We start from the raw sequence: 123,827 nt of genomic DNA on the forward strand, positions 1-123,827 counted from the left end.
TACATACAGGCCCAAAACAGTATAAAATAAAAGATACGTCTTACGAATTCGATCCATGAGAGGTTCTGGCAGCGTAGAATGCCGCAGGAAATATGGACAGATCTGCAATATTCATTGTTTCTCCTGGGGTCTTACTCGGATATTTGGCAGATGAGATGATATAAAGGGTCTCACCAGACCCCTCACTCCTCCCTCAGGTAATTGGAGAACGGTTGATTAGATTCTATTCTAATCCAATTTTAGGCTATATCTCTGCTTTCTGCCATGTTTTCCCCAGGAACCTCCAAAAGAAACAATATGGCCGTCATCTTTCTGAGCATCCTTCAAGCATTCTATACAAACCACACATGAATATGATATAGCCATAACTCAGGGAGCTTGCATTGCTGTATGTTGCCAGCTACTAAAACTTTTGCAATTTTACCCACATAGGCGGATAAGCAAATAAGTTCCCTGATCATGGATATATCTATGGATTGTGTCAAACTTAAATCTGCTGGATGATGCTGTTTCTCTTTTCTTGGGAAATCTTCTTCATGGATGCTCCTCAATCTGAACCAGGATTGAACCAGTGACCTTTTCCTTGGGAATCAACCTAATAATACACTGAGCTATTAGGGAATGTGAGAACAGGTTGTTATTAGTAGTATAAAGGAAGAAAAAGATTTTTCCACCACCAGGAGCAAAACGGTAACAATGCAGTGACATGACAAAAATCTGCATAACTAATCATATGCTAAATAGTTTGGAGTCAAATTTATGTATGAAATAACCAAGATGATTGTCTATAAAATGATGGTAGTCTCACGTTCGAAGCAGTAGTGGATGGTGAGATATGAAGCTTGAAAGTCAAAAGTTCAAAACATTGTTACCTTTTGCTCATCAGTGTAACTCTATAACATTACCGGGTACCAAACTACTACAGCGCACGTCATAGCATCACCCAATGTAACTACATTACCAGGTTCACATGGTTGAAAAATCTGAGTAACCTCAGACCCTTGTACTGTTGTGGCAGGGGTAGCAGGAGGACCATCATTGGTAAGAGTAAAAATGTTGGTCTCTACAGTTCAGGTAATTGGTTTTGACCCAAGTGCATCTGATGCATCTAATGAAACCCTTGATTGTTGCATCAGATGTACTTGAGAAGACACGTAATTTGCCAATGATGATTATTATGAGGGATATTATTCAGTGGGTTGAATAATTCTGAGGCTGCAGTAGTCAGCATAACCACTTGCTATATTAGTTGTGGTGATGTATTCAAATTGTTGATGATTGATTGTTTGTGAATTTTGCTAAATAACCAAATTTGCAATGGAGGTTGAATAATTGTGATTACAACTGTATACACTTATGTGTATGGTGCAAATAAAGATATATTTTGCAATCTATGTATTACAACAAAGTATACATGAGCAGTACATATTTGCAAAAACAAATCAAGGTTTCATATTTCAAACTCTTTACATACTAAACTAAGGGGCAGGCTTGGACTGGCCCACAGAAGAACAGGAGAATCCTCCGGTGGGCCCCTGTGCAAGAGTTGGCCACCACTCTCTTATATGAGCAGTACTTGTCACAATATACTTGAATCACTATGTACAGACAAAGGCAACATCTTATTCATTTAACAATCTGCCCAGTTCATTGTTATATAAATCTGTGATTAAGGATAATGTCATATTTGCATGTAGCTGAAAAGTGGGACACTGGAGTTGGCTAATGGTGGGCCCTTAGCACCCCAGTCAGACACTGCTAAAAGGGTTCTCCGATAAGAAGAAGAAGTCATTCTTTATCCATAGAATAGATGATAACTGCTAGATTAGTGTGGATTCAACCACTGGGAACCCCATAATCGTCAGAATGGGACACTTCTATCCCCTACTCAGATGGAGGAGAGGTTGAGCACGCACAGTACCGCTGTATTCATTCTTCATGGGAGTGATGGAGATATCAGTGTACACATCCATCAGGATACTTCTTTCTGTTAGGGAGCGCTCACACTGGCATATAAATAGAAAACATCGCATTGCACTCTAACCAATGTTATACAATGATTCAGTGCTCATCTGCCAGTTTTTTCTCAGCTCAGATCGGACCGAGAAAAAAATCACAGCATGCTGCAATTGTCTGTGAGAATCGGATCTCACTCGCCAATGCAAGTCAATGGGTGCGAAAAATAATTAAGCAGCACACGGACCATGCGTTTTTAGGTCCATTGATCTTATCGCCATCGTTGGGCTCTAGACAATCATAGACACTTGTACAATGCAGGAGTTCACAGGTTTATGGCACACTTTTTCTGAACAATAAGAATTTAAAGATTAAGTTTGTCTTTGATTTTCACTTATGACGTACAGACTGGGTTCAGTGTTATCATGACAATAATTAACTAGACCAACATATAATTTCTCAACACCTCCTTTTATGACTTCTCTCTCATTAGAACTCTTGCTAAATACATATTGTAATGCAGCGGCTTGCTGCATTGCTAGAATGTCCAGGGGGTGTGCTCTAGCTGACCATTTACCTCCCCCTCAGGAGACTGATCACGTGACTGTGACATCATCACAGGTCCTGTGTGCACAAAAGGATATATAGACCCTGGTAGTTTTGAAACAGGTAGAGAAAGAGTGGCCTGGTGAGGCCTAGAGAGAGAGGCCTGGTGAAGCCTGGAAGGTTGAGCCTGGATCCCCGGTGTTGGAGATACCAGTAGCCTTTGAAGGTACGTGGGCCGGAGGCCCCATCTGGGAAGCCTTAAAGCCACAGCTGTGGCAGAACCGAGCTGACTGAAGCAGCTATGACCCGGCAAAGGTAAAAATGCTGCTTGATGTGGACATTGATATTGTTACCTTGCTGAAGGCTGTGTCTGGAGCCAAGTGGGCATATCTGTCACTGGAAAGGCTCTTGGATGTTATATGTGTAACATGTCGGCGAGCCACTGAGATGGACTATGTTATGTGCAGTTTATGAGGTGTAATAAACTGGTTGCTAGGGGCAGCGGCACAGGACGACGAGTGTGGATGCAAGCATCTTGCTGTGGCTCGGCGGGATCACGAAGATTAAAGCATCTGGCTGTAACTCGGCAGGGTTACGAAAATTGTTGTTGCACCCAAACCTGGTTTTACTGTGGCTCGGCGGGGTCACGAAGATTAAAGCATCTGGCTGTAACTCGGCGGGGTTACGAAAATTGTCGTCGCACTCAAACTTGGTTTGCTGTGGCTTGGTGGGGCCACGAAAATTTTCCGGGGAGAGCGGTGTGAAGTGTCTAGTGTGAACAGTGTACCGCGATGGCTATGAATGGAGCAGTATCCCCAGACGGAATGGAGAAGTGGTTAGATGACCGGCTGCAAACGCTCTTAAGCAAAATGGAGTTTTCTGAAGAAATACAGGAGCAGATAAAGATGGCTGTGAAGGGAGCAGCAGATGAGACTGAAGCTGCTGAGCGGTTAAGGTACCTGTTAAAATTACAGCAACAGGACATGGTGCAGGAACAGAAGGAGCTGTTGGCACCATATAGAATGGCGGCAGTGGACCATTCTGTGAGTTCTCCGGGGGCTCCAGTATTTTCCCAGAGCGCCCGGGGAGGTGATAAGAGATGTTGTGAGCTGGGTCCTAAGACTATCGCGTGTTTTTTTTTTAAAAACACCTCTACAGGTGTGGATGTCCAAATGGGGATGGAGTCTCAAAAGGGGGCGGATTTTCAAAAGAGCGTGGAGTATAGGAAACCAAAATTGGTTACTGGTTGTGAGTTGGTACCGCCTAAAAGTGACAATTTGACCGTTGATAACGGGATAGCTCCAGTAGAAGGGGTTGACTTCAAAGTGGGAGGTGACTTGTTGGTCCACAACACCATGGGGAGTGACACAGACCCCACAACTGACGGTGACACTACGAAAGTAGAAAGAGAGTTCAGTCAGGAGGAGCTAGACGAGGTGAGGAAGTCCCCCTCTCGTGGTTGACGGCGCAAGGGCCACAAAAAAGCTGCTCCTGTAGCCTTTGCTGAAAGGGCTAAAAAATAAAATGCAATGCTGTGTGCTTTTATTCCGAGTGTGGATCCTCCTTTAGAAGCAGAAGAGGAGGTGATGTTGCCAGTAGCAACCTCCGGTACAGTACTGAGACAGAAGGATCAGGATCCAACAGCCCTGAAAGAGGAGGCGGCCAGTCATGACCAAGAGCTGGAGCCTATCAGGCAGCAGTATAAGAGTGACGTGCAGCAACTAAGGAAAAACCTGGAGAACGTGTCCTCAAACCAGCTGAGCCTGGAGTCTGAACGGCAGAAAATAAACCAGGTTGTGAGGAACTTACAGCGAGAACTGGAGGAAAGCAGCAAGGAAGTCAACAATTGGAAGGAAAAGTTCCAGAAAAATAAAGAATAGGTTTTCAGTTGGAGATTGACAAAGCGGAGTTTGAAGATGAGCTGTGCGAGTTGAAAGATCGGTTCTCCCTGGTACACTCAGAGCTGATGCAGGTGAAGCAAAAGCTGGATGAGGGACTACACCAGAGGGATAGGGACCTGTCTGCCTTAAAAGAGGCGCTGCAGGATGAAGTTTCTGGACGTGACCAAAACCTAGAACGACTGCGCGAACAGTTCAACCGGGAGCTGTGTGACTCCAAGAAGGAGTATGGTGAACTCATGAGGTAGCTGCAGCAATTCCAGTACCAAGTAAAGTCTCTAATACAGGAGAAGGAGCGGCTGGTGGACTCTCTGTACCAGCGAGACCGGGAGCTATCCGCCCTGAAAGAGGCAATAAAAGATGAAGTGTCTTGTCACGACCGTGAGGCAGAAAAGAGGCATGAAAAGTTCAATAGGGAACTGCAACAAATCAAGAGAGACTATGAGGATCTCCTCAAGGTTAAGGAAAAACTAGAGGATGATAAAACTGATGCAGAGCACATGCGCCAAGTGATTGAGACTTCTCTACAGAACACCCGTGCTGAGAATGATGATCTCCGCAGAAAGATCCCAGGTCTGGAAGCACAGGTGAAGGAGCTGCAGAAGTTCTGTGGTGATCTCCAGAGGGCAGAGATGTGCCTTAAGGATAGAATCTGCAGGATGGAGGAGTCCATCGAAGAAGGGAGGTATGAAGCAAATGCCTCTTCGGATAATGCGAGCTTGGGTGATTCGGTGGATGTGAGAGCCGAGATCAAGGAACTCAAGGAGTCGCTACAAGCCCATTGGAAACAAGAGAAGCTTGAGAGACTGGCTGTCGAGGGACGAGTGGGCGCATTGGAGACAGAGAGCTCTGAGAAAATTCTGCTGATAAAGGAGCAGTTGAAGCCGGAAGAGCTTCAGAGATGGGCTGCTGAGAGGCGAGTAGCTGAGCTAGAGAAAGAAGTTGTCGAGCTCAAAGGTCGCCTGGCAAAGTAGCAATCAGTGAACGAGGCCTCCTTGGAGAAGGGCAAACAAGTTGCGCTCAGTCCTTTGGGCCATGAGAGGGTGGACCTGAGGAGAGCTGAGAGAGTGTTGAAAGAAAATAAGCATGAAATGAGAGTGGTCAAGACGGGAATTCTTGAGTTCATAGCTGTGAGTCAGCTCAGGGGAAGCATACAGGGTGAAGAAGCTGAAAGTCAGTTGTCCCTGAAACCTGAGCCAGATGATCATTTGGAGACCACTGGTGAGACAGAAACGTTGCGGTACAAGTGTCTCATAGATGTACCCGAAGATTTGAGAGAAGAATGCACTAGAGAGTCAGTGCATGAAGAGTTTAAGAAGGCCGTGGGAGCCAGTAAGATGTACTCGACCTCAGAAGCTAAACAGCTGGTGGTCCTGTCCACAACCGAAGTCACAGTGAAGAGGGTGGCTATCCTAAGTGACATGCATTGGCGATGTATTCGCACGAAGCGGTTTGTCCGGTTGAAGACGGAACAAGCCATTAGACAACTGGAGCTTAAGAGAAAAGCTCAAAGTCTGCGGGAAGAAGTCATCCGGGTGCCTCATGCTCTGGTAAGAAAGCTCATTGGGAGAAATGGCAAAGCCATGCAAAGGATGGTAAAGAAGTCTGGTGTGATGAAAGTAAGCAGTCCACGTGATCATCAGGACTGGATACCAGATGAAGACGGCATGGTGTCATTCTCCACAGTAGGAATGGAAGAAAATCTTGGATATATACGCATGCTGATTGAATACCGAGTGACCTACCTGGGAGAGGTAGAACACTTGAATATCGCCAGACTGCGAATGGAAAGACAGCATCGCCTGAGCAGCAGAAGGTGGCAGCCGTCTAGAAATTGTGAGACCAGACAGAGAAAGGGCCCTTCAAATAATAGAACGGCTACAGTAGAAGTTAGAGACCTTTCAAGATGTCCTGAGGATAGTGGACATGGGTTTAGAGGTAGTGAGACCTCCAGTAACTCAGGTCTGAGAGGCCCATACAAACGACCCAATCGAGTACGGGACAGCACAAAGTCAGACCTGACTGTAGATACAAGGGCAAGTAAGTCACACTGCTGTATTGACCGCTGGGAGCGGGGGAGGTCTGACAAGGTTACTACTCGGAAATGTGACTTGACGAAATTAGTGACAATGACAGATGGTAGGTCCCTAAGGAATGGGATAATGTCAATGACTAATGTTCCAGGGGCTGAGCAGCGCAATTGTCAAGTACATGGTCTCTGTGTGAACCGTGGGTTATAATGTGATTGTGTATGCTATGTGTTCAACCCCACAAGTTTGAACAGAGGGGGGATATGTAATGCAGCGGCTTGCTGCATTGCTAGAATGTCCAGGGGGTGTGCTCTAGCTGACCATTTACCGCCCCCTCAGGTGACTGATCACGTGACTGTGACATCATCACAGGTCCTGTGTGCACAAAAGGATATATAAACCCTGGTAGTTTTGAAACAGGTAGAGAAAGAGTGGCCTGGTGAGGCCTAGAGAGAGAGGCCTGGTGAAGCCTGGAAGGTAGAGGCTGGATCCCCGGTGTTGGAGATACCAGTAGCCTTGGAGGGCGAGAGGCCTGGTCCATGTGTGGGACTCCACTAGCCTGGAAGGCAGAGGCTGGATCCCCCTGTGTTTGAGATACCAGTAGCCTTTGAAGGTACGTGGGCCGGAGACCCCATCTGGGAAGCCTTAAAGCCACAGCTGTGGCAGAACTGAGCTGACTGAAGCAGCTACGACCTGGCAAAGGTAAAAACGCTGCTTGATGTGTATATTGATATTGTTACCTTGCTGAAGGCTGTGTCTGGAGCTAAGTGGGCATATCTGTCACTGGAAAGGCTCTTAGATGTTATATGTGTAACATGTCGGCGAGCCACTGAGATGGACTATGTTATGTGCAGTTCATGAGGTGTAATAAACTGCTGGATTACATATTACCGGAAAACATTGCATGTGTGCTTTAATTGACCCGGTGAAGCGAGTACCCCAGCGTGATGTATAGCGCTACCTTACATGTGGTGGAGAATGCAGGCAACTGCAGCCTGGTTGCTAGGGGTAGCGGCACAGGACGACGAGTGTGGATGCAAGCATCTTGCTGTGGCTCGGCGGGATCACGAAGATTAAAGCATCTGGCTGTAACTCGGCAGGGTTACGAAAATTGTTGTTGCACCCAAACCTGGTTTTACTGTGGCTCGGCGGGGTCACGAAGATTAAAGCATCTGGCTGTAACTCGGCGGGGTTACGAAAATTGTTGTCGCACTCAAACTTGGTTTGCTGTGGCTTGGTGGGGCCACGAAAATTTTCCGGGGAGAGCGGTGTGAAGTGTCTAGTGTGAACAGTGTACCGCGATGGCTATGAATGGATCAGTATCCCCAGACGGAATGGAGAAGTGGTTAGATGACCAGCTGCAAACGCTCTTAAGCAAAATGGAGTTTTCTGAAGAAATACAGGAGCAGATAAAGATGGCTGTGAAGGGAGCAGCAGATGAGACTGAAGCTGCTGAGCGGTTAAGGTACCTGTTAAAATTACAGCAACAGGATGCATCAGGATCTGACTTTCCCACACATAAGCAGACGGAGGTCTCTTAGAGAGGTATTCACATTGTTAGGTCCTGACATCGAGAAACGCCTTACCGCGGCTGTCAGGTACACATGAATTGGCCAATTTATGCGCTAAGATTTCTCATTTATTTATACAGCAGCAATGCTATTCATATTTCATACTTCATATTTACATGCGCCAAAACATTTTCAAAGAATTTTTCATTTATTTCTATTTTTTACAGCAGTTATGCTATTCATATTTCATATTTACATACTCAGTATTACAGTGTGCTACGTTATTTGTTCATTGTATATTGAGGTAGCTCCTCTTAGTAGGCACCTGTTCACACCTATTTCTTGAAGTGGAAGTGCTGTCATTTTCTTTGTTACATGCTCATTTGTGGCCTGCTGGAGGTCATTTTGCAGGGCTCTGGCAGGGCTCCTCCTGTTCCTCCTTGCACAAAGGCGGAGGTAGCGGTCCTGCTGCTGGGTTGTTGCCCTCCTACGGCCCCCTCCACGTCTCCTGGTGTACTGGCCTGTCTCCTGGTAGCGCTTCCAGCCTCTGGACACTACACTGACAGACACAGCAAACCTTCTTGCCACAGCTCGCATTGATGTGCCATCCTGGATGAGCTGCATTACCTGAGCAACTTCTGTGGGTTGTAGAGTCCGTCTCATGCTACCACGAGTGTAAAAGCACAACCAGCATTCAAAAGTGACCAAAACATCAGCCAGAAAGCATTGCTACTGAGATGTGGTCTGTCGTCCCCACCTACAGAACCACTCCTTTATTGAGGGTGTCTTGATAATTGCCAATAATTTCCATCTATTGTCTATTCAATTTGCACAACAGCATGTGAAATTGATTGTCAATCAGTGTTGCTTCCTAATTTGATTTTACAGAAGTTTGATTTACTTGGAGTTATATTCTGTTGTTTAAGTGTTCCCTTTATTTTATTGAGCAGTGTATGTATATATATATATATATATATATATATATATATATATATATATATATATATATATATTGTTGTAGATTGGCTTACTTGGCTGCACATAGAGGTAAACACAGGAACACTGTCTCTTTAAATCTTCTGTGGTTTATTAAGAGCACTGCATAAATCACGGTAATGTTAGCAAAACAAACTCGACCTTCCCGGCCTGACAGGAAAAACAAAACATAACGTATGGCACAATCCTTGTTGCTACGGATAACCGCCTGCTTCAGGAACAAACAATCCAAGGTTTAGCTTTCCTTCACAAGATAAAACAGCTCAGAGCTTCCACCTCCAGGCCCACCACACACACAAATGCTCTAAAATGTTGGGAATTTATCCTCTTGAGTTCCTCCCTTTCTACAGGTGTTTAATCACCCTAGCACTAAGATGGCTGATTAACCCCTTTCTATACTTCATGCGCAGGAACACTTTTTCTGTTTATATCACTGGAGCTAACAATCTTAGTCTCTTCTCCAGTACTTTGCCAGTGTCCTTGTAACAATATATATACAGTGGGTATGGAAAGTATTCAGACCCCTTTAAATTTTTCACTCTTTGTTACATTGCAGCCATTTGGTAAATTCCAAAAAGTACATTTTTTTTCTTGAAATGATAAAAAGAAAAGAGATGCACTGCAAACCACTCATAAAATACCAAAAGAGTGATTCCCATCTGTCTTAGAGAAAATGGTAGTCCAAATGAAGATATACGCTTGCAGCTTCCAGGGGTCCTTTGAAGAAGTCACAACTGCAACTAGAGGTGATGGACATGTGCCAGAGTCTGTAGAACAAGCCGTGAGTGTAGCAAAAAATGGGTTCAAACGGCATATTAACGCCGGAGATAGAGGGCTGCAGAGACTCTCAGAGACTCTGGCTTTCAGGTACATGCAGCCGTTGCACTAGGTGGATACAGGGATGAAGATCATGGGTGAGAAGAACTGCAGACAGCCTGATAGGTGTGTCGGCCGGTCACACCTGAAGGACAGCTGATAATCAAGCATGTGAGCGCTTAGTATTTGCACCAGGGCATACGGTGCTTTGAGATTGGATTGCGGCTCTTTGCCTATCTGATCTTACTATAGCAGCAGCGCTACTGTAGTTTTTTACATTTTACTTTAGGATTATTCATTTTTTTTCTCATTAAAGTATACTCTGCACCCCATCTTGACTGAAAAAAAAACAGAAATGTAGAAATTTTTGCGAATGTATTAAAAAAGAAAAACTGAAATATCACGTGGTCATAAGTATTCAGACCCTTTGCTCAGACACTCATATTTAAGTCACATGCTGTCCATTTCCTTGTGATCCTCCTTGAGATAGTTCTGCTCCTTCATTGGAGTCCAGCTGTGTTTAATTAAACTGATAGTACTTGATTTGGAAAGGCACACACCTGTCTATATAAGACCTCACAGCTTACAGTGCATGTCAGACCAAATGAGAATCATGAGCTCAAAGAAACTGCCCAAGGAGCTTAGAGACAGAATTGTGGCAAGGCACAGATCTGGCCAAGGTTACAAAAGAATTTCTGCATTACTCAAGGTTCCAAAGAGCACAGTGGCCTCCATAATCCTTAAATGGAAGAAGTTTGGGAGCTCCAGAAGTCTTCCTAGACCTGGCCGTCCAGCCAAACTGAGCAATCATGGGAGAAGAGCCTTGGTGAGAGAGGTAAAGAAGAACCCCAAGGTCATTGTGGTTGAGCGCCAGAGATGCAGTAGGATGATGGGAGAAAGTTCCACAAACTCAACTATAACTGCAGCCCTCCACCAGTCGGGCCTTTATGGTAGAGTGACCCAACGGAAGCCTCTCCTCGGTGCAAGACATATGAAAGCCCGCATAGAGTTTGCTCAAAAATACATGAAGGACTCTCAGTCTATGAGAAGTAAGATTCTCTGGTCTGATGAGACGAAGACAGAACTTTTTAGTGATAATTCTAAGTGGTATGTGTGGAGAAAATCAGGCACTGCTCATCACCTGCCCAATACAATCCTAAAAGTGAAACATGGTGGTGGCAGCATCATTCTATGGGGGGTGTTTTTCAGCTGCAGGGACAGGACGACTGGTTGCAATTGAAGGAAACATGAATGCGTCCAAGTACAGAGATATCCTGGATGAAAACCTCTTCCAAAGTGCTCTGGACCTCTGGACTTGGCCGAAGGTTCACCTTCCAACAAGACAATGACCCTAAGCACACGGCTAAAATAACAAAGGAGTGGCTTCAGAACAACTCTGTGACCATTCTTGACTGGCCCAGCCAGAGCCCTGACCTAAATCCAATTGAGCTTCTCTGGAGAAACCTGAAATTGGCTGTCCACCAACGTTCACCATCCAACCTGACGGAACTGACGCGCCCCCTGGGCCGTGGGGTACTCGGTGCCGGGCTGGTCGTTGCAATGGGAGATGTCACAGTGGCGGTGACCCGGTCCGTGACCCAGGGTGGTCAATCGAAAGGGGAATATTTACAGGGAATTTATAGTTTTTATGCACAAGGTTCGTGACGCCACCTGTGGCATGCGGCTAAAGGGAGACGCCGCTGCGGAGCAGGTCCTCTGGAGCTGATGTTAGTGCAGCAAAGCTGGTGTGGCTCTCCACAGGTAGAGCTTAGCTCCAGGGCAGGGTAGATGTTATAGGTTGTGCTGGGCGTTGTATTGCAGGGGTGATGGTGCAGATAATAATCACAGAGACAGTTGGGTGTAGTCTTCCGAGTTTACTCACAGTTGATAAGTTCCTCAGGTTCCAGGTTCCGGACTACAACCTTCCACGTCGTGCTGCGTTCACCAGGCAGGGATTCAGCAATCCCTCAGGTAATTCAAGAGTGCCTGACAGGACCCCTCTCTATGTGCCTTCCTCAGTCGTCTTCCTGCGCTGGCTCTCGCCCTCCTGCCCTGCGCCTCGCAATCAGTGTCCCAATCCGGTAGCCTCGGGTCTTGTCGGGCGACCTGCAGTCCCCTGGACCCTCTGTGGCCACCTTCTCAGCGATATAATTGCGGATGTGGCCACTGCACCTTACAAGTACAGCAGCCTCCGGTTCCTAGCTGAGCCTTGTAGTTCTCCACTAGTTTAGGGGCCGGTCCCCTCTGCGGCTCGATCCCTCCACCGCCTGGCAGATTCGGGCGTACGGGTGGCCTCCAGCACTTCCCGCACCCCTGGGATCCCTTCTGGTCCTGGAGCCTTTCTACTGCTCCCTCTCCTCTCTCAGTCCTGGGCCTCTCACTAGGCCCGCCTCCGGAGCAGAGCTCTTGCAGAGCCTCTGCTCCACACACTTTCCTCCTCTGACTGGCTTGTCTTTCTAAGATGGCTCCCCTTTTTATACAGCTTCCTCTCAAGTGCTCCCCTGAACTACGTCCTCCACCCACACCCACTACATGGTTCCCCCTCACTTGGTTCCCCTCCACTCCAGCAAGGGACCAGGGACTGTGCTCTCCCTTAGGAGCAATCTCGCCCTGCCCTACTGAAGTGGACGTGTTGGATGCAGGTGTTAGGGTCCCGGGCAGCACTCTATCCTTACCTGAGAGTGGCATACCACACCTCTGGGTGAGATGCAGTACCTCTGTGGCGACTGAACCCGCAGGGGCGCCACAGAACTGGAGAGGATCTGCAAGGAAGAATGGCAGAGGATCCCCATATCCAGGTGTGAAAAACTTGTTGCATCATTCCCAAGAAGACTTATGGCTGTACTAGCTCAAAAGGGTGCTTCTACTCAATACTGAGCAAAGGGTCTGAATACTTATGACCATGTGATATTTCAGTTTTTCTTTTTTAATAAATTTGAAAAAATGTCTACATTTCTGTTTTTTCTCAGTCAAGATGGGGTGCAGAGTGTACTTTAATGAGAAAAAAAATGAAATTTTTAGAATTTACCAAATGGCTGCAATGAAACAAAAAGTGAAAAATTTAAAGGGGTCTGAATACTTTCCGTACCCACTTTATATGTGTGTGTATATACATACAGTACAGACCAAAAGTTTGGACACACCTTCTCATTTAAAGATTTTTCTGTATTTTCTTGACTATGAAAATTGTACATTCACACTGAAGGCATCAAAACTATGAATTAACACATGTGGAATTATATACTTAGCAAAAAAGTGTGAAACTGACAATATGTCTTATATTCTAGGTTCTTCAAAGTAGCCACCTTTTGCTTTGATGACTGCTTTGCACCCTTTTGGCATTCTCTTGATGAGCTTCAAGAGGTAGTCACCGGAAATGGTCTTCCAACAATCTTGAAGGAGTTCCCAGAGATGCTTAGCACTTGTTGGCCCTTTTGCCTTCACTCTGCGGTCCAGCTCACCCCAAACCATCTCGATTGGGTTCAGGTCTGGTGACTGTGGAGGCCAGGTCATCTGGCGTAGCACCCCATCACTCTCCTTCTTGGTCAAATAGCCCTTACACAGCCTGGAGGTGTGTTTGGGGTCATTGTCCTGTTGAAAAATAAATGATGGTCCAACTAAACGCAAACCAGATGGAATAGCATGCCGCTGCAAGATACTGTGGTAGCCATGCTGGTTCAGTATGCCTTCAATTTTGAATAAATCCCCAACAGTGTCACCAGCAAAGCACCCCCACACCATCACACCTCCTCCTCCATGCTTCACGGTGGGAACCAGGCATGTAGAGTTCAACCGTTCACCTTTTCTGCGTCGCACAAAGACACGGTGGTTGGAACCAAAGATCTCAAATTTGGACTCATCAGACCAAAGCACAGATTTCCACTGGTCTAATGTCCATTCTTTGTGTTCTTTGGCCCAAACAAGTCTCTTCTGCTTGTTCCTGTCCTTAGCAGTGGTTTCCTAGCAGCTATTTTACCATGAAGGCCTGCTGCACAAAGTCTCCTCTTAACAGTTGTTGTAGAGATGTGTCTGCTGCTAGAACTCTGTGTGGCATTGACCTGGTCTCTAATCTGAGCTGCTGTTAACCTGCGATTTCTGAGGTTGGTGACTCAGATAAATTTATCCTCAGAAGCAGAGGTGACTCTTGGTCTTCCTTTCCTGGGGCGGTCCTCATGTGAGCCAGTTTCTTTGTAGCGCTTGATGGTTTTTGCAACTGCACTTGGGGACACTTTCAAAGTTTTCCCAATTTTTCGCACTGACTGACCTACATTCCTTAAAGTAATGATGGCCACTCGTTTTTCTTTACTTAGCTTCTTTTTTCTTGCCATAATACAAATTCTGACAGTCTATTCAGTAGGACTATCAGCTATTCTGAAATTTGTAAAAAAAAACCTTGTTTTCTTTTGTCAACATTCTCTGAGACTCGTAACTTTTATATTTTTCTGTCGATTGGAGCTGTTTGAGGGCTTGTTTTTTTGTGAGACAAATTGCAGTTTTCAGTTATACCAATTTGGGCTACATACAAAATATTGAGAACTTTTTATTGCATCTTTTGGGGGAACCGCAATGACTGAAAAAAACGCAAATCTGGCTTTTAATGTATATAAAAAAATAATTTTAGATTTTGATAGAATTTACTTTTATGAACATGACAATACGAAGTTTATTTATTATTACTTTTTTTAACCGTTATTTTAAAACTGGGAAAAGTGGGGCATAGTTTAAACTTTTATATATTTTTTTCTTTTTTTAATGCATTTTTTTTTATATTTTAGGGACTTCAACCAGCTTCCCGCAAAGTGATGTAACTGTACGTCCATTTTGAAGGTGATTTCCTGCAATCAGATATACTGTTATGTCTGATGAATGGCAACTGTTGTGCTCATGTCATATACAGCAGCAGCTGGCTGTTATACACACCCAAGCGCCTGCTGTGAGTGCTGAGAACGGACATAGAACCGATCCCAGCACTTCAACCCTTTAGATGCTGTCGTCAATTGTGACAGTAGCATGTAAGGAGTTTGAAAAAGGGAGTTTGCTCCCATTGTCCGCCTACAGGCTCCCTCACATTGAGATCGCTTTGTCTCTGTTTCTGCCATATCACTTCCCGCCGGGGCAGGGCCTGATGAGCTAACTATCAGTCCAACATTGACAGGTTAGGAAATTCATTGGATAACATAGGTTTTACAGTGTATTATCAAAGCGATAAAGGATTGCTTGTTCAAGTATCATTGAGAGACTAGTAAGTTATGTAAAAAGAAAAAAGTGATATAAAAAATATAGAACAAAATCACAGTTTTAATTGAAAAAATAAGGTATATTTGTTGGAAACGCTCCAAAAATGACACATATTTGGTATCACCACCTTCATAATGACCCATGCTATGAAACTATATCGTTTTTCTTTTTCTTTTCTCAGTCTGTTCCTCCATTACTGAGAAATCAGCGTTTGAATTGAAATGCAAACGAGGCTGAAGAACTATTGTAGATCTCAATCCTCTGTCACTCCAGCTCTATTCCCTGTCCAGCACCACCACCTTCTCCTTCTTAACTGATAGCCTCTATGTTGTCTGACTTCAAGCAAAGGAGGCGGTGGGAATAGAGCTGGAGTGACAGAGGCTTCAGATCTACCATAGCTCTTCAGCCTCATTTGTATATCAATTCAAAAGCTTATTTCACAGTGACTGAGGAACAGCCTGGCCAGGTAAAGATATTGCTGCATCTTACAGCTCCAGCAAAGTGGATGGGATTTATATGAATCTCATCCGACACTGCACTTTTTTTTTAATGTTTTTTTGAATACCATGGTACAAGTGTGAAAAGGGTTGAACAGCGAACAAATTACACGGTGACGGATTCTCCGAATTTGAAGCATTCTCTGTATAGGTTATACAATAAATCGCAGTTTTATGATATTTCTGAGCATTTATGGCTGTTTATCTGGGCAGCTTTTAGTGCCTGTGGACACCCCCGGCGTTAGGTTACCGTGATTCCTGAAATTGTTTGTTTGCAGTAACTTCGGGAAGTGACTTCACGTCAGCTATGTGTAATAGATTCTGGTTACCTGAGTGCAGACGGCAGGCACACCCTGCGAGGTGCAGCTATGGGAGACGACACTGAGCAGTACAGGAAACCACCCCGTCAGATCATCAGATCTTTTATACCTCCAGGGCATGTGATTTGTGTCATTAGGGTGGTGTCCTGTACGTCTTCTGAAATGTAACATTAACTGTTTCTTCCCACAAGTCCCGCTCCAACTCCTCCTCGTGAACGATGCCTTTATTTTTCAGTATTTTACTTATTTACAGCTATTAATATATTTTACAAGACTTTTGGCTAACTTCACTGTTTCCTTAGGAGGGAGGATGGGGTTTGGTCATCTATCTTGACTGTCAGATGTGAGAGCTTGTACAGACGACCAGAATAATCGCACTCGGAACAATGTTATTCTACGGGGCCGTGCACGTATCCGATTTTTTTTTTCACACAGCCGGTCCGGGGAAAAAAAATTGCTGCGTGCCTGAGTTTGATTCGGTTTTCACATTGCACATTGCCATACAAGTCAGTGAGTCTGTGTAAAATATCAGACTGCACTTGGATGACATCTGAATGCAGTCTGATTTCCGTGCACTGACACAATGGATACATCTTTTCTCTCGATCTTCTCCTCATCCAAGAGAATCGGATCACACTATGATCACGCTTTGAGGGAATACACAGTCATCTGCACATAGCCATAAGAGCCCGTTCACACAAGGGCAAATTGATGAAACCGCCTCAGCGTATGTGCACACGACGTCTTTTAGATGCCGACATAAGCGCTGAGTTTTTGAAGCAGAAGACGCTTGAGGAAAAGGCCTTACAGTATGTGTTTTTCCTGGAGCACTTTCTTTGGCTTTATATTGGTCAGTTTTACTGCAGCTTTGTCACCAGCGTCTTTTTGTTTTTAACTGTATATGTAAACTAATGAGCGGCTTCCATATATGAGCCGCCTGAACAATGCGTAGGTCACTTCTTTTCGCTACTTTACAACTTGCGAAGACTGAAGCACTTAAAAGAAGTTCAGCAAGAAGGAACATAAGTACAGCAAGTCGTTTTGACAATGCAGTGCATATGTTCATTCTTTTCTAGTATTTTTTAAGTGACTTTTAAGGCTGATTTCAGGTGGAATCCGCTGAAATAGAAGTCGTGAGTAGTGATGAGCGAGTATGATCTGTTAACCATTTCGGCGAACATGCTCGGGTGCTCGCTGAGACTTCATTTGAAAGCGGAGTATCAGATAAAGAGGACCTGTCATCAAGTCAATAGTGACCAGTTTTGTTCCTCCACTATTCTGCTTTTTATATCTTTTAAGTCCGCCATACGGTTCTAGAGATATGGGCGAGAATAAAGTAAAAGCAAAAACTGGTCACTTTTGACTTGATAACAAGTCTTGTATAAGGGTACGTGCCAACGATCAGTAGTGGCAGCGGTTTGGACGTAGCTCACCTGCGCTGCTTCCAAACTGCTGCGTTGTACAGTACAAGCACAGTGGATGGATTTATAGAAATCCTATGCCCACTGTGCTTCTATGTGATGCCGCGTGCCGCAGTATGTCAGTTTCTGTTGTGAAGAATGAATACATTCAATGAATACATGCGGATTTACCTGAGGGATCGGACACAGTTTTTTGGATGCATTGAAAATACGTTGTGTCCAAAGCGCTGCTATAGCCTAATCGTGGGCACATAGACTAACGGATTATTCCCCAGAAAACAAGTTGTTCCCTATCCATTGTATAAGGAATAACTTGCTGATCACTTGGGGTCCAAACACTTAGACTCCCAACGATCCTGAGACTGCTTAGGAACCCCAAGAACGCGACTCAGTCTGCATCCATTTTCCTATACATAGCAGAGGAGCTCGGCCTTCCCTCCATTCATTGTCTGTGGGACTGCTGAGTGCTATCAGTCCTATAGACACTGAATGGAGCAGAATGGAGCATGCACACACCTGCTCTGCTCCATTCAGGATGGGGCTGTAGAGCCTCGATCTTGGGGGGTGAAAGGGTGCCGATCTTGATTAACATGGAGAACGTTCTCAGTTCTTGGTTAACTTCATATAGTGGTTAACCGAACACTCGTTCAGCCAACAGCTACCACTCCTGACTTTCCCAGCTTAGCATGCACAATACTCCTCTTCCCCAACATCATCTGTCAGGGTAGAGTCAGGAGGCCTGCATGCGCTTTAGATGGTTGGCCAATATCAACAACATTTTTGAGTTTGACAAACTTTAATTGAATGTGTTTTTTTGACCACAGCTGGTCTTTTCATTCTGACCATTCAACCCTTATGCCAACATTGCCACTGCAGTTGAATGTATGATCACTATAGCAGACTTATATCTGTGTTGAGGTAATTTCTTAATATAGCTTAGTTTAATAAATGTTTTTTCGCCTCCTGGGTAACATGACCTGGATGTATTAACAAATCCTGGAAGACCAGATAAGCAGGTTACAAATCCTCATGTAAACTCTACCTGCCAGCCCAATCCTGCCCTGACATTACTTGGCACAGCATTGTTCTTCATATAAACAAGGTAAAGTGGCACATTAGATGTTTAAAGAGTTTCTCCGGTTTCCGAAGACCTTTGTCTCCAGCTACAGGTTTTTACACTCACCAGGTCCATTGCTGATTCTCCGCTGCCGCTTGTGGTGTCTGTTATTGTCTGCAGCGCTGCCATTATGTCTATAGCACTGCAGCCAATTAGCTCAGCGTCTCTCCCTGGTTTGATGGCACAAACTACTAAAATCCGATGAGCTCACTGATTGACTGCCGTGCTGTTGACATGATGTCATCACTGCAGACAATGACAAAAGTGTCGAAGGCTACGTATTGGACCAGAGGAGAGTGAGTAAAGTACTATTTCTTTTTTTTTTTTTAAATAACTGCAACCAGGAGACTTGGGTTTTGCCAAAACTGGAAAACCCCTTTTAATATTTTTTTTTAAATTATTATTATTATTATTATTATTATTACTACTACCATGCATTAGTCAAGATTACAGTGGTTTGTTGAGAAGGAATTTTTTTGTCAGATATATAGCCAATTCCTCATATTCAATTTGTGTGAGTTTTTTTTAACTTTATGTCTCATTCAGCACCCCACTCTGCACTCACCTTCTTCATATAAAAAGTGCCCGATTCGTTAAGGCTGGCGTTGCGCACAGGCTCCCTGGAGCATGATGCACCTAATTTCTTAGAGGCATACACCACTTAATGAATTAGGCTCATCTCTTAACTGGTGTGCGCCTCCAGCAGAATTGTACTCCAGTTGGGTAAAGTGGCATAACTTTCCATGAATTAGATGGGCAGGTGTAGCCATGCCCCATTCCACCCATGCTCCGACCATTTTAGCAAAACTGTGCGGGTCTAATGTGAAATTATGCAACTTATTAAGGCGTTTTACGCCAGAAAACTGTTAAAAACACCTCATTCAATCAAGGCCAAGTTATGTAGAAAGATTTTGCTCCAGCTGATTTTGGTGCCTACAAACAGTCTCAACAATGGAAAAACATTTTTATGTATGTTATAGGTCATTTTAGATTTTTTTTTTTTTTTAAGTCCATTTTTTTTCTATTGTTGACCACCAAATTCCAATAAGAATCCATACATAGTAATTAAAATCTTAGACATACTGATAGGGAATGTAAATTGTGAGCCCCAATGGGGACAGTGCCGATAATGTCTGTAAAGCGCTGCGGAGTATGATGGCGCTTAGTGTTGAGCGAGTATGTTCTATTAACCCTTTCGCCGAGTATGCTTCGGCCGAGCTCTGAGTATTTACAGCTGCTCGGTGACGAGGTTAAATCGCTCCCGTGTGCATGATTTGCAACTGTTTGACAGCTTTATTACATGTGAGGAATGTGTAAGAAATAGACATTCCTCACATGTAATAAAACTGTCAAACAGTTGCAAATCATGCACACGGGAGCGATTCAAACATATCACCGAGCAGCTGTAACTACTCGGAGCTCGGCCTGAGCATACTCGGACAGAAAATACTCGCTCAACCCTAATGGCGCTATATAAAAAATAAAGTAAAATATAAAATAAAAAATTAAAATACAATGGTCAACAAATGTGCAGAACTGCAACAGAATATTCTCTGTATTATGAAAAGACTAAACTATATTGCGTCTGTCCTAACAAATACGACGTAAAAAATGGAATGATTTTCAGGTTACTTCCACTGAAGACTTTTGTTTTCTTTCTTCACTTAGTGGACGGCTATAGTAAAGCTTTAGCCAGGGCGGAAACTTCACACCAACTGCCTATCTTAGCAGTCTTGTATCATTGGTACATGTTGGAGAACGTAGAGGACATTCCAGCTCTTCTCCTAAAAGAGAGTTAGCTCCTAAGTGCTATAGGCTGGTTCACACCTGGGGGCGAGTGATAGACCCATGATGAATAATTGTCACAGTGCCAGGAAGCCTTGCACACTACAGAGGTACAGTATTATATACAGTATCCTGTACAGCAGTGTACCTGGACTGCCTGGAATTGGAGCAGGCATGCCGTGTCTAGGATGTGGTATGTGATGAGTAACCGTGTTTGGGTGTGTGCGTCTGATGAGGATACTGACACACTCCCTTATCACATAGGCTGCGGACGCTTCTAGGTGAGCCCTGGTTTAAAAAGCCAGCTCAAGGAAGGAAACGTGCAGTTGGGATTTGGGGTGGAGAAAGAGACGAGCTCCCAGAAGAGGATATTACAGAAAAGTGAAAGTCCAGGTGAGTCTCACAATGCTGCAAGCTATGAATAATACCTGTGCTTCTTTCTACAAGGAACATTACGGGACGTCTGATCGACATTATAGGGAGTTACCTAGCCGACTCTTAAGACAAATCGATGGATATATACTATATTGCTCGTCTGTTAAGAGAGTTCCTAACACTACAGAGCTCTGTGCTTGTGGCATTGACATACAGAATACAAGATCACTGGCTCGTTTTAATAATCTCCAATCAACAAAATAGCCTTAAAGGATAAAACAAAAAAAATCCACTGGTTGAGTTACCACCATATTTAACAATGTCAGCCTTGTAAGTAGGGATATTGCCAATAGCACCAGGTATCTATCTCCGGGTCTTGTGTCCTTATAAGGTACGACTTTAGTGTGCATAACAAATAGAAAATTTTCCAACGATTCTTGATTAAAATATTTTAAAAAAAATGTATTCCTTATCGTAAAAATTGCCACCCACAATACATCCAAGCATGATGTAGTTTCCTAATCGTTTCAGACTAAAAAAAAGTCCTTAATCATGGATGATGTGTTCTTATAAGGTATGGCTTTAGTGCACCCAAAAAAAGTGTAGGTCCGGTGAATGATATGATAAGACACTCAAGATGGTCAACGACATTTGTTGGCAGGCCTAAAGAATTTTTTGGTGGGGTCTGATGACGATCTAATGTCTATGACAAGCTATTGATCTTAGATTCTAAGCAGAGAATGTATAAATTGATTGGACCTGCCAACAAATATCTAATGACCTTTAGGGCTTTTAGTAGACCATTTCATGATCAGTGGCAAATTATGACCTGACATGATAACCTTACCCCCCAAAACACACTGAAGGACACCAGAAAGATCCATAGAGTAATCTTGTCCTCTGGACAACTTGCCAATGCTAGATCTTTCTTCTAAATTACCAATTGTTAAGCTGTTGTATGAATTACCAGGTCAGGTTCTAGTATTTGCTATACGTCTGCCATGTTTGTCCTATTCATGATCATGTAAGCACCAGGAATATAATCTATTACATGTAGAATGATTACTTTGTATCAAAGCTCTTGACATAGCTGATCATGTTAGATAATTGCTAGAATTTACTTCTCCTGTCTCATTTAAAGGGGTTGTCCAACTCTCAGAACACTTTTTTTTTACTTAAATGCATGTATTTCAGGCAAAAAAAGTCATTTTTGCAATTGAGTTTCATTGGAAATTTTGCACCGTTTGAGTCTTAGAGGCTCTTTGTTTCCCTGCATATTTTACTGACTGATGGAATCTCAATTAACTCTGCAGCCAGTAGTAGACAGTGCAATACAGAGGCTTTAGAAGGAAAACAGTGCAAAATGTTTAAGGAAACTCAATTGGAAAAATATTTCTAAGCTCCAATTGCATGCATTTAAGTAGAAATAAAAAGTTCTCTCAACAGGTGGACAATCCCTTTAAATAAGAAGCAAATCTGGTAAGAACACCCGTGCATGCTGATATCTATCACTTATGTGTTATAGGTCTGACTCCTCTGTGAAGCCACACATGTTGCATGTGCTCCACAACTAGAGCCTTTCTAGACTAGCTATTCTATTAGGTTCTAATTACATAAGGCTTTTATAAAAATATATAATATATAAAGAGCAGAACAGAGAATCTTATGGCGTTATTCTGCATTTCATTCACAGGTGTTCAGAGCTCAGGAACAAAGGATGTGGGTATACATCATGCTGCTAGGTAAGGCTTTGTACTACGTCCCTTCAGGGCGGATTATTCACACTAATTATATGTATTGTGCTTTTTATGGAAAATATTTTGTGCATGCCTGGAATAGGAAATGTTTTAAGGATTCTTATGCATCTATTAAAGGGAACCTGTCAGCAGGTTTTTAGACCCCAAAGTAACATCATCACAGTAAAGTACCTGTAACGGTGATTACTGCCATAACTATATATTACAATCCATGTCTCTGTTGTCTTGTAATCCATTGGTGAATTCTTATGCAAATTTTCAGCAGAAAAAAAGTTGCAAAAATGCTAAAAGAGTTGAAAACACACTTTGTTGACTCAAATATGCAAGGAAAAGAATGGGATTTCATAAATTGTGTTCACTTTGTCCATACTGTAAAACGTTACATTTTTTCCCCTGAAAACAAGCGGCAAAAACGCAACGTTTGAACAAGCCCTCACTTAACTTTGATAAAACTTTATTGATAAAGCCATGTGCGGATTATCTGCCTTTTTAGTTTTTCGACTGTGAAAACACACTAAAAACGCATAGATGTTTTATACATACGGTCTTTCCTCATCTCATTGAAGTCTATAGAGATGTCAATACTTTTATGTCCAAAAATGATCTAGAGTAATTCATTTGTAAACCAGCCTGAAGAAGGAGCCTCTGTGCTTTGAAAGCTTGCAACCATAATTCTTCTGGTTAGCCAATAAAGGTATAATTCCTAGAATACATTTTGTCATTTTTGGGCATAAATGTATTTATATTGATTTTACCACAATATCATTTTTTATTTTACATCAAGTCTATGGAGAAAAATGTCCAAATTAAGCGCATATTTAACGCAATAAAAATTGACATGTTGTGAATGTCAAAAATGCACCGCAGGTCAGTTTATCCTGCGTAACATGACATGAGATTTCTATAAATCTTATCCACCTTCCTGTAACTGTAATACATTGCATTTTTTGCACAGCAAAAATATGTAGCGTCAAAAACGCACCAAATACTCATCAAGGGAACTTAGTCTAAAGGCTTTATTCCCAAGCATGTATAAAGTCATATAGGCGCTGTTCCCTGGAGTTCCTGGCTGGGAAGGTATGTAATCACAAGCCATGTCCAATGGCATCAGACGTATGCACAGTCTACAGATGTGGTCAAGTCCAGTACACCTCAGCTGCACTGTGCATGCAGCGACTTGTGATGATATACCCGGCCTGAGGAAAATCAATAAAACAAGAAGAATTGGCCAGTCTGACTTCTCCAATGGACAGCTCAGATCCCATAACCGTAATACAAGCTTGGGAATACAGTCTTCAGAGTTTTTTTTTCTGCAAATATCGCACCTGGCCGAAAGGAAACAAATATTAGGAAGCTGCTACTGTTTTGGATAACAGATTTAGGGCTCATACCCATCACCGTAAAAAAAACAATCCAATATCAGACCGAAAAGTCAGACAAGTGTCATGCGATTTTCATGCGAGTGCAATGCAATTTTTCTCACCTAGCATCCGAATGACGTCCAATTTACATGCGAATGCGATCCGATTGCAATGCGACTTTAACATGAGCGTTTACATAGAGGAATTCTCTATGTCATTTTCACATAGTTTTCCAAGGAAATATTCTTCATTACATGTGTACACACACACACACACACACACAATAGCCAGCAAAGGCTAGGCAGACAGCTGCAGGCTGATATTAATAGGCTAGGAAGGGACCATGGATATTGGCCCCCTCCAAGACTAAAAACATCAGCTCTCAGCCACCCCAGAAAAGGCGCATTCATAAGATGCAAAAATTCTGGTGCTTAGCCTCCGCTCTTCCTTTATGCCTTGGTGCGGTGGCAAGTGGTGTAATAGGGTTGAGGTTGATGCCAGCTTTGTATTGGCAGCTGACATCAAGACCAGGGGTTAGTAATGGAGAGGCATCTATAAGACGCCCCCATTACTAACCCCATAGTCAAATTGTTAAATAAAATACAAACACCCAGAATAAAGTACTTTATTTGAAATAATGACACAGACTCCTTTATTGAATCTACATTTACCAAAAAGCCTTATACTTACCATAACACCCAAATCAATTAAAGGCCATGTCAACTGTAAAAAAGTTAAAAAAAGTAAAGAACCATATTCTTCACCTGTCCGACGAGAAGATAATCCATTTGTGCATAGGCGCGTCATCAGGCTGAATTGTTGCATGATGCGATTATACAGCCTGCCATCCAGCAAGCTGCCAATTCAAAGCTGATATCAACCCCAACCCTATTATCCCACTTCAAACTGCACCAGGGCAAGTGGGAAGAGCAGTGGCTAAGCACCAGAATTGGGGCTTCTTATGGATGTGCCTTTTTAGGGGCGGCTGAGAGCTGATGGTTTTTAGCCTGGGAGGGAGCCAATATCCATGGCTCCTTCCTAGCCTATTAGCCTGCAGCTGTCTGCCTAGTCTTTGCTGGTTATTAATTATAGAGGGCCCAACGTAATTTTTTTTTCAGATCCTACCTTTTTAATAACCAGTAAAGGCTAGGTATACAGCTGTGAGCTGATATTAATAGCCTGGGAAGCTACAGGGGTATTACCCCCTTCCCAGGCTATAAACATCAGCCCCAGCTGTCCACTTTCTCTCTACTGGTTAATAAAATTTAGGGGGATCCCAAGCCATTTTTTTTTAGAAAATGTATTTATTTTGTACTAAAATACATGTACGGTAAGCAACACATGCAAAGCACTGATTATATATCTCAATCACATATTTATATCTATCTATCTACTCATGTTAAAATCTCATTGAAATCAGATGGCACTCTCATGGTCCGAATGCCATCTGATTTTTTTAATCGCACTCATTGACTTGCATTGGCGAGTGCCGTCCGATATACGTGGCAAATCGCAGGACGCTGCAATTTTTTTTCTCAGTCCAATCTGAGCTGAGAAAAAAATTGCAGATGAGCAGAGTCTCATAGATTAATATTGGTCAGAGTGCAATCCGATTTTTTATCGGAGTGCACTCTTCAGTTTTTCACGCAGATTGAGAACCTAAATCTATAAACCAGGTTCCCTTGAGGGATTATGCAGACGTCAAATCAAATTGGTCCGAGCACAGACCACTAATGTGCAGACTGTCCGTGACTCTCTGAGCTGAGCATGACAGCCTCATAGAAATGTAAGAAGCTGTCATGCTCGAGGAGAGCTGCGGCCAGTCGATGTATTGCAGTTTGAGATTGGATCTAGATCCATGGACGTCTGCATGAGCCTTTAAATCAAATTGGGTTTCCTTGAGATTAAAGACTTCACTGAATCTAGAATGTGAATAAACAAATTGTCAATGTAGTTTTATGTGTGACGTCTCACCTTTCCCAGGCACTTTTCAGTTGACATGTCTGCAATGCCAGGCGAGTGGTATGTCACTTGAGTGAGCCTGCCAGTCACAGTCCGTAGAGATGTCAACATGCATTCATTTTCTTTAATGAGTCCCACTGGCTTTGTATAGCGATAATGTTTGAATTCCAATTATAAATGACATATTATGTTGACAAATTGCTTAATTACTTGTAGTCAGAGAACACAAAGCAATCATTAATTAAAGATCGTTTTTTCTTTAGAAAATTTAGCAAAATTAATTTCTAAAACTTTTCATGGTGAATAGAAAATTCAAGGGACCATATTGCATTTATTATGATGATTTCTTAAGATATGTCTTTAATACATTTTTCATTAGATATACATTATATTTTGCAACTATTTTATTCATAATGTCGGTTTTACATTTTTTGTAGGTTTTGCATCACTTGTGAATACACAGCAAGACTGCTCTCGTGGAGGATGTTATCCTACAATAGGAGATCTTCTTATTGGAAGAACGGATTTCCTGAGGGCTTCTTCCACTTGTGGAATGGAAAGGCCAGAAACTTACTGCACTCCCTTTGGAGAGGTTGGTACACTCACTCTGCATATAAGCTTCCATTCTTTTCGACTCTTGACTGTTCAGAAGCGGGTGTATGTGTCTGTGGGTATAAGCTGGATCAATTCTTACAGTATAAAATCTTGTCAGTATCAGATCAGGGGAGGTCTCTCTCGTGGGGCCATTTTGATCAGGTGTTTGAAGGGACAGCTGCGCTTTTGTGAGTGATGCCGCAACTTTGATGATTACATTGAACTGTCAGGGGTCTCAAACTAAAATGGGTTCCAGAGTTACTTAAAAAGTTCCTATTAGGGTGAAGGCCGCATTGTTAGATTTAGACTGAGGCTGAAAAGCGACTTTGGCCTTGATAGAGACGAAGTTCCCCCAACTGCGGCCCTGAATACAGGTAACACCATATTATATAAGTAGCCCCTGTGCAACCCACTACTCAAAATATAAATGCTCTGTGCCTCCCATTAGCTATAATTATTCACTTTTCCCCCATCCAATAAAATATAATTAATTATCCACAATTCCTCTATCCCAGTTCATTACAAGTCCCTCTCCTGTGTTCTGTCCCCCAAATTCATTGCAATTAGATGTCCTCTTTCCTAACCCTATCCCAATTCATTGCAATTATATGTCCTCTCTCCCACCCAATCCCCTATTTATTACAATTGCACCCCAGTTTATTACAATTACTCCTCAGCGGTGTAGCCCTCTTCTGGTCAGGCATCTGCTTAATTACGCAGACATTCAGGGTGATGATGTCATCGTTCAGGCTGACTTATTCGAGAAAACATCGGGTAGGAAGCCGAAAATGTTACTTGCCTAGCGATACATGCCACCAAAGGTGCCAAAAAAGACTACAAGGAGGGCAATTTTATCATGTACTCCTCATAAACCTTGGGCCCTGGATACTAGTCCAGATTGCCCTCGTTATAATCCATCTCTAGCTGTAAAAAATTGTGTTACAACATGCGGGCCACGTGTTTGAGACCCCTGATCTAAGTCTAGTTTGTAATGGTTCTACAAGGTGATTGGGACAACTTTTCAATATCTCACTACACAATTACTAAGTACATGCCATGCAGATAGATGGGACAATGTAAACATGGAAGGGGCTTCAGTGCTTGTACAGCTGGCCGAGGCAGAATCAGAACCGATGTGAGACTGATGGCCTACACTAACAATAGGCCATCAATGTTGTAAACCCAGAAAACTCCTTGACTTATTGTACAATAAAAGTTATCTCCCTTGACCCGTTACCTTGGTTTAGTGGCCTATGCAGAATATCAGCCATCTCAGACACACTGATAGTGTTATTCAATATCATTTGGCATTTGAAGTTGCAGTTATTACTGTTGAGCGAGACAGCCGTCCTGAAATCTCACTATTGTCAGCAAGTCTATTTTTAATATGTAACCTTTATACACTTACATAACTTCCACTTGATAACTGTTTAATATGGGCTGTGTGACTAGGGGTGGATTTCCATGCCTAGGGCAGAGCAGTTCACCAAGAAAGTATCTTAGAGGGCACTGCCCCTTGCACACAGTCAAACAGTAGAAATGGCAGACTTATTTTGTAAAACGCGTCTGCTCTTTCTGACCCTTGGAGAGGAATTGAGAGTTGCTTTTTTCCCCTATTCATTTAATATGATTGCCTTGTGCTTTAGTTGGCAGATTAGTTTCTATCTATAAACCAGACTTGGGTACACGTGCTTGTTACTTTGCTTGTTATAACATGAAATGACAGAAATCTACAGACTTACAATGGGGTAATATGGTCTTCAGTACTGAATATCACATTGTTATTGCCATATATGTATTTAGGTCACCTTATGCAAATGATTAATAATATCTATCTTTTTTTTGCTTACCATAATAACTAGTATACATCACAAATACGGCCTAAAACCATTTTTTCCAACCGCCATGAGACTGTTTTCAGTTTTCTTGACCTCATAAATGTAAGATATATAAATTGGGGTTTTATAAAGGAAAGAGTAAGGAAGAAGCCAGGAAGATTGACTAGTGTTAAGTGAAAAAGGGGAATTACCCAGAAATTAATTCCTTTATGATGTAGTGTTTACTTGCAATTACACACGTGGTCAAAATTGTTGGTACCATTCATTTAATGAAAGAAAAACCCACAGAAATAACTTGAATCTGACAAAAGTAATAATAAATTAAAAATCTTTGAAAATGAACAAATGAAAGTCAGACATTGCTTTTCAACCCTGCTTCCACAGAATGTAAAAAAATTAAACTCATGAAATAGGCCTGGACAGAAATGATGGTACCCCTGAAAATAATGTGACAAAAGTTCAAGTTGTGTCCACTAATTAGTATCACAGGTGTCTACAATCTTGTAATCAGTCAGTGGGCCTGTATATAAGGGCTACAGATACTCACTGTGCTGTTTGGTGACATGGTGTGTGTAACGGGTCTAGGAGGCGGAACCTCTGAGCTACTATATGAGGGGGCGGTCCTTGTAAGGGAGCGGGTGGCGACCAGGGAAGACGGGCTGGAAGTCTCAGCAGGTGAACGGGACAGTCTCTGAATGAACGGACAGGAGGTCACAGCAAGTGACCGGGGCAGTCTCTGGATGAACGGGCAGGAGGTCACGGCAAGTGACCGGGGCAGTCTCTGGATGAACGGGCAGGAGGTCACGGCAAGTGACCGGGGCAGTCTCTGGATGAATGAGCAGGAGGTCACGGCAAGTGACCGGGGCAGTCTCTGGATGAGCGGGCAGGAGGTCACGGCAAGTGACCGGGGCAGTCTCTGGGTAAAGGATTGGTACGACCTGTGGCGGCAGATGATAGACTTGAGCTCCCAGGTGAGCAGGCGAGAGTCTCTGGATAAACGGGTGGTCACAGCATGTGACGGCGGAGCCTCCAGGAAGACCAACAGACAGGTAGCAGATGAGCGCTCCCAGGTGAGCGGGCAGGAGTCTCTGGACAGGCGGGTGGTCACAGCACGTGACGGCGGAGCCTCCAGGTAGGCTAGCAGGCAGGTAGCAGATGTGAGCTCCCAGGTGAGCGGGCAAGCTGGTCCTTAGACAGACTGACAGGAGTTGGAAGGCAGACCGTCGGACCTCAGGCAAGCAGGCAGGTAGAAGATGTGCGCTCCCAGGTGAGCGGACAAGCTGGTCCTTAGACAGACTGACAGGAGTTGGAAGGCAGACCGTCGGACCTCAGGCTAGCAGGCAGGTAGCAGGATATCAGGCAGGAATAAGACAGCAGACTGGCAGGTATCTGGCAGGAAACTGGCAACGGGACCTGAGGGCTGAAGCAGAGTAGTGAACAGTGCTACAACATTGCTCGGGCACCTCCATTTTGGAGGAGGTGCCTTTTATATGGGAGGTCCTCCGGCAATTGGCCGGGGACTCCTTAGGACGGCGCGCGCGGTCCCTTTAAGAGAGGGGGAGCGCGCGCGCGCGCGCCCTAAGCACACTGCCGGGGAAGGAGCGCGTGCCGGAAGCAGCGGGGGGAGAAGCGCTGGAGGACGCCGCGCCAGGAGCGGGGAGGTGAGAGGGACGGCGTCTCTGCCTAGAACGGGGCAGAGACGCCAATGCTACAGTACCCCCCCCCTTTAGGCCCCCTCTTTTTTTGGCCAGAAAGAAATTTCTCAAGGAGAAGCGGGGCGTTGATGTTCTCCCTGGGTTCCCAAGTTCTCTCCTCAGGACCAAACCCCTTCCAATCTACCAGAAAAAAGGTTTTTCCTCTTACCCTCTTGGAGGCCAGAATACTCTCTACCTCAAAGATGTCATCAGCGGAAACCGGAGCAGGAGGGGCACCTGGATTTTGGGAAAAAAAGTTAAAGACAACGGGTTTGAGGAGAGATACGTGGAAGGAGTTGGGGATCTGTAGGGTGGCCGGGAGTTTTAATTTGTAGGCCACAGGGTTAATTTTCCTGAGGACTTCGAAGGGGCCGATGAATCGAGGACCCAACTTGTAGGAGGGTTCTTTGAGCCACACATGTTTGGATGAGAGCCAAACCTTGTCTCCCGGACGGAATTGGGGCGGATCCAGACGTCTCTTATCAGCATATCTCTTCATCCGCTCAGAGGAGAGAAGAAGAGCGGACCTGGTGCTCTCCCAAATAGTAGAAAATTCGCTGACAAGAGACTCCGCAGCAGGGTTGTCCACAGAAACGGAGACAGGAAGTGGAATCCGGGGATGTTGGCCACCGACTATAAAGAACGGGGATTTGGAAGAGGACTCGCTCTCATGGTTGTTATAAGAGAACTCGGCCCATGGTAGGAGATCCACCCAGTCCGAGTGGTGAGCATCAACGAAGTGCCGGAGGTAGCTGGTCAAGATCTGATTGATCCGCTCCACTTGACCATTGGACTGAGGGTGGTAAGCGGAGGAGAAATCCAGGGTAATGTCCAGCAGCTTACATGTGGCTCTCCAGAAGCGAGAGGTGAACTGAACCTCACGATCCGACACGATGTGGAGGGGCAGACCATGGAGACGGAAGATGTGGCGGATAAAGTCTTTAGCCAGCTCGGGTGCAGACGGAAGACCAGGCAGGGGAATGAAGTGGGCCATCTTAGAAAAACGGTCAGCGACAACCCAAATAACAGTACAACCGGCAGAAACTGGAAGGTCGGTGATAAAGTCCATAGCGATGTGTTGCCAAGGAGCAGCAGGTACGGGAAGGGGCAGGAGATGGCCGGCAGGTAGATGTCGGGGAACTTTGTTACGGGCACAGGATAAACAGGCCGCGACGAAGTCTACCACGTCCTTATGCAGGGTAGGCCACCAGTAATGCCGAGTAATGAGTTGGAAGGTCTTCCTTTGGCCAGCATGGCCAGCTAGTTTAGAAGAATGTCCCCAGCGAAGAACCCTCTCCCGATCTGGCACAGCTACGAACGTCTTACCGGGTGGAAGACGAGTCAGATCCAAGGGGGCCACATTCATCACCTTGGAGGAGTCGATGATGTGCGTAGGTTCCTCCTCTTGATCGGAGGACAGGAAGGACCGGGACAAGGCATCAGCTTTGACGTTCTTGTCCGCCGGACGGAAATGAAGAATGAAGTCGAAGCGGGCAAAAAACAACGACCACCGGGCCTGGCGAGGATTGAGTCTCTGGGCATTTTGGAGATATGCCAGGTTTTTGTGATCCGTGTAGATAATTACCGGGTAGAGAGCCCCTTCAAGCAGATAGCGCCACTCTCCAAGTGCCAATTTGATGGCTAGCAATTCACGGTCTCCTATGGAGTAGTTGCGCTCCGACGAGGAGAAGATTTTGGAGAAGAAGCCGCACGTTACCATTCTCCCGGTAGAAGACTTCTGGGTGAGCACCGCTCCGGCTCCGGAGGAGGAGGCATCAACCTCCAGGTAGAATTGTTTATTACAGTCCGGACGGTGCAGGACGGGAGCAGAGGCGAAGGCTTTCTTTAGGGAAAGGAAGGCCTCCTCGGCTTCAGGCGACCATGTCCTGGGGTTAGCCCCCTTACGGGTAAGTGCAGATATGGGAGCAGTCCGAGACGAGAAGTGTGGGATAAAAAGACGATAATAATTAGTGAAGCCCAGGAATCGCTGTATCGCCTTCAAACCTTCAGGACGAGGCCATTTTAGAACGGAAGAGAGCTTCTCGGGATCCATTTGCAGACCTGTTTGGGAGATGACATAGCCCAAGAACGGAAGGGAGGTCTGATCGAAGAGGCACTTCTCGTATTTGGCATAAAGGTGGTTCTGCCGAAGCCTAAGCAGGACCTGACGAACATCCCTCCGGTGTGTGGGGAGATCCGGAGAGAAGACCAAGATATCGTCCAGGTATGCCACTACGCAGGAGTACAGGAGGTCACGGAAGATGTCGTTGACTAGTTCCTGAAAGACCGCGGGAGCATTACAGAGACCGAAGGGCATCACAAGGTACTCGTAGTGACCGTCCCGGGTATTGAATGCCGTCTTCCACTCGTCTCCTTGACGGATACGGACCAGATTATACGCTCCTCGTAGATCCAGCTTGGAGAAGATCCTGGCGCCCTTGAGACGGTCAAACAATTCGGAGATGAGTGGCAGGGGATATTTGTTTTTTACCGTGATGAGATTGAGTCCTCTGTAGTCAATTTAGGGACGTAGCAAGCCGTCTTTCTTTTTGACAAAGAAGAATCCGGCTCCAGCCGGGGAGGTAGATTTTCGGATAAATCCCCTAGCCAGATTCTCTTCAATGTACTCAGACATGGCTCGGGTCTCGGCTGCAGACAACGGGTAGATACGCCCACGGGGAGGAGTGGTACCAGGTACCAGGTCGATCGGGCAATCGTATGGCCTATGGGGTGGCAACGTCTCAGCTTCCTTCTTACCGAAGACGTCCGCATAGGGCCAGTAGGGAGCCGGGAGACCAGGTAAGTTAGCTGGAGTAGGCTGAGGGCGAAGTGGACGGACCGGGGCCAGGCAGGTCCTATGACAGTCAGGACCCCATCGGAGTACTTCACCGGACCGCCAGTTCAATACGGGTTCATGTGTCTGGAGCCAAGGTAGACCTAGCAACAGGGAGTGAGAAAGTCCGGACAGCACATGGAATGAGATCTCCTCAGAGTGCAGCATTCCCACCTGCAGGGTTATGGGTTCAGTGACGAGCAGGATGGTCTCCGAGAGAAGTCTTCCATCCACGGAGGCGACTGACAATGGTTCAGCCAGGGACTTGGTGGGAATATGGTATCTCTCTACCAGAGACTGGGAGATGAGGTTTCCAGCAGCTCCAGAATCCAGATGGGCGAGTTCAAAGAGACGGTTCTCTCCCCAAGCAATAGAGACCGGTAAGGTCAGAGACGGAGAGGGCTTACTTTTGTCTAGGACGACCTCTCCGAGTGGTCCTAGACACTGGCGTTTCCCGGCTTTTCCGGGCAGGAACGGATGAAGTGCTTCATACTGCCACAATAGAAACAGCTTCCCTCGGCTCGGCGAGATTCTCGGCGAGAACCGACCATCTTGGTCTGGTCGACCTGCATAGGCTCAGGAGAGAGTACCTGAGGAGAGACGGAGGGAGTGACGGGTTTCTGAAAAGTAGGAGCTAGACGTGGAAACCTCCTCTCACGGGTGACCTCTTTGGCACGCTCCTGGAACCGCAGGTCAATCCGGGTGGCAAGAGTTATTAGGTCATCGAGAGTGGTAGGAATGTCCCGACCGGCAAGTTCATCTTTAATACGGCCGGACAGACCTTCCCAGAAGACGGAAACCAGAGCGTCATTATCCCAGGCCAGCTCCGAGGCAAGGGTACAGAACCGTATGGCATATTGGCCCACGGTGAGACTTCCCTGACGGAGGCGTAGCAGAGATGATGCGGATGAGGTCTTCCGTCCGGGTTCGTCGAAGACTTTCCGGAAAGCCGTGAGAAAGGCAGGCAAGTCGGACACCAGGGGGTCTCCTCTCTCCCATAGAAGATTTAGCCAGGCCAGGGCCTCCCCGGTGAGATGGGACATGATGAAGGCAATTTTGGCCCGGTCGGAGTTAAACTGGTGAGACAGGAGTTCAAAGTGCAGGGTGCACTGATTTATGAAGCCCCGAGCCTGGGCGGAGTCGCCTCCGAAACGAGGAGGTGCAGAAAGCCGGGGTCCGGGGTAGGATACCATCTTATTAGTGGGCAGTGGAGCTGCCGGATTGCGAGTCATGGCACTGGCGGTGGTTGCAGGCAGAGCAGTCAGAGTGTCCAGGCGAGAATTGACATTCCGCAGGTGACCCAGGATGGACTCCTGTTGGGACCTCTGACGGGACAGTTCATGACACAGGTCCGAGAGCGAGGGAGCTTGGGTGCCACCGGGTTCCAGGGCCCGAGCAAACTGTAACGGGTCTAGGAGGCGGAACCTCTGAGCTACTATACAAGGGGGCGGTCCTTGTAAGGGAGCTGGTGGCGACCAGGGTAGACGGGCAGGCAGTCACAGCAGGTGACCGGGACAGTCTCTGAATGAACGGACAGGAGGTCACAGCAAGTGACCGGGGCAGTCTCTGGATGAACGGGCAGGAGGTCACGGCAAGTGACCGGGGCAGTCTCTGGATGAACGGGCAGGAGGTCACGGCAAGTGACCGGGGCAGTCTCTGGATGAACGGGCAGGAGGTCACGGCAAGTGACCGGGGCAGTCTCTGGATGAGCGGGCAGGAGGTCACGGCAAGTGACCGGGGCAGTCTCTGGGTAAAGGATTGGTACGACCTGTGGCGGCAGATGATAGACTTGAGCTCCCAGGTGAGCAGGCGAGAGTCTCTGGATAAACGGGTGGTCACAGCATGTGACGGCGGAGCCTCCAGGAAGACCAACAGACAGGTAGCAGATGAGCGCTCCCAGGTGAGCGGGCAGGAGTCTCTGGACAGGCGGGTGGTCACAGCACGTGACGGCGGAGCCTCCAGGTAGGCTAGCAGGCAGGTAGCAGATGTGAGCTCCCAGGTGAGCGGGCAAGCTGGTCCTTAGACAGACTGACAGGAGTTGGAAGGCAGACCATCGGACCTCAGGCAAGCAGGCAGGTAGAAGATGTGCGCTCCCAGGTGAGCGGACAAGCTGGTCCTTAGACAGACTGACAGGAGTTGGAAGGCAGACCGTCGGACCTCAGGCTAGCAGGCAGGTAGCAGGATATCAGGCAGGAATAAGACAGCAGACTGGCAGGTATCTGGCAGGAAACTGGCAACGGGACCTGAGGGCTGAAGCAGAGTAGTGAACAGTGCTACAACATTGCTCGGGCACCTCCATTTTGGAGGAGGTGCCTTTTATATGGGAGGTCCTCCGGCAATTGGCCGGGGACTCCTTAGGACGGCGCGCGCGGTCCCTTTAAGAGAGGGGGAGCGCGCGCGCCCTAAGCACACTGCCGGGGAAGGAGCGCGTGCCGGAAGCAGCGGGGGGAGAAGCGCTGGAGGACGCCGCGCCAGGAGCGGGGAGGTGAGAGGGACGGCGTCTCTGCCTAGAACGGGGCAGAGACGCCGATGCTACAGTGTGTACCACACTCAACATGGACCAGAGCAAGCAAAAGAAAGAGTTGTCTCAGGAGATTAGAAAGAAAATTATAGACAAGCATGTTAAAGGTAAGGATTATAAGACCATCTCCAAGCAGCTTGATGTTCCTGTGACTACAGTTGCACATATTATTCAGAAATTTAAGATCCATGGGGCTGTAGCCAACCTCACTGGACATGGCCGCATGAGGAAAATTGATGACAAATCAAAGAGACGGGTAATACGAATGGTAACAAAAGAGCCCAGGATAACTTCTAAAGAGATTAAAGGTGATCCAAAGTGGACTTCATGGGAAACGACAAAGGAGAACACCATTGTTGAAAAAAAATCATAAAAAAGCCAGACTGGAATTTGCCAAACTACATGTTGACAAGCCACAAAGCTTCTGGGAGAATGTCCTATGGACAGATGAGACAAAAATGGAAGTTTTTGGCAAGGCACATCAGCTCTATGTTCACAGATAGAAAAATGAAGCATATCAAGAACAGAACACTGTCCCTACTGTGAAACATGGTGGAGGCTCTGTTATGTTCTGGGGCTGCTTTGCTGCATCTGGCACATGATGTCTTGAATCTGTGCAGGGTACAATGAAATCTCAAGACTATCAAGGGATTCTAGAGAGAAATGTGCTGCCCAGTGTCAGAAAGCTTGGTCTCAGTCGCAGGTCATGGGTCTTGCAACAGGATAATGACCCAAAACACACAGCTAAAAACACCCAAGAATGGCTAAGAGGAAAACATTGGACTATTCTGAAGTGGCCTTCTATGAGCCCTGACCTAAATCCTATTGAGCATCTTTGGAAAGAGCTGAAACATACTGTCTGGAAAAGGCAACCTTCAAACACGAGACAACTGGAGCAGTTTGCTCATGAGGAGTGGGCCAAAATACCTGTCGAGCGGTACAGAAGTCTCATTGACAGTTACAGGAATCGTTTGATTGCAGTGATTGCCTCAAAAGGTTGTTCAACAAAATATTAAGAGTACCATCATTTCTGTCCAGGCCTATTTCATGAGTTTAATTTTTTAAAAATTCTGTGGCATCAGGGCTGAAAAACAATTTCTGACTTTTATTTGTTAATTTTCAAAGATTTTTAATTTATTACTTTTGTCAGATTCAAGTTATTTCTGTGACCATTGTGGGTTTGTTCTTTCATTAAACGAGGGGTACCAACAATTTTGACCACGTGTGTATGCCTTTTTTTTCTAGAAGTTCTACTTTATAAAGTTATTGTTCTTTGTTTTGCACTGATGAGAGCCAAAAAGCCTGAAACAGCTGTGAGAGTTAAAATGATATAATCTCTGTATTATGTAATTGTAAATAATTCAGGAATGCACAGTTAAAATTATAGGCGTGGAGAGGCAACAGTTGCATTTTAGCCCTTGTGACTGAGGGGACCCAGTGGCCCATCTGCCACATGAGAGAACAGCAATTCTATAGCTAACAAGTGGTAAAAGACTGTTTTACAGTGAGACTCAGATACTTAGATCTCTGCCTCTTAAAGGGATTGTCTCGTGTTCTTAAATGGTTAAAATTGCAAAGACAAGCAACTTTGCAATTTACCTCTTATGAAAAATACTCTGTTCTCAAGAATATGCAGATTTTTAATTCAAGGTTACCGGACACCCAGCAGTTTCAGAAAGGCTGGTTACCTTGGCAAGGAGCATGCTCTGCCTTCAGGCTCTACGCTTCTCCAGTGCTGCAGAGGCAAATCTGCTTCTGCTAACAGCATAGGAAACAGTTCAAATCAGCAGTGCAGACATGTCACCCCTCCAAACTATGGAGCCATTCATATAATTCTATAGCCCTTTAAAAGATAAGCTAGTCAATCCCTTTATGGCTCCAATGCTCCAGCAGTGAGAAATCACATTTTGAAGTTGTTTCTGGAAGTGCATTGGGGCGTGACTATGTACTTCTAGCTTCTCAGCTCACCCTGGATTCCTACCTAGCAGCACCCTTCACTGGCTGATTGACAGGTCATATTTTCTGGTATGCGACCACTGACCTGTCAATCAGCCAGTGAAGGGTGCTGCTAGGTAGGAAATACAGCGTGAGGCTGAGAAACTACAAGTGCCTCGCCACACCTCAATGCACTTCTAGACACACCTTCAAAATGTGATTTCTCTCTGCTGAAGCAGTGCTTTGAAGCTATAATGGGATTGACTAGCTTAATTTTTTAAAGGCTTACACATTCATATAAATGACTTAACGATGGGAAAGGTTCTGACATGTTCCCTTTAACCAGGTGTTTGACTCTTTATATCTCAATTTCTAGTAATTTCACAAAAAGCATATAATATTTAGTGTTATCTCTAAGTGACAGATACAGCATCTAAACGTAAGGCGCAGGCACATTGCAGTATGTGAACAGTAACAACACAAGTAAAAATGTAGGTACCCCTTGTCATGGTGCGGTGGAATTACAGCTTTTTGATCAAAAGGGTGTTAACCAAGTACCCTTTGTTTTTTTTACCTGTGTTGCTACTGTTCACATACTGCAGTGTGCCTGTACATTATGCTTTTATTCTAGGTTTTGTTTATTTATGGCCACAGATTATATGTGCACCTGCATATTACACTTATACTAACCTTGTTTTGTGTTTCTCAGATATAGCATATAGAATTTTTTAAAGGGAATCTGTCAGCAGGATTTTACCCCCCAAACTGTTTATATGCACACGTAGCTTTTTTTTAAAGACAAGTCCAGCAATACATTTACATGGCCAGTGCGTTCCTCCATTATTGAGAAATCAGCGTTTGAATTGTGAATGCAAATGAGACTGTAGATCTGAAGCCTCTGTCACTCCAGCTCTATTCTTCGCCCAACGCCACCTCCTCCTGCTTGATTGATGGCTTCTTTGCCTGAAGCCACACAGCACAGAGGCTGTAAGTCAAGCAGGAGGAGGCGGCGCTGGGTGGGGAATAGAGCTGGAGTGATAGAGGCTTCAGATCTACAAATAGTCCTTCAGCTTCCTTTGCCTTTCAATTCAAATATTTATTTCTCAGTATTGGAGGAGCAGACTGGTCATGTAAAGTTATTGCTGGATTTGTCTTTGAAAAATCCACATGCCTTTCTAAATAGTTTGGGAGGAGAAATCCTGCTGACAGATTCCCTTTAAACATTTTACATGACTTTTTTTTGGCTGCTAATAATGCAAAATTCTTGAAACTTTGCTTTATATATTATATTTAAAGTTAGTGGCATGTAATAATGCCAGTTAGCCTTGTAGGGTTTTAAATCATCTTGTCTATAAATGGCAAATAAACCTTTGACAAGTCACTTGGCTGTGTGAGTGCAAATTCATTTTGCAACAGAGACAGAGGTCAGTGCTTGCCACACAAACCGCGGCCTCCATGTGTACTGTCTGGATTCTGTGCCAAAATGAGTGGTATCGAAATATAGAGTTTTGCAAGCTGAAGCAAATCTAGAAGATGGCTTTGTTCCAAGATATAATAACGCTACTCATCTATACTTATATAATACATTTATAGAACTTGCAATTTTCAGTGCTTTCTATATATGTCATTTTGATACAAAAAAATTCTCTAGATTTTATATTTAACTTAAAAAGTCTTTATATGTTTGGTAAAAAACAAAGCCTATAAAACAATGGTGGAATTTGTTTTTTTTTATTCACCATTTCACCCCAATTGGAATTTCTATTTTTCAGCACATTATATAGTGAAGTGAACATTGTCATACAAAATCAAAATTGGCCCTAAAAAATAAACCCTCAGCTGGCTATGTTGACGGGAAAAAGGAAAATGGCTCTGAAAGGATGGGAAAAATGAAAACATAAATTATCCCTGTCCTAAAGGGAACTTGTTATTAGATTTATTAATTGAATTAGATACTGGCTACATGATTGCAGCCCGGTATGTTTTACTCTGTAACACTGTGGCATTTCAGAGAAAACATACTTTGAAGGGCCGGGCATGGCCTATGTAGGCTGATAGGTCCAATGTGGTCCCCGGGCCGGCTTCTTCTCTCCTTCATCCTTTTGACTGACGTATCTCTCCTTATGTACACATATAGGGAGAGACCTATCAATCTGTTAGTCAACTGGTGCGGGATGGGGAGAAGCTTTCCGAGGACCTCACTGGACATGGCAGCAGACACATAGTCCTCGGCCGGCTTCTTCTCTCCTTCATCCTTTTGACTGACATATCTCTCCTTATGTACACATATAGGGAGAGACCTATCAATCTGTTAGTCAACTGGTGCAGGATGGGGAGAAGCCGTCCGAGGACCTGATCGGTCCTTGGCCAGCTTTTCTAGGTATGTTCACCCAGAAGCACAGTGGTGTTTAAAGGTAAAACATATATGACTGCAATCGCACAGCCAGTGTATGCTTCAGGCTGCCCGTGGTTTGGGCAGCATGAATCGAATCTTACAACACCTAGCACTATTTGAAGTCTACCCCTTGTCCATCCCTGGATCTTCTGTTCTCACTCCAATAGAACTGTACTAATTTAACATATAAAACAAATGTATAAATTCTCCCTTTAGTATCTGCCCTTCCCCCAGATCTGCCTTTAGGTACATGGCTCATGTGCCTTTAGGTAAATCCAACCCATTTTGCAAGTTTTAATGGTTGGCATATTTTACCCACACAATATCCTTTTTTAAATTTGTTTATTTTGACTTCTCAGTTCTTAGAAATGGAACTAACATTATATTCTTGGTTTAATGGGAAATACAGTTTGCATAGTAAAAATATTTTCTCAGAACTACACTAGAATATTGTTTGTGTTCCTCTATTGTAGAAATCCCCATGAATTCCCACATCTGTGTCTTACAATGATCCTTTAGTGAACTGGACTGCAGACATATATAAAACATTTCTGTACGAGAACGATGAACGGTCTGTGATAAAGTTACTATCAGATGAACTAGAACATCCGATGCATTGTCTTCCATAGCAATTACCCCTGTTTGACGTACCATAGCCAAGTCATTGCATCTCATCCATGGGCATGATACGCATACTGTTACCTGCTTATTGATCTATTGCCCCTTTACATAAAGAATAAGCTATGTCCACTTTGCTTTTCTTTAGGGAATTAGTTGATTTGATGGTGGAATAACAAGGAACCTGTCACCAGGATTTTAGACCCTAAACTAACGCCATCTATGTAAAGCATCTGAAATGTTGCTTACATCCATATCTTTGCTTTATAAGTTTGTTCTCCATTTTCTAGAAATCTGATGGCAAATGTTTGTGCAAATGAAATTGTAAATGCAGAGAGCTTGACCCTGCACTTACAGCTCTCTGGTCTCTTTAATTCTTTCTCCTTCCGCTGCCGGCCTCCTGTCAGTGACTGACAGATCGCTCTTCTCTGTGACCTGCTCCACCCCCGTGGTCTTGCACAAGTGCTGTCATTACCAGGCATGTTGCATGTGGAGATTGATAGTCCAGCTCTCGCAATGTCGCCAGGACTTTATTGCACATGCGCCGTCCCCTGGAATAACAGTGCCTAGGGCGGAGGAGCTGATCACAGAGAAGAGTGACCTGTCAATCACTGACAGGAGGCGGCGGCAGGAGGAGAAAGAGGGATAGAGACTGGCGTACTGTAAGTGCAGGTCAGGCCCTCTGCACTTGGGAACTCATTTGCATAAACATTCACTGATGGATTTCTAGAAAGTGAAAAACAGACTTATACTACAGAGCTGTAGACATGATCAACATTTCAGATGCTTTACATGGATGATGTTAGTTTAGGGTCTAAAACCTGCTGATAATTGCAGCTTCATATACTGATAGCTAGTGAGAAATGGCACAGCTCATGTCTTTTAGGGTAAATATAGAAATTCTCAATTTTTAATAGTAATCATGCCAGTGACAAAATCACCTTTTTTCATTTTATTTCATAGATCGAAATTGTCTAACCTTATAGTGCATAACATAGACCTAAAGAATAAGCCTGCACTTATAGTACTTGTGCATAGCACATAATGCCTGGAGTACAACTCTCTCACATGTGATGCGGTTGGACATGAATATTGATTTTTTTTTTGTCCCAGTCAATAACTTAATCAATTATCTTCCCTTTTTGCTGTATTACATATACAAAAATACCATGAACTATCATTACTTCATAACAATGAGCTTAGCATTGCCTTCAAAGAGTCATAGATGAAATACAGCATATAATACTTGAAGAAAATGAGTTCAATGTTGTGTTTCTTTGGACCATAAATGTCATGACCTTAGGAAAAGATCCAGTTTGGCATCAGGCCTACCGAACAAGGTGACCATGGGATATTCTTGAAGGCAAAAGGCCAAAACACACTCAGAAAGCTCCACAAGCCAAAGCCACGTCTTTATGACAAGTCATTAACATCATTTTCCAGCAGTTCCAAATTTAGATACATTGAATATGCTCAGTCAGATAAGTGTTCCTGGGTCTTGATCTAAATGTCTTCATAGGTGAATTTTCAAAGTCTTGTTTGGAAAAGATCTGGCATTACTTTAAGTCTATGGTCACACGACGGTTTTCCCTCCATCTGAGAAAATTGGTCCGATTATCCTAATCAGACTATGATCAGAGTGGCATCCGATTTTCTCAGAGGTGGAGAAAATCCATTAAGTCAAATCGGACTGCACTCAGATGTCATCTGAGTGCAGTCCGATTTTTTTTTCATTTAGTGCCGTTTGATTCTCGGAGGGAAATTCTGGGATTTCTTTCCTGAGAACGCAATACGAGGAGAAAATTGTACATGTGCACGGCCTCATAGAATAACAGAATAACATGGGTACGAGTGCTATCCATAAAACCACGGATAGCACTCGTCTGATTAAAACGGTCGTCTGCACGAGCCCTAAATCAACAGAAATAACTTGCACTTATTTTGTGTGCTCAACTGCATGGTGCAGTATCATACAGTAATTCCCATTAGGACGTGTGATACCTTATAGCCTACGACGGTACATTTATAGGTTTCTACCTGTTGCTGTCTGCAGTCCATTACAAAGGTTACAAAACTGATTATTATGGTAAATACTGTTATTGCAGTTGCGGGAGCCAAAATTATATCATGCAGGCAAACAGGTGGACCGACCGGTCAAGTGCAAAGTGTATACCTGTTCTTTCCTACCTGTTTTCCAGCACTGTGTCTAATTCTGCACCCCCCATTCCTATACCACTGTAATGGTCATTATAACATGATATTCTACCCAGACTGGTTCTAAACAAGTAACATGTCTGGAAAATGGCAGGGAAAAAAAAATCACTTGGTCTGCTGATGAAGACTTTTTCTTGACAAGGACCATTCTACAGAGGTTTCTTTTTATAGGCTTGTAAAATGCACTATTATTTAGACTCAGGGTGGGTCCTTATGCTGCTGCTAACTACGTGCACCCGTACTGAGCCATGGATCACACTATTTTGTTTCACATTCATGCGGCCACTAGCCCATCGCAGGTTGGCACATTTTTGGATGTTCGGCAAGCAGCAGAGTGTAGATGCACCCAAAGGCACAAATGTAATGGCTCTGAGCTCACCACTTCACCAGGATCACAATACTGAGAAAGCTGAAGCCGATGGATGCCGGAACCACTGGTGCGAACAGCTGGCTAGACGAAAGACATACACTGGGTACGGAAAGTATTCAGACCCCTTTACATTTTTCACTCTTTGTTTCTTTGCAGCCATTTGGTAAATTCTAAAAAGTTCATTTTTTTCTCATTAAAGTACACTCTGCACCCCATCTTGACTGAAAAAAAACAGAAATGTAGAAATTTTTGCAAATTTAGTAAAAAATAAAAACTGAAATATCACAGGGTCATAAGTATTCAGACTCTTTGCTCAGTATTGAGTAGAAGCACCCTTTTGAGCTATTACAGCAATGAGTCTTCTTGGGAATGATGCAACAAGTTTTTCACACCTGGAAATGGGGATCCTCTGCCATTCTTCCTTGCAGTCAAGATGGGGTGCAGAGTGTACTTTAATGAGAAAAAAAAATAACTTTTTAGAATTTACCAAATGGCTGCAATGAAACAAAGAGTGAAAAATGTAAAGGGGTCTGAATACTTTCCGTACCCACTGTAGGCTAAATCCACCGCAGCCTAAGGCATCTTTTACCTGCAAGACTACATAATGATAGCATGGCAGCTGCTTCTCTGCAAAATGACGTGAATATGCAGAGGAGCAGTAAAAAGACACAGCAGCACAGGGTTGCTTCAGATTTTGGCCACAGCATGGCTTTTGCATATGATTGTAGCCTGAGAATTACTAAATCAGGTAAATGAAGTAATAATCGAAGCAATATTGAGAATACTATTCACCCAAATACATCTTACATATATCTCCATATAGCCCAATGAAAAGTTAACATTTGTGACTTCTTTAAAAGTAACCATCGGTTTAATTTTTATTTAATAAATCAATTGCACACATGTAAATTAGTAACTTTGCAATATATCTTATCAGACAAATCTGCTTCTTTCTCTTCCGGGACTGATCTTTCACTCTCAATTCATGAGTAGAATCTGTTTTCAGTGAAGACAGATTTCCCCATTACAGAGATAGATGACAGTTGGTCCTTTTAAAATTCTATGGAGAAGGGAGGAGCTAAAGGCAGACACATATATTCACTGCCACTAGCCCCTCCCTTCTCCATAGAATTTTAAAAGGACCAACTGTCATCTATCTCTGTAATGGGGAAATCTGTCTTCACAAAAAACAGAGTTCTCCATAGAATTTTATGAACAACAACTGCCATCTCCTATCTCAATAATGGCAAATTTGTATTCTCTAAAGACGGATTTTATGCATGAATGCAGAATTTTTGAATGATCAGTGGAGGAGGAAAAAGAAGCAGATTTCTCTAATAAAGATATATTACAAAGTTTTTATTTTCACGGGCACTAAAGATTTATGAAAAAAAAAATTAAAATGACGGTCACTTTTTAAATATTTTTAAGTCTTTTTCCCCATCACCTATATTAAAGATATCAGCAGAACTGATAATTTGTCGAGCCCTGGGTATCCACAGGCTGGTAATACGTGCTCAGACTCAGAAAGTGATGGCTAACCTCCAAGTGCAGCTGACTCTTATGGATAGAATTTAGAAATGGTCAGATTGTACCAGTATGGTATTTGGCATGTTGTGCTAATATTAATATTATAGGTAAGGCATTAGTAATATTATATTCAGGTATGAATATCGCGGATCAGCAACCTACAGCACTCCAGATTTTCTAAACTGCAACTCCCCAACATCCCCTGACAGACACAAACTGCCGGTGAATGATGGAGCTCGTTTACTCCTAGATAGAAAATAATACCTTTTGTACTAGTTTTTTTTAATATCTACATAAAATTCAAAAATAGAGAAAAAAATTTGCAAATATATTTGTAATTTATTCTTTTCTATAATCAATTAGGCTCGAAGGGAATGTGTCATCGGAAAATAACCTACTATTTAACTCATTCTTTTTATTTACATGTATGTTTAAAACAATGTTAGTCATTTTTTATTTTTTATAATAATACAATTTAAAAGAAGTAGAAATCTTGTAGTTTTCACAATGGCAACTGCTGCTATTCGAGACTACCATTTCCTGTTCTTTCAGGAAATTCACACGCACATTAGCAGCAACAGATGATTCGAGCAGCCATTGGCCAATTGCGGGTGGGAAAAGTTTTGGTCATTCGATTAGCAGCAGCATGTGAATGCACCATAAAGCATGTTTTACTTGGCAGCACAGTTTTGGAAGTGAAAGACCTGTTTCTCTGCAAAAAAAATTAAAGAGTAGTTAAACTTTTATCTATTATATATATATAATTTTGCCCAGAATGGAAACGTATAAAACTTTGCAAATCAATTTATTAGGGAATTTGTCTTCAAGCCTGTAATATGTGTCTGCTGTTAGCTGCATTGAAAGCAGAACATACTCATTTGGAGCACGGATGATGCCAGTGAAAGGGTGAGCTTGGCACCATTGTCTCACTAAGGCCGGGGTCTGACTACCGTATGGCATACGATGTGATATGCTAATGACACTTGGCTCCTGCTCTGCTGTGAGCCAAGTGTCAGTGCTCTGTGCTCCGATCCTCTTGCATGAGATCATCGCATCACAGGTGCGGAGGGGACGGAGAAAGTAATTTCTCCATTTTCTCCATTACTAAAATTGTTAAAAACATTTTAACATAGAAACCTATTTTGAACAGTAGGTCATTTTTTATTACATATTTCCTTTGAGGGGTTTTCCACTACTTGGCCCTCTGAACTAATATTTGAAAAGGAAAGATTTTTCTAATTCCATTTAATGCGTATCTAGTTCTATTCCTGTTGTCCATAAAGCGGTGATATGATCTTGTCATCTTCCTTTGACGTTCCGTCCGATAATTCCACTTTATAGCCTCCAGGTTTGGACAGAACTTCACAGTGATGTCACTCCAGAGCCTGTCTCAATGGGGCGCACATGTGTGGACTTCTACAACCCTACTGAGACAGCATCCTACTCAGTCAGGACAGGTTAGTTGGTAGGCTCAGAATAATATATTTGTTTCAAGGTGCAAATCTCTGGCCTACCAGACTGAAATTCCTGGACTGGCCTTAAAAATAGGTCACTAATTTTCTCTTGTCCATAATTTTTTAATCCGATTTTTTTTCAATATGTAGAAATGAAAGATTGTTACGCCTCAAATTATTATCCCTTTATAGTTCATGGTAAATGCAGATATTGTCTTCAGATCAGGGTTGTAGACATTGTGACCGGGTCACTAGCCTTATCAGTATCAGCCAAAGAGAATTTTGTTCGGCAATACAAAATGATGAAACATGAGAGCTACTTTGATCATTACCACATTCAGGAGAACCTAATGTTTGCCCGCCCGCCCCGATGCGCGTTTTGGTAAGCCTTGGTCAGGGGGCCCCCTGGATATTATACTATATTATATGGTCATATCAGGATATGAGATTTTAATGTATATTGATATATTTGTACTGCCCCCATTTTGTGCACACCCTTTTTGTTTCCCCCACACATGTGCCTGTTCCCCATTTCCCCACCCTGTTTTATTTTTGATTAATACATTTTTCTATTTTCTATATTATCCTGGACTAACAAATCATAGTTCTTTCACCTTTTCTTATTACATATGTGTCACAAAGATTGCTATTTCCCATGATGTGAAAACCCAGAAGTTTCTCTCCAGCATGTTATGTTCTGAGAGGGGTTAATCGGCCAAGACAGGGTTAGGTTTTTTTGTGAGTGCAACAGATGGGCGAGACGGCCACTCATCATATCTCCACCCCAAGGGTGTGGTTCGGCTACTTAACTGTCTAGCCGCTGAGTTTTTTTTCTCTGTGTGTCTGGAGGCAAGGGGGCTCCATACAAGTGTTTATGTGAAGTCTGTTGCTGTACCCTGAGCGGTCGGATCCCCGCTTGCATATGGACTGTGCTATACGTTATCTTTTGTTTTTCCATTATGCCAGAAAGGCCATGTTTATTTTGTTGAACCCTGCATTGGTGTATGCCGTGTTCTAATAAACCAGCAGAAGATTAACACAAAAAGCGTTCCTGTGTCTTCCCTGTGAGCAGCCGAGTGAGCTGATCTACCACAACATTTATCACATAAAATCTTATTTTATTATGCTTTTCTAATGTGCCTGTAAAAATGTTGGCTGTCTGTGATTTTTTCCGTTTTTCAGACTATGTGGATTTTTTTTTAATGAATTTAGCATTGATTTCTTATGACTCATGTGCTGTTAGGTACAAAGCGTGCTGACCCCAGGACTGCTGTAGATTTGTACCTGAGTCCACCACGTCTGGGAAGATTTCATCACAGGTGACGCTCTAGTGTGCTGTAATCTGAGTCCATATAATCCTTCCACTTAACCAATGTGTTCAGATGTAGTTTATGAAATATCTGACGGGATTTACTTTTGTGACTTTAGAGTATTTCCATACAATGTTGCTTTTCATTGACCATTTATTTCCTTTTCTTCACAGTTCAGACTACTAGGTAAATGCTCATATAGGGAGTCGGGACATCTTTGCTGTATGATGAGCAATTTATATTGCCTAAATTGTCAACACCACAATATGATATGTTAATAAAGCTGTTAAAAAAAAAATTGGTCATTCATACAGTATAATCAGAAATTACAGTCTATATATCAGCTCAGAATATTATAATATAACATATTCATTATATTTTTCCTTTCTGCTATTTTGCCTTATCACACAATTTGTACCATATAAATTGTGGTTGTACTGTTTTTTTCGGCAGAGCCAACCATCTAAAATGTATAGAAGCCTCCTGGCTCTTTCTCGGAAGATGATGTTAAAAGAAAGATTGGTTAGCTTAAATTGTAATGCCTACACCTTTTGCTTTCCCTGAAAATAAGATTCCGCCAGAAGAGTTTGACAGCAGCTTTTTCCACTTTTCCCATTGAAAATATATAAATGTTTGGATAAACCAAATATTCATGACTGTAGGGATAGTTGTAGATTGTACAAGAGTTCATCTGACAGCTATGTACAGCCTCCATACACTTTAGATGGCAGTTGGCCAAACCATCTTTTGGCTGGCAGCTATCTCGCCCTACTCTCCCAAAACACAAGAGCGCCTCTTGCTCTTCTGAGAGCTCCCATGTTCTCTAAGAGACAGCCACTACCAGACATCTCCAGTGGCGATATCTCTGGAGAACAGAAAGATCATCAGTCCAAAATCGGACATGGCCGATCGTTAACTCCCCTGACAATCATCTGGGGTCCCCATGCACATTAGACTGAAGACCAAGCCCACCAATATCGTTGGGTTCAGCCAAAATTAGTCTAATGTGTATGGGGGCATTAGGGTTTATAGACACCCCAACATCTTCAGTGGAATAGTTGTTAAAGTAGTATAGCAAATCTAAATACAATCTTACTATAGCAATATAGGATGTGTAAGGGTATTATTGTCTCAGTTTTTTAGGACATACCTAAGGATGGCAAACTAAGCAAAATTAACATAGAAAGAGCGTTTTACCATCATAAAGGAAGATACCTCCATACATACCTCATCTGATGGAACATGCCATGATGTTGTATTGGAATCCCACAAAATAAACCAAAACTTGGTGTGCCACCATAAGAAATCACTAGAATGGGAGTGGCGCTAATAAAGCTCCATACAAAGCAGAGCTGAAATGCAGTGCTGTCAATGAGGTCTTAGGCAAACTTCTGAGAAATTATGTACTTGGGGGGGATTATAGACTGTGAAACTACAAGTTAGTATATAGCATATCATTGGTCCCCGTGTCATCTCACAGAGAAGTGCAGCTTTTATTTTAATCTATGTACAAATGCCCATGCAGGTTGGCATACCTTCTTATGTCTCAGACTGACCTTTCTATACACCACTTTATGGAATCTAGCATGCATGGCAATGAGGCGAGACTCTTTTATACCTTATTTACTGTCTGACAGCTCCTAACTCTTCAGAGCCCTGAATGCTGGATGTTTAGCTGTCATTTATTACTATGTACTTCTTTCCGCCCTCTGGTGATGCCACCGGGATCCTTTGGTTCACGTTTAAGCCAGTGTCATCTGAGGCTGCAAACAACCATGTACCAGAAATAGTGATGAATGAGGTAATGTGAAGGGAGGGACATTAACTGTAACTTGTAGATAATCTCATTGATGCTTCACCTGCCCATTTATAGATTATAGGATAGAGTATTTTTCCATGATTTGCTTTGGGCTGGAAAGACACCATGAGGGATTTAGCAGTGGAATTAGCTCACGCGTCAAGTAACACCTACATGAATTCTGGTGACGGTGAGTGCCTTCGGGGATTTTAGCTGTAATACAGATATCATACTATTAGTAGGTATTATTAGGAACTCATCATTGAACTTAGACCATTTGTTAAGATGGACAGTGGTGCTAGCTCTTCTACAAGGTGGTCCTGGAAATTACGGACCAATCATGAGCTCTCATAGATTGCTTGGTCTGCAGATTGTTCCAACTGTTTGGAATTTAAGAACAAATTTCAAAATGTCCAATTTTGTCACACTGGACCCTTTTACATCACACGTCCCATCACCATGTGGTGTCTATGCTTTTGCCTTACGTGAAGACGAGTCTTGTTTAAATCCCAGGGACAGACACGTTTACACATGCACGTAGCAATTTCTCCCTGCCCTATGTTTTAATTGGAAAATTGCTATGTTTAGTATTTCTGGCACATTTACGTAATTTAATAGTTTAGACATGTAGAGAATAGTGAATGCTTTCACTCTACTGGTGAGAGCACAATCACAGTATTATGTGCAGGGGAAGGTAATGCAGGTTAATGCGCTGAATATGTTTTACTGTCTGGATATACAATACCACACTATACCCTGGCAGCTTGTTTAGTAATGAAACCTGACAAAATACAAAATCAATAGGTGGAGTCAACAAATTAATTACTGAATTCTGCCGTTGTGGACTGCTACAAAGTGTACAGGGGAGCTGTTAGTTTTGACATTGTTACCTATAGTAAGAGTGAGTTGGAATCGATCGATCGTCTTCCTGCACATGAGTACTTTGACACTGGCCCACCATTACATATCACATCCACTGTATAGATAATAAAAGTTGAACAATGTTTGCAATTTACATGCCAGTAAAAAATTATCTAGTAAAGAGTTATAACATTTTCTTACATGTTATAGTGCAAGTTAGAAACATCATATAAAAGTTGCCTGATCCCACTAATTCGGCCAGGAATGGACGATAGCCTACTATGTATTTAGGCATCAGAGCTGCTTGCCCCACTCTCACATTGGCCCTCCATCACATACAATAGTCGTGTATAGCCAATTTCTATTTCTCCTGGACTTGGACAAAACTGATTGAAAAGTTGCACATAGCAAAGCATGCATTGCTGCATGCAAAACCTCTGTGTGGCTTAGGAGTACGTTCACACAACCATATTTTCAGTCCAAGTGCTGTCGGTGGGAAAAACTGACTTCACATGGGCAGCACTTGGACTAATGTTATTCAATTGGGCTGTTTGGATAACAATTTTTCACAATGACCAAAAGTGAAACCAATCTCAGCATGCACAAGTCTCACCTATTCAAGTCTATGGGTGCGCCAAAAAGTAGAGAATCCGATTTTTACTGATACATTGCCATTATCAACATAGGAAGCTGAATATGATCTTGTCATTTTTTTAAACTGTTAAAGAACAAAAACAAATGCCATACAGATGCTTTGCTGATGGCATATGGACAACAATACAGATGAAAAATTTTTTTATGGATAACTTTTTACATGGTCATGTGAACTTCACCTAAGGGCTCCTACAGAAAATTGTTTATTAAATCAGATTTTTCATTAGATAGTGCACAGACAGCACAACAAACCATGTTATTCAATAAGGCTGTTGAAATGAACGACATTTCTCTTTGTCCGACTGTCCGTGAGAAAAAAATCAGATGAGACTCACCCATTCAAGTCTATGGGCGCTTAAAAAAAAAATTTGGATTTCACACAGAATATCCAAGTGGCATCCGATTTTTAAAGATTCATTTCTATTATAAACCTAGGAAACTGTATGTGATCGTGTACATTTTTTAATATGGCGGTATGAAAACTGATCACACACTGATTTAAAAAAAGGAAAAATGAATGGCACGTAGGTGAAAATTATAAAAAAATCTTCTGCGTTTTCTGGAAGAACTTGGACCATTTCTTATGCGCTCTTCTGTAGGGGCCTTAGGGGAACAACTGCCTGCAAAACTGATGTCAATTGATGCCAAACTGACCCCAACCAACTCTTAAATTAAACATGTAAGTTCTGTCAATCCAAACATGCATGTTTACGAGGAGGTGAGGAGATGACTATAAGCAAACATTGAAGGCACAAAATCAACTTAAATTAATGTCGTCCAACCATCTACTGTGTATGGGGACTCCCAACTCTCCCTGACAGGTGATCTTAGGGTTGTGAAGGAGCGGGCAGTTTGACCTTATATGCTGGATCCCTATATTCGTAGGAAAAATGGCTGCCAGATGTGTCTGGCAGCGTTTTATCACCAAACTCAATTAAATACACATAAAGGCAGATCAGAGCCGAACAGTCATATGTATGGAGGCGTCGGAAGACTTAGCTGTTGACCAAACAAATGTATTGTGCACATTCCCAATATTAAAAATGAGATCAATGAGATGTCTGAAACCCCTTTAAGTTTTCATAATCTGTTATTGCCAGTGGAGACTAAAAGCGCTTAGAAGCTAAACCGCAGCAATAACGGGGCGGCAGCTCAAATATTCCTAGAGGCTGAACTGCTCGTTTCTATGGCTTATTTCTCATGTAGTCAGAAGCCCACACTCTATTGGATTACATACCCTAATATTACTTTTGGACAGGGGTTGTCCCGAGTTACCCACTCTCTATGTAGAGTATCTCTCTTGGTGGTTATTATTATTAATCCTTTTATGACAATACTCTTTCTCAAACTCTTCTCCTCTGACTTATCTCTGATCTCAGCTGTGCTGTGAGCATTATGCAATGTGCATATAGATACGTGCAGACTATAGTCTGGAGTTTGATGTCCTCATTTGATACCTTGTTGCGTACTTTATGGCGTGATCAGTAGATATTCAGAGCTGCAGTGTAAGCAAATTTTTCCACAGTCCATAAGCCATAATTCAATACTTTGTACATTCTGGACGTATTCTCTCTGTCCGCTTTCATCACACCAGTTTACACCAAAGCATTCTAGTTTTTCTGATAATCCTTAAATTTACTGCTCACTATTTACTGACAATGCAAACACATGCTTCAAGAATGCCTAGTTCGACACAGACCCTTTTTGCAATATTGTTAATTGTCTTATACTTTACTGTCACAATCAATTCAACTTCCAGTAGTGATCTTCAGTATACAAAGAATATGGCAGCTTACCCCATCATTCAAGGGGGTGTGCAATCAAGATAATTGAAGTATATATGCCATATTATGGTGACACAAGAAAAGGACATTGGCTCAGCACTGCCCTCTATTGGCCATAGGGCCACTGAATAAAGTGTCTCTTGCTTTAAAGCACTCTAGACAGATATATATTAAACTAGCTATTGAACCCGTTCTACGCCCGGGTGGCCAGCATTTTTATTGTTATATGGTCTCCCATGCTGGTATGTGCTGCCCCCGTCCTGGTATTTGTGCTGCCCCCATCCTGGTATTTGTGCTTCCCAATCCTGTTCCCCCATCCTGTTATGTGCTGCCCTCATCCCTATCCTGATATTCATGGCACGCCTCATCCCTATCCTGGTATTCATGGCACGCCTAATCCCTATCCTGGTATTCATGGCACGCCTCATCCCTATCCTTGTATGCATGGCACCTCTCACCCTCAATCCTGGTATGCATGGCACCCCTCACCCCCAATCCTGGCATGCATGGCACCCCTCATCCCAATCCTGACATGCATGGCGCCCCTCATCCTGGAATGCATGGCTCCCTCATACCCAATCCTGGTATGCATGGTACCCCATCCCTCAACCCTATCCTGGTATGTATGGTACCCCTCATCTTGGTATGCATGGTACCCCTCATCCCTATCCTGGTATGCATGGTACCCCTCATCCCAATCCTGGTATGCATAGCTCCCCTCATCCCCAATTCTGGTATGCACCCCCCATCCCCAATCCTGGTATGCATGGCACCCCTCATCCCCAATCCTGTTATACATGGCACCCCTCATCCCCAATCATGGTATGCATGGCAACCCTCAACCCCAATCCTGTTATGCATGGCACCCCTAATTCCCCCAATCCTGATATGCATGGCACCCCTCATCCCCAATCCTGGTATGCATGGCACCCCTCATCCCCAATCCTAGTATGCATGGCACCCCTCATCCTCAATCCTGGTATGCATGGCACCCCTCATCCCCAATCCTGGTATGCATGGCACCCCTCATCCCCAATCCTGATATTCATGGCACCCCTCATCCCCAATCCTGGTATGCATGGTACCCCTCATCCCCCAATCCTGGTATGCATGATACCCCTCATCCCCCAATCCTGGTATGCATGGTACCTCTCAATCCTGGTATGTATGGTACCCCTCATCCCCCAATCCTGGTATGTATAGCACCCTCTATCCCCAATCCTGGTATGCATGGCACCCCTCATCCCCAATCCTGGTATGCATGGCACCCATCATCCCCAATCCTGTTATGCATGGCACCCCTCATCCCCAATCCTGATATGCATGGCACCCCTCATCCCCAATCCTGGTATGCATGGCACCCCTCATCCCCAATCCTGGTATGCATGGTCCCCTCACCCCCCAATCCTGGTATTCATGGTACCCCTCATCCCCCTATCCTGGTATGCATGGTACCCCTCAATCCTGGTATGCATGGCACCCCTCATCCCCAATCCTGGTATGCATGGCACCCCTCATCCCCAATCCTGGTATGCATGGTCCCCTCATCCCTCAATCCTGGTATGCATGGTACCCCTCACCCCTCAATCCTGGTATGTAAGGTACCCCTCATCCCCCAATCGTGGTATGTATGGTACCCCTCACCCCCCCAATCTTGGTATGTGTTGCCCCCTCACCCCCAATCCTCGTATGTGTGGCCCCCTCACCCCCCAATCCTGGTATGTGTGGCCTCCTCAGCCCCCAATCCTGGTATGTGTGGTCCCCTCACCACCTAATCCTCGTATGTGTGGCCCCCTCACCCCCCAATCCTGGTGTGTGTGGCCCCCTCACCCACCAATCCTGGTATGTGTGGCCCCCTCACCCCCCAATCCTGGTATGTGTGGCCCCCTCACCCCCAATCCTGGTATGCATGGCACCCCTCATCCCCAATCCTGGTATGCATGGCACCCCTCATCCCCAATCCTGTTATGCATGGTACCCCTCATCCCCCAATCCTGGTATGCATGATACCCCTCATCCCCCAATCCTGGTATGGATGGTATCCCCCACCCTTCAATCCTGGTATGTATGGTATCCCTCATCCCCCAATCCTGGTATGTATGGGACCCCTCATCCCCTAATCCTGTTATGCATGGTACCCCTCATCCCCCTATCCTGGTATGCATGGTACCCCTCAATCCTGGTATGTATGGCATCCCTCATCCCCAATCCTGATATGCATGGCACCCCTCATCCCCAATCCTGGTATGCATGGCACCCCTCATGCCCAATCCTGGTATGCATGGTCCCCTCATCCCCTAATCCTGGTATGCATGGTACCCCTCAATCCTGGTATGCATGGCCCCCTCACCCCTCAATCCTGGTATGTATGGTACCCCTCATCCTCCAATCCTGGTATGTGTGGCCCCCTCACCCCCCAATCCTGGTATGTGTGGCCTCCTCACCCCCCAATCCTGGTGTGTGTGGGCCCCTCACCACCTAATCCTTGTATGTGTTGCCCTCTCACACCCCCAATCCTGGTGTGTGTGGCCCCCTCACCCACCAATCCTGATATGTGTGGCCCCCTCACCCCCCAATCCTGGTATGTGTGGCCCCCTCACAGCCAAATCCTGGTATGTGTGGCCACCTCACCCCCCAATCCTGGTATGCATGGCACCCCTCATCCCCAATCCTGGTATGCATGGCACCCCTCATCCCCAATCCTGGTATGCATGGTACCCCTCATCCCCCAATCCTGGTATGCATGGTACCCCTCATCCCCCAATCCTGGTATGTATGGTACCCCTCATCCCCCAATCCTGGTATGCATGGTACCCCTCATCCCCCTATCCTGGTATGCATGGTACCCCTCAATCCTCGTATGCATGGTCCCCTCATCCCCAATCCTGGTATGCATGGCACCCCTCATCCCCAATCCTGGTATGCATGGTCCCCTCATCCCCCAATCCTGGTATGCATGGTACCCCTCATCTCCCAATCTTGGTATGTATGGTACCCCTCAATCCTGGTATGTATGGTACCCCTCATCTTCCAATCCTGGTATGTATGGCACCCTCTATCCTCAATCCTGGTTTGCATGGCACCCCTCATCCCCAATCCTGGTATGCATGGCACCCCTCATCCCCAATCCTGATATGCATGGCACCCCTCATCCACAATCCTGGTATGCATGGCACCCCTCATCCCCAATCCTGGTATGCATGGTCCCCTCACCCCCCAATCCTGGTATTCATGGAACCCCTCATCCCCCTATCCTGGTATGCATGGTACCCCTCAATCTTGGTATGTATGGCACCCCTCATCCCCAATCCTGATATGCATGGCACCCCTCATCCCCAATCCTGGTATGAATGGCACCCCTCATCCCCAATCCTGGTATGCATGGTCCTATCATCCCCCAATCCTGGTATGTGTGGCCTCCTCACCCCCCAATCCTGGTATGTGTGGCCTCCTCATCCCCCAATCCTGGTATGGGTGGCCCCCTCACCACCTAATCCTCGTATGTGTTGCCCTCTCACCCCCCAATCCTGGTGTGTGTGTGGCCCCCTCACCCACCAATCCTGGTATGTGTGGCCCCCTCACCCCCCAATCCTGGTATGTGTGGCCCACTCACAGCCCAATCCTGGTATGTGTGGCCACCTCACCCCCCAATCCTGGTATGCATGGCACCCCTCATCCCCAATCCTGGTATGCATGGCACCCCTCATCCCTAATCCTGGTATGCATGGTACCCCTCATACCCCAATCCTGGAATGCATGGTACCCCTCATCCCCCAATCCTGGTATGTATGGTACCCCTCATCCCCCAATCCTGGTATGTGTGGCCCCCTCACCCCCCAATCCTGGTATGTGTGGCCCCCTCACCACCTAATCCTCGTATGTGTTGCCCTCTCACCCCCCAATCCTGTTGTGTGTGTGGCCCCCTCACCCACCAATCCTGGTATGTGTGGCCCTCTCACCCCCCAATCCTGGTATGTGTGGCCCCCTCACAGCCCAATCCTGGTATGTGTGGCCACCTCACCCCCCAATCCTGGCATGCATGGCACCCCTCATCCCCAATCCTGGTATGCATGGCACCCCTCATCCCCAATCCTGGTATGCATGGTACCCCTCATACCCCAATCCTGGTATGCATGGTACCCCTCATCCCCCAATCCTGGTATGTATGGTACCCCTCATCCCCCAATCCTGGTATGCATGGTACCCCTCAATCCTGGTATGTATGGCACCCCTCATCCCCAATCCTTGTATGCATGGCACCCCTCATCCCCAATCCTGGTATGCATGGTCCCCTCATCCCCCAATCCTGGTATGCATGGTACCCCTCAATCCTGGTATGTATGGCACCCCTCATCCCCAATCCTGATATGCATAGCACCTCTCATCCCCAATCCTGGTATGCATGGCCCCCTCATCCCACAATCCCGGTATGTGTTGCCCCCTCATCCCCCAATCCTGGTATGTGTGGCCCCCTCATCCCCCAATCCTGGTATGTGTGGCCCCCGTGTCCATACCGCGCTGTCTGGCACCATTTTGCTGAAGACACACTGCAAATGTGTCTTCAGTAAAATGGCGCCGAATAGCGCTATGTGCATGCGCCGATTCTGACGACGCATTCATCTCACGGCTATCGGCCCGAAGACACAGCACGGTGTCCCGGATAGGTGAGTTGTTAGGGGCCCGGAGATCACAGTATGCGTTCAGTGCTTACGCATACCGCGATCTCCGGGGCCACAATCCTCATCCTAAACTCCTCGTTTAGGATGTGGTTGCGTTCCTCTCTGGGGTCTAGACTGCGGAGGCGCGTCGCACTTGGGCAGTCTATAGAGGCTTCAGACAGAGGGACGCTTGTACGATTATATTATAGATGATCAGTCACCCATTGATGTTGATAGTGAATGCCATTTGACACCCTATCAGTTTCCCCCCCCCCAATAACAGCTTGGGGGACTCCAGAAGTTAGAGTACTTTCCCCTGACTGGAAAACCAATTTTAGCTTTAGACTGTAGTTTATGGTAGTCTGTAATCTGCAAACCTGTATGATTAGTGGGGACCCGGCGTCTGTGAGGCCCACTGATTCTGAGAATGTGCTGCGTCTCCTTCTCTGCATAGAGACACCCCCATGACACCCTCTATGAGGTGTCTCATTCTTTTTCAGGATTGATGGGGTTCACATAGGTTGAATTCATACCAACCATAATAATTATAGTGTTTTTGTTTTGCCTGGACCAGCACCCCTCCCATTTGGCCCAGGCATTTTTAATTAGCAGGAGACTGCAAGAGGGGTTCTGCCTATTTTTGCTCTCAGTTTACAGTCTAAGAACATGTGGAAGGTGAGTTTTTTGGCTTCTTTCACTTTGTGTTCGTGCTGTGTGGCGGCCATTGTTGCTGTGGTACTGTGCCTGTGGTCTGGTGTGGCCTGGAGCTGTGGGGGCTTTGCCTTGCAATATAGGTGCTGTGGAGCACCAGGTTGCTCTCCCTGCTGGTGCGCTATCTTTTCAGTGGCGGTCAGAGCATGGCTCCTCATGCTCTGACCACCACCACTGAAGAATTTTAGGGTCCCACCCGGATTGCCAACTTGACTTCTTATTATATCTGGACAGATAATCAAAAAATCACAGACAGACAATATTTTTTATGGACACATTGGAAGACCATAAGAAATCATTATGATCATAAGTGATACATGTCTTCAGCCCATAATTCTGATATGAAGACATCAGCTGCATTCACTGTAAAATGATGATAATTACAGTCAAAATAATCCTTCCGCTAAAAAAAAAAATCACGGACGCCTTTAATTTTTTTTATGGACAGTCCTGGAATTTCTGGACTCTTGGCAACCCTGGGACCCACTGAGAGGTTCTCATGGACGTGGCAATGATGATTTTTGGATTGCGGTCCATGGCTTGCTTCTACATTTGTAACATTATAGTGTATGCTAGCTATTTACTCTTACTTTAGAAGATGTAAAAACCTCTTTATTATATCATGAAGATGTTAATCAGGAGAATTGAATGAAAACAGAGGTATCAATAGGAAAAAGACTCAAAGGATAATATGCATTCAGAGAATCAATGTCAACTTAGGAATCTTAAGATGCTTTATGGAAAACGGCTGTCTTCTCATTTGCTTTTCATCTAGATCTTCACAAACCCTCTTGTAGATAACAAGCTAGCCCCTGGACTGATTGACAAGCATTAAGTGTGAAGGACACATAGGAGGATTGTATCAGGTCAGGGCTTAGACTAAAAGTTAATCAGAGCTTTAAACTAAAGAAGTAAATTCCTGAAATCCTGACAAGCCACATAAAAACTTCATAAACATGATGTATAAATGGTCCTTGCTTGCCACTAATCGTATATACAGTATAAAAGAGTATAAAACCAGTTTACTATAGATATCAGGAAAAACCAATCACATTGATCACGAACATAATACCAGTCCAGTTGTTCCATATTTGACATGTGAACATATAATAGTATTAATGTGCTGAGATGTACAGAAACAAAGGCAAGTGGAGTTTGCCAGTTTAAGAGTGTGTGCCCACGTAGAGTTTTACAAGCGTATTTGATGCGGAATTTCCGCAGCGTAAACGCTTGTGAAACGCTTGTTAATCCGCACCCCATGGTCCCCAATGAGAATCCGCAAGTTCTATGACCATGCTGCGGATTTTTCCGCAGCGTTTTTGATGTGCACAAAAATCCGCAGCATGTCAATTAATTTTTCGTTTCCGCATGCGGAATTGCCTTGTCAATGCAATAAAAAACGCAAGGCAATTCCGCATGTCGAAAACGCGCGATAAACGCTTGCAGAATTCCGCATGCGTTTTTCCGGGAAAGGACATGCGGAAATGAAGCGCAAATTTTCTGCTTCATTTCCGCAACGTGGGCACATAGCCTTAGTGCCAAAATTTGGATTTATTCTCAAATTACATAGGTTGAAAAAAGACCTAGGTCAATGAAGTTCAACCTTTCTCCACCAATTTTACATTTTTGTCTCTAAATTAACTATATCTATGGAATGAGCAGAACAATAAATTGTACAAATTACGAGTTAAATGTCCTAAGATGTTTCATTACATAGCCCTCTTGTCCACCACAGCCAACAACCATCGTCAAATCACAATTCTATCAGAATATTAGAACAAAGGTTATACAACTATGGAAACGGCTGCAATCTATGACTAATTCAGCTTCCTTTTTCTCTTCTTTTGGAACACTACGCAGACGTCAGTATCACAGTCACCAGACTGGGATCGGCTCTTTTGGAACATTGATATATTTGCTATTTACGTGATGATATTATAGTAAATGAGGCAGAGAGTGGAATTTGGACAGTCTGTATCATCAGTATTCATCTGTCTGGAATTTATTCTTACTCCCAGAATTTAATGATGCTATGAAAGTGAAAATAGCCAATTTATATAATAAAGGAGATGAAGTGGATGGAAATAATGATAAAAAGAGAAAATATATTCTGACAATATGTAATAACACAAGAAAATAATCTGACACACAGTAATTGATCGGCATCACTAGGAGGAGACATAAACCTTATAATGGTATTTAAGCAATTTGGCTTTGTGGGTTTTATCGTGTACCTGTCATTATAGATGACTGTTCAGGACAAATCGTTGTGTGACATGAGGAATAACACTATTTCTGGTCATTATATGTCCTGTATTCAGCATGTTTCATCAGTTTTCCCTCGGCAGGCTTGATTTCCAATCTTCAGTTGTCTCTGAGCTAGTGAATAGACCCTATCTGCTTTCATGTATTTCATAAAAATTGAACATATATACCCTTAAAAACAATATTTATTAAATTCCTATTCCTATGAGAAAGCTTAATGGTCAAACTTACTGGCTAAAAAAAACATATATATGCTTAACATAAATATTGTTTTTAAGGGTATATATCTTCACTTTTTCGAGTATTCCCTTATTTATCTACTACTTTCAGAACTTATGTCTCATATATTCAAGAGACATGAGAGATTCCTGATCTTCATTTAAAAGGAGGTGTCTTGTCCCCTTTCAGAAAATCTTTGTCCTTGGCTACACTTTACTCAGCCTCCCTGAATCCAGCAGTAAGTCTTTGGCGCTGATCCCGGTGTCCGGTATTGACTGTGGCCCTGACGTCATGTCAGTGAACTCATTAGCTCTGCCTAGGTAGATGGAACACCTCATCAGCACCACTGAGGTAACTGATTAGCTGCCCCTCGCTGTCAACGTGATGTCAGCACCATTGCCAATAGAGAACATCGCCTGTCGAAGTATGTTGTGCAGCCCGCGTTGGACCGGGAGACTCCGGTTTTCACCTTCCTGTATTCTGCTGTATTCATGTCTTTCAGATGCGAATACAGTTGAGCTATTCGGCACTGGGACAGGGGGAGAGCAGAGGAGCTCATAGTCCCTGCCCTGATGCAGCAGCGTGATGAGGTCATCACGCTGTGGCCTCATCACACTGCTGCCGGTGCTGCAGTGCAGATGTGATGATGATGCGGCAGGAGACAGTAATCGCTCCAGGAGGAGCTGAAGAATAAACATACTATTATAGAAGGGAATGGTGTTAGTTTTAATTTTACTATGAGTGTACCTTTACTATGAGTGCAACGGGATGGGGGGGGGGGGTAGTGAACTGTGAAGGGGGCAACAACTCCCAGTATCTCCTTACCATTGTTAAGGACCTATTGGGATAAATAAATAATAATAATAATTGGAAGTTGCAAGTATACAAGGTACAACTCTATATGGGGCTGACCTGAAACTGCAATTGATCACTGTACAAAGCTTGGTGATGTATTCATGTATTGACGTTGGTTCTGGCGCTTAATTCATGTACTGACGGTGGTCCTGGCACTGCATTCATGTACTTACGGTGGTTCTGATGCTGCATTCATGTACTGACGGTGGTTATGGCTTTGCATTCATGTTCTAACTGTGGTTCTGGTGCTGAATTCATGTGCTGACAGTGGTTCTGGCACTGCATTCATGTACTTACAGTGGTTCTGATGCTGCATTCATGTACTGACGGTGGTTATGGCTTTGCATTCATGTTCTAACTGTGGTTCTGGTGCTGAATTCATGTGCTGACAGTGGTTCTGGTACTGCATTCATGTACTGACGGTGGTTCTGATTGTGTAGCAACCCATAATGTACTTCATGTTAAAGCTGAAAAATCCTCAAAACTTACTTTTGAGGTTATGAAGTGAAGTTGCTTGAGTTTTTGCTCCAAAAACTCAGTGTAAGCTTGGGTTTATTCTTACTGACTTTTTTGGGAGCAGAAACTCTCAAAATCCTTCTCAATACTCAACACTTGTTTCTGATGATGTATTACTGTACTGACTGATTCTGGTAATGTAGTCATGTATTGTAAGTATCCTTTTACATTTTTTTGGGACCTTTGATTTGGGTCAGTATGACAGTGTGGACCAAAAAATGTTGTGCACCTCTGCTATAGAGCTTCTTCTACTCATTCTATCTTCTACCCTTAAATAAGTAATTTCTCTTAATGGGTTTCTATTTTGGTTAATTTGACAGAGAATGACGGTACTTATGAATTACAGAATAAACTTGTTACACTCATTGACTAGGTATCTGCTTACAGACAGAGGAGAACTTTCTCAGACCTCCCCCCACATTTAACAATTTTCTTCTTTGGGTTATGTAAATGTCTGAGCAGCAATAAGACACAAGAACACTCAATACCTATTGTCCGCACTTACACAAAAGGTCCTGATAGAGGCATTGCCGTCATGAAGTCTCGTATTTTCATACATAAATTACAGCACAAAAAGTCCCTTAAATATGACAGTTATTGTAGAAATGTGACCGTCCATAGTAACGCTGTATTGTCATGGGCAGCTGTGTCTGTGGGAATTTTCGGCAGGCAGCTTGCACAGACCCCAGCAAGCCGTATACAGAATGACTTTTTACCCAGTAACCTTTCACCTAGTTCATTACATGGCTCTAGTCACTACAAAAGTCTGTTTGTGGTCCTTGGCAAATTTCACTTCATTACCCTAGATACCTTTCACCCTGTTACCTACGACCCTACCTAGACTATTTATGTTCCGGTAAAATAAAATATTCCAAACATGCCTCATAGGACTTTTGTAAAGAATACTTGTATATAGATTTATATATGAACTTTTCCAGATAATATTTTTATTTTATTTTTTTCCTTTCATTTTTTTTTAAATGTTTTAAAATTTATTTTTATTTATTTTTTTTATATCAGAATCCTACTAAAACATTTAAAACCTGTATGACCTAACAATGCAAAAGGGGCTTCCTATATAATACGCTTAATATATGGATTGCTTATCTATCTGTTATCTATCTATATATCTATGTATGGATTGCTTATCTGTGATTATTCTTCACCATAAAATTTGACTGTATATTTGCGGAAGATAGAATAACGCTGATGTAACACTTGTAAGATCTTTCAGAATTAGCATTGTTTTCTTATATGTTTACACTTATTGGTTGTATCTTTTATACATTTTTTTTCTATTGTTTATTATGTTTTGTGTATTCTTGACTGGTTCATTTGTAAGTAATACCAAAGTTATTGCCTTGGGTAAAAGTTGACTGTGTCTTTGCCCTGAACCCAGTAGTCTCACTTAGTGATGTACGGGACACATGATCATCATGAATGAATGAGTAAGGAGGATGTCCGCCGGGTAAATAAATACTGAATGGTGTTTGGAGTTGGAACACTAAAATGTGCATCTGTGGCAGAGTTGGCATAATTAATATGTAAACAGGAAAAAAAGATTTTACAATGTTATTCTATTAGGAGGATTAATATAATATATTGCTGAGTCTACCAAGATCACATGATTCAATGGAGGCACAATCAATAGATATAATAGCCATTTATTATTATTTTACTTGCTTATATAGCGCCATCATATTCCACAGCACTTTACAGACATCATCATCTCTGTCCCCATTGGGGCTCACAATCTAAATTCCCTATTGGAGTGTGGGAGGAAACCGGAGATCCCAGAGGAAACCCACACAAACACAGGGAGAACATACAAACAGCTTGCAGATGTTGTTCTTGGTGGGATTTGAACCTAGGACCACCGAACCACCCTGCTGCCTTATTATTTTGACATATTCAAGTATGCCATTAGTAAGAAGCTGCACATTATTACTTGCTGATTCAGTAGTGGTTGATAGAGATGGGAGAGTTGATTCGCAGGACTCAGGTCCAGGTCAGTAATCCCCTGGGCAGGAGACTTGCAAATCTTCTTTCCTCCCAGCTCTTCTTTCCATTAGTCAGGTCTGATGTCATGATGGCGACATCATCAATGCGTTGTGACGCACACACAACATCGTGCCAGATTGGCTAATCAAAGGTAGAGCCTGAATGTCGGAAGGTAAGGGGATTGATGTTCCTCCTGTCCAGTGGTGACAGACTGGTGACCTGGCCGATGGACCTGAATCCTGTGCATTGATTCTTCTATCTCCAGTGCTAGATCATAATAAGTAAGCAAATAGTGCGAGGGGTACAACTCAGCCGTTATTGAATGTGGGTGGTGAAATGCATTTCCAAAACCTGTTCAAACCATTGCTAGAGTAAGGTTGGCTCAGTAAAAGAGTTTTTTTAGGATTTAAAAAAAAAAAACATGGATATTTTCTTCCAAAAACAGATCCACACTTGTCCATTCACTTCAATGGAAATACGGTAACTCACAACACCAGACACAACCCATGGAGAGGTGTAGAACTGTTTTTGGAAGAAAGCAGACATGTTGTACTGATTGTACTGTTGTGCTTTTAGAGTAGTTGGTCATGTTCTAATATACATCTAATATAGCATAAACAATTGAGTGTTATAATTGAAAGTCCCAAACCTCATTGCTTACCCCACTTCTTAATTAACTCTGCACCCATAGAAATCAGGATAGTGATGGTCACTTGATTTTCTTTGTCACTTGAAAGTGGCATAAGCTGAGGGACAGGGGGAAGCTTTGATTACCACCATCTTGATTGCTATGAATACAGTCCTATCCATGTCTTATTCTCCAAGGGCAGATGAGGGTTAGCAAAGAAGACTTGAGATAAACAATAAAGAGCTTAGGTTTAGAAATGAGAGGATTTAGAAATTCCTCCCATGAAACATAATTGTTTATGGCATATTAATATTTTGATATTTTGACCAGACAGTGGACTAGCACTTTAACTTTTCTTAAAAGGAATCTGTCATCAGGTTTTTCCCATCTAATCTGAGAGCAGCATAATGTACGAACAGAGAGCCTGATTCCAGTGATGTGTCACTTGCTGGGCTGCTTGCTCTAGTTCTGATAAAATCCTAGTGTTATCAGCAGGAGATTATCACTATAGGACTAGTAAACCTGCTGCCATATAGTCCTCCATATTCATGAGCTCTGTATAATCACTTCCCCACCACTGATTTGCTGCCTATGCACAGTTTACACAGAAAGCTGCCAATAAGTGGAGTGGGGGTTATACAGAGCTCAGCATTCAAAGAATTGGTAGATCTGCTGTAGATTTACCATTGATTTTTTTTATTAAAGCTGCAACAAGCAGCCCAGTAAGTGACACATCTCTGAATCTGTGTGTCTGTCGCTACATCATGATGCTCTCAGATAGGGTAGCAAAACCCTGCAGACAGATTCCCTTTAAGGATCGTTGGAGGCAGGATTGATCAGCAGTGCTATGTGATTGCCAATAATAATGTCTATTTTAGGGTATAAAACTGGAAATATCTATGGCTGCTCTGTACAAAGTTTCAAAATAACGGTAAGCTTCTTCTTCTAGGGCCAGTTGCAGTGTTGTCGCTGTGATTCTCGAGAGCCCTTCACAGCAGTGAGCCATCGGATCATTAATGTGGTCTCACCAATTGGTCATCTTCGGTGGTGGCAATCTGAAAATGGTATGTTCTAAAGACACACTAGTATAGTGTACAAAATATCAGTTCTATGGTCGACGATCAGTCAGTCCAAATAAATCCCTAATGTTGACTCCAACAATGGATCAACTATTTCTCAATTAAGCATTTTTTATTATTATTTTTTTTCTTATAAAAATATGTAAATAAAATGAAATCCTCTTTTTTGATGTCTTACAACATCAGAATGTTTACTACACCACAGAATATTTTAGGAGGTAAGCATATAGATCTTGAGACACCAGTTCACCAGATGTGAGTAAATGTACTTATTCATACAGACCTTATTAGTAATGCACATACTTGGATTTCAGGGTAATACTGTTCTATCCTATGCATCAATGGCTTATCCACAGATGAAAAATTCAGGTCCAACCTCTGGAATCCTCAGCCATTGGGTAGATGGAGGTCTGGTGATGCCTGTTCATAATCAGGGCCAGTCTCCATGCAGTTCAATGAAAAATTCATTAGCTCACTACTGATTAGTAGCTTTCCGCCTATGCACAGTGTACACAGAAAGCTGCCAATCAGGGATGTGGTCGAGTAATATAGAGCCAAGAGAACTGGTAGATCTGCAGTGGATACTACTGTAATTTTATAAATACTACAACAAGCAGCCTAGTAAGTGATACATCTCTGGAATCAGTGTCTCTGTCCCTATATTATACTGCTCTCAGAGGGGTTATCAAAAGCCTGGTGACAGATTCTCTTAACATGGGTTCTTTATGAAGACAACCACTATCCATTTGCTGTAATGGGTCATATGGATATAGAACAGGAGGGTTTTTTGGGTTGTAAACCTTCCCCATGATCTAAGGCATAGAGTGATTTTCACTTGGATCACTATTTCATTAGGATGAAAACTCTTTGCTGGCTAAACAGTTAAAACAGCGTAAAAAAGTCTATAAACTGGTAATCCGCAGAGCTCGCCTGTCTCTCATAGGTGTGATTTGCCTTATTCTCTACACAGGAGTTGATGCCGTTTCTCTGCAATTTGACTTGAACAGGAAGTTTCAGCTCACGGATGTCACTTTGGATTTTAGGGTAAGTCCCACTGGTAGACGCGGAAGAAATGTTTTGACAGTCAGAGTCCGGCATGATGACTATCTCCTCTAGATTGCTACCTTTATTTAACAGTATATATGTTTAGTACATGTGAAAATAAATGCCCTGTGCTTCCTAAAGGGGTTAATGACGCTCGACCAATTAGAAACTCAAATTTATTGTAAAATTAATATCGTACAATCGTTGCCGTTTTCTGTGGCACATAGGAACAAGTAGAAAACGAACAGCGCTTGAAATATGGTCCTGGTCCAAGGAAATGCCAGCACGGCTGCCATGAGTTGTGCAGTATTCCCCTATTAATTCTCTCTCGGTGCTTGTCGTTCTCTTTAACCTCCTGCCCTCCTTTCATTTGATCCTTACAGAGCCCCCGGCCAGCTGGCATGCTGATCGAGCGTTCTTCTGACTCTGGGAAGACTTGGCAGGTGTATCAGTATTTGGCCTTTAACTGCGCTGCCTTATTCCCTCACATAAGACAAGGTCGACCCCAAAACCTTGAGGAAGTACGGTGTCAAGAACTCCAGGGGAACCCGAGACATGGGGGCAAGGTAAACTGAAGGCAGCATCTGTTTTCTTGTGATGAACATGGCAGTATCATGATAAAAGATTTGTACAATTATATTGGTGCTTATTCTATAGTTTGTGAAGTGAGAGATTCCTATGGAATTCTGCAAAAATAGAATATACACTGGTGAATATTATCTATAGTGGGAGATGATTAATGTCACCACATCATCTTCAATATTGCGATGAAGAGTATCCAGTGGAGATCAATAAAAGTGTATGGTAGAAGTAGCTTGGAAATGCAACTTTAGCTGCCTAAATATGGGAAAAAGCTAAATAAATCACTGTTCTTCAAAGGTATAGGTCACATTTATGTTTCCTGGTCTAAATTCTGCGAAGCACATGAAGTATTACCTCCATTGTAAATGGCTGGATATGGAGCAGAACTTAGAAGAAATATCAGAAGAAATCAAAATTGGGAACTACTGTATGACCCTGATTCAGAAAGACCGGCGTTGTTCAGGATGTGTGTTGAAGTGACACTCTCCTGATTGAGAGGTTGAAAATTGTCATTTGCCTACCATGCGCCTCGCCACAAATCTTACTTCACTCACAGACTGGAGTAAGATTTCTGGCGAATTAGATGATTTGAGTTGTCATGTCCCCATTCCACCCTTGTTTCACCCCAGCTCATTTTAGGCACGACTGGGCAAAACTTGTGTGAAAATACCAAGTTACAAAATTTTGACTCAACTCTGGGCAAAAATTTTGCGACCTTTCAAACCATTTGATGGTAGAATTCTGATGTTATTGCTTTGATGAATCAGAGCCTAAATAGAAATACTAGAATTTAGGAAATAGATTTGCCAGACCCTTGTCCAGCAGCAACATTGGTAATCCCTGACGGCCAGATTAAGGAGTGGATGTCAGTCACCTGACTTGAACCCCACCAATCTTTGGTGGTATTTGAAGAAGGTGGTTACAGCACGCAAATCAAAGCGTATTAGTGAACTGGAGACTAATGACCTTGAGGAATCAACTACGATTTTTCAGGAACGCTGGCAACAGTTGATGTCTGGTCCACATTTGCAGCAGGTCATAACAGCCAGAGGGTCCTCTACTAAGTGCTAAAGACGCTTGCTGAGAAGGGGTTGAATAATTCTGAGACTGCAGTAGTCGGTAAAAGTTGCATTTTGTGATGATTTTGGAGAAATCACTTAGTTGTGTTGAGCTGCTTAAATTGTTCTTGTTTGAGTGGTTTATTGCAAACAGCTGAACATTTGTACATTTTACTAATAAATCTAATTTGCATAGGGGCTGCAGCTGTATGCACTATCATCACTGTATGTGTGATCACTAGCAGTATGGGTGCTCAGAACCCCACTCATCCTGGAAATAGGGTGCCCCCTGTATGAATGAAGCAGTACATGTTCACTACTGCTCCAGCTATGGGTAGCACTAGGAAAAGACTGAGAGCAATAGGCATAAAAGGTCATAAGCCTTTTAGAAAGCACCATACCTTTTAATAAAAGGTCCTCTTATCCCTTTCATGTCCTGCACATAAATCTTAAACAGGCCAGTGTTTGCTTTAATTTGATTTCCTGAGTATTCCATTCTTTTCATATAAACATTCTGTATGGGCCTTTTAATTAAGTGCTCATTTTCATGGCCTTTACTAAGGGGGCGTGGCTTATAGGATAATTATGCAGTGACACGCCCCCATATAATCCTGTGAGCCACACCCCCTTAGTAAAGACCTTCAAAATAAGTGCTAAATAAAAAGTCCTGTATCTTTAGAACTGTAAGGCGGATTTAAGAAAAACACAAACAAGAAATACTCAGGGGAGCAGCGAGCTTAAAATAAGATCAAAACTGGTCACTTTTTACCTAGTGACAGATCCTTTTTAAGGAGTGCTCTTGAGGGCTGTTTTGGGTCCATTTTGTTATGTCATAACACACTGTGTGCCTTGTGCAATTTTAATACTTTTTTTTTTACGTCCGGTTTCATACATGAGTCCCACAGCAAGGTGGTTAAAGAGAATCTATCAGCAGGTTTTTGCTATGTAATCTGAAGACAGCAGGAGATAGAGGCTGAAACATAGATTTCAGGGATGTGTCAGTTATCAGGCTGTGTGCTGTTATTTAATGGCAATGAAGGTTTTATCATCTGGTGATTATGAATGCCCTGACTAGCTGGCCACACCCCCTCCTGTGATAAGCAGCTCACTGTCTATAGCTATGTACACTAAGAGCCTGGTGTGGGCGAAGTTAGCTTTCTCAGCTCTGTTGCATCCTACATCTAAAAACTTTGATTGTGTCACAACCGCTGCACCCAATAAACTAAGTGATACATCGCTGGAGTCAGGGTCTCTTTTCCAACATCATGATACTCTCAGATGAGGTAGGAAAAATCTGCTCCCTTTAAAGAAACCTATTGTAACATTATTTATTAAAGCCTTACTATCAGTTGATGTTTCTCATTTACTTTACAGATACAATTTAGCCCTATGGCAATGGCTTTCTCTGCTCCTGTCTCTAAAAGTCAGCAAATCCATGGTAAGGCTACATGCTATGTTTCTATTACATAATATTATATCATATTATACTACTACATGTTTTCACTGATCCTAATCATTGCTGGTAAATGACTGTGGTTGTATGATCAAATCAGATTATAGGTTGCAATTTAGAATAGAGTTCAGTGGTGGAGCAATGGGAGGATACAGTTTTTACCATTCCCCAGTGTTTGGAAAACTTGCAGACACTCGTGCCAAATAAGTGAACAGTGGCCGCCATGTAACAGTATGATGACATATCTAAGTAATTGTAAAATATCCCAATATAGAAATGAATCTGTTCTTTATGGTCATGATGCCATCACACATGGTGACACTACAAGCACATTGATTGACCCATGAACCAGGAGTATTTTACTCTGCCTGCAATTTATATGAACAATGATTATTTGGTCCTGTCTATTTTTGCAGAACTTGGACAGTTCACCAACCTGAGACTCAATTTCACTCAGTTGACACACTTGCCACCGCAGAGATATCGCGAGCCCAGCGCTTTCTATGCAGTCAATGAGATGCGGGTGCACGGCAGTTGCTTTTGTTATGGCCACGCTGACCGCTGCGTATCGGACAATGAGCTAGAAAGAGATCCATTCGGTGACATCCAGGTGAATATCATGTTTATAGAATGTATATGTAATTATTGCAATACATACAGTAAAATGACCTCCATCAAACATTAATGGGTCCAGACGTGCTAAATTATCTGGTATTCTGGATGACTGGATTATAGAACAGTATAATACATCTCTTTGTATGGTTAAAGATTCTTGAAAAGCACACAATATTTCTGCTCTATGTATCTTTTTTGTAATCGGTATAATTTTTTTTATGTAAAAATCGTATGTTTGTACATGTACATTGATGTAAAGAATGTGGACTTAGGGTATACGACTGTGATCGACCTTGGAGCTCCGCAGTCTACAGTCACACTTCAGACTTTCATCACAAGCCGGTACAACGCCTTTAAGTAGCGTGCAAGAAAAGTGTGAAGGGTGACTTAATATGGGGTGTACTGTGTAAGGGGGAAGACCGGGGTGTAAGTGCTTTCAGAGCAAGGGATCTGGAACTGCCGGGGCCGTACCTCTTGTTGCAGGGGGAAGACAGACTGCAAGCAGAGGAGTCATGTGACAGCGAAGTCATGTTGAGAGAGAGAGCTGGGAGGTCAGGTGACAGAGGGAATCCTGGTGTGACTAGAGGGAGGAAGAGACAAGTACGTTTTGCGCGGGAAAGCGGAGCTGGATCCGGCTCAGCAGAGCCGTGTGAGAGGGTCCAGGCTCCTGGCTCCAAGACTGGGAGCAAGAGCCGAGTGCAGTGGACTGGAGGAGTCAAGCCGACTAGAGAAGAGACGCAGGGTCGGTGGAGCCGGGCACGTGAGGTGCCGTGTTATGGACTAGGGGCTCAGCGGGTAAAACCGGAGACCCCCCGCTGCCGCCAGAAGACAGAGCATTGTTTGGGCAGTGATGCCTGAAAAATCAACACCGGCCTCAGCGTGCATGTGCCTTGTGAGGAGCGAGAGTCAGCTAAGTGAAAAAAACTGTTGATTATAACCGATTCGACTCTGCTACATCCAGTTAAACTGTGAACTGTCAGTGATAGACTTTTACCTGCTTTTCCCTTGTCTTTCCCCCATATTTTCCCCTGATACTCCCTGCGTGGAGATTTACCCTGTTATTATAAACTTCCCCTGTTTATTAACCCCATATTGGCTTCTCTGTGTTTCTGTGTCGCTGCATCTAAAGTGCCCGTGTTACATACTGCACCTGGCTAGGGGGGGGGGGGGGGGGGGGGGGGGGGGCTACTTCAAAATTTTATCTGGGGCACATAAAACTTTAGTAACACCACTGTACATATGGGTTGTCATGGTGAAATATAGGGAATTTTCAGACTTTTGATAAAGATTATTTATCCTTGGGACATCAGGCACCGCTACTGATCAGGTGTTAACAGCTCCGGCGGGGGCTTGATGTAAACATTGAATGGAGCCCAACACAACAGCGCCATACACTGTGTAGTGGCCACTCTCAGGTACTGCAGCTCAGCTCCTATTGAAGTGACTAGGTATCAAGTCATTTATTGGTTCTCCTCTGTGATAAAAGAAGGGACTCCAGAGGTTCAATACACAACTGCTGGTTTCCATAGAAGACAATGACCACCCTCTGTCCTGAACATAAAACAGATGAGCAGCCAAAACAGCTACTACAAACCCAAAGCTGCCTGCGCAGACACTATACCGCTGTACACAGAGTCTCTAGGGCCCATATTAGCTGTACACTGCTTTATGGTTCCTCTGTGAAGCAATATAATCTACCATTATGCCTTTTATACCAGGACATGCAGTGTAAAAGGCTACCTTGTGTTCAAAGATTGTGTTAATACTTAAGAGTTATTTCCATTATAGTAAGTTATCCCTTATCCAAAGGATAAAATAGGACGATCGCTGGGGGTCCGACTCTGAGAATGAGGTTCTGGAACTCGATGAAAGGACTCAGCCTCCGCTCCGTGCATTGTCAATCAGACTGCTGGACATACTGGAGTGGTTTACCCCTCAAATAGACTATAAAGGGAGCAGAATGTAACCTACGCTCCCCGCACCATTCAAGACAGGACTCGGCAGAGTCTGGAAAAACCAGTTCTAGAGCCTTGTCCTTGGAAACACTGTCCCAGTCACCATCAGCGATCAGCACGTTTTCTCCCATATGCTGGATAGGGGATTACTTACTATCTCTAATTCTGTTACTATATACACAAGTCAAATATTGGAGGCACACAATGGGCCCCTATCAGCTTACGGGTGCCATATTGTGGATTCAGATATAATAGTTGTTTTTACAATTATTAGGAATGCACAATGTCTATGGTTTGCTATTAGGTGTACCAGAGGACCGGACCACTAATAACTCTCCTAGTAACGTACCATAAGTCATGATTTATTCAATTATTTGTCATTCCTGTAGGTACATGGTACATGTGCGTGCCAACATTACACGGCCGGAGTAAACTGTGAGCGCTGTGCTGACCTCTACAATGACCTGCCCTGGAGGCCAGCCGAGGAAAACAACCCAAATGTGTGCGAACGTAAGTGTCCATGACACCGGTGAGAGGTCACCCCGATGGCGATAACCTACAGCCATCACATAGCTTATTTTTCATCTCACATCCATACTTTTACTGCAGTTTTTCTTTTGCTCGTTTCCACCAATTATTGTAATGATTGAATGATTGTCATTCTTCAGATGTGGATCCTGTAAATCTTCCTGCACTGATTGGTGACATTGGTCAATCATCTCCGATCTTTCCTTTCTGTTGCTATGTATGCACTATAGCATGGAGTATGCCATTCATATTATCTTGGCATTCCTGGTTTTGTTAATACTTCGTGCTCAGTGTTTGCTCTAAATTGTTTTATAGGGGTAAAAATAGCGGAATTGTTCACATAGCTGTAAGGAACATTCGGAGCCTCGGCTGACAACTGCTGGAGTATATAGCTCTATTCTTACACTTCTTATCAGCACCCTACAAGTGCTCATCGACCTCTACAGGGAATCTGGCAGCAAGATCCACCCTGTTTTATATGGGCATGTAGGTCAGGGAAGGATAAAAACTTTGGCACTACGTTGGTCCATGATTTTCACAATATGCAAATGACATTTTAAGTGCTTCATCACAGCCAGAGCACTTAACGAAAACCTGCCTCCGGAGGTTATTTCCAGCCTTAGCACTTCCTTCCATATAAGTGATAGCTCAATGTATCTGTGATGTCAGGCGCCGATCACGAAATCTAGTGCCACCCGGCCATGCTGTATACCTAGATGTGTCGAGCCTCCTGCTTGTTCTTCCTACATATCTGGGTGGCACATGCATAGTGCAACCCTGAAGCTAGTGCCTTTGGCTGGGCACCTTGGTGCACAGAAGCAAGAAAAGTGCTGATCTACGCAGGCACTGGGTTTCACAGACGCATTCAGCTGTGGATGAAAATAACCTCAGTTAAGTGCTTATGGGCGTGAAAAAGACACCAATGCAACACCAATTAGGACTTCTGCTATGGGGCCCCCTTATTTATATGTACACCCCTGGTCATCAGATTGTCATCACGGGCAGGATTACAATGAAAAATAATGAAAAATAACATATAGATAACATGGGATAATACTCAAGAGGTGATGATCACTGCTCAGAGCATTGCAAGAAAACGCTCCCATAGAAATCAATGAGACGTCTCCAAACTGCATAATCCTATGGTTATTGCGACTGCTGTAAAGTATAATATCTGAATGATGGCGACAGCAGATCAGGGAAGATTATTATTATTACTTATTTATATAGCACCATTTATTTCATGGTGTGGTACATGAGAAGGGGTTATATACAGAAAGATGGCCGCTCTTATGTTAATGTACAAAAGACAGAATGCAGAAAAATCTACAAACAGAAAATAATAACAAGTAATTGATTAACCAATATGAATGGGGAGAGTATTCTAATTAGTAATAAATGAAGGTGATACATTCCCTGTAAATAGTCACCTTGTCTCAATGTATACAGGCAAGTGAATGACATGTTGTACACAGTCTGCTACAGCCACCTAGTGGTATGCTTTGAAAACTGCAGTGTGATATAGGTATGTGAGGGTGTCGTACTGTCAGCAGCTGGAATTAGATGGTTCTTTGTAATGTGGAGCAGCCATTTACTCTGCCAGGCAATTTTCCTTTATTAATAATGACTTTTTCTTGCCCAATTGCAGGCTGTAACTGCAACAACCACTCCGACAAATGCCACTTTGATGCTGCAGTGTATGAAGCCAGCGGCAGAGTGAGTGGAGGCGTGTGTGAGGATTGTGCTGATGGCACTGCCGGGAGGAACTGCGAGAGGTGCAGAGCTGACTATTATAGGAATCCAAATAAGGATATGAGCCACAGGGACGCCTGCATCTGTGAGTCCCTTATCTATACACCTTTGCTGAATTTGATCAGGGCGACCTGCCTAGTGCAGAACATACATGAGATTTGGGTGAAAATAATGGGTAATTCCTCTGGACAATAAATGTGCCGGACTTCTACTCGGACCTCGGATGGTCCATTATTATATAAACCTGCTTTCATTTGGCGCCACCTGCTGGTTGCCATCATGTTTGCAATCTGCCATATTTCGTAGTCACACGTTACTTTATCCATAATTTAAGAGACTAAATAGTTTGGTGCTTACATTGTTTCATATCCTACAGGATAATTTAGGCAAAACTTCGGTTTTTCATCTTTGTTTTAAACGTGAATTTAATTTTTAGCATGTGATTGTGATCCGGAGGGCAGTGTTGAAGGCGGTAGCTGTGATCCTATGAATGGAAGATGCATCTGTAAAGAAAATGTTGGTGGGGAGCGATGTGATCAATGCAAGCCAGGGTACTACCAACTGAGCGCTGCCAACCCACAAGGATGTACGCGTAAGTAGAACGACTGATCGCTCAAGGCATAGATGATAAACCCCTCACCGTGGTATCTCCGCGTTAGCTTTATATTGTTCTGTTGTTCAGAACCAGAGTTGGTGTGAATTGAGTCGCAGAACCCGGTCCATCAGCCACGTCCGTAATCTGTGACCAATGGACGGGAGCCCTGAGAAGCGCCTCTGACCTGACTGCACCACTAGATCCACTTGCGATTAGCTGGCCTGGCATGACATCATCTTTGAGGCGTGATGAACATGCGGCATTGTGCCAGGGCGGATAATCTGCAGAAGAGCACTTTAGAACATTTAGGAACATATCTAAAATGTCACCATAGTTTTCAGTCGTTAATGTTATCTCTACAGGCGGGCAGCGCTGCCTTACTTTTGCCTTCATGACATCGCTCTCTACAGAAGCCGCTTCCCACAACTCTCCCGCGGCTCTCGTATCTAGCCTCGGGCTGTACACGGACCTCTCTAGGCCTCTGGAGGGGAACCTCTGAACATGTAGCATCTGATGGAGCATGGCGTGATCATTTTCTACCAGATTCATAGGGAGTCTGACAGGAAATTCTCTGTCTGCTCAAGTATGAAATTGCAGGCATACGGTAGAGGCCCCATACCTGGATTTTGTATGTAGTGATCATACGGCCATACACAACATACTTGTACAAAACCTTTTCTGAAGTCAATATATTTTATCTCAATCAATTAACTCTCACCTATTGTATAGACCAGTGGTCCCCATCATTTCTTCCCTCGAGAGCCACATCCCCCTCTCCATAGTAATGACACAGAGATGGTATAATGACAGCCAAAGCTTCCCTTCAGAAAGTACTGAGACCTTGTGCCTTCGTCCCTTATAGGCAGTATACTTACATCCAGGGGTTCCCACTTTACCCCCTTTAGGTATTTTTGCTCACTAAACTATTACTATAATCACCTTTTGCCCCGCCAGTACATGCACGTTCAGATCTGCTCTTGTGTGCAACTCACAAAAGCCACCATCTGGAGACCTTCTCTTCATAACTGTTAGACCTAGCGCTAATGCACCAAGCTGGCGAGCCACGTATAATGGGGCCATGAGCTACATATAGCTCCCAAGCCACAGGTTTGGGACACCCTCTATAGCAGCACTGGGTTTAAATCCCACCAAGGACAACATCTGCAAGGAGTTTGTATGTTCTCCCCGTGTTTGTGTGGATTTCCTCTGGGTTCTCTGGTTTCCTCCCACACTCCAAAGACATATTGATGGGGAATTTAGATTGTGATGCCCAATGGGGACAGTGGTGATGTCTGTAAAGCGCTGTGGAATATGATTGTGATATATCTGCAAAATAAATAAATATGCCTGTCATCATTTTTCCACTATATATTGACCAATGTTATGTCTCACTTACACACAACTCCCTCTCAATCACCAATTTATTGGATAAAGGGAATGAAGGCAGATACATTATTAAGATCATCATACACATTGGATCAACATCAGCCGAGTCTGGCAGGGGCTCTCCCATAGAGAACACAGGAGCACGGCAGAGTAAGCATTCTTGTGTATGGAGGAGTCAGGAGAGATTGCTACAGGTTGACCGATCGGCCAAATCATTGTCCAGCCAACAGCTGCCGTTTGTTTCATCTGTCTGCTGTCAGTTTTCATCTCAGGCAGCACACTGACCCATAGTTTCATTGATCCACAGCCACATCAGTTTTAAAAATGGGACCGTGTCTCTGGTCCCGAGACTCAAAGCATGTCCTATTCTCATCTGCTTTTTGGATCGGGCTCAGCCATTAAATTATAAGAAACACTACAGCCAACATAGAAATAATCACGAGTAGGGGGTGTGGAGAAACCACGACTCACACCCCATGGTCGTGGAAAAATTGCTTAACTCAAGAGATAGATGTAAAAACACAAGAACAACTGAGTATATAGCATATAAAAAGAACCTTTATTCATAGAAATAAAAGTGTACAAAGTAATCACACTAATGGATGAATAAATACAAGGGGAACAGTACAAAACGACAGGGGCATATAGCAGCTAGTCATGGTAATACAAGACCAAAAAATATGAGGGAGAAAAAAATAAAAGGAAGAAAAAGAGGAGGAGCAATCCAAGAAACCATGTGCCCACAGTGGCAAGGGAGGGAATGCATCTATGACTGGGTCTCAAATATTGAGTAGTAATGGACATGTGTCCCATTATTCCCCAAAATGGGGGCAAAGTGAATAGAGACCATAGTCCATGATGCACTAACCCATCTGAACCATAAGGGGACACTAGATAAAATAGTGTGAAGTAGAATCAAAAAAGAAGAAAGAAGGGAAAAGAAAGGAAAAAAGGGCAGCCCAAAAGCAGCATATGCATAAATAAGCAACAAGGGGGAGGCATCTAAAGAGAAAAAACATACATAAGATGACAATAGATGTAAGTCCCATTATTGGCCCAGGTGAGAGCAGAGTGAACACGGGCCATAATATGAAGATGCACTCACCAATCAAAGCCGCTAGAGACCACTGGGAAAGGGGTCAAGGGGTCAGAAGCCACAGCAGGGGCAGCCCGAGATGAGACCAAACGAGCCTTGACGCACGTTTCGCAGAGAAGCTTTATCAAGAGGCATGACACTGGAAGCACCAGCGTCTTTTTAAATATCCCCCCAAAAGAAGGAGTCACCAATGAGCATTCAGACCGGAAGAAAATGGCCGCCAACCGGAAGGCGTAAGCGGCGCATGCGCGGGGATCGTCAGATCGTCCCGCCCCCAGAACGCCCGTCAAGGCGTCGGCGCGAACCCGGAAGTACTACTGAGAGTGTCCGGGGTAGCGCCGATACCATGGAGACGGACGCCTGGGAAGCCAGGACGACGAGTAGCCACGAGCATGCGCACCGCCAGGTGAGGAGCCCAGATGTATAAACCAGGATATCAATATTCACATATCCACAATGACATCCACATCAGTTATGACCGATGACATACAGAGTGTATATACATAAATACATAAGTGCATATACAGATAAATAGTATGCAACATACATGAAAAAAAAAAAAAAATAAATAAATAAATAAATAAATAAATACATAAGCGTACAATATATAGCATACATAAGTAAATGCGATTCAGACAAGTGAAAAAAAAAAAAAAAAAAAAAAAAAAAAAAAATTAAATTATATAAGATTGTCCATGGCATAAGGATAATCTGAGAATAATATCCAGAGGTATCAAGGGTCCGTCCATTTCCTTAGCTCCAATTTATTAGCCCGCAGGAGGGGGGATATCGCAGGAAGTGGGCTTCGCAGTAAATGTAAGATCCACAGAAAAAAGAACTATATGTACATAAAAGGAAAAGTAAGAAAAAGTAAGAAACAATGAAAAAAATTACAACATAGAATAAAGACGAAAAAAGGGGGGGGATAAGGGGAGCTCACAACCATAGGGACATATATGCAGAAGGGGCCACGGGAGGGCATATAGACATAGGCATAATCAGGAAAACAAAATAAGATGTGTTCCTGCATATTATTCAAAAAGAAGATATAAAAGTTATCGCTCGGAGCGAGGCACAGGACACGAACACCGGATAGTGATTACAAAAAGGGTGAGAAGCCAAGATTTTCATTCAGACCCCGCGGCGCCAGGGTATTAAGGGTGATGATCCATCTCGCCTCCTTCTGGGCGAGGAGGCGTTTGGCATCACCACCCCGGGAGCCAAGACATACCTTATCAATCCCCCGTACTCTAAGTGATCGGGGGTCACAGTTGTGAACGGCCTTAAAATGCCGAGGCAATGTCTTCAGCTCACGGGGGTCCGTGGCAGTGCGGGCAGCGCCAATGTCCCGGACGTGTTCTCGAACTCTGATTCGAAGCTCCCTACTAGTTAGTCCAATATAAATCAACTGGCAATCACATGTGGCAAAATAAACCACATGTGTAGTACCACACGATATATAATGACGGATGTCAAAATGCCGGGAGCCATCAGAGTTGGAGAAGGACGTACAACGTAGGACATTGGCGCATGCAACGCAATGTCCACAAGGAAAGGAACCAACCGTGGGGCCGCGGGATCCAAAGAAATTAGGGCGCGGGGGGACGTAGTGGCTGGAAACCAGAACGTCCCCTAGCGTCCTAGAACGTCGTGGCGTCATCTGAGGAAAAGTACCAAGACAGTCCCGGAGGGAGGGCTCCGTGTGAAGTATACACCAATGTCGAGAGAGGATCCGCCGCATAGCTCCCCACTCGTGATTGAATGTGGATATGTAGCGGATCCTCTCAGATGTCACATGTCTAGGCACCGGGAGGGGATGGAGAAGATGGTCCCTGGATGTATTACGGGCCCTCTTATAGCCACGGCCGATACATCGATTGCTATAACCACGTTGTTTAAAGCGATCAGCAAGATCTGCGGCCTGTCTTTCAAAATAAGAGTTGGTTGAGCAGATGCGCCTCATCCTGAGGAACTGACCGACCGGGACAGCTCTAATAGTAGAGCCATCATGAGCCGAAGAGGCATGTATCAGGGAGTTTGTAGCTGTAGGCTTCCTATACACATCAGTCTGGACACGACCATCCGGATCCACCACAAGGGTGATATCCAGAAAGTCGATCCTAGTAGAGTGACATGTATAGGTAAGTCTAATAGAATACATATTAGAGTTCAATCTTGTCATAAAGTCATCGAGCTCCTCCACCGTCCCAAGCCAAAAGAACAGAATGTCATCTATATATCTCATCCATGACACGACCTGGTCTGCGCCCCGCATATGCTGCTTTTGGGCTGCCCTTTTTTCCTTTCTTTTCCCTTCTTTCTTCTTTTTTGATTCTACTTCACACTATTTTATCTAGTGTCCCCTTATGGTTCAGATGGGTTAGTGCATCATGGACTATGGTCTCTATTCACTTTGCCCCCATTTTGGGGAATAATGGGACACATGTCCATTACTACTCAATATTTGAGACCCAGTCATAGATGCATTCCCTCCCTTGCCACTGTGGGCACATGGTTTCTTGGATTGCTCCTCCTCTTTTTCTTCCTTTTATTTTTTTCTCCCTCATATTTTTTGGTCTTGTATTACCATGACTAGCTGCTATATGCCCCTGTCGTTTTGTACTGTTCCCCTTGTATTTATTCATCCATTAGTGTGATTACTTTGTACACTTTTATTTCTATGAATAAAGGTTCTTTTTATATGCTATATACTCAGTTGTTCTTGTGTTTTTACATTCAGCCATTAAATTGCAGGAGGATCCTTGAAAAAATACATGTAAAAGGAAAACACTCTTTTCACTTCAGTTTCTCATCCATACTTCAACAGGTTTTAACTGATCCATTGCTGAGAGTCAATGAATAAATGAAAGTTCAGTCTACCTCCTTCAGTTTTTGAAAAAAAACCTCATATAACAAGGATGTAAAGTGGATGCAAAAATAGTCAGTTTTAGATGGATGTAAAAACGGAAACAGATGTGTGAACGTAGCCTTACACAAAGTTTATTATTCGACTTTTATTTTTCACAGGTTTACTAGAGGTGGACATATTTTTGAAAAATTTTAATTTTTTGAGATGTAACTGTATTTGCTACATTTAAGTCAATGGAGGATAACTTGCTGGAATTTCCTTCCATATTTTTCCCTGGATTGTCTTATGTATGGAAATAAATTGCTGATTTTTCAAATAACTTTTCATCTGTAATGACATCATATTCCAATTTGTTTCTCTATTAAAACCTAATTTTCATATCACAGACACACACATACTAGTCTAGAATTTTTGAAAACCACTTTTCTGATCATTATGTTTTTTAAAGCGTGGTACTTAATACATTCACATGCCATCTGCATGTGCAGGCATACATGCCAAATGACCTAAATTTGCCAGGACACTTCCAAAAAATCTGCAGTGTTTTGGGCTGAAAAAGGGGTGCAAACTTATGTAGCCTCCTACCCATAAATGGGAGTTTCTATGCAGCATTGAAGCAATCCTGGGGGTACATTGGCTGGGGCTATAGTGTCCCTGAATTGTCAACACCCATGTTGGTAACTATGGGGTATGGCTTGCAGACAACTGGGCTTACAACTTTATCAAGGCATGTGCTTATTTGCCTATGCTCCATGTTGTTACAGAGTGTGACTGTAACCCCCAAGGCACCGAGAGAAACCAGCCATGTGACAGTGAAACAGGACAGTGTCGGTGTCTTCCAAATGTCACAGGTCGGCGTTGTGACCAGTGCATCTCCCACTACTGGAATATTGACAGTGGAAGAGGATGTCAGATGTGTGGCTGCCATGTTAGGAATTCCTACAGTCTCCAATGTAATCAGGTAAGAGCTCTCTATATATGTTACATTAGCGGATATATGGTGCAGAAATATTACCTAAGCATCAGGTGTTGTAATTCAACACGCCTCATTCTTTGTAGGCCCCCATATATATTAGATGGTCAACCTGCCCTGAAATTTTAGGATTCTGCTGACATTAAGGTGTATTAGTAAGGACCTTAAATGGGTTGTCCAGTGAAAACAAGTTGGCATAACTTTTTGATGGGAGGGGGTCCGACCGCTGGGACCCGCACCGAGCGGCAGAACGAGCAACTTTATCCCAGTTGGAATGGAGTGGCAATGTGCATACTCGATCGTTGCGCTATTCATTCCCTATAATGCTGCCGACTTGCGCTTGGCTTTTTCCAGGAGCCCCATAGAGTATGAATGGAGCCATGGTTGGCATTTTGTAACAGGGATAAAAGTGCCCTGGATAAAAATTCCCTGTTCTGCTGATCGGTGAAGGTCTGCGCACTCAGAACCCCACCGATCAGTAAGTTACCTCCTATCCAATGGTACAACCCCTTTAAGATGCAGTTTTTGATCCATGAATGAGTGCATTTGAGCTTCATCAGAATAATGAGGAAATCATTATTTCTTGATGTGACTTATAGAGCAGAGTATAAGGACATCCATGTATTTACACAAAGAAGGAATCTAATGTATTTTTAGGGATCTATGGCTACTAAAGCTCATAAATAATGCAATTCCATAATATTTTAGGCTAGACTTAGTTTTTACGTATCCCCAACAGGTCACGTCATTTCTTTAGCATTGCATACATGCATTAATTAGCTTCAGTGCATTTGGTCTTTTCTCCATGATATATGCTCAAATCGGGACCTGTTGGGGCTCCTTGGGGACGGGTTGAGAAACACTGTTTTGGGAGAGTTGCTTTATAAGTTACATAGTTACATAGTTTATAAGGCCGAAAAAAGACAAGCGTCCATCAAGTTCAGCCTATTTCTTGTGCACTGCAGCTATTCCGCAGCGTTGATCCAGGGGAAGGCAAAAAAAAACCATGCGGTATAGGCCAATTTACATCATTGAGGAAAAATTCACTTCCCGACTCCAATCTGGCAGTCAGATTAAATCCCTGGATTAATTAACTATCACTAAGCATAAGATGTAATTTTATTGTTCTCAAGAAAGGCGTCCAGGCCTCTCTTGAACTCATTAAGTGAGTTGGACATCACCACTTCCTCTCCCAGAGAGTTCCAGAGTCTCACGGCTCTGACCTTAAAGAATCCCCTTCTATGCTGGTGCAGGAACCTCCTTTCCTCCAGACGCATAGTGTGCCCCCTCGTCTTTGTCACCATCCTTGGTATAAACAGGTCATGGGAGAGATCTCTGTACTGCCCCCTGATGTATTTATACATGTTTATGAGGTCTCCCCTAAGCCTTCTCTTTTCCAACGTAAATAGGCCTAATTTTGACAACCTCTCTGGGTATTCTAGTCCCTCCATTCCCTTTATTACCTTAGTCGCCCTCCTTTGTACCCTCTCTAGCTCCAATATGTCTTTCCTGAGCCCCGGAGCCCAGAACTGTGCACAATATTCTAAGTGCGGCCTTACCAGCGCTTTATACAGAGGAAGAACAATGTTCTCATCATATGCCCCTATTCCTCTTCTGATGCATGCCATGACTCTATTTGCCTTCGCAGCTGCTGCCTGACACTGGGCACTCCAATTTAATTTGCTATTAACCAAGACGCCCAGGTCCTTCTCCATGTCAGATTTCCCCAACGGTTTCCCATTTAATATGTATGGGTGACTGCTGTTTTTCTTTCCCATGTGCATGACCTTACATTTATCGGCATTGAACCCCATTTGCCATTTTTTGGCCCAACTCCCCAATTTATCTAAATCCTCCTGTAGCTGTGCCCTATCCTCATCTGTATTAACTACTTTACAAAGTTTAGTATCATCTGCAAATATTGCTATTTTACTATGCAACCCTTCCACTAGATCATTAATAAATATATTAAATAATATAGGGCCCAAGACAGACCCTTGAGGCACCCCGCTAGTAACCCTGACACACCCTGAGCTTACTCCATTGATAACCACCCTCTGCTTTCTATCACTCAGCCAGCTATTTACCCACTTGCACACATTATCCCCCAGACCAAGCATTCTCATTTTATATACCAACCTTTTGTGTGGCACGGTATCAAACGCTTTGGAGAAGTCAAGGTATACAACATCCACTGACTCTCCCCGGTCCAGCTGTGAGCTCACCTCCTCGTAGAAGGCGATCAGGTTTGTTTGGCAGGAGCGATCCCTCATGAATCCATGTTGATATGGAGTTAGACAGTTATTATCATTAAGATATTCTACAATAGCATCTCTAAGAAATCCTTCAAACAATTTACCCACAACAGACGTTAAGCTGACTGGTCTATAGTTCCCAGGGTCACTTTTAGACCCCTTTTTGAATATTGGTACCACATTTGCTTGGCGCCAGTCTAGTGGGACAGTCCCTGTCCATAAAGAGTGCTTGAATATAAGATACAGCGGTCTGTCTATCACATTACTTAATTCTTTTAGTACCCGGGGGTGTATGCCATCTGGGCCTGGTGACTTGTCTATTTTGATATTATTTAGGCGTTTCTGAACTTCCTTCTGGGTTAGTTCAGGCGCACTTTAAATATCAGAATGAGATTAATGCACATTTGCTTTGATATAAGATTTCTTATGCTATTAATGAAGAAAAAGCAGAAAAGTAAATGTTATTTAAAGACCTTTGCGGCTTTATGTAAAGGTTGTAGGCTATTCTGAGCAGTAATGAAAAGTATGTGTTTACAGGGATATATTGGATGGTTGATGAGCACTCTACCACCAAGCAGTGGTGTAAATAAGCAAGAAATAGATATCGTAGGGTCACGCAGTGCTTCTTAGATGAGACTGCTTGGATCAAAGAGAAGGCTCGCTAAAGTACCCTTGGCTTGAAGAACTTGGGATAATGAGACAGATGAGATTATGTAACTAATTAGCACTGATTTAAATAGGAACCTACAGAATATATCTGCAGACAAAATCACTGATACAAGTAAATACACTATTAATGAATGTGCACCTCCAGCAGTATAAAGGTTATACTATAGCCTGAGGTCCTGGGATCAAAAGTAATCTTCATGAAAATATTCAAATGTTATCAAGAGTTGTATGTCGCACTCAAAGCCCAGAATGGTGGGCACCAACCACAGGGGGCAAACCTGTGCAAAAACACATAGGCTCTTTGATTTTTAACTGAAAACTTTTTGCTACCTATGACATGTCAGTCCCTGAACTTAGCTGACTGGAACTAGTTTTCATGCATTTACCTGACTGTAACCCATGTCTGAAGTCACAGCTGCTTACCTGACTGACACATCCTTGTGATATCACAGCTGCTTACCTGCCTTAACTGTAATACATATGTGATAGAAACATAGAATGGTAGAGTTGGATGGGACCCCCAGGGTCATTGTGTCCAACCCCCTGCTCAATGCAGGATTCATTAAACCATCTCAGACGTCCATTGAAGGGGAACTCACCACCTCTTGTGGCCGCCTGTTGCACTCCTTAATTACCCTTAGTGTCAAAAGTTTTTTCTAATATCTAGTCTGTGTCTCTTCCCATTCAGTTTCATCCCGTTGCTTCTAGTCTTTCCTTGTGCAAATGAGAATAAAGTTGATCCTTCTACAGTGTGACAGCCCTTGAGATATTTGTAGACAGATATTAAGTCTCTTCTCAGTCTTCTCTTTTGCAAGCTAAACATTCCCAAATCCTCTATCCGTTCCTCATAGGACATGGTTTGCCGACCGGTCACCATTCTGGTCGCTCTTCTCTGAACTTGCTCCAGTTTGTCGATGTCTTTTTTAAGATGCCGTGCCCAAAACTGGACGCAGTATTCCAAATGAGGTCTGACCAAAGAGGAGTAAAGTCCAATAATGACTTCACGTGATCTAGACTGTATGCTTCTGTTAATGCAACCCAGAATTGTATTTGTCTTTTCGCTGCTGCATCACACTGTTGACTCATGTTCAGTCTGTGATCTATTAGTATACCCAAGTCTTTTTCACATGTACTGCTGCTTAGCTCTATTCCTCCCATTCTGTATATGTTTTTTTCATTTTTATTACCCAGATGTAGGACTTTGCATTTCTCCTTGTTAAAAAACATTCTATTAGCTGCTGCCCACTGCTCCAGTTTATTTAGGTCTTTTTGAATCCTCTCTCTCTCTTCTCTAGTATTAGCTATCCCTCCTAGCTTTGTGTCATCAGCAAATTTAATCAGTAATGCCGAAAGCACGCACAGACAACCTGCAGTTTCAGCAGCAGCTGTGACCGATGTGTATAACTTAGAAACATTGAAACACATCGCAGCTGCTTATCTAACTGTAACACACATGATATCACAGCTGCTTATCTAACTGTAACACACATGATATCACAGCTGCTTATCTAACTGTAACACACATGATATCACAACTGCTTATCTAACTGTAACATACATGATGTCACAGCTGCTTATCTAACTGTAACACACATGATATCACAGCTGCTTATCTAACTGTAACACACACGATATCACAGCTGCTTATCTAACTGTAACACACATGATGTCACAGCTGCTTATCTAACTGTAACACACATGATATCACAGCTGCTTATCTAACTGTAACACACATGATGTCACAGCTGCTTATGTAACTGTAACACACATGATATCACAGCTGCTTATCTAACTGTAACACACATGATGTCACAGCTGCTTATCTAACTGTAACACACATGATATCACAGCTGCTTATCTAACTGTAACACACATGATATCAAAGCTGCTTATCTAACTGTAACACACACGATATCACAGCTGCTTATCTAACTGTAACACACATGATATCACAGCTGCTTAACTAACTGTAACACACATGATATCACAGCTGCTTATCTAACTGTAACACACATGATATCACAGCTGCTTATCTAACTGTAACACACACGATATCACAGCTGCTTATCTAACTGTAACACACATGATATCACAGCTGCTTATCTAACTGTAACACACATGATATCACAGCTGCTTATCTAACTGTAACACATATGATATCACAGCTGCTTATCTAACTGTAACACACATGATATCACAGCTGCTTACCTAACTGTAACACACATGATATCACAGCTGCTTATCTAACTGTAACACATATGATATCACAGCTGCTTATCTAACTGTAACACACATGATATCACAGCTGCTTACCTAACTGTAACACACATGATATCACAGCTGCTTATCTAACTGTAACACACATGATATCACAACTGCTTATCTAACTGTAACACACATGATATCACAGCTGCTTATCTAACTGTAACACACATGATATCACAACTGCTTATCTAACTGTAACACACATGATGTCACAGCTGCTTATCTAACTGTAACACACATGATATCACAGCTGCTTATCTAACTGTAACACGCACGATATCACAGCTGCTTATCTAACTGTAACACACATGATGTCACAGCTGCTTATCTAACTGTAACACGCATGATATCACAGCTGCTTATCTAACTGTAACACACATGATGTCACAGCAGCTTATCTAACTGTAACACACATGATATCACAGCTGCTTATCTAACTGTAACACACATGATATCACAGCTGCTTATCTAACTGTAACACACGATATCACAGCTGCTTATCTAACTGTAACACACATGATATCACAGCTGCTTATCTAACTGTAACACACATGATATCACAGCTGCTTACCTAACTGTAACACACATGATATCACAGCTGCTTATCTAACTGTAACACACATGATATCACAGCTGCTTACCTAACTGTAACACACATGATATCACAGCTGCTTATCTAACTGTAACACACATGATGTCACAGCTGCTTATCTAACTGTAACACACATGATATCACAGCTGCTTATCTAACTGTAACACACATGATATCACAGCTGCTTATCTAACTGTAACACACATGATATCACAGCTGCTTATCTAACTGTAACACACGATATCACAGCTGCTTATCTAACTGTAACACACATGATATCACAGCTGCTTATCTAACTGTAACACACATGATATCACAGCTGCTTACCTAACTGTAACACACATGATATCACAGCTGCTTATCTAACTGTAACACACATGATATCACAGCTGCTTACCTAACTGTAACACACATGATATCACAGCTGCTTATCTAACTGTAACACACATGATGTCACAGCTGCTTATCTAACTGTAACACACATGATATCACAGCTGCTTATCTAACTGTAACACACATGATGTCACAGCTGCTTATCTAACTGTAACACGCACGATATCACAGCTGCTTATCTAACTGTAACACACATGATGTCACAGCTGCTTATCTAACTGTAACACACATGATATCACAGCTGCTTATCTAACTGTAACACACATGATATCACAGCTGCTTATCTAACTGTAACACACATGATGTCACAGCTGCTTATCTAACTGTAACACACACGATATCACAGCTGCTTATCTAACTGTAACACACATGATATCACAGCTGCTTACCCGACTGAAAAACACGTGATGTCATAGCTGCTTACCTAACTGAAACATACTTGTGATGTCATAGTTGCTTACCTGACTGAAACACACTTGTGATATCACAATGGCTTAACTAACTGAGACAACTAGTGATTTCACAATATCTTGCCCATTAGTAATGCCACCGTGTGTTTCTTTTGTAAAACACACTCGATACCACAATGGCTTGCACGATGAGCCCTTATTAACCCTCCGTCACATACAATATCGGTTCTAACGAGTTCACATACAATGTGACTGTCAGGGGCAGGCTAGAAAAATACCTATAATATCTAATGTTTGCAATTTCAGTGCTCTAAAAGTGATCAGTGACCTTCATAGGGATGTAATAAAAGAGACTACACATAATCAGGTGCAAAAAACCCATTTACTTAACATAAAACTAATAACTCTGAAATACAAACATTTCAAAACTCCCGCCAAATAAAAGAGATGTGCCTGTCAGGCCTATTGTATGTGACGGAGGGTTAAGACTATAGAGTAACTGTAAATATAGCACGGGGAAGATGTATTTATACCTTTACACTGGCTAATTGGCTTTTGTCTGCAAACAATGAAATGGGAGTTTTTATATGACAATGAAATGTTAGCATAAGAACATATGGTTGCTTAGGCTAAGTTCACTTGTCCAGTAATCATCCGTTAGGCCACAGCCCCACTATCACTATTCGGTCAGTATTTTTTCTCAGGAGTGGGAGCCAAAACCAGGAGTGGGTGATAAATGCAGAATTGGTGACTTGTTTCTATTATACTTTTTCGCTGATTGTTCCTCTCCTGGTTTTGGCTCCCACTCCTGAGAAAAAATACTGACCAAATACTGATAGTGGGGCCATGGCCTTAGAACATATTTAGCAGTAATCCGTTCACAAAAACGTTGTGCAGACACAACTTTTTTGTCCTGTTAAAAAAAATGATTTCAACTGGATCTGTTTTTAACATTGAAGTCTTTAGAAAACAGATCCGTTAATTAGCCATCCGTTTTTCTTTCACATGAAAAGTATTGATTTTAGACGGACAAAAAGTTGTCTCTGCACAACTTAATTTGTCAACTGAGTACTGCTGGATCCTTCTTAACGAATGATGAGTGGACGTGGGAACATAGCCGTACATGAATCATGGTGGAGTCTCTTGAGGACTCTATAGCGCATAGGCTGCCTTTTCCAGGCTTATGTATTCAGATGATAAAAGACAATACAAAGTACATCATTATACCAATATTATTAATCACGAAAGTAATACCATAAATTAGTGCTGAAGACATATGATGAGATTGGTTATATAATAATAAATCTTATCTTGCTCCATGTAGGTCACTGGACAATGTCTCTGCAGGGAGGGCTTTGGTGGCCAAATCTGCACTGAATGCCCGGACAGGATGTATGGTAGCCTACTGTCTGGATGCCGAGGTTTGTTTTGCCACTCACTTAATATCAGTAGTAAGAACTCGCTTATGTTATGCAGCTTAAATTCAATTTGAATTGATTTAAATTATTAATACATGCAAGAACTTCAAAGCAAAATGAATTTAATTATCATCATGTTCACACATAAAAATACTTCTATCTGTACGAGTAAACATCGAAGAGTAATACAATATTATGTGACTTTTGTATATGGGATGGATCCTCACTCTACCTTAAGACAACCATAATTACAGTAAACCTAGACACTAGAATAAAGTCACAAAACTTTAGGTGTATTTACAATGAAAGACTATTGTGAACGAGTGTCCTTAGGAAAGATCGCTCACGAGAATTGTCCATATATAAACAGGCTGTCGATCAATCGATGAACCAGCAAAACGCTTGTTCGTCGGGTGAAATGACCTTTCGTGCTGCATAAAAAATCATCATTCTCGTGAGCACATCATTCCCTATAAATAAAACTTGTGCTGCCGAGAACAATGAGAGCCTTTGCGCAGCGGACGATCTATTACAGATTGTTTAGCACGGTCTGCCTGTATAAACAGCAAGTTGCTGATCGGCGATCATTTAGTGTCACTGGTTGTTATGTGTAAACCTGTTTTTACGTTAGTTGTCAAAGTGGCCACAGCTTCAGTTCAATCACAAGACTGAAACAATCACAGTAGGAGTCAGATAAAGTGCTAGGCCATTTGGATTCATGAATACTGTGATGTCCCCAGCTGTCTTACATTCAACACCAGGTCTGCTACCTGGACAATCCCTTTTTAAATAAAGCTGTCCTAACAATAAAATAAAAAATGGCTAACATGAGACAAAATTTCATAAAACATCACAGAAAAAGATACAGCTTTACCAATACCAGGTCAGATTACCAATCCACTAGCAGGATGCAGCAGGCCCTAGTGTTGGTAAGGCTGTATCTTTTTATGTGATGTTTTATAAATAAAGCTGTCCCCCTTATAAAATACAAATAACAAAAACCTCCTTTACAAGCACCATTCCAACAATGTCAATGCCAGTTCTCCCAGAGCTCACGTAAAAAACAGTGTCATGTGAACCCTGTAGTCAATTGGCAGCAGCTATTGAGTTACTGCGCTCTTACCTCCTTCATCTAAACCTTGTATAAATTGAAGAAGTGAGCATGCAGCAGCCTAATCATTGGCACTAATTGGCTGCAGGGCTCACATGACATAATATCATGTAAGCCCCGGCGTCAACATTGCTATAGTGGCGCCAGTATAGGAGATGAGTATGTGGTATTTTTATTTTATTAGGGGGACTACTCTATTTAAAAAGACGTTGTCCAGGTAGTATAAAACCCCTTTAATTCAATGCTGTGAATTTATAAACTAGAGGCTCCTGCAAAATCTATAAAAAAGGACAGGACACTGTAAACTCCCTATTTATGTAGATTCAACTTACAGCAGAGATGTCAAACTCAAATACATAGAGCCAAAATGAAAAGCTTGGACAAAGTCACTGGCCAACCTTGATATTTGTAGAAAAATGTCTACAATTTAGGAAGTTTTTCCTCATCATCAAATATAACAATACAGTATAATGGGCCCCACATAGTCCTCCATACAGTATAATGGCCCCACATAGTGTTTCATAAAGTATAATTGCCCCACATAATCCTCCATATAGAAAAATGTCCCCATGGCGTCACGGGCCAAATATACTCACCCTGAGGACCAGATCTGGCCCGTGGGCCAGAGTTTGACATGTGTGTCCTACAGCATCTAGGAAAGGAAAAACTCCCAATGAAGGAAACCTCTAGGGAACTATGGCTGAAGGATTGCCCTTCCCTTTGGATCATTTGAGCCATGATAGAATTGGACATATTGCCAGATATAAAATAGCTCATTTAACAAATACATTAAGACATGCATCGCTCTACAAGTAATGGTAAAATAAATAGTTGTGGAATAGTGATCATGACAGGGCAGGAATGAAATGTCTCTCCAAGTCTTTGTAGAGAGATAAGGCACTCTCCTCATAGCAAAATACTAGGTGTACACATAGTGTACTCCTTCCTATTCAACGACAAACTCCTTTACTTAAAATCTACACAAATATACAACAAAGCTGCAGGAGTTATAGGTCTCCCGCTCGCATCATCATGTCCCCCTCTGCCAAAGTCATGCCCCCTTTGCTTAGTGCTTTGGGGGGGGTGTAGAGTAGAGAAAACTCTTGCATTGTATTATATCACAGAAGAATAAATCATTTCCTGATAGAGAAGATTAGTTATATATAATGTGGATACAAAATGCTTATGTATACTGTGTCCATCAGAAATGCATGTATGATGAGAAGAGCGTGATGAAAATATCTATGCATTCTGACCTGTAAATTTCATACTTTATGTCCATCTTCTTTACATGCAGAATGTAACTGTAACTTCCAAGGGACACTTGAGAATGGTTGTGATAAGGCAACTGGGAAATGCTTGTGCCGACCAGGATTTGTGGGAGAAAGGTGTGACTCTTGCCAGAGAGGCTACTCTGATACATTCCCCAACTGCAAACCCTGCCATTCCTGCTTCCAATTTTATGATTATGAGCTCAGATCCTTAAGCGCACAAGTGCAGACTTTCCGTAATATAACAGCCGGACAAGTAGGAAATTTTGATGTGGACTTTGGACCTCGGGTGACCAGTGTTGAAGCTGAACTTCAGCGTATCCAGAGCCTATCTAGTGGATCTGGTATCTCAGACAGTGAGCTCCTGCGCACAGAGAACCATCTGACAAAAATGAGGTAAATGTTATAACTGTTTATAAAAATAGTGGTCTTACATTTACACTGCTCCCCTCGACCCATAGAAATGAGTGGAGAGCATTACTGCTCCATTCACACAGGACTTTTCTCACCTTGTTGTCGAGATCTGTGGAGTTCTGAATGGTCGGGCTGGACGATAAATATTGATTGTTGGTCAAAGACTTAACGTTTTTCATATTTAAAGAATAATTGTCATTTGAAACATTTTCTCAAAAATTTCTTCTTGAATTTTACAGGGGAGACATGGGCCAACTAAATCCGGACCAGCACTTGGTGGACGGCTTTGGTTCCCTTTCAGCTGACATAAATTCCTTGAGGACTGATTTTAACACTGTTAATGAGCTTTATCAGAGGAAAGTCACCCAACAGGGGAACAGCATCTCTACAAATGCCTTAGGTAGGCTTTTGCCCTTGGTATGATCTCCTTTAGGGTTTGTTCACACTTGGCAGATGCCCTGTAGAATTCCCATCTACTTTAGCAGCAAAGTAGCTGCGATTTTACCAAATGTTACCCACAAGCTGCAGAAATAAAATCAGCAAGGAATATTGATCTTTCACCATGGATCTTACACTTTGCATATAGTGGAATCCAAGGCAAATCTAAGCAAAATCCATGATTACTCTGCATATAAAACATGGAGATTTTGATACGGATTTTAATCTGCATTAGAAAATATGTCCATGTAAACATATCTTTAGTTCTACTCATTTCTGGAAAAAAACACCTTCTATCACAATGTGCACTTGAAATGTTTGCATTATATTTTTAGGTTTATTCAGTAGCATTAATGCCGCCTACCAGTCATCACTAGAGGCAGCCGAGAGGGTGGCATTGGCTCAGTCAACTGTATCCCAATCAAGGGAAAGCAGAAGAGGGGTTAACGGCCTTGAAGGGAAGACAAAAGAATCAGTAATGGACCTTGAGATTCTGAAAGATGAACTGACCTACCCAAATCTGACTCCAACCATTAACAGGGTAATTCCACATGTGACTCTTATTCCAGTATATCACATGGTACAGTTTATTAATTATTGCTAATTCTACCTACACAAATCTGTTATGGTTACTTCTATATTATCAGATAAAAGCTGCAAGAGCTGCAAAAGCTGCAAGATCAAGATATAAACACTATTAATTTGTGATTTAGAAGATTATCTGATTTTGGTCATGTATAGCCAGATTTTAGGACTTATTTGACCATTAGGATAAAAGAAAATCTAGATATCTCATGGTGGCTACGTTCACACCACTGTATTTTCGGTCCGATCACACTCGGACCAATCTTATTCAATAGGGCTGTTCAGATGGACGTTTTTTTTACATAGACCGAATGTCTGTATGAACAAAATTGCAGCATAGTTTTCTCTGCATTTTGGATGAGACTCACCTATTCAATGTAGATATTTTTTTATTCTATGTAGATCATCCGTTTAGCATCCATTTTTTACAGATACATTGCAATTCTTTAATATAAAAAACTGCATCTGGTCTTGTAAATTTTAATAACTGCTGATGTATAAAAACAGATGTCATACCGATGTAAAATCGTCCATTTTTTCTAGATGAAAATTGAACGATTTTTTTATAGACTCGTGTATAGACTCACCCTCAGTGTTTTGTCTGCAGATTTACATATGAATTTTATATCATTCTTCATAGCACCCTTACAAGAGCTTACCCAGCCTCAATATTACTATTACTATTGTCACTTACTTTCGATAAGCCCACCCAGTATGTCATGTTACGGTATAGAAAATGTTATCTGAGATGGAATAGTTAGAGAAAACTGGCTGATTTCAAAACTTTTTACAGATCTGCGAAGGTGTAAGAACAGAATCCTGCACACCAGAGAGCTGCCCTGGCATGTTGTGTCACAGGAGTAATGTTACCTTGTGCAAGGTGGGATCCAATTGCAGAGGAGCGTTTCCTTTGTCCATGAATGCGCTAAGGAACGCTGAGAAAACTGCCAATGAACTCCAAGACATGAATAGCCAAATGCTGAAAAACACTCAGATGGTAAGCCGGACTGTATACTCATTTTGTGACGTTGAGACCAAACTGTGTGACTAAATGCATGTGGCCAACCCACGTCAACATGTAGATCTGAATAGTAGCACAACTTTGCCAGTATGTTATATGGCCATTATCTTCCTCTTGTGAGCAGGGTTGGCCTCGTGCGCTCAACTATACCATCTGGTCTCGCCCTTATGGTTTTATGGTATTCCAATGAATCATGATGATGATTTATTGATAGAGATGATAATCACTCATATGTCATTCTTCTGCTCTTCCCAACCCCCACTATGTTAATAATACTCCCCAATTATGGTAATCAGCATCCTTATATGAACTCATTATTAACATTAGCACCCTAGGATTGACTTAGCTTTCCTAAAGCCATCCCCCAAAAAAGGTTCAAGTGTCAATATATAGGTATGTTTAGGTATGTTCTGTTCATCTACCAATAGTTAGAGCCACATGCATGAAATACTTTCCTTTGGAACAAATATTCATGACATAAATATCTACTCCCGTATAGATAATTCTTTTTGAAGGGGTTGTCCAGTCTTTTGCTAAAAGTCTGCAGTCACTCTATGTTACTGCAGACTTCTGAATCCTCACAGCACGCGCACCACACGCTATCAGGATTCTCCAGTGTTGGCGTCAAGAGTGGGTGATCACGTGACTGCAAATATACGATTTGCATATTTCTGGACACATTCTGAGTAGATATGTGCAGCCTAGCTCAATTCTAGTCTATGTCTGCATTGTAGTCAGAATGTGTCCATATGCATGCAAGTTGCACATTTGAGGTCACATGCACTCGGTCTCGACACCGACGCCAACACCGGAGAATCCTGACAGTGTGCGGTGCCTGTGCTGTGAGGATTCAGAAGTCTGAAGTAACGGCTCTTTCAGAAGTCAGTGTCTCCAGTACATGTGGTGACAGTTTTCACACATACCGGAGACACATACACACGAAGACAGTGTGTCCGTGGGCAAAACACGCTGACATGTCCGTTTTTTACCTGCTGCACAGGTCGCAAAACGTCCCACACTGATGACACAGTGCAAGCAGGGGACAATGATGAAGGCAGCATTCAGCACCTGGCGCTTGGGCTAACTGTACCGCTGGTTCCCAAGCGCCGGTATGTGTGATCGTGATGCGGCACACGGTTGCCACACTGGTGCACACGGACACACGGACACGGATATCTCTGGCACTGGTTTTTCCAGTACCGGAAATATCCAGACTCATGAAACCGGCCTAACATAGAGTGACTGCAAACATTTTGCAAAAGACCGGACAACTTCTGTAAGGTTATTATTAGGGAAAAAAACAATTGGCAAACTAAAACTAAGTAATATGGAATCTAGCATCAAGACAATCTGCGATAAAACTATTTTTGTGCCTTCTAACAAAAAAGGGATTGTCCAAAGTGCACCATCCACTTGAGGACACGGATACTAATAAAAGAAAACTCACTTGAGTTCCGCAATGTCTGCTTCATAGATACAAGAAGCTGAAAAAACATCCAACCAAATCAAGGATAGTGCCCAACAGCTGTCCGAACAAGTGACCCGGACGAGGACCCGCATGGAACAAGATATCGGAAGCACCAGACAGTTTATACAGCAGATCAGAGACTTCTTGACCGGTAAGTATTATTTGTATCCCGTTAGTAGGCCACGTTCACACGTTCAGTATTTGGTCAGTATTTTACATCAGTATTTATAAGCCAAAACCAGGAGAGGAACAATCAGAGGAAAAGTATAATAGAAACACATCACCACTTCTGGATTTGGCTTACAAATACTGATGTGAAATACTGACCAAATACTGATAGTGTCAGTGTGGCCTAATATTGAGTATTTTCCCATTGAAGAACATAGTAAGTCGTGCATGTGTACAGAATACAGAGTACATCTAGAGTGCAGAGCTCGGACACGTGCGGCACATTCAGGTGCTACCTGGGCAGACTACTTAATCTGACTACATGTCTGAGCAATAAGCCAAGCTGCTGACTCTTCACAATGTCAGCTTATCATATTAATAACCGCGCAGCCTCTATGGGATTACTTTCCAGAACTAGATCATACCTCCCCAGTAGCAGACAAGCACGCTTATTCCTTTGGAGTGATAAGAATGCATTGAACTGTGCAGGGTGAAAATGAATGACTGAGTATGTGAGTTGTCAGATCTTTGCTCTTTCCGGCTAATATAAAGCACGTAACCTAGAGATGACTGTGGGTTTTTGAAAATATCTTGTTTTTAACAAAATCCTGCTAACCTTTTGCTATTGAGTTTGAATAGATACTAGATGTGGATTTTCACCACCCACATCCTTCTCTGCTTTAATTCATTACCAGATAATGATGACTAAATTCACTAATATTGCTACAATTCTTTATTTTTCTTAAAGGGAATCTATCACCAGGTTTTTGCTATGTAATCTGAGAGCAGAATGATGTAGAGGCAGAGACTCTGATTCCAGCGAAGTATCACTTACTTTACTGGGTGCTGCTGTTTTGATTAAAAACTGTTTATCTGCTGCAGATCTAGCAGTTCTCTGAATATTGAGCCCTGTACACCACTGATTGGCAGCTTTCTATGTACACTGTTCATAGGTAGAAAACTGGCAAACAGTGGTGGGGATGGGGTTATACAGAGCTCATGAATATGGAGGACTACATGGTAGAAGGTTTATTAATACTCTTGTGATATTTTCCTTATGATAAAACTTTGATTCTATCAAAACTACAGGAAGCATCCCAGTAAGTGACATCGCTGGAATCAGGGTCTGTATCTCTACATCAGGGGTCTCAAACTCAGCTGGGCATATGGGCCGCACACGGAAAAACATTTAATTTGGGGGGCCGCATTATTTGCATGACAAAGTGACATTTTTAGTGATACCATTTTATTTTCTATACACCTTTTGAACTGGTCCTCATCTTGCAGACATGGTCTCCCCTCCAGGTCCCCCATACTGCAGACATGGTCTCCCATCCAGGTCCCCCATACTGCAGACATGGTCTCCCATCCAGGTCCTCCATACTGCAGACATGGTCTCCCATCCAGGTCCCCCATACTGCAGACATGGTCTCCCATCCAGGTCCCCCATATAGCAGACATGGTCTCCCATCCAGGTCCCCCATACTGCAGACATGGTCTCCCATCCAGGTCCCCCATACTGCAGACATGGTCTCCCATCCAGGTCCCCCATACTGCAGACATGGTCTCCCATCCAGGTCCCCCATGCTGTAGACATGGTCTCCCATCCAGGTCCCCCATACTGCAGACATGGTCTCCCATCCTGCAGACATGGTCTCCCATCCTGCAGACATAGTCCCCCATACTGCAGACATGGTCCCCCATCCAGGTCCCCTATACTGCAGACATGGTCTCCCATCCAGGTCCCCCATATTGCAGACATGGTCCCCCATCCAGGTCCCCCATATTACAGCCATGGTCCCCCATCCTGGTCCTTATCTTGCAGACATGTCCCCCATCCAGGTTCCCCCCATACTGCAGTCAGGGTCCCCGTCCCCCCATATTGCGGTCAGGGTCCCCGTCCCCCCATACTGCGGTCAGGGTCCCCGTCCCCCCCATACGGCAGTCAGGGTCCCCGTCCCCCCATACTGTGGTCAGGGTCCCCGTCCCCCCCATACGGCGGTCAGGGTCCCCGTCCCCCCATACTGCGGTCAGGGTCCCCGTCCCTCCCATACGGCAGTCAGGGTCCCCATCCCCCCATACGGCGGTCAGGGTCCCCGTCCCCCCCATACGGCGGTCAGGGTCCCCGTCCCCCCCATACTGCGCACAGTGCCCCCCTGTGCTGTATTTCACATGACAGAGAAAAAAAAAAAAGATTCTCACCTGTCCTCCGTTCCCTCGGCGTCCTTTATGCACCTGTGGCCCGCAGGCACAGACCCCGTAATGATCACGGCTCTCTCCAGCAGCCGCCGACATCAGCGCTGTAGTCCAGTGTATTGCCGCGCAGAGACCGGCTCTCTGCACAGCAATACCAGTGTCAGCCGCCAGCCTATCAGAGGCCAGCAGCTGACCTCTGCGTCCCAGCGCAGCGGCGTATGACGTCACTGCCATGCGCAGAGGTCAGCTGCTGGCCTCTGATAGGCCGGTGGCTGACACTGGTATTGCTGTGCAGAGAGCCGGTCTCTGCGCGGCAATACACTGCGCTACAGCGCTGATGTCGGCGGCGGCTGGAGAGAGCCGCGATCGTTACGGGGTCTGTGCCTGCGGGCCGCAAGAAGCAGCCGGAGGGGCCGCATGCGGGCCACGTGTTTGAGACCCCTGCTCTACATCATGCTGCTCTCAGGTAGGAAAAATCTCGTGACAAATTTCTTTAAATGTAATGAAGTGACTGTACATTATTACAAACTGCTTTATTGAAAACATGGGGTCCAATTCATCATTTGTGATTTTTTGGTCACCTTTTTTTTTTGTCTTGTGGTATTTGCTGATGTTTTATTGTGCCCCATTAATCAAAATGGCGAATGTGGTTTGCGCATTTTGTTCAAAAAAAAAAAGGTCTTTATTTCTGTTTTTAATTTTTAAAAAAGGTTTGGCCACCTTTAACTGCAAAACCGCATGCTCTGCTAAAATGATTAAAAACCTGCGCCAAAGGTTCAGGCGTACATAAAATCATCCCAAAAATGGAGTATACTTGGGCCAAATGTTGTGATTTTTCAAAAAATTGCAAATGATGAATCATGCGAAAACATCTGGTAGCTGTAATCTCCATCCCTGGTGCCAAGCTAAACAAAAAACCTGGTGAAGACATAAAAAAGTGACTTTAAAAAAGGTGCAAAAGGAAAGATGAGTTTGGTGCAAACAAAAAAAAAGGCACAAAACTCTAAACACTAGAGAAAAAAACATCACAAATGCAATAATGAATTAGACACATTGGCCCAGATTCATCAAGCCCAGCAATCTTCACTCCAGTTTTGATTAGGGGGTGGGGTGATGAACTAGGCTCCTTATTCATTAAGAGGCATACGGTCTGATGAGTGGTGTGCTCCTCACCATAAATCTTACTCCAGTCCCTGCTGGAGTACGATTTGTAGCATAGTAAACTCTGCTGCCCATCATGAGCTTGATGAGCGGTGGTTACCACGCCCCCATTCCACTCCATTTCCGCCCACTTTGTCAGAGCCGTGCAAAAATGTCGTACGAATGCCAAAAGTTGCTAAATTTTAGAGGATTGAGTTGCATCAAAATTTTGCGACTTTTCAAAGTTTTATATGCCAGAATTCACACTGCAGTCCCACAACTAATTTATCAGGCCACGCCTTGTCCTTATGGAACAAAGATGTCTATACTGCACAATTCCATGGTTACATATTCTGCTGTTCGTCCTGTAGTTGGATTTTCAGAAATTATGACTGATCACAGCTCTAGCTGTGCAGTATTGTCTGCTATGTCTCAGAGGCTATGCTGTCTCTATATGTGGGCTAGTGGTTTTTTTGCTGTGTCTCAGAGGCTATGCTGTCTTTTTTTGTAGGCTAGTGTTTTTTTTTTGCTATGTCTCAGAGGCTATGCTGTCTCTATATGTGGGCTAGTGTTTTTTGCTATGTCGCAGAGGCTATGCTGTCTATATATGTGGGCTAGTTTTTTTTTTTGCCATGTCTCAGAGGCTATGCTGTCTATATGTGGGCTAGTGTTTTTTGCTATGTCTCAGAGGCTATGCTGTCTCTATATGTGGGCTAGTGTTTTTGCTATGTCTCAGAGGCTATGCTGTCTCTATATGTGGGCTAGTGTTTTTTGCTATGTCTCAGAGGCTATGCTGTCTCTATATGTGGGCTACTGTTTTTTTTTGCTATGTCGCAGAGGCTATGCTGTCTATATGTGGGCTAGTGTTTTTTGCTATGTCTCAGAGGCTATGCTGTCTCTATATGTGGGCTAGTGTTTTTGCTATGTCTCAGAGGCTATGCTGTCTCTATATGTGGGCTAGTGTTTTTGCTATGTCTCAGAGGCTATGCTGTCTCTATATGTGGGCTAGTGTTTTTTGCTATGTCGCAGAGGCTATGCTGTCTCTATATGTGGGCTAGTGTTTTTTTTTGCTATGTCGCAGAGGCTATGCTGTCTATATGTGGACTATTTTTTTTTTTTGCTATGTCGCAGAGGCTATGCTGTCTATATGTAGGCTAGTGTTTTTTGCTATGTCGCAGAGGCTATGCTGTCTCTATATGTGGGCTAGTGCTTTTTGCTATGTCTCAGAGGCTATGCTGTCTATATGTAGGCTAGTGTTTTTTGCTATGTCTCAGAGGCTATGCTGTCTCTATATGTGGGCTAGTGTTTTTTTTTGCTATGTCGCAGAGGCTATGCTGTCTCTATATGTGGGCTAGTGTTTTTTGCTATGTCTCAGAGGCTATGCTGTCTCTATATGTGGGCTAGTGTTTTTTGCTATGTCTCAGAGGCTATGCTGTCTATATGTGGGCTAGTGTTTTTTGCTATGTCTCAGAGGCTATGCTGTCTATATGTGGGCTAGTGTTTTTTGCTATGTCTCAGAGGCTATGCTGTCTCTATATGTGGGCTAGTGTTTTTTGCTATGTCTCAGAGGCTGTGCTGTCTCTATATGTGGGCTACTGTTTTTAGCTATGTCTCAGAGGCTATGCTGTCTCTATATGTGGGCTAGTGTTTTTTTTTTGCTATGTCGCAGAGGCTATGCTGTCTATATGTGGGCTAGTGGTTTTTTTTGCTATGTCGCAGAGGCTATGCTGTCTCTATATGTGGGCTAGTGGTTTTTTTTTGCTATGTCGCAGAGGCTATGCTGTCTATATGTGGGCTAGTGTTTTTTTTTTTTGCTATGTCGCAGAGGCTATGCTGTCTATATGTGGGCTAGTGTTTTTTTTTTTGCTATGTCGCAGAGGCTATGCTGTCTATATGTAGGCTAGTGTTTTTTGCTATGTCGCAGAGGCTATGCTGTCTATATGTGGGCTAGTGTTTTTTTTTTTGCCATGTCTCAGAGGCTATGCTGTCTATACGTGGGCTAGTGTTTTTTGCTATGTCTCAGAGGCTATGCTGTCTCTATATGTGGGCTAGTGTTTTTGCTATGTCTCAGAGGCTATGCTGTCTCTATATGTGGGCTAGTGTTTTTTGCTATGTCTCAGAGGCTATGCTGTCTCTATATGTGGGCTAGTGGTTTTTTTGCTGTGTCTCAGAGGCTATGCTGTCTTTTTTTGTAGGCTAGTGTTTTTTTTTTGCTATGTCTCAGAGGCTATGCTGTCTCTATATGTGGGCTAGTGTTTTTTGCTATGTCGCAGAGGCTATGCTGTCTATATATGTGGGCTAGTTTTTTTTTTTGCCATGTCTCAGAGGCTATGCTGTCTATATGTGGGCTAGTGTTTTTTGCTATGTCTCAGAGGCTATGCTGTCTCTATATGTGGGCTAGTGTTTTTGCTATGTCTCAGAGGCTATGCTGTCTCTATATGTGGGCTAGTGTTTTTTGCTATGTCTCAGAGGCTATGCTGTCTCTATATGTGGGCTACTGTTTTTTTTTGCTATGTTGCAGAGGCTATGCTGTCTATATGTGGGCTAGTGTTTTTTGCTATGTCTCAGAGGCTATGCTGTCTATATGTGGGCTACTGTTTTTTGCTATGTCTCAGAGGCTATGCTGTCTCTATATGTGGGCTAGTGTTTTTGCTATGTCTCAGAGGCTATGCTGTCTCTATATGTGGGCTAGTGTTTTTGCTATGTCTCAGAGGCTATGCTGTCTCTATATGTGGGCTAGTGTTTTTTGCTATGTCGCAGAGGCTATGCTGTCTCTATATGTGGGCTAGTGTTTTTTTTTGCTATGTCGCAGAGGCTATGCTGTCTATATGTGGACTATTTTTTTTTTTTGCTATGTCGCAGAGGCTATGCTGTCTATATGTAGGCTAGTGTTTTTTGCTATGTCGCAGAGGCTATGCTGTCTCTATATGTGGGCTAGTGCTTTTTGCTATGTCTCAGAGGCTATGCTGTCTATATGTAGGCTAGTGTTTTTTGCTATGTCTCAGAGGCTATGCTGTCTCTATATGTGGGCTAGTGTTTTTTTTTGCTATGTCGCAGAGGCTATGCTGTCTCTATATGTGGGCTAGTGTTTTTTGCTATGTCTCAGAGGCTATGCTGTCTCTATATGTGGGCTAGTGTTTTTTGCTATGTCTCAGAGGCTATGCTGTCTATATGTGGGCTAGTGTTTTTTGCTATGTCTCAGAGGCTATGCTGTCTATATGTGGGCTAGTGTTTTTTGCTATGTCTCAGAGGCTATGCTGTCTCTATATGTGGGCTAGTGTTTTTTGCTATGTCTCAGAGGCTGTGCTGTCTCTATATGTGGGCTACTGTTTTTAGCTATGTCTCAGAGGCTATGCTGTCTCTATATGTGGGCTAGTGTTTTTTTTTTGCTATGTCGCAGAGGCTATGCTGTCTATATGTGGGCTAGTGGTTTTTTTTGCTATGTCGCAGAGGCTATGCTGTCTCTATATGTGGGCTAGTGGTTTTTTTTTGCTATGTCGCAGAGGCTATGCTGTCTATATGTGGGCTAGTGTTTTTTTTTTTTGCTATGTCGCAGAGGCTATGCTGTCTATATGTGGGCTAGTGTTTTTTTTTTTGCTATGTCGCAGAGGCTATGCTGTCTATATGTAGGCTAGTGTTTTTTGCTATGTCGCAGAGGCTATGCTGTCTATATGTGGGCTAGTGTTTTTTTTTTTGCCATGTCTCAGAGGCTATGCTGTCTATATGTGGGCTAGTGTTTTTTGCTATGTCTCAGAGGCTATGCTGTCTCTATATGTGGGCTAGTGTTTTTGCTATGTCTCAGAGGCTATGCTGTCTCTATATGTGGGCTAGTGTTTTTTGCTATGTCTCAGAGGCTATGCTGTCTCTATATGTGGGCTACTGTTTTTTTTTGCTATGTCGCAGAGGCTATGCTGTCTATATGTGGGCTAGTGTTTTTTGCTATGTCTCAGAGGCTATGCTGTCTATATGTGGGCTACTGTTTTTTGCTATGTCTCAGAGGCTATGCTGTCTCTATATGTGGGCTAGTGTTTTTGCTATGTCTCAGAGGCTATGCTGTCTCTATATGTGGGCTAGTGTTTTTGCTATGTCTCAGAGGCTATGCTGTCTCTATATGTGGGCTAGTGTTTTTTGCTATGTCGCAGAGGCTATGCTGTCTCTATATGTGGGCTAGTGTTTTTTTTTGCTATGTCGCAGAGGCTATGCTGTCTATATGTGGACTATTTTTTTTTTTTGCTATGTCGCAGAGGCTATGCTGTCTATATGTAGGCTAGTGTTTTTTGCTATGTCGCAGAGGCTATGCTGTCTCTATATGTGGGCTAGTGCTTTTTGCTATGTCTCAGAGGCTATGCTGTCTATATGTAGGCTAGTGTTTTTTGCTATGTCTCAGAGGCTATGCTGTCTCTATATGTGGGCTAGTGTTTTTTTTTGCTATGTCGCAGAGGCTATGCTGTCTCTATATGTGGGCTAGTGTTTTTTGCTATGTCTCAGAGGCTATGCTGTCTCTATATGTGGGCTAGTGTTTTTTGCTATGTCTCAGAGGCTATGCTGTCTATATGTGGGCTAGTGTTTTTTGCTATGTCTCAGAGGCTATGCTGTCTATATGTGGGCTAGTGTTTTTTGCTATGTCTCAGAGGCTATGCTGTCTCTATATGTGGGCTACTGTTTTTAGCTATGTCTCAGAGGCTATGCTGTCTCTATATGTGGGCTAGTGTTTTTTTTTTGCTATGTCGCAGAGGCTATGCTGTCTATATGTGGGCTAGTGGTTTTTTTTGCTATGTCGCAGAGGCTATGCTGTCTCTATATGTGGGCTAGTGGTTTTTTTTTGCTATGTCGCAGAGGCTATGCTGTCTATATGTGGGCTAGTGTTTTTTTTTTTTGCTATGTCGCAGAGGCTATGCTGTCTATATGTGGGCTAGTGTTTTTTTTTTTGCTATGTCGCAGAGGCTATGCTGTCTATATGTAGGCTAGTGTTTTTTGCTATGTCTCAGAGGCTATGCTGTCTCTATATGTGGGCTAGTGTTTTTTGCTATGTCTCAGAGGCTATGCTGTCTATATGTGGGCTAGTGTTTTTTGCTATGTCTCAGAGGCTATGCTGTCTCTATATGTGGGCTAGTGGTTTTTTTGCTATGTCTCTGAGGCTATGCTGTCTCTATATGTGGGCTAGTGTTTTTTGCTATGTCGCAGAGGCTATGCTGTCTCTATATGTGGGCTAGTGTTTTTTGCTATGTCTCAGAGGCTATGCTGTCTCTATATGTGGGCTAGTGTTTTTTGCTATGTCTCAGAGGCTATGCTGTCTATATGTGGGCTAGTGTTTTTTTTTTTTGCTATGTCGCAGAGGCTATGCTGTCTATATGTGGGCTAGTGTTTTTTTTTTTTGCTATGTCGCAGAGGCTATGCTGTCTATATGTGGGCTAGTGTTTTTTTTTTTGCTATGTCGCAGAGGCTATGCTGTCTATATGTAGGCTAGTGTTTTTTGCTATGTCTCAGAGGCTATGCTGTCTCTATATGTGGGCTAGTGTTTTTTGCTATGTCTCAGAGGCTATGCTGTCTATATGTGGGCTAGTGTTTTTTGCTATGTCTCAGAGGCTATGCTGTCTCTATATGTGGGCTAGTGGTTTTTTTGCTATGTCTCTGAGGCTATGCTGTCTCTATATGTGGGCTAGTGTTTTTTGCTATGTCGCAGAGGCTATGCTGGCTCCACATGTGGGTAAGTGTATTCTACTATGCAATGTGCAGTTCAGTGAGCTTAGGCTCATATGTATGGTTGTGTCACCATGTCAAAAGTGGGCAATTTTTGCTTATATTTTATCCCCTCTGCTCCCCTGAGTATTCCATTTTTTTATATAAATTTGCATACAGTTGTAGAGATATGGGTCTTTTTAGTTGGTGCTAATTTTTATGATTTATACAAGGTGGGCATGGTCACAGGGTAATGCAGAGCAGCCTAAAGAAACACCCCCAAATAATCCATGAACCACACCCCCTTGGTAAATAATATAAAAAAATAACAGTAAATAAAAAGGCTCATGTTAGAAAAATTGTATGGCAGATCATTTTTTTTTTTTTTTAAAGGAATAATGAGGGGAGCATCGGGAATAATATAAGAGCAAAAACAGGTCCTCTTTAAATCAATAAAATAGACCTTGACCAAGAGGGTTGTAACGTATCTGCCTCTTATGGAAATTACAAAAGGGGCTATAGGGTAATAGAAAACACAGCAGGGAGATCTAAGGCATTACTGAAAAACATGGCCATTGCATTACATTCTTCTACCCTTGTATAGACAGCTCTTCGAGTCCTTAATTTAAAGTCACTTTGAAATAATGAAACAATATTACAAAGTGGAACAATTGGTAATTAAGGCCTTAATGTATCTGTTATTGAGAAGTAATTGTAATTGTGCTGCATCAATGGAGAAGAACACGCCGGTCATTTCTCATTTGTCTGTTGTCAGAGCCGTCCACAGATCCAGCCACCATCCAAGAGATCAGCGAGTATGTATTGTCTCTCAAGCTGCCCGATCCTTCCTCACTTCAGAGAAAAATAAGTGAGATCCGTAACATAGCGGGAAAGTTACCTAATGTTGACGCGGTCTTGTCAACGACTAAAGAGGATATTGCCAAAGCCAAGAAACTGCAAAGTGAGGCTGAAGAAGCCAGGTATGTCCAGAAATATGGTGCCAGTGACATAGAATTATGCCAATCAAGAACAAAACAAATACCCAACAAGCTAAAACTTCCCCATTGCCAAATAGTAAATTATTAGTACTGGAAATCCTGGTAACTAATGCACAAGGGTGCTACACATGATGTACAGCTATAAGGTGAATAGATGCCATTGTATGAGGGTAAGACTATGGAAGAACATAGGAGCTGTGGCCACTTTATTCAGGGTATCTGTGGGGTCCTAAGTGAAATGTCATCACTTTTAATTGGAACCTGTCATCTGACTCAAGCTGCCTATACTTCAGGCACCATTGCAGCCAGGTATGTTTTTTCTGACATTTTCCTTCCAGCTTCTCCCCGCTGTGCTTCAGGTGATTAACAGGTCTCTCCCCGTCAATCATCTAGAGTGCTAGAACAGCGCTGGGAAGAGCCGGCTGGGGGCAGTGCCAGACTAGTCTTGTCTTTGGCTATAGTCCCAAGCCAGATATTCTAGCTATACTGTCTCTGAAACTCTGGAGAAATTCAGAGAAAAAAACGTCTGGCTGCAATGGTGAGGTTTGGGCAGCATCCATCAGATGACATGCTCCCTTTAATGGTGGGAACACCCATTGAAGATGGTCTCACACATACATTGGCAAATAAACACTGTTGACATTTAAAGGGACTCTGTCATCACAGGATGACTGTTCAAACCAAGTCTCACCGCTCGGTGCTTAACAGCGGGGCCAATCATTTATATAAACCTTCCCATCTGCTTGTTGTCCCTGCATCTCCATCTCCCCTCTTCTTTGATTGGCAGCTGTGGCTTCATAGGGCCAGAGAAGGGTGGGTATAGATGAAAGACAAGCAGGTGGGAAGGTGTACTTAAAAGATTGGCCGCGCCATGAAGCACCGAGCGCCTGGACTTGGTTTGAACAGTCATCCTGTGCTGACAGAATCCCTTTAACATGCACAATCCTTCTCCTGGATGGAAAGCATTGGAAACCCAAGCTGCTCCGGTACATTTGCAAGGCAGATCCCAATAAAGCCCCCGTCTCACATAGCGAGATCGCTAGCGAGATCGCTGCTGTGTCACGGTTTTGGTGACGCAACAGCGACCTCACCAGCGATGTCGCTATGTGTGACACTTTGCAGTGATCAGGCCCCTGCTGTGAGGTCGCTGATCGCTGCAAAGTGTCCTGGACCATTTTTTGGTCGTTGCCCTCCCGCTGGTCAGCACACATTGCTGTGTGTGACCAGCGGGAGCAGCGATCAGGCTGGTAACCATGATAAACATCGGGTTACTAGGGGCACACGCGCACCTAGTAACCCATTGTTTATCATGGTTACGAGCCTGCTAAAGTGAGCGGTAACCTCCCGCTCACCGTAGCAGAGTGGTAACCATGATAAACAACGGGTTACTAGGTGCGCGTGTGCCCCTAGTAACCCGATGGTTACCATTGTTACCAGCCTGATCCTGCTTCAGCAGGCTGGTAACCAGGAGCAGGACATCGTGGAAAGATTCTTTCCACGATGTCGCTGCTCCCCTGATCGTTGGTGAGCCTGCCTGTTTGACATCTCACCAGCGACCACATAGCGACGCAGCAACGATCCCTGACAGGTCGTATAGTTGTCGGGATCGTTGCAGCATCGCTAAGTGTGACGGGGCCTTAAGATTTATCTATTGTGTAGGGCCAGGTTTAGGTGACAAGAGGCTGAATCATGGTAGACACAAAGGCAGTGAGATCTTCATGACTTGTGGCCTTATCTGATGAGAGCTACAGAATCAGGGTAGAGGGCTGATCCAGTCCTTTTACTAGTATTGTGAAAATCAATGTACGGTCCTTATAGTCTTCTTTATGTTCTTAAATGTTAGGAACCGAGCAGTCAATGTTGAAGAAAGTGTGGATGGTGTTGTAGGCGACATTAGACAAGCAAGGAAAATTCTCCAGGAAGCTGAAGACAAAATCCGTGGATCTAGCACATCGTTGCTGCAAATTCAGGATCGATTGCAAGAGGTGAGGCACAATACGGATTATCTACATTATTACAAAACATAATGTGCCCCTTTAGTGACTGAGAAGAATGGCTGTGCAATAATTAGAAGGTATCTTTATAAACCGATTATAGCTAAACAAATTCTCCAGATGTATTAGGAGGTACTGTCGTTATTATGAGGGGGGGTTTTGTACTATGATTATAAATAATAATGTTCGCATGTGTACGAGAAGAATACCACCAGATCTAAAGTGGCCAGTGGTTGCTCTTATTTTATTGCCCTTGTTCCCTTTGTGTATTTTTTTTAATCCACTATATGGTTCCAGAGATTTTATGGTGTTTACCAAGGAGGAGTGGCTCGCAGGGTATTAATGCAGAGCAGCCTATAGACCCGCCCCAGAGGATCCTGTGAGCCACACCCACTTGGTAAAGACCATAAAGAACATCACTAAATAAAAAGGCCCATATATCTGGAACTGTATGGCGGATTTAAATAAAATACGGAATCCTCAAGGGAGCAGCAGTAATAAATAAGAGCAAAAAACTGATAATTTAGATCTCATGACAGGGTCTCTTTAAATAATATGGCAAAATTGTTTTTTTTCTTCTATTTTTTAAAACTAACCAGAATAAATTATCATTACAGATTGAACAAGTTCTGGGCCCTGTAGAAAGGGGGCTGTCAGATGTACGTGATCAGCTTCAGGTCTTTACACAGCGAGTTGGGAATTTGCGTGAGAAAACTGCGCAGAATCTACAGCAGGCTGGTCAGGCCAACCAAGCAGCTCAGGGAGCCCAAAGGAAAGCCATGGATGCACAACAGGTAAAGTAGTACTGATTAGTGAATTCACTAAAAGGGCTTGTCCCATAAGGAACATTATCATCTATATACAGGATAATGACAAATATATGATTGGTGGGGGCAGCTGCTTAGACCTACAGTGATTTTGAGAAAAGGAGGCCCAAAGCCCCGTTAGGAATGTAGTGATAGTGAGCATGTACTACCACCACCCGTATTGTCAGTGAATAGAGGAGTGTTCGCACATGCTCACTACAGCTCCATTCACACAAGGAATTTTGGGTTTTCCGTTCTCATCATTGGTGGTGGTCAGACCCCCAGTGATCATACATTTATCACCTATCCTATGGATAGTTATGTGTTGTTCATGGGACAACCCGTTTATGGACAATAATAGAGAATGTCCACCCCTGCTCGAGGTCTGCACTGATTTATTGCTTAAAATATCTATATCATGATTGGGGTTTGAATTTCTAATATAGGGACCTAAATCCCCTACATAAACAAAATTCTGGTTACCTACACCTACCATTAGAGGGGGCTATAGAGTTTACTGTATTCCTTCATAAATAGACATGTAATAACCAGTATGCAGACAGTCCTGAAGCTCCTCCTAATGGTGACTTCAAAGAACCCCCATTATCTTATTCAGCTGCTGCAGGGAAGGCAGAATAGGGGGCTGCCATAATGATCTGCTAAAAAGGAATCTGTCAACATTGTAACATTAGTTATAGGCACAAAAGTGTGGAAACTTTACTAAAACCACATTGCTCTTAGCACACTGGAGACATTTATTAGAAGACGTGTTCATGCGATGTAGTCGCTAGTGTCAATTATCCTAAACTTATCAGGCTATGGGAGGCCATATACATTCTTATATTCGGATAAACCCTGCCCCCTTTTCTTAATAAAAGTAAAAAAAAAAAGTGCAGAGAGCGGTGTAAAAGAGTCGAATATTTTAGGCACAGCAAGATAGTAACAAAATTTGTAACTTTTTTTCTACCAGTATTCTCTATTTTCTAAACATATTCAGTCGATAATAAAATTCCTTCAATAAATTTAATGAGAGCCTTGCCCTTATAAATGGGTGAATGGGGATATAGTCACACCGCCTGCCAGCCGCACTGGAGCAATGTCACCTGCTGACTAAACGTGTGGTCGGAATGTGGCTAGAAGTATACAAATTGCACACTTATGGTCACATGACCACCCACTCCCATAGAAATCTCACAGCGCGCAGCGCGCACAGTGTGAGGATTCCCAAGAGTGACTGCAGACTTGTACCCTAAGGCTGGACATCCCCTTTAAGTAAGCCTGGATTTTCTTCATACAGAGTAGTCTGCTGCTTGTGGGGTATAACAAGCAATCTCATTATGAGTTATACTTGAGGCTGTTAGATTTGCCCTAGATGAATACTTTCTAACTATGTCACCAATCACAGCACAGCTTCCATTTTACCAAAACTGGTGTAAGAAAAATGAACTCTGGTTGCTATGGACAACAAAGACAGGGTGTCTTTTTATAGACTCTTTATAAATGGGGCTCAATATCTTACGTATCTGATATTACTAGCAGAAATGGGCTCCTTCTAATTCATTTGAATAAAGCAGGTGGTGTAAAAAAATCAGAACTCTGAATACAGAATTCTCTCTCTCTGTGTATATATACACTGCTCAAAAAAGTAAAGGGAACACTTAAACTACAGAATATAACTCCAAGACAATCAAACTTCTGTGAAATCAAACTGTCCACTTAGGAAGCAACACTGATTGACAATCAATTTCACATGCTGTTGTGCAAATGGAATAGACAATAGATGGAGATTATTGGCAATTATCAAGACACCCTCAATAAAGGAGTGGTTCTGCAGGTGAGGACCACAGACCACATCTCAGTACCAATGCTTTCTGGCTGATGTTTTGGTCACTTTTGAATGTTGGTTGTGCTTTCTCACTCGTGGTAGCATGAGACGGACTCTACAACCCACAGACGTTGCTCAGGTAATGCAGCTCATCCAGGATGGCACATCAATGCGAGCTGTGGCAAGAAGGTTTGCTGTGTCTGTCAGCGTAGTGTCCAGAGGCTGGAGGCGCTGCCAGGAGACAGGCCACTACACCAGAAGACGTGGAGGGGGCCGTAGGAGGGCAACAACCCAGCAGCAGGACCGCTACCTCCGCCTTTGTGCCAGGAGGAACAGGAGGAGCACTGCCAGAGCCCTGCAAAATGACCTCCAGCAGGCCACAAATGTGTATGTGTCTGCACAAATGGTTAGAAACCGACTCCATGAGGGTGTTATGAGGGCCCGACGTCCACAGATGGGGGTTGTGCTCACCGCCCAACACTGTGCAGGACTCTTGGCATTTGCCACAGAACACCAGGATTGGCAAAGTCGTCACTGGCGCCCTGTGCTCTTCACAGGTGAAAGCAGGTTCACACTGAGCACATGTGACAGACGTGACAGAGTCTGGAGATGCCGTGGAGAGCGATCTGCTGCCTGCAACATCCTTCAGCATGACCGGTTTGGCAGTGGGTCAGTAATGGTGTGAGGTGGCATTTCTTTGGAGGGCCGCACAGCCCACCATGTGCTCGCCAGAGGTAGCCTGACTGCCATTAGGTACCGAGATGAGATCCTCAGACCCCTTGTGAGACCATATGCTGGTGCGGTTGGCCCTGGGTTCCTCCTAATGCAGGACAATGCCAGACCTCATGTGGCTGGAGTGTGTCAGCAGTTCCTGCAAGATGAAGGCATTGAAGCTATGGACTGGCCCACCCGTTCCCCAGACCTGAATCCGATTGAGCACATCTGGGACATCATGTCTCACTCCATCCACCAACGTCACGTTGCACCACAGACAGTCCCGGAGTTGGCGGATGCTTTAGTCCAGGTCTGGGAGGAGATCCCACAGGAGACCATCCACAACCTCATCAGGAGCATGCCCAGGCGTTGTAGGGAGGTCATACAGGCACGTGGAGGCCGCACACAATACTGAGCCTCATTTTGACTTGTTTTAAGGACACTACATCAATGTTGGATCAGCCTGTAGTGTGTTTTTCCACTTTAATTTTGGGGGTGATTCCAAATCCAGGCCTCCATTGGTTAATAAATTTGATTTCCATTGATGATTTTTGTGTGATTTTGTTGTCAGCACATTCAGCTTTGTAAAGAACAAAGTATTCAATGAGAATATTTCATTCATTCAGATCTAGGATGTGTTATTTGAGTGTTCCCTTTATTTTTTTGAGCAGTGTATATATATATATATTTGCATGTACTGTATATATTTATATACACTATATTTATATGCTATATATATACAGTATAACTAAACTTCCTGACTATTTAAAATTTAGCATTTCTATATCTGCAAAGTCCACATGACAGAGATCTCTAATCACTATTATTTCTGTTCTTTCTATCATTTAGGGTCTAGATGCTGTACAGGAAAAATATGCCTTGTTAAAGAACCGCTTAGGCCAAGCATCCAGTCTTGGTGCCCAGGGACAGAAGGTCACAGATATCAAGATGGAGGCTGATCAGCTTTTTAGAGAATCAGAGAAAATGCTAAAAAGGATGAATGGTAAGAGAAAATTGTGTGCCCTGTGCCTGCTAGTCAAAATGTGCGTCCTACGCAGTAGCTTGTTCTATTAATAATTGATGTTACTGGAGGGTTTCAGTCTGTCAGAGGGTTAATACCAGCTTACTGTGGGACAATCATACTGAATGGCACAGTCTGACGTCTTCCTGTTTTTCTATTCCTCTGAAAGCTTCCCACACATTTTGTACAAGCATCTACGAGTCTTACAATATGTTCCCTGTTAGATCGCCATAGGCCTTCTGTTCATTGTCAAGATCCCCAGTCTGTGATGGAAGTTGCTGCAGACTGCTATTCATAAGTTGTTCAATAAACAGGCCACCGTTCACACTGTCATTATGGATTTTGTTCTTACCACAACTACGCCCACAGCTATGATTGTCGCATAGATGTCAATGAATCCTGGTGAATCCCATTCATTTGTGATGGGGATCGGCAGGTAGTGAACAGAACTTGGTTGAATGTAAGAGTACATCTGTATGAATAGAGCACACTGGACATGTGTAGATTTACTTGTAAAGACCGATGAAAAAGCCTACAGTATTTAAAAATAATCCAAATATCTAATGCATGTAGAAAACTTTTGGATCTCAACCGAGAAGACTTTTCGATCAGGTCTCTATTGTATAATGGATTCATCACATCACATGCTGTGGATCTGAACGGGGCTAAGTCGTTCTTTATTACCTTCTGTGGTTTTTGGGTAATATTCAGCTGGAAACATCTTTATTAAGACAGAATTCACACACCCATGTATGACACGAACCATGCCTGGATGGCAATACCCTGCCCTAATGGTGGGTCTTCTGACCTGAGCTAACTCAAGTAAGGAGACCAGCCAGTAGGGCCGGGTATTGCGATCCGAGCACTGTAAGTGTTTCTTGGATGAGTGATTTTCACACAAGTTACATGCCAATTACTAAAGCAGTTTTAGAAAAAGCTGCCCTATGAACTCCAATTCAGTTTTCCCATTCAAAACTATAGGTCATGTTTTTTAGTAGCTTAGCTTTTCAGACCGTTTTTGATATGTAATTCACACGGATTCTAAACCAAAATCTGCATACAAAAACTCTGTGTGAACTTACCTTAACGGTAATACATTTGTTCATTCTGGAATTGTTGCTCCAGGTCAATGTATAAATTTGACTTATAGATAAAAAACAAATACTGACCAATATTCTTCTCACAAAGAGCCTTTTTTATTATTAGTATTGGCATACCGCACTGGGCATTATGAATTCTCGTTACTAGAAGAAAATGATGAGATTTGGCTGAAGAAAAATGTGTCAGAGATTTACAAGAAATCCACAATGCTGTTAGTTCAACCCTAAAATGTTGCTTTGCCAATATCTTAGATGATTTCCTTTTTTTTCCAGAAATTGAAGGTGAGCTTCGGAAGGGCCAGCGGTCTGTGATGAACAAAATCTCAGAGTTGCTGGGCATGGAAGATGAGGTCAGGAGCCTCCGAGATCACATCCGTACCAGAGCTGCCTTTTACGCAACCTGCAGGGATTAAAAACACTGTGGCATTTCCATTTCTCTGTGTCGAAACTTTACTTGAAAACTCTTCGGTCTCTGTTTGTGAACAAATGGTCAATATTTCAAGCTTTATGTCAACATTGTATGGGTGATTATTAACACCCTCAAAGGGTGCTATTATTTGTGTCATTTTGATGGAGTTTTTTATGCAGTTTTTAGAGACAAAACTAATAAGGGGTTAAAAAAAATCAGTAATTACTGTACTCCTTCATCTAACTGGTAGCCACCCCAAAAGCCATAAGCACCCTTATAATAGTCTTAAATAATAAAGACAATGTATCTGGCCCCCATAACGCAGAACACTTGGCATAATCAAGCAGAATTCCCCTACTTTGGAGCTATGTACTGCTTGTTTAAGTGTCATAGACTGGCACTGGTGAATCAACCAATTGTAAGTTTCTTGTGTCGTCCATTTTTTATGGTACTTTAGTTTAGTTACAAAGCATGACTGGTCAATATTCTGTTCAATGCCCAATATTAAAACTATGTTCCTAATTCATTAAGGTGTTCATTTCGGAATTCTGGGGTAAAACACCCTATAATGTTGCTAAATTTTTGTACAACCTGAAGTTGTGAATTTTGGTGGTTTTACACCAGTCCCAACCTGCTATGCCAAAGTGGGCCCAGCTAGGGTATGGTGAAGCCCACCTGGCAAATTCATGAAAAGTTATTTCAGACAGAAATGTACTCCAGTCTCCAGTCTTAAAGAGAATGTTTCACCAGTTTTTTACTACCCCATCTGAGAGTAGCACGATGGAGAAACAGAGACCCTGATTCCAGGGATGTATCAATTACTAGGCTGTGTATTGTATTTTTGATAAAATCATTGTTTTGTCTGCTGAGATCTACTTTCTCTAAATGCTGAGCTCTGTATAACTCCACCCACATCACTGATGGGTAATTTTCTGTGTACACTGCGTAGGCAGAATAATTCTAATCAATGGTGGGGGCGGAATTATACAGAGCTCATTATTATGGTGGACTATGTAGCAGCCAGTAGTGATAATCTACTGCTGGTAAAACAGTAATTCCCTAATCTATCAGTTGGAGTAAGTGACATACCACTGGAATCAGGGTCTCTGTCTTTACATTTTGCTGCTCTCAGATTATGTGGGTAAAACATGGTGACAGATTCCATTTTAATGAATCGAGCTCTAAGTATGTATACTTCACATCAGAAATCAAATAAAAAATAATACTGAATTTCTTTACACCAAAAACCCAATGCACAGGGCCTTGGTAAATGTAGTAAGACTGAGTTTCTGTTCTCACTGACTGTGCACATGAAAGAAATGTAGGATTTTACTGCCACTGTTTCTACTAACATTCTGGTTCACTATAGACTAATATATACAACTTAACATCTTTGTCTTTACTATATTTTGTGCTTTTCTATACATATCTTATAAACCATTGTTGTTACTGAGAAGTGTTATTTTCTGCGAAAGTGTCTTAATGAGAATTTATCATGTAAGATCAACTCCTCCAAACCATATATATGGGCATGCAAGGCTTTGAAATGTAAATCCATCTACACCTTTATAACTTTTATCTGTTGCTGCGTTCCCAAATTATTAGCATTTTTCTTCATTTGCAAATGAGGCATAATGTGCTCTGGGCATGACAGAGCACTTAAGGAGCCTCTACCTCCCAAGGTTGTTTCTCCATCCAGGACCAGCCTCTTTATCTTGATTGATAGCTCACTGTCGAAGTGACGTCAGGCACCATTCAAGGAAATCAGACAGTGAGTTATCATTAAGCTATAGTGGCTGGTGCTAGGAGGAGAAACAATCTGGGGAGACAGAGCATCCTTAAGTGCTCTGTCACACCCACAACACTTACTGCCTCATTTGCATAGGACTGAAAATACTATTCACTTGGGAATGCAGCAACAGATAGAAAATATAAAGGTGTCCATGGATCTACATTTCAAAGACTTGAATGCCCATATACACAGATTGGGTGGGATGCATTGATCTTACTAACAGATTCCTTTTAAGCTGGTAAATGTTGGCAGATCTCCAAAATTATGGCTGGTTCTGCCAACAACATAATCGGACATGTTTGTAAAAACTGTTTCATTTTTAGACAGTGCAAACTTAGACTCAACAGTGTTAAAATGTGCCAAATTTATTAAAGTGGTTTCTACTGTTTGATAAATCTGTCTAATTTTAAAACTGTATAATCTAAGTTTAGACAACTTAGTAGTTACTTTGTGCCAGAAATTTGTGGCACAATTTTTTTAGCGCATTGTTAAGTCACACCCTCTTTCCAATGAGCCACACTCCTGTATTAACAAGGCCACAGCCCCTAGGCAGACAAGTAGTAATAAGTGTCTAAAACTCATCATACATATGGTACAATTAATGAAAGACAGTTTTTGGTGCAAATTCTGATGCATTTAGCTTGATAAATATAAATATGCCCTATTGTGTTTTGGGCAGCTCATATTTCTAAATGACTTGTCCACGTGTATTGTAAAATGTTTTGAACTTACATTTTTTTATAACCAGTTAGTTTCATTATTTTTGTACTTATTGGAAGTTGTTACAATGTTTTAAGATTACTTAATGTTGTCTGTCCAATCCTCGGTTGCTGTTGTTTAAATCTGTCTAAGCCAACTATATTGTTTTACAGACTTGTTAACTTGATAACATTTATATTCATATATATATATATATATATATATATTTATTTATATCACAAACTGTACAGAATAATAAAAAAACAATGCATTATATTGAGTTTTTCTACTCTATTTCAGTGTAATAAAATTGGAATATTCTTAGAATAAAACATTGTGACCTTTTTAGAAAATTATAGTATACAGTTGTGGCCAAGATTTTTGAGACTGACACAAATTTTGGCTTTCAGAAAGCTTGTTGCTTTTAGTTTTTATAGTGACAATTTGCAATTTTTCACAATTCATCTGATCACTGTTCATGACAATCTAGAGTTAATGTAAACTTATTCCTTGCCATGAAAATTAACTAACTCACAAAAACCCCAGTTCTGTGGAATTTCAGCCCTGCCACAAAATGGCCTGCTTATATAATTTCAGTGTTTTTCTCATTAACTCAGGAGAAATTGTTAACAAGGAAAACTCAGCTGATGTCACTCTGTCATGCTGATTGAATTATAAGATCAGAATGGTTGCTTTAAAAGGCGGCTGGTGCAGTAATCCATGGTTATTCCCAAGTTAGCACATTCAGTTATAGTTTTATTCACATCAAATGGACTTTACAAGCAAGAACTTTGCTGCTTGTAAGATTGCTCCTAGATAAACCATTTATCGTATCATCAAAAACTTCAAAGAGAGAGATTTAATTGTTGTGAAGAAGACTTTAGGGTGCCTAAGAAAGTCCAGCAAGTGCCAGGACTCCAAAATAAGATGCAGCTATGGGATCGATTACACATCTGTGCAGAGCTTGCTCACGAATGGCAGCAGGCAAGTATCAATGCATCTGCATGCACAGTGAGGCAAAGGCTTTTAGAGGATGGCCTGTTGTCAAGACAGACAGCAAAGAAGCGGCTTTTCTCCAAGAAAAACATGAACAGTCCAATATTCTGCAGGAAGGTCAGAGATTGGACTGCAGAGGACTTGGGTAAAGTTTTTTCTCTAATAAAGCATCCTTCAGACTGTTTGGGACCTCTGCAAGAATAATTGTTCATAGTAGAAAAGGGGAACGCTACCAGCAGTCCTGTGTCATGCCTATGTGGCGCGCCTGAGGGTTCGGTCGCCACAGAGGTATTGATCTCACCCAGAGATGTGGTATCTCACTCTCAGGTAAGGAAGGAGTATGGCTCAGGACCCTAGCACTGCATTCACTACACCACATTTCCGGGGGACAGGGCAATAATGCTCCTACGGGAGAGCATAAGTGTCCCTGATCCCTGGCTGGAGTGGGGAGGAACCACCTAGAGAGGGGGAACTATGTAGTGGGTGGGTGGAGGACGTAGATCCTGGGAGCACAGTAGTAAGAGGTATAATAGGAAGGAACCATCTTGGTTCAGTAGACAGTACAGTACAGTGTTGGAGAGTGAAAATGACAGGAGCAGAGGCTCTGTATGGGCTCTGCTCCACAGGCAGGCCTAATCAGGAGGCCTAAGCCTGGGAGAGAGAGAAGAGGGAGCAAGAAGGCTCCAGGAACCGAAGGGACCCCAGGGGTACGGGCCGTGCAGCAAGCCACCCGTACGCCCGCCGCTACTAGAAGAGTAGGGGGGTCAGGCCAGAGAAGGGGAACCGGGTCCCCCAACCAGCAGAGACTACAGGGCTCAACTGGGAACCAGAGGCTGCAGCACTTCAAGTACAGCAGGTGGTCCACACCAGCCACTAGGAAAGTAGCCACATAGGCCCAGGGGACGAACACACGTCGTCCGCCAAGGCCTGAGGTGCCGCTAGGTGTGGGATACAAGGAGAGAGGCCAGAGAGGACACACAGAAGGGGGTCCTGCTAAGTGCTCCAGAACTGGGAGTCGACTGAACCCCTCACTCGGTAAACACAGGACGACGCGGGAACTTATAAACCTGCAGTAATAACTTGGAGTGAAAGAACTGTGAGTAAAGACCCTGAGACTGCATTGCAAAGACTCTGCGTTGTCACTACTGATTCCCTGCACTATCACCACCATCATCCACTCACGCTGTCCTGAAGCTACACTCCACCAGCTTCAGCGGACTGCCCCGCAGCGGCGGTTACCAATAACCGCAATCCACAGGTGGCGTAGTCGGACATTAACATCTATACACAGACTACCCGCTTGGTTTGACTGCCCTGGGTCACGGACCGGGTCGCCGCCACGGTGACTACAACCCACAGCTTCTACGAGGCCCGGCTCCGGGTGTCCCCACGACCCAGGGGGCGTGTCACCTACAACAAACCATCCAGAGACCATTCATGTGTGGGGTTGCTTTTCATTTAAGGGAGTAGGCTCACTCACAGTTTTGCCTAAGAGCACTGCCATCAATCCAGAATGGTATCTAATCAAAAAAAGAGCAACATGATAGGGCACCATGTCACAAAACAAAAAGTATCTAAATGGCTCTGTGAACAAAACATTGAAATTTTGGAATAAAAGACTCGTTAATCACTATTATTCCACAATAATAAAGAAAATGAAAACTGGATAGAGAGCTCTCTGCATATGAGCTGGCCATCTAATGAACTATCAATAGTCTCTTCTGCTCCATTAACGACACAACTATGTTCTTACCTTTTACAACCTACCCTACCAATTCCTCCTCATTCCACATTTGCTGCTACTATCAAATCATGGAAAGCAGCTATGGATGAAACAAAAAATAATACAGATTATATTACAATCTCCCCCCCTTTCTGTAATTATTTTTTTTATCCCAAGCTTTTCCCTCTCCTCCTGGGAACACAAAGACATGGTAATGACCAATTATTAACTTTTCAGGATCTCAACTCCCAATTCCAAAGTCCTGCTAAGGAGTTTAACTACTTGCAAATAAGACACCTCCTCTCCTCCACAAAATTATTAATTTAAAAATACATAGCACCAGGGGCAAACATTTCATTGGTGCACAGGGGCCCAAGAGGTAAGAAGGTAATTTCCACCTCCAAAGTAGGTGGAATTAAGCATTATAATGAGCTAATGGACTGCAAAGGGCCCATATACTGTTTTTTGTTTTTCTTCTGTCTTGTCCACCAGTACATAGCGCATTAGTGGTCCTGCTAATTTCCTCTTCCACACAACGTAATTTGCCAGTTCCACAACTCTAAAATATTTTAAACAATTAAAAAAAACCTTAAATATTATTAGTTGGGAGCAAGATCTTGCAAAATTAATATCAGAAGATTTTTGTTCTACTGCGAACTGTGGGGCACATTTCTCCTCTTCATGTGTCTCTCTCCAGGAAAGTTACTAGAACACTGTATGTTCCTCATAAACTTAATATAATATTTCCTTATTTCTCTAAGTTGTGCTGGAGAAATTATAACAAAACTAGAACTATTCTACATATATCCTGGAAATGCCCTGTAATATCCAAATTTTGGCCAGATGTCTCTCAACTAATTTGTTCACTTATCTCCTCTGCTTTCCACCTAGAACCTGCATTAGCTCTTTTCTTATTAAATATCCATGTTTTTCCTGCTACTTACAGACTTATTGTTTCACATATTTTATTAATAGCTAAAATATTAATCTGTGCCATATGGAAATCTGTTTTTCCTCCCACCATTTCAGAACTTATTAGTAGAATATCCTCCCATGCACCATATGAATGTGTATTTGCTCTACACAAGGGGACTTTACCATCCTTCAAGAGGGAATGGACCATTAAATCTGAGTTATCATGGATGTACAGACTTTCCACCACTTGACCTTTAATTGATTAATTAAACGTCATTAGTATATTTTCTTATGTCAATGTTTTCAAGACTTTGCTAATCTGTGCATATTAATAATTGCTCTGAGCATGAAAATAGGTATAATTATATATATATATATATATATATATATATATATATATATATATATATATATATATATATATATATATATATATATATATATATATATATATATATATATATATATACATATACTGCTCAAAAAAATAAAGGGAACACTAAGGCTGCGTGCCCACGTAGCGTTTTTCAAGCGTTTACGCTGCGGAATTTCCGCAGCGTAAACGCTTGTTAAACGCTAGGTAATCCGCTCCCCATGGTCCCCAAGGGGATTCCGCAAGTTCTATGCCCACGCTGCGGATTTTTCCGCAGCGTTTATGCTGCGTTCAAAAATCCGCAGCATGTTCATTAATTTTGCGTTTCCGCAAGCGGAAATGCCTTGTGCAATGCATTAAAAACGCAAGGCAATTCCGCATGTGGTAAACGCGCGATAAGCGCGCAATAAACGCGTGCGGAATTCCGCATGCGTTTTTCCGGGAGAGGACATGCGGAAATGAAGCAGAAATGTTCTGCTTCATTTCCGCAACGTGGGCACATAGCCTTAAACAACACAATGTAACTCCAAGTCAATAACACTTCTGTGTTCTCCTGCTGTTGTGCAAATGGAACAGACAGCTGGTAGAAATGATAGGCAATTAGCAAGATACCCCCTATAAAGGAGTGGTTCTGCAGGTGGTGACCACAGACTATTTCTCTGTTCTCATCCTTTTTGGCTGTTGTTTTGGTCACTTTTTCATTTTGCCATTGCTCTCACCCCTAGAGGTACAGTAGCATGAGGCGGTGTCTACAGTACAACCCACAGAAGTTGCTCAGGTAGTGCAGTTCATCCAGGATGGCACATCAATGCGAGCTGTGGCAAGAAGGGTAGCTGTGTCTGTCAGCACAGTGTCCAGAGCATGGAGAAGATACCAGGAGATGTAGAGGGAGCCATAGGAGGACAACAACCCAGCAGCAGGACTGCTACCTCCACCTTTGTGCAAGGAGGAACAGGAGGAGCACTGCCAGAGCCCTGCAAAATGACCTCCAGCAGGCACAAATGTGTATGTGTCTGCACAAACGGTTAGAACCGACTCCATGAGGGTGGTATGAGGGCCCGACGTCCACAGATGGAGGTTGTGCTCACAACCCAATACCGTGCAGGACACTTGGCATTTGCCACAGAACACCAGGATTGGCAAAGTCGCTACTGGCGCCCTGTGCTCTTCACAGATGAAAGCAGCTTCACACTGAGCACATGTGACAGACGTGACAGAGTCTGCATGACAATGCCAGACCTCATGTGGCTGGAGTGTGTCAGTAGTTCCTGCAAGATGAAGGCATTGAAGCTATGGACTGGCCCGCCCGTTCCCCAGACCTGAATCCGATTGAGCACATCTGGGACATCATGTCTCACTCCATCCACCAACGTCACGTTGCACCACAGACTGTCCAGGAGTTGGCGGATGCTTTAGTCCAGGTCTGGGAGGAGATCCCACAGGAGACCATCCACAACCTCATCAGGAGCATGCCCAGGCATTGTAGGGAGGTCATACAGGCACGTGGAGGCCACACACAATACTGAGCCTCATTTTGACTTGTTTTAAGGACATTACATGAAAGTGGGATCAGCCTGTAGTGTGTTTTTCTACTTTAACTTTGGGGGTTATTCCAAATCCAGGCCTCCATTGGTTAATAAATTTGATTTCCATTGATGATTTTTGTGTGATTTTGTTGTCAGCACATTCAACTTTGTACAGAACAAAGTATTCAATGAGAATATTTCATTCATTCAGATCTAGGATGTGTTATTTGAGTGTTCCCTTTATTTTTTTGAGCAGTGTATATATATATATATATATATATATATATACATATACACACACACACACACACACACACGTGCTTCTCACTAGATTAGAATATCATCAAAAAGTTAATTTATTTCAGTTCTTCAATACAAAAAGTGAAACTCATATATTATATAGAGTCATTACAAACAGAGTGATCTATTTCAAGTGTTTGTTTCTGTTAATGCTGATGATTATGGCTTACAGCCAAAGAAAACACAAAAGTCATTATCTCAGTAAATTAGAATACTTTATAACAACAGCTTGAAAAATTATTTTAAAATTTGAAATGTTGTCCTACTGAAATGTATGTTCAGTAAATGCACTCAATACTTGGTCGGGGCTCCTTTTGCATCAATTACTGCATCAATGCAGCGTGGCATGGAGACGATCAGCCTGTGGCACTGCTGAGGTGTTATGGAAGCCCAGGTTGCTTTGATAGCAGCCTTCAGCTCGTCTGCATTGTTGGGTCTGGTGTCTCATCTTCCTCTTGACAATACCCCATAGATTCTTTATGGGGTTAAGGTCAGGCGAGTTTGCTGACCATTCGAGCACAGTGATACTGTTGTTTTTAAACCAGGTACTGGTACTTTTGGCAGTGTGAACAGGTGCCAAGTCCTGCTGGAGAATTAAATTTCCATCTCCAAAAAGCTTGTCGGCAGAGGGAAGCATGAAGTGCTCTAAAATTTCCTGGTAGACGGCTGCGCTGACTTTGGTCTTGATAAAACACAGTGGACCTCCACCAGCAGATGACATGGCCCCCCAAACCATCACTGATTGTGGAAACTTCACACTAGACCTCAAGCAGCTTGGATTGTGGCCTCTCCACTCTTCCTCTAGACTCTGGGACCTTGATTTCCAAATGAAATGCAAAATTTACTTTCATCTGAAAACAACACCTTGGACCACTGAGCAACAGTCCAGGTCTTTTTCTCCTTGGCCCAGGTAAGACGCTTCTGGCATTGTCTATTGGTCATGAGTGGCTTGACACAAGGAATGTGACACTTGTAGCCCATGTCCTGGATACGTCTGTGTGTGGTGGCTCTTGAAGCAATGACTCCAGCAGCAGTCCACTCCTCGTGAATCTCCCTCAAATGTTTGAATGGCCTTTACTTAACAATTCTTTCAAGGTTGCGGTTATCTCGGGTGCTTGTGCACCTTTTCTACCACACTTTTTCCTTCCACTCAACTTCTTTCCATTAATATGCTTGGATACAGCACTCTGTGAACAGCCAGCTTCCTTAGCAATGACCTTTTGTGGCTCACCCTCCTTGTGGAGTGTGTCAATGACTGCCTTCTGGACATCTGTCAAGTCAGCAGTCTTCCCCATGATTGTGGAGCCTACTGAAACAGACTAAGGGACCTTTTTAAATGTTTAGGAAGCCTTTGCAGGTGTTTTTTCTTAATTATTCTAATATGTTGAGAGAATGACTTTTGTGTTTTCATTGACTCTAAGCCATAGTCATCAACATTAACAGAAATAAACACTTGAAATAGATCATTGTTTGTAATGACTCTATATAAAATATGCGTTTTACTTTTTGTATTGAAGAACTGAAATAAATTACATTTTTGATGATATTTTAATTTAGTGAGAAGCACTTGTATATATTTTTTTACCATGCTACCTTACCACTGTTTTTCTATCCCTCCCCTTAACAAAAGCTTCAATAAAACAGCATTGGAATTAAAACATTGAAACTTTGAGTCCATGACCAGGAAACTCGCCAGATCTCAATCCCACTGAGCACCTTGGGTCAGTCCTCAAAAAGCAGGTGGACAAACCAAAAGTCAGAAATTATAATAAACTCCAGGCAATGATTAGGAAAAAATGAGTCAGTTAGGATTTGGCTGATATACATCATGTCAGAGCAAATTCCAGAAGTATAGAAAAGAAAGTGTCAACACTGTAAATGTTGAGTTTTTGCATAAACTAGATGCATTTGTCATTAAAAAGTTTAAAAACTTATGATAAGCTTATAATTGTACTTTAATAATCTTAGAAACATCTGAATAAAAGATCTAAAAACACTGAAACATCAAACTAAAATTTGTGTCAGTCTGAAAACCTTTGTAGGTTAATGGCAGAAAGCAGGAACAACGTGACCCACCTAAACGGTCTTGTCCATCATGTTGAAACAACCAACATTTCCAACACCATAAATGAGTGCAGTCCAATCTCCACAGACTGACCGAATAGAGAAGATGGAGAATCGGATCACACTTTGATGAAACGCTGATCAGAGTGTGATTTGCATAATTGACCCAATTTTCTCGGATGAGAGAAAATACAGTGACCCTAGCCTTAGTACAATGAGTTAATATGGTCGCTGATTCTTCAACAGGCTGAG

The 123,827-nt window shown here is 43.0% G+C and overlaps 1 protein-coding gene across 3 annotated transcripts; it reads left to right on the plus strand.

Moving 5' to 3' along the window:
• The first annotated feature begins 18,434 nt into the window (after window positions 1-18,434).
• LAMB3 (laminin subunit beta 3) lies at window positions 18,435-113,711 on the plus strand. 3 transcript variants are annotated; one of them, XM_073666856.1, is made up of 24 exons: window positions 18,435-18,642; window positions 20,396-20,524; window positions 22,200-22,248; window positions 26,024-26,178; window positions 64,792-64,906; window positions 65,892-65,965; window positions 66,349-66,531; window positions 68,980-69,043; window positions 69,475-69,668; window positions 72,018-72,138; window positions 73,805-73,993; window positions 74,345-74,500; window positions 80,619-80,815; window positions 88,736-88,832; window positions 91,238-91,607; window positions 91,865-92,025; window positions 92,399-92,604; window positions 93,442-93,645; window positions 95,144-95,288; window positions 105,096-105,300; window positions 107,162-107,303; window positions 107,930-108,106; window positions 111,507-111,660; window positions 113,052-113,711. In XM_073666856.1, the coding sequence occupies exons 3-24, from the start codon at window positions 22,224-22,226 to the stop codon at window positions 113,189-113,191; spliced, it is 3,474 nt and encodes a 1,157-aa protein (XP_073522957.1). In that variant the 5' UTR covers window positions 18,435-18,642; window positions 20,396-20,524; window positions 22,200-22,223; the 3' UTR covers window positions 113,192-113,711. The 3 variants fall into 3 exon arrangements, with proteins under 3 accessions (XP_073522957.1, XP_073522956.1, XP_073522958.1); XM_073666855.1 differs by lacking the exon at window positions 18,435-18,642 and adding an exon at window positions 20,197-20,324; XM_073666857.1 differs by lacking the exons at window positions 18,435-18,642; window positions 20,396-20,524; window positions 22,200-22,248; window positions 26,024-26,178 and adding an exon at window positions 48,750-48,880.
• Window positions 113,712-123,827: the final 10,116 nt, after the last annotated feature.

This window comes from Phyllobates terribilis, unplaced genomic scaffold, assembly GCF_046119375.1.
Source record: "Phyllobates terribilis strain yellow unplaced genomic scaffold, ASM4611937v1 Scaffold_2__4_contigs__length_985480577, whole genome shotgun sequence".
Lineage (NCBI taxonomy): Eukaryota > Metazoa > Chordata > Amphibia > Anura > Dendrobatidae > Phyllobates > Phyllobates terribilis.

Excerpts from the sequence above, each read along its gene's own strand:
- LAMB3 (XM_073666856.1), top strand. The coding sequence starts at position 22,224 with ATGTGGGTATACATCATGCTGCTAG. Across the intron at positions 92,605-93,441 it reads TGACTCCAACCATTAACAGG|ATCTGCGAAGGTGTAAGAAC; the intron begins GTAATTCCACAT and ends AACTTTTTACAG. Across the intron at positions 105,301-107,161 it reads AGTGAGGCTGAAGAAGCCAG|GAACCGAGCAGTCAATGTTG; the intron begins GTATGTCCAGAA and ends CTTAAATGTTAG.